Source organism: Ostrinia nubilalis, chromosome 1 (genome assembly GCF_963855985.1).
Source record: "Ostrinia nubilalis chromosome 1, ilOstNubi1.1, whole genome shotgun sequence".
Taxonomy (NCBI): Eukaryota; Metazoa; Arthropoda; class Insecta; order Lepidoptera; family Crambidae; genus Ostrinia; species Ostrinia nubilalis.
The window spans coordinates 19,486,472-19,630,650 of NC_087088.1; the positions used below are offsets into that span (position 1 = coordinate 19,486,472).

The 144,179-nt window shown below is 39.0% G+C and overlaps 3 protein-coding genes and 1 long non-coding RNA gene across 4 annotated transcripts; 3 read left to right on the top strand and 1 right to left on the bottom strand.

Annotated features, from left to right (window-relative positions):
• The first annotated feature begins 62,653 nt into the window (after positions 1-62,653).
• Positions 62,654-92,782, top strand: LOC135073448 (cell adhesion molecule Dscam2-like). Its single transcript, XM_063967656.1, has 12 exons — positions 62,654-62,714; positions 66,778-66,967; positions 69,972-70,099; positions 71,844-72,002; positions 73,620-73,760; positions 75,550-75,679; positions 76,111-76,327; positions 76,902-77,169; positions 85,483-85,636; positions 86,553-86,704; positions 87,298-87,388; positions 92,584-92,782. Exons 1-12 carry the CDS (start codon positions 62,654-62,656, stop codon positions 92,780-92,782), a joined length of 1,890 nt encoding a protein of 629 aa, XP_063823726.1.
• A 64-nt stretch (positions 92,783-92,846) lies between these two features.
• On the top strand, positions 92,847-93,384 carry LOC135076651 (uncharacterized). Its single transcript, XR_010258330.1, has 3 exons — positions 92,847-92,986; positions 93,060-93,195; positions 93,269-93,384. It is a non-coding gene; the product is annotated as an uncharacterized LOC135076651 (long non-coding RNA).
• A 606-nt stretch (positions 93,385-93,990) lies between these two features.
• On the top strand, positions 93,991-121,034 carry LOC135073533 (cell adhesion molecule Dscam2-like). Its single transcript, XM_063967740.1, has 20 exons — positions 93,991-94,139; positions 94,226-94,415; positions 94,490-94,635; positions 95,517-95,587; positions 95,866-96,121; positions 96,475-96,621; positions 97,082-97,258; positions 97,885-98,014; positions 98,579-98,757; positions 99,655-99,822; positions 100,431-100,616; positions 100,989-101,183; positions 102,044-102,228; positions 102,776-102,884; positions 102,966-103,112; positions 103,244-103,381; positions 104,017-104,196; positions 117,524-117,622; positions 118,498-118,672; positions 120,992-121,034. Exons 1-20 carry the CDS (start codon positions 94,121-94,123, stop codon positions 121,032-121,034), a joined length of 2,940 nt encoding a protein of 979 aa, XP_063823810.1. The 5' UTR covers positions 93,991-94,120.
• A 20,948-nt stretch (positions 121,035-141,982) lies between these two features.
• LOC135076657 (odorant receptor 94b-like) lies at positions 141,983-143,640 on the bottom strand. Its single transcript, XM_063971080.1, has 8 exons — positions 143,511-143,640; positions 143,198-143,402; positions 142,988-143,110; positions 142,787-142,912; positions 142,617-142,716; positions 142,438-142,542; positions 142,142-142,297; positions 141,983-142,033 (listed from the first exon to the last, which is right to left on the bottom strand). The coding sequence occupies exons 1-8, from the start codon at positions 143,626-143,628 to the stop codon at positions 141,983-141,985; spliced, it is 984 nt and encodes a 327-aa protein (XP_063827150.1). The 5' UTR covers positions 143,629-143,640.
• Positions 143,641-144,179: the final 539 nt, after the last annotated feature.

Consider the following 144,179-nt stretch of genomic DNA (forward strand, 5'->3'; position numbering starts at 1 on the left):
TTGTTTTTGAGAATGCACAAAATTATTAAGCGTGCTTAATTTTAAACAGCTTTGGGTTATGCAGAGTTTTTAGGGAATTACTCAATTTTTATGTTTTCAGATATACGGAACCGATAACATAATTATGTGATTAGAAATAACATTCAAATAGATTTATTTTACAATTTAGATTCAGGAAAGCTTTCCGATAGAATAACGGATGTTTTAACCTGCCTTTCTTGGGCGCAACACAGCGGTGAGCGCACCGCGATTAATTCCGTACCCACAAACAGAAACCACATACTCGTATATCGCTGCACTTTATCGCGAACTTGCATGTTTGCTTTCTGGTCTAAGCAGTCTTAGCGGTCAACCGTAGCGTTTGGATTCTCTCCTACATTAATTACTTTACGTTTGCCTGGGCTCAGTATAGAGTCGTAAACTAGGCCTGTGTTTGGTTTCTATTTTTAGACCAATTACAGACTCAAATCGTAATAGAATTACCAGATCAGTATCAGATTTATTTCCCTTTTCTATTCGCCTGTATTGAGCGAGCACTCCCACGTGTGCGTCCATATTAAGTTGAATCTACCTCAGTCAAGTGCCGCAAGCTAGCATCTGTGTTTTTATGATTCTTTCGTTCCCTCTCCCATGGAGTCTGCCGTGCCCCGGCGCCGTAACCGTACGTTTAATTCAACGCGCGCGTCGTAACTCGGCGCATTTTATTACGCACAGCCCCCGTTGACGGCCGCACTCACCTTCTGGTAAAATTCAATTGGACAGCTTTTTACGTGTTTTATTTTATAATGAAGCTTCTGCGAATTTTTAGCGGTACTCCAGATTAAAAGTCGATAAATAAATATAATGCAGTATAGTATGTCAATGGTCATATTTTCACCTTTTAGAAATCAGAAGTTAAAGAGTCTGCTCTATTTTCTGGCGAGTAGCCAAGACATACTTCATCTTTTGCCGGTTTTCTTTACACAACTTGGTCTGGATTTTGCAAAAGTATCAAAACATTACACAGGTTAGTCCGGAAAGTCATAACTTCACCTTTAACGGTCGACTTAGTCAATATTCGTAGAGAAGTTGAAGCAATCACACAGCACGCGCTGGCGAGTAGCCAGATTTATTTTCTACAGTTTCTACTGAGTATGGTCAACAAGACTCAAACAAAGGAGTAAAACATGCAGGTAAATATGAAAAATTCGCAATGTAACTTTTAAGAAACAATCCAAGACTATCGCTTGAATGAGTCAAGTACCTAACAATGTAATCTCTTTCGTAGGTAGATATTTTAACAAGACCTCATCAAGCCTTACGGGACTATTCCCACCTCTCGTTCCCACCACTGCAACTCCTGTGTAGCCAGGATCTACAGCTTGACCGCCACAAAAACCCAACCAATGAAGGTCAAGTTTGTCCCGGGGGAAAGTTAAACTGTCATTGATCTCATCAAGCATTAGTAAAAGTGTAATACTCGTAAAGTACCTATAATATTATCATTGTACAGGTATTCCAACGATCATAACTTAACCTTTAGCGGTGACCGAAGTCAATCGCTTGGAAGAGCCCGACCGCACGCGTCAATACGCGCGCTGGCGGGCGGCCAGAGGTTTACTGTTAGCGCCGCGCCCTGAATAGCCGTCTGCGGTCGCCCTCGTACACACACGTTCAGGTTGTTTCAATACCAGCACCATAACGGTCTCTTTGTGCTCATGTCAGGGTGAATTAAGCAAGTACCTATACATACTCGATATACTGTAATGGATTCGCCGGTAAAACTTTAATAAACTTGAAAATTAGAACTTAATTCGTGTGTTCTTAAGCACATGTGTTTTCTTAAAAATAAGTTATCAAAAAAATCTCAAAGTCAATGTGAAAATGATGCAATTATCTTAAGAAATCTGGTACAGCAATAACAACTAAAGCTTATTTAGTGTATTATACGGTTCCAAAAGTTCACAAAATGAAACGGTTCACTTCAAAAGTTTTTTCGAGTGTTTTTGTATGAACCAAATAAAAGTTTGGAGCTTCCGAAGAGAATTCGAGCTTTGAAATAGTTTCCTTTATAGTCTTTCTAGCAGATTTCCAAGCGTTATCATTGTTTTGTCGCGAAACTCGCAACTTGACTTATATATTTCAATTTCGTTCCGAAATTGTCCGTAGTTCTGTTTGTTTTGGGTAAAAGCGTGAAGTTATGTGTCGGTGGCTCTATCTATTGTTTGGCTTAAGTCGATGTTGGGTACTGATTTGGCTTAAGTTTAGCTTATGATGTGTTTAAATTTTTGGAAAGGTCGTAAAACACATTTATTTATTTATTTATTTATTTATTTAATGAAAGAAACATACAGCTTTTATATTACATATAGGTACAGGAAAAAGTTTAATTTATTCATAAGCCAAAAAAGTTTCCAATGTTAATTTGTCAATAGCGAAGACATATTATAAAAAGTTTCGTAGTAATTTAACTAGGTAAGGTTTCGTTCATCAGAAACAAGATAATCCCACTTAAACGTGGTCAACCTTCTTAACATGTGAAGTAAAAACACGCAGAGAACAATTGAATATATCAATGTGACTGTATCGAACATTATGTGTGTTGCAAGCACGAACAAGAAATCTATTCTTTGAATAATTAGTTCTACAAATAGGAACAGAGAAAACTGCATTGGAGCGGGCACTGAGCCTGGGGCACCTGAATGACACTCGGCTGAGAAGGAAGGATGAATCTATGTAGTCATTTAAAATTTTAAACAAAAATACTTGATCCCTATGTTCACGTCTTAATTCTAATGACTGAAGCTGCGCTGAATGATCCCTAAACAAGTATTTAAGTCTTTTTAAGAATTTGTTTTGTATCCTTTCCATCTGATCAATATAAGTGGCATAAATTGGGTTCCATACTGTTGATGCATATTCGAGATGACTTCTTACTAAGGAGTTATACAACATTATATAGGTGTTTATATTTTTAAAATCTTTACATTGACGAAAGACAAAACCCAACATTTTATAAGATTTCGCAGTAACTCTATCAATATGAGACGCCAAGTTAAGTTCATTATCTAGATATACTCCCAGGTCTCTCACCTCGGCCACTCTTTTAATCAGAATGTTATTAAATGTATAATTATAATTAATCGGACGTTTTTTGCGTGAAAAGGTAATAGTATGACATTTATCAATATTTAATTTTAGATTATTAGCTGAGCAATAATCATAAAAATTATTCAAATCGTTTTGAAATAGTAATGATTCTTCAACAGATTTAATAAATGTAAAAATTTTAGTATCGTCGGCGTATAATAATGCTTTGGAATGAAGAAAACAATTCATGACGTCATTAATAAATATATTAAAGAGAAGAGGGCCGAGATGAGAGCCCTGAGGCACGCCAGATGTGATAGGAACAAAGCTAGAAGTATAGCCCTTTATCGCAACTGCCTGGGATCTTTCGCGCAAGTATGAAGTCAACCATCTCAGGAGATCGCCGTGTATACCTACCCTTCCGATTTTGCTAATCAATAAGTTATGGGAAATTTTGTCAAACGCTTTCGAAAAATCCGTATACACAGCATCCACCTGAAAGCCATCCTCCATAGCTTGCAATGTTAAATCCAAAAATTCACATAGATTAGATTCTGTGGAACGACGAGGTATAAAACGACAACAACATGCTGGTACTTTTTACACTATTTAAAATTTATCCAATCTAAATTGAGTTGAGATATCGTATGATCCACTTAAATGAGGTATTTTACTCCTCTTGGGCATTATCTTGTGGTTGCCCCTGAAGATGTAACCTAATTTCTGCTAATTGATAGTAAGCAACCCGAATGACCTTTCAATATTATATTAGCTATATTTAGTCCCATTATTGGCCGCTGCGGCGCCACGCGCGTTCCTGCGGGAATGCGTGCCGGGAATGTGTACGAACACCAGGTAACGAATAGCTTTGGTGTTATACATTAACTACAACGTTAGGTACACGTAAGAGTGCACACACTATGGGAAAACTTATTATAATTACATTTAAACGCATAAGGCAAGGCATATACTTAGTTATTTATTTTTCCCATTTTATATTTGAAAAAAAACGTCCCATCTGACTAAGGGGGGCCAAAAAGCGTAGATTTTAATGAAAGTACTGAATTTGGTCGAAAACTTTATAGAATTAAAAAATATGCAAAAAAAAGTATTAATCTATTGGCATAAAGACAATGTGACTCAAATTCGCGGCGTTACCTTTCTACACAATTTCAAAGCCATCAGCGTCTTGCCTAAAGCGCGCTACTATACACACATTACTATTCATATACAGGGTGGAAACGATAAGTGATCTCACTCGATTATTTCTAAACTATACAAGATATCAATAAACTAGTTACTGATCCTAAAAGTGCTTCATGAGCTCTATCAAACGGTATTAATAATAGGTTCCAGAATTATCTGGATCTATCCGAAAATTCAATGTTTACAGCTTCCATACACTTGGTAAAGTCACAATATTTTAAAAACTACACATGATATCGTAAAACTGATTACTGATTCTAAACATGTGTGTGTTCACAAGCTCTATCCAATGGTATCAATAATAGGTTACAGAATAAACTGGATGTATCCAAAAATTCAATGTATCCTTCTTCCATACATTTAGTACTACCATAGTCATGACATTCATCTCTTGACAATATTATCCCATCAAAAACAATAATTGTCAAAAAAACCAAGTCTCGCAACTCAGTTGTTTTACGGTAAAAAGTTGTGAGATCCATGTAATACCAAGTCCAGGCCAGGAAATATTTAACGTTTTACATAAATATATTGACTTGGCCATCGCACTAAATAATTTAATTTACACGTGTTTTCATGCGATGGCCCCCAGATAGTAAGTAAAGCTTAAAATCAATGTTTTCCATGAATAATTTTAAATAAGAATACAATTTACGTGTTTATTTTAAGAGTTTATTATTAAATAAAAATATTACACTTCTAATAATGTGTGTCTGGCATACATTTAGTATGGAAGCTGGAAACATTGAATTTTCAGATAGATCCAGTTTATTCTGTAACCTATTATTGGTACCGTTTGAAAGAGCTCATGAAGCACTTTCAGGATCAGTAACCAGTTTTTCAATATCTTGTATAGTTTAGAAATAATCGAGTGAGATCACTTAACGTTTCCACCCTGTATATATAGATACGTCACGTCACGTCAGCCTCACGCCGACTGGGTTTAGCTTGGGTTTAATTTCTATCAGCTAATTCATAAACCAGTTGCCTCTAAACTAACTCTGCCCGCTGGCGTCGGTCTCCATACTGTACAGTACAGTTCAAACAAAGCTCGCTTCAGCAGTCGACTTCTGTTTGGAAAGGATAAAGGGGTCTTTAGAGCCCGAGTTAGTGGTTTGAAGTTTGAAGATATCGATCATGGATTAGTACTCAAGCCAGGTGTCGGAGTGTTCACATCGTTAAAAGCAAAGGTAAAGTTAAGGTTAGACTTTTAAATTGAACTGAAAGTAGATACTTGTAGAAGGACTTTAAGGAGAAGACTACGTGCATTTGAAAAAATGTTACAGAGGGATAAATACGAAAGTTTTCTAAACGCTTCCGTAGTCTAGTAGATCATTTGAAGGTTAAGGCTAAGTTGCACCACCATATTTTAACCATGACAATAACAATAACCGGTGCTATTTGTTTGGAGTTTGAAAGATTTTTGACGTTTGTCAAAGTTAAAGTAAGATGGTGCAACTCAGCCTAAGAGTTGAACTCCCTACTGGAACAAACAACTAGTAAAAACATTTTAGTTTCCGTTTAAGATCAAACACCTACATATTTAAAAAGAAAGATGGCTAATCAATTCATTATAAACTACGTACCTATCCATTATCGATATTGAAACTAGGTCTAGTACTTGAAGCGACCGCTTTGACGTGTTAATCAACCTGGAGAGCAGCGACATCATAATCAATCAAGCTTGGACAGTTGCCGGCTGCGGCGGGCGACGCTCCCCTGACCTGCTTAGTGCCGGTAAACACCGACATCGGTGCATGTACGTAATTAGGAATTGACAAACGGAATTACATTAATCTGTAGTTCGAATTGATAAGTACATGATAAATAGTTATTTGAACTAATTTTTTGCCGATCAGAGTAGGTAAGTACTAGTAACTTCTCTCAACGCTGGATTAAAAAAGTGATCTGTCTCACTCAAACTTAAAGTCACAAATTCATTAACTTTTAATAAGGCAAAGGTTTTTTATTTCGACTTTGACTTCAGGTATTTAAAAGTCTGAAGTTGCTTTATTGTGTCCATATTTTGCCTGTAGAGATATTCTAATAAAAATAACATTGCTCTCGACCAAATCACGCAGCTCTCACTTGAATGGCCCTGTACAAATATCAGATCCAACAGCGCACTATCACGTTAGCGATCGGATCGGGCGCGGAGGGAAATATCAGATATCGTGCGCGCCCCGGGAGCGCTCGTCCGCGTCACGTGATCCGCACGGACAGGCAGAGCTAGTTTGCATACAAACGTATTCTAGGAATAAGCCAATCCTACCGTGAATGAATCGTTTTGTTTATTTGAACTATAAAGTTAGACTACAAATCATAAACATATTCATACGAGTATGAAGTCAATAAAAGTCTAATGAAGTAAGGATTCCAATTCACACTGTAAAAAATATTTTTTTACTTGATATCTGAAGACGAAAAATCGGCATTATTTTCTGTTGATTTCATTATTGTACCTAAATGAAACCAATAAATCAACCTCACTCTAACAAAGGAATTGAAGGCCCAAGCCTAGCTCGAGACAATTGATTTTCTATAGTGTTTTCGTACACGCGTATCGAGTTCCAAGGTAATTCTCGTCGCACCTATCGAGGGAACCTATTCCTTGTATCAGTTACTAGCAGCGATCAGGCACTGTTCGAGCGGGCCCCGGGGAACGATAGCGCGCCAACAACCGCACGGGGCAATTTTGTCGGAACAAAAGATTTTGGTGTTGCTACCCTGCATATTTTTATGTCACTCTTATTACATTTACATAAGCATTCATTTCTATTTATGCAACTACCGCTCCGTGAAAATGAAGTATGTGGAGCTTACGAAATTAAATTACCCAATTTACTCTTCGAAAGAATACAGAAAATTTACGTCTTAATAAGAAAATCAGTAGCTAAAGGTACTTTTGATGTAGCATATTATAGTAGAAGAACGTTTGTTTGTATAAGTGTTGAAAAAAATATAAATCTTATAGCTACTCATTAGTGGCAACGCAATACTCAAATAAAAATGTAAAGCGAGAGCTGAAATACAATGCTACGAGTTCTACTAGGAGGTCAACAAGTCACAAACAAAACGCGTTAATATATCGACTCTATCCATCTCTTTCACTTGTTTCGCTAAGCTGAGATGTGCGATGAACACGAATAAAGTAAAATAAACGGAAATCATTTCGCAAGATAGGGCATTTGCTAGTCGATTGCTCCAATATGCGACGTTGCAATACAGAGCAGTATTAGAACTGTAAATTTTCTTGGGAACAGCTGCTACTACGTTCGAAAAATTTTATAAAAGTGCGGAATATGACCAATACCATGTATTGTATCCTGCATATAATTTGCGTAACATCTTGTCCACACATGACAGAAAATTTTAAAAATAATCAATAATTAAGTTGCATTGTGACTGTCTAACTTAATTATTACTTCAAAGGAGTAGGTATTTTATAACATATTTTATTAGCGTATCGCGCTTTTATGTTTTATTGTTTTTCTTTATAACCCCTTCAGATTTTTTAAATAAGTAGGTACTAAAACATTTAAGGAAAATCATGACCTTTTAAAGAGGCTTTATTGCTTCTGAAATTCAATCGTAAGTAAATGAACGTCTTAAAACCAGTAAGGCTTCACAAAGTAATTTGTTATTCCAGACTAAGCTTTTAGTTAAAAAGTAATTTAAAGCCTGTGTCACCAGCCTATAAAGAACCTTTAAGATGATGGTCAACTTATGGACGGTAATAGGTTCAATATTAAAATTTGTACTACCACAGCCCCCCTTGCTGACAAAGTCCCTGATAGTCTATTAAGCATGTATTCTGCCAATTCTTAAAGCATTGGTCTCGGATACATATACTTAGGTGTCAAGCAAAATAAGTCAACGGTGGTCACCAACCTTTACTTGTTAGATAGCGTTAGATAATTTTGTTCAGTCACTGAAAATTCAATTGATAGTCAAATATTTTCGAACAACCTGTTGTTTAAGCGCAGGTAATAATGTCCATTTAAAATACAATATTCTGTTCTAAATAACTCGCAAACTGGAACGTCATATTCACAAAGGTATGCCACGTTTCGGAACAAACATCATATGATTGCGCGCACAAAGGCGTTTTTCACAAAGTATCGCGATCGCAGTAATTGCGTTCGCTCGCCTTATCGCGCCCGCTGCGCTCGGCCGGCCCGTGTCAATGGCTGCCCGCTTCCAGTTACTTTGTTGAACTTCATTTAAACACAAACGTATGGTTTCGTTTGTTTTTTCATTAGCAAAGTAACAAATTGTAGTGGGAATAGGTTGGAAGTTCTTCAATACCTAATGTTCCTTCAATATATTATTGGTAAAGCAAAATATAATATACCTTTCATAAATATAACTACAATTTTGACACACGTTAGGCAAATAATCACATTAGAAGTGAATATCGCTCATAGAAACAGAAAACGTCATGTCACACATGTTTAAAATCTTCAAATCTTCATGGGTAAAGTGATCTTTGGGCAAAAGTTAATGGGTTAAAGATCCAGATATCCTATGGTGGATTATTTATTGGTGAACGGTTTCACAATCAAGCTGAGGGTACCTTCTACGATAAAGTGTATCGGCCTTGCTTTTTATTGCTTACTTGACGCAAGCGACACAGCGGTCGCACCCGCCGGCCGCCGCCCGCGCTCGACAGATAGCGTGATTTGACAGCTGATGGACAGAAATATTATTGTATTTGCTGGTATCGCGTCGACACCATTTTATTTTGCGCTTTCTATTTTTTACGATTGATTAGTTAGAGTGACTGACGTGGCTGGTGTTAAAGCTTTTTTATTTGTTCAGCCGTACAACCAATTTCGTATCTGTATTTCTAACTTTTCAGTATCTATTAGACGGCTGCAATATTTATCAAAATAATGTCAAGCAAGATCGAGAACTCATGAGTGAGTAGGTAGCTTAGGTATAGCAAACAAGTAATAATTAATAGATTTTCGTCGAAAACTAACAATAATTACTAATATATTATGCCTATAGGTATGACAACTATGTATTTATACATATATGTGTCCCTATGTCTATGCCATACGTTATTTACTACGTTACTAATTACAAAACTAAGATCGTTATTGAGAATAACATCTTGACCATTTAATTGCTGGCGCAGGTGTAGCCAACAAGAGCAATAAAAGCAAATTACAAACGAAATGACGCTATAAACTCCGGTTACTGACAAAATGACTCGGCTTTAATGAAGCTCTGACATTTTGGATGAATGTGAAAATTTAATATCTGAAGCAAGTAAAGAAAAAAAGGTACCCTTGATTTGACAGAGTGATTGGTATTTCACTAACGGCTGAGTACACTTTGGGAGATCCAATTATAAGTTACCTATGTCACATTATTATTGACAAAAAACACTAGTTTAGTGTTCTTAATAAGAAATAAACATTTCTGAATAACTATGTTAATTTTAGTAAATGTTTATGTCTACGAATCTCGTGTGGTATCATAGACGCGCTTTGTTTACCTTAAACAAAGTGTTTAAAATTGTCGCTTTAATGTGACGCTCACATTTAACAGAGTGCTGTAATTTCGCTTCCCGTGAGTGTGTCCCTTCTTTGTAAGACCCAGGACCGGACTGTGAGTTTGGGGGGCCCTGGGCTAATACTACTTAGGGGCCCTACTATCACATTATCATCTATTTTTTACTTTGACTTGACTTAGCTAGCTAGGGGCCCCTTGAATCCACGGGGCCCTGGGCTGAAGCCCAAAAAGCCATATGGTAGATCTGGCCCTGGTAAGACCTGTATTATATTCCTACCTGCGTGCTGGAGGTACAGTGCAAAACATGAAACTTCAATTTTGATCCTTATTCCTCTAACTTTAAAAGCGATGCGTTTATTTCATTTGAGACGACATCAAGAGAAACTAACAAAAGCTGGTGCAACACACCCGTCGCAAATGGAATGTTTGTGGACTCACCTACCCATATGGTAAAATGTATTTCAAATTGTTATTTATTGTAGGTACTTGCTATTCATATACTCGCTTTTGTCTACACTATTTATGGTTTTTCATCTTTTTATTCTTACAGTAGCACGTTATAAATAAAGGTTGTTTGAAAATAACGGAATAACTTTAAGTAAAAATAATGATTTTTTTTACAGTATCCTGAGGGTTAGCAGTTTTTTATTTAAATATAATTATGAAACATTGTCTCTTTTATAACGGGGAGGTATTAACCTACATTAAATGTCTCTGCCAGGCAGAGTTGATCACCTGCGGGCATAATCCCATAAATGTGACATCAGAGAACCACGTGAGCTGGACCGCTTTTATGAAAAATTTTATTTTATTGAACCTTATTCTAAAATGTCTATTTTCTAAAATAACCCTTGGAAGTTCGAAATCGTGAGATTATTGTAACATTACAATCATGTATTTACCAGTAATGTTATCACTAGACAAATAAACTTGCCAAAAGCTACCCAAGTATCCCAAAGCTACCCGTGTTTCGTGACGTCACAGGAATGCAGGCCGCGCGACAATATCGCCCGGGCGCGCAACTATGCCGGGAATCCACACCCTATTTCTATTAGGATTTCGCGTGTAATGCACATGTCTGATGGTCTGAAAACTATTTTGTTTACATTGATTATGCCTTCAAAGGTGTTGGGTGAGGTCTAGCCGAATTGAGATAAAAAGCTTTGCGTTTATTATAAAATAACTAGATCAATAATAATAATCTCCAGTGGGATTGCTACGTAGCGATTATTTTACTATCAATATTTTTTTTATGACACAGGAGGCAAACCAATAGGAGTATAGCATTAGTTAGGTATACCAAGAAACCTTGAAATTGTGCTTTGGCATGCTATCTTGATCTTAAAACTCTAACTCAATGTAAAGAATTTCGTTATAATAGAGAGTGAGGGCACGTGTAAGGGAATAAAAATAAATCAGCGAATTATCTAAACTCATCTACAATAATGTATGTAACACGATACATACATTACTCGAACAATATATTATGTATATGTACCCATATTCTGGACCGATTTTTCCTAATATATTACGGTTTTACTGATTCCATGAAATGAGATAATACCGGTCTTGTTTACTTATGAAATTTGGAATTTCAGCAGCAAATTATTATTTTCAGGACAATAAGTAGGTGTATAATATACACCTACTTATGTTTTATCACGCACGTTTTTGACACGGGCAAAATAATTTAATTTTATCTGTCTTATTGTACCAACGTCGCTTTGTTTTTATTACACAAAACACGAGTAATGTCGAGTTGGGGACCTTTTAGGCTTACTTTTTTAAACAATGTTTGTTTACGCAAAGTTATGTGTGTGTAAAATAAACTGTGTCTATTTCTATTGTAGGTATACATTTTCCCCTAGAATCAGTATATGTACAAGGCAGACAGTAATAATGCCTATTCGATGATCAAAACAATAGGTAATACTAGTCTTTATTATCATTTCCACGTACCTAAAAACGACCTAAATCAAACTTTGTCATGCCACTTCTAAAGTAGATTCTTAATTTGCCGAGCAATTATACACGTTTTCCATTAAAATTGTTTTTTGTGAGTTTATATTGTTCGATATAGTGTGCGAGTCATATACAGCCGGCGCTGTAAAGTCGCCGCGCACAGGCAATTGAAAAGTATCAAAATGAATGTTTCATTTGCAGCAATAATTTATGTGCAATGGCCGCTGCCGTTTTTATGCAAATTCCTCGCAGCGCGGCTATCGCGGATGATGGATTTGCTGTCCACACCCGCTTGCTTTTCAGTAAATAACAACAATATCTATGGTTAGATGTCCCAGGGAAAGCTATTGAAAATAGTTCTACGTAGGTAGAGATTTGTAAACATTTACTTTTTTTATTGATTTTAAGAAAATTCTAACCTCAAATTTTATTATGAAAACTTACTTCTCATGACATACTTAAACAACATAACGAGCATGTTCTATCTTCCTAAAAGTCTAATACACAAAAGGACTATTTAAATATTCCAACCTTTGAAACAAATCAGGAAATTGCAAATCTCAAAAACAGCCATTTAATTTCCAGGATCAATTGGTTAAATTATGTTACGTATTCTGTTACAAACGCGAGCAACGAGCCACTTATTTGATCTGCCCGATACAAAGCGGGCTGTTTGCCCCAACAGTTGCATCATGCTGACTGAGCAAGCAAGGTCTGCGTCGGAGTACATAAGTTAAACGCCACTCATAAGGCACTTACACAGAGAGTGATGCTATTTTCCTACCTCCTCAGCAATTTGGTAAAGTTACGGTAATATGGAGCGAAACTGGCGATTTATTATTGTTGGTTTTGAAACACAAGTAAGTACATTGTGCTCATACACAGAACAGAGAATTCACAAGAAGAGTGTCTGTTGAAGTAAGATTTGCATATTAATCGATGTTTGAGCCAGTCGTATCTACTATGCGAGCTTCGCAATGGTTAATTAACGAGGAAAAAAAGCACTTAAAACTTTAAAACAACGAATAAATAATTTATTTCTAACGAAATCAAAGTAAGTGCCTACCTGAATTATAGAAACACTGCCTACCTAATTAATTAGCAAAGCAAGATAAATAAGGACATTAACCCTCGCTGTACGAGGTGGGGTGTGACACACCCCAGTCCATTAAAAATAGCCACAATTTTAAAAATTTGCAAGTGCTGAATTTGAAATTCTCAGTAGCTGGAATTATGACACTGCTGCTTCGATCAGCGTTGCAAAATCAGTCCGGCGGTGACTACCAACTGAGTTACATGCCTTTAAAGTGCGTGTGGGTGTCACACACCCCACCTGGTACGGGACGTTGTTAAAAAGTTTTAAAAAAAATCTAACAGTTTTGGTGTAATTTATATATTTTTAGCTTTGTCAATTGAATAAAATTCAATACAAATATTATTTCTCGTGATTTTTACGGTATCTGAAATTTTCAAGCACTTTTGAGATGACTTTTAGTGCAAACCTGGAAGTTTAGTACTGAGATCCGAAGATGTATGTGAACATACACTTATGGGCTACAATTTATACTTGGTGATACAATTTATGGGCTACTGAAATGGAATAACATATTTTATAAATAAATAAAATTGTTACGCTCCCATTTTATGCATTGAGCATACTCATTTTCTTTCATCAGAATTGTGGTAAATTGAAAACCGATGATCAAAACAAATTTATACCCTTCCAGTTTTTAATTTACTTTTAAAATATAAGTAAATACTTGTACTTTGTTAAATAAAAACGGTTGTCATAATTAAAGGCAATAATTAAAAATTATACATAGGAAACTGATTCCTAAATTACAAGAACAACGGAAATTGTGTCTTTTTGTTTTTTTATGATAAAAATGTTATAATACATATTTTCAGCTCAGAGCATTTCTTAAACCTAATTAGCATACGTAAATAATCAATATTAAATATTAATTCCACCTAAAAAAATGTTGAATGAAAATTTTATCACTTTGTATATTGGGGTGTGTCATACCCCACCTGGTACGGGACGTAACTTTTAGTCACCTCGTACACGGAGGGTTAATAGAGCATAGAGCTTGACGCAATCAAAAATATTAAACGGAGTGAAACAGAGCCAAGGAAATCATTTTTTTCTTATGATAAGATAGATAAATAAAATTCATAGTTTTCGAAAAAAAAACCAAGCATGTCTTTCTGTCACGACTAAAATCTACACGACGCGACGTAAGTGAAACTGTGAACTTGGGATTAAGTTATTTTATAAAAAAATATTACTATGCTGGTGACTTTAACCATAATGATGAACTTGTGATGTTTTTTTCGGAATTTGCTAAATCTTTTTGCGATAGTTAATAATACATTATTGAGATCATCGTCAACGCCCCCACCTAGAAACACTTTGTTCTTGCAAAGAATATCAGCCATGACAAATCCTTCGACCTTTAGACAAGCTATTGAAGTGTTTCTCGGATGGACGAGCACCCGAGTGAAATAAACGAATATTGCTCTCATATCTGGGCTTGACAAAATCAATATTTAGAACACAAAGGAGGCCGAGCGCGGTTGATGATAAAATATCTGTCAAAAGGCTTTCGGGGGGAGGAGGGGTGTCCGAGACACGTGAGATAAGTTCCAGATATTGTGTTTCCAACTGTTTGATGTCATGTGATTGTTTGTGAGTTATTCATTGTGTTATGATTTCTTTTGGAACTGTTCGAAAAAATTAAAGTTAAAAATATTATTTCTAGAAATAGGTCCTACTTTTGTTGATTTCAAAGATATTCCAAACTGCTATCCAAAAAAGTGAATGGTTAGGTTTCAATGAACCACATAGTTTCTCAATTTTTGATAAAAATCTATACACGATAACAACACGACATACCCATTACATCGCTAGCTAAATCTACCTTACACAATATGAAGCCGTTTTAAAATGTTTATTTTTCTGGGGCACAGTCGTTATGCACCGTCACATCCGTCTGCAGCGGGATTGCAATCCGGCGCAGCGCAAGTTACTGCAAACGAACTGCCGCGGTGGATGTATCGCGCGAGACATTACCCCTTTATTGCACTTTACACTATTTAGGAATATACGCCAGTTTAATATGGCTGGCTCAGCGTATGCAACAGACGGTGCCAACTGCCAATTGCAGAGCCCAGCGGTCCGTAAAATACTTACAAATGTGTTTTCAGAGATAACCTGATATACAATATTTTTCACCCTAACAAAATATTATATTTTAGGCATCAGGTAGAATAGAAAAGTAACACAAAATGACGTCTCCCACATACATCAATAAAGGTATAAGGTCTTCCTTAAACGAGATTTTATTCTTTCATATTGAGGCCTTTGGCCGCAATTTGTACTGCCAGTTTAACATAATCTCTGAAGCACAGAATACATATAATAGGTAAAATTTACTGTTTTAAAAAACTCATTCAAGCTAGCAATCAAAATGTGAAGTGCAAGAGATATTTTATCAGCCCATTTTTGTGCCACATTGATTTGGTGCTCTACAACGATTTTAGATTTATCCTTAGGACAAATCTCATCTAGAATAGTTAAATGTGTTACCGAACTTGACGTAACGAAGAGCTCTAATCTGTAATAAGTAACCGCGCTCAGCGATTAGCAAGCTCCTGAGTCCTCCGCTCTACAACTTGCTCGATATTAACTTGCTCGGATTCTAACTCCGGAATTTCATACGCTTCTCTGCACATTATGAGCTAATGTTGCAGAGTAGGTATGTATGACCTCACGAAGCAGATTTTGATTTATACTAAAACTAACCGGGAATCAAACAAGATTATTTCGACCGCGGCGCTCGGCAGAGATGACTTTAAAGCGGCTGATGATCCAAGAAAGTCAGAGGAATGACGTTGTACAGAGATCTATTTAATAAGCTTTGAAGAAGGTATCCTTAATGGAACTCATTTATTAGTTTCCTAATAGACCGCAGTAGAGTCCTCCAACTTTATATGTATTAACTCAAGTTCAGCCTCCGCCTTCGGAATTGCATACTAGTCTAGCTAGCTACGGTCTACTGCACACACGACATCATAATGTTTCAAGTGACTTGCAAAGTCTAGTTAGGTATGTTTATAATTATTATAAAATCATCTCCATATTTTTTTAGTTTGCTTATAGACTGATCACCATACTGCGCCCATAAAGAGCGTCGTTATTAAAATATGTAACAGATTGATATAGATACTTGTATTTAATAAATACCTAAATAGGAAATGTTTTAAGACGTAATGTATCAATCGAATTATTTACATAATTACCGAATTATTAAAAAGTTTCTTGGCTGTGATGTCTTTTCAACACACGTTAAGCATCCATTTCGCTGTCGCTGTTGTGGGGAACCGAAGTAGAAATTAATATGTGTTAATTAATCCCCCTGTCAAGGTTTTGTTGTAAAACAAGAAGTTCGCTGTCGGCGCTCACGTTAAAATCAATATCGGCTCTACATTCACCGATATTGTGTTATTACAACCGAAAGAATGCCCGTTCAGCGTTATTTCACAACTTTACTGAAATATGAACACAATGCACCATTAGCGGAAGAGTTTAATTATCTTGTTATCCATTTCCACACAGGTAGTTGAGCAAAACCACTGTAAATCTCATTCAATTTCATCTATTTAAGTGAATTCTCGAAACAATTTCAATTTACGCCGCTGCAACGGACTCGCCTTACGTAACGTTACCAGATACGAAGTTCAGAGATAAAAGTTCACAAAATTTCAAAACGCTTTGCTTTCTAGTGCACCTTGACACTTGGTAATAAGAGTGGTTTTCGTGGGGGTCCCAAGAGGTGAGGGGGTCACGGGGGGGTCCGGCGGCACCGGACCGTGAAAGCGGATACGGGCGCGCGTGCAAGACCGTGGATGTGCTGCTAGTTTGTAATCGGGAAGGCATTCAGGGGCTTGAAGAGGGTCTTCCAGTCTAGCTTTGGATAGGACAATGATTCAGCTTGGTTTAGCGTTACCCACTAAGTTATTTTTTAATTTGGAACAAACAAGCTAAGGGTCACCTGGTATTAAATGAACTATCTGCCTTATGATGGATGGTGACGTATGTTTACGGTAAAATTATATTAATGTGCTAAACTTTACATAAATTAACATTCACGCTTATGGTTTAAAATGGTTTAGATGAAGTAAGCAATAAAATGAATTGAAAAATGTGTGCAATCTCTACTTACAATACCTAACGAATGCTGACTACAAAATTACCAATAACTTTTACAGTCACCATAAGTTTTTTTTACAGAAGATCCACTTCATATACGACCTAAGTCCGCGCCTGGTCCCACTCGATCGGCACGGAAGCCGTGACTGGAACCGTTCGGACGCAGAAAATATTACCTTTTATCCGATGGATTTATGAACGGGTAATGTTAAGTCGCGCCGAATGCGCGCTGGACTCGCGACCGCTGCGGTTCCGACATTTTTTACTTGGGGGCAAAGATAAGGCGAAGAATCGTGTGGCATTCTTTACCAAAGGTTAGAGCATTATTCGAACAGAATTTAAAATAACTATTTCATATAGTATGTAATGTTAATAAGATTGTTTTGACAAAATTGTATGTTATTAATTTGTACCTAGTAGGTAGTTACTACTCGTAATTCGAATGTATTTTTAGATTTTGTATTAGAATGAAATAAATACATGGAATGTATAAAAACGTCAGAATAAAATTGGAGAGTGTAGATTATATCAAAGTGCTGGAGTGAAGTTAGTAAAGCACCATTGTAGTGTTACAATAATAACATTCTCTGAAAGAAATTCGACGCGACTAGGTATCTATATTATTACAAGCTAAAAGTTAATTGTGTTCTGTCCTTTGTACGAATATTGCTTGGAATTAATTACTGCTGGCTGACACCCCCTCACTTACTTTAAATCATGTGGCTTAGGCATTTCTACACAACGGAAATTCTGGAATGGTCTTTTTAGCGAAAGTTTTCTGCATGTCAGATGATTTAAAAACGTCTCTTTTACGTTTGGCTTGATTTTTTCTGTGATGTCTTTGACTGTATCTTCATTTTAATCTTGTTAAAACTTTTGATATGGATAAGAATTATTTGCAATTAATTACAGAAAATTATTTATATTTAGATATTATTTTAGGATAGTTTATTGACTCATTTTGATGAAGCTTCTCAATTTCCTGAAATATCTTTTTAATAATATTAAGGGTCGCTCGTCGCCCACCATCTCTAAAGCAGAAGTTATTTATATCCAATAAATTCTTATTTAGATTATTTGGAGTTAAATGGATTGAGCTATTTATATTTTGCGAATCTTTATTTAAAACTACTTAGCCCAAGTTCAAATTCTAAAACGATACAAAAATAACGATGAATAAAATAAAGATAGAACTTTACCATGAGAGATCTATAAATATAAGGTTGCAGATGTAGACTTCACCTAATCACGTAAAGCGAACTAATTAAAGCATGTTGGTATTTTTGTCGACAGCGTTCCTTTGATCCCGTAAACGACTCCTTACATTTTGTTATTTCATATAAGTCGTTTAGGCCGTTCGGCCGTACTCGTGACAGCGGATCGCCTCTTACTACATAATTAATTTCGGAGAAGGTATTATGTTCAAAGCGACAAAGAGCCTTTGCAAAGAGGGCGGGGGCACACAGTACGAAGTAAATTAAATATGGACGTCCCGTTACTAATAAAGTGGTTAATATTAAAGTGATATCTATTATCCGTGCTAAGATTGGTTTAGGTACGAGTATATCTATGTCGAACAATACGGCTTTGTCAATATATTAAACCATTATACCATTTATCGTATAGATTGTATTATGTAAAGACTTATAGGTATAGATTTTAATTTTTAGTATAAACATAATTTATATGTAAGTGGTTTGTTTATGTATAATATGTATTTTGCTAATGATAGTTAAATAAAGTATCGTTAAGCCTTTATTTCGCCTGAGATACAGGAAAACATTTCCTAGTTCAGGCACATGTATAATTTTACCTTTTGTAGCATAAGATTAGCCTAAAGTTTAAACTGTCAAATAAGTTATTCAATAAAGAATTTTATTTTACTTACTTAGAAACTGGCACAAGACTATTGCTACCATCGACCTTGGTATTGCGGATCGGGACGCGTATGGTTCAGTGAGTCAATGTCGGTCGTAGCTTATCATTTTACTGTACAATGAATTCTGTATCCTAAGTAATATTTATAAGCAATGTTTAGGAAATATAACAATAAAGATGTAGGTATACGAAACAATTGTCAATGGTAAATAATTAACTCCCTTCGTGTTCCAAATGTCTTTAAGCCACTAGCTTTACCGAACTTGTCAACTTTAGTCTAAAACTAGTCCCCAGCGGTATGCCCTCGCCCTAACCCAGCTGTGTCGCCAGTGTGTACGCGGCGTGTGCGCTCCTTTTTGTTCGTGACGCAGCTGCAGCGCAAACACTTGCACGCTTTGTTGTAAGCGGAGCACACATATTACACTAATTAAATTCTTCTTCATTAACGGTGTGCAACGGACCGTTGTGTCATTTCGTGTATGGAAAAGTGGAAAAGAGATTTTTTCCCGTAAATATGGTAAGCTCGCGTGAACACAGTTGAATGACGTAAATAATTGCATTAATTTACTGCGCTGTTGATATCAAAATATGAATTCAGAAGTTATAGTTACGACCGGTTTAAATCACTTTTGACATCTTTTAAATTACCAATTCAACAATCCAAAGTAGGTAAGAAAGTAGGTATAACATAATAAAAATAACTGGTCTAGAGAGAAACAAAACAAGAACCTACTCATTTTAAATGTTTTAGTGGTCTGTTCTAATTGTAGTGAGACAATTACTGTTCATGTAGAGACGATTTAATTGTGTTTTCTTATTTGTATTATTCGGTACATCGTCCTTAAAACATACGGAACCTTCCTAATAAAATACACGTCTGGTTTCCAGTGATCTCATTATCAACGCCCACTTTGCTGTCTCGTTCATAAACTGCAAAATTGTAATTTTCCTTCGGCGACAACGATAATCAATTTCACGGGCGGTGACCATCCTGAATGATTAAAGGGACAATCCACGACCTTGGAGATAATTGGCTTTTCACGGTGCCCAGTTTTATACTTAGTCGAAATGTTGATTAGGACGCCAATTTCAGAGGACCGACCAACAAAGAATATCTCTCCGTGTGCCCAAGTGGCCTGCCCGTAGGGGTCTCTGCGACTGGACGATGGCACGACTATTACAATTGAACTGCTTTTGCTAATTAAATGGTGACTCGTCTATTGCTCCCGAAAAGTTGTGACCATACAGGTTGGGGAACCTTATACAGGTACATGTTGAGAATATCCACGCATTAAAGTTTTGCTGATACGATCTGGGACCTTTGCAAATGATGCAGTTAGAGAGATACTCGAGTGGCATTACTATGTTACTTTATTAAGTGCTTTATTATTATCCTCGATTAAAACATGAAAAATCGTATTACCAGCGAACTTCAAAAGGTCACAAATACAGTTAATGGACCGATCAAAATCATGTTATTCCATCTCACTACTCAATTTTAACAAGAGTCTATGCCACTTTAAGAATGTTATTAGTAGAATGTTATTAGTTTTATCATTTGATACTGATGTGCCACCTTAAGCACAGCTTCAGTTTTAATTAAACCGCAATAGGAAGCCGCTGAGTTTCAAACTTTTAATAAGCTATTCTTTCGCGAAATTATACCACTTTTATAAACTTTAATTAAAGCCTGAACAGCGCCTTTTATGGCCTGGTTTGGGTTCGGTCAAAGATCGTTATTTCCGGCTGTTTGGGCCGGAGTCTGTCCGACTCAGGCATAAACTCGATTCTATAGATCTTTGTCTAAGTATGACATTTCGGGAACCATTTGCCTTTCCTTTAATGTTTTGGTCTTTTTTTAATATTACGATTTATTTTACGTGCATAGCGGAACTTTCAAAATATAGATAGCGGTAAGATGAAAGTTGTCCATGTTTTTGAAAGAGTTAGGTACCTACTTTTGTTGTTTGTGGCGTCGCGAGAAATCTAATCGTGCGCGTGTCCCATTTAAAAAATCCGAGTTAAGAAGTACAAAAGTGGTAACAGTTTTTGCACGAAAGAGTAATAAACTATGCATTAATCCTCACATACGTTCACTTTCACACCCTAGTAGGATTATAGAGTGAATCGCCTTAAGATGCAGATTCCATTTCTGGTCGGGGCAGATCCAAAGAGTTGACCAACTCACCAGTAAACAAAGTGAAAGCCTGTGATTGAAAACTAAACCGCACTTGTCTTTGTAAAGTTCCGAAGTGGCGTCGAACACCGCTCTCCACTTTGCCAGCCGACGGAGAACTTCCGCGTGTCCCAACCCTTGACTTCAAGAATTTTCTTTAATATTAAACTTTTGAACATGATAGTCACAGTGAGAATAAGCAAAGTTCATGACAATAACACTAAATAAATATGTCAATTTGATCGAACAAAGGGTATTTAAATGTTAATGCAAAATCTATTTCTGATGGAAAGTAAAAAGAAAAACACATTTTTATTGATGGATTTTATCCTGACCTTGTTACTGTGAATAGTAAAAGAAATCGGGAGTATCTTAAGCAGGTGATTGATGCGTGTAAATAAGCTGCGCGGCCGCGGCGGAACCAACAGCCGGGACAGCGGATCACACTTAAGCCGTGTGGGAGCCACAGCTGCGCCGATCGCTGGATCAGCCACTGCGTTTAGAATAGGTATATGACGTCAACGGATAACCGATAACTACCTATAGTTGTTAATGTACAGACGACGTCACATCACATCTAGGTCACTGTGGCAATCTTAATTTAATAATTATTGTGTAAATGGGCTATGGGTATACTTCGCAACAAAAACGTATGTGTGTCCATTATGAGGACGTTTAAAGTAGCACTGACATCAGCTATTCAAAGTTACGGCTGGTATGGCAGAAATTAAAATACCCAATTAAGAGATCATCATAAATCCATGTACCGCAGAAACTCGTAGTTGTATTGTGTCACTTTTAACAATTATTTCTCAGTATCTTTAATGCTAAAATGGCGGAATAATGTACCTACTGCAATCCCTACTAATATTATAAATGCGAAAGTAACTCTGTCTGTCTGTGTGTGTCGCTTTCACGCCTAAATCACTGAATCGATTTTAATGAAATTTAGAGTAGAGATTTAGGAAAGGACACAGGAAAAATTTCACGCGGGCAAAGCCGCGGGCGGAAAGCTAGTAACTAAATGAAAAAACAAACACAACCAATAATCGTCACAACATTGTAACATCGAGCAATAGAATTAGTAGTTAGATGTAATTCGCTAGACTATGGCTTAGCTGAAAGCCGATTACTGCGCCGCCTTAGGAGCGGTGTTTGCCGCCTCTCCTTAAGTTTGTAACTGCCAGCGAGATAGCGCAGTGGCCCTGCCGGATTGTGCAAACAGAGATCCAATCAATTGTAGTATTCGTTAACTAAATACCTAGGTGCAGGCTGGATAAAGCTTGTTGCTGGTATTTGTGTTAAACCGAAATGCAATTAAATCTAAGTTGCGGAGACAATAGTCATATTTATCTTGTTTGTAATTTGGTTGTATAGGCTACTTTCCAAGCAATAACATCCAAATTACTAGACAGTTTGATGGTTCATATAAGCGACCTATCTCGCATACGAAGTAGAAAGCTTCTTTGCGTGCCTGCATTGTGCTAGAGTGTTTCAATAAACTCCGCCGCTCGAGCGTTGCCCGCGCACTCATTCGTAAGCGATCCGGGATTATCGTACATGCGTCTGTATTTCTGAACGCTAACGAGAAGCTCAATCCGCTACAAAAAGAAGCTTTAGCAATTGCGTGCGCGCGACACTTCTAGCGGGATTAGCGGGCGGTGTTAGGAGAAACCTATGAGTGTATCAGAAAAACACATGGGAAAGGGGCAGTAAAAATTACAGAAACTCTAGCCTAGTAACTAAGGTTGTCAACAATATAGAAAAATCCCAACTGGCATGAAACTTTTCCGTTACTGTGGTTTTCTCTATGAAGTAGAAAACAAAACGTTCAATCCAAATTGTGTAGGTAGCTTTCTTATAGCTTTACGTGTTTTTCAAACTTTCTCCTCGGCGTGATTTATTTATTTCATGACATCTTCAAACGTAGGTCTGTCCCTTAGCAATTTCATTGTACCTAAGTAATAAATACTTTTATTAGCGAAATTATTTTTACAGCGCACAAGGGGCCGTTCTACAAAATTGGCTATAACTGGAGTGGCTCAGTGGCGCCATCGTTACGGAATTCAAAGAAGGCTCAAAGGTCTCCAATAAATAAACGCAAGCGGGCACCTTGCGGTCGCAACTTTTCTCATTTCCCTGTTCGCGGCGGTCCGTTACTTGTGACATAATAAAAGCGCACGTAGCAGGGTCATCGTAGTGTCAGGGCGGGTACATTGACACGGCACATAGCATCGTCAGAACAATATGCACCTGCACATTACACATTCTGTGTCCAAGCTGAATAATCAGTGTTTCAAGCTGCCTCAATGAAGGATTACATTTCTCGTGTTCATTATATTATTCAAGCCTTCCGGAGGCTGAATGCTTATAATAGAAAACAATTGCTAAGCTAGTATTTAAATGAAAGTCTAATACAGTAAAGAAAGTGATTGCGCCCAATATCTTATTCAGTGAGAGGCATTTCTGCATGTATATCGTTTGTAGTTGCAACTCTTACGAGGACTTGTTAAGGGCCACGTAAACTTGGCCGGACGGATCGCAGCTTGTTTACGAATCGCGGGCAGTGAGGAGAGCAATTGGGAGCACGAGTGTGTACAGTTCGCGAACTCAGTACAGTTGGATTGGCTGAGGCACTAAAAATGTTTGCTCATTAATTGCATTTCCACTTTTTGATACCAATTACAATATCTAACTCAAACTCTTGGTAGAAATTCTGGAAAGACTATTATTCAATAAAAAATAATGTATCATTAAGTTTAGAAATCATTATTTACATATTTGATTTACAAATTGTAGGTAATAAATAGGTAATAATAATGACAATTCAGAAAACCATGTACGAATCACAGAATAAATTAAATTCCAAATATTATTTAACTGTGATGTTTTGCTGTGCCCTTGCAGGGTGTAGGGTGAATTTGAAACTCTATATTTTAAAGTGATTGATAAAATAAACGCTACCACTGTCCAGTCGCGTGTGAATGGTCCCTAACCCTGCACGTCCGCAGCGATCGCACGTTTGCGACGTTTCGTACTTTCAAGACGTCCCTCTCTGTCCACTTGCTATGTTTAATTACACGGACTTGTCTGAAGTGCCACTTATGAAGCAAGAACTGTCGGCGTCTTGGGAGACGTGCCTGAATTTTTTTACTAAAATTTTATAAGACAGGCCTGGTCTCTTAATTAAGTTTTTAAAGCTATCGCATGTAGCCTCTGAATAGCTGTAACGTCAGTCTGCCGGTGCATAATGTTGTTGCATCAAGCAAATTTAATGCACCAAATTAAATCCTCGCCTACTTCAATTGCTTCACAATCCAGCTACTTGGTATCTATAACTCCGCTTGACAACAGGTATAATACTAGATATTTGACGATTTGTAAGTACTTACTATTTAGGTTGTCTAGATAGAGAGGAGTAGAAATTTCGACTACTTTATTGTAATACTAGCTTTCCGCCCGCGGCTTCGCCCGCGTGGAATTTTGTCTGTCACAGAAAAACTTTATCGCGCGCGTCCCTGTTTCAAAAACCGGGATAAAAACTATCCTATGTTCTTTCCCGGGACTCAAACTATCTCTATGCCAAATTTCATCAAAATCGGTTGCGAGGTTTAAGCGGGAAAGCGTAACAGACAGACAGACAGACAGACAGACAGAGTTACTTTCGCATTTATAATATTATAGTTGGGATTGTACACTTTAACACTAATTAATATTTTATTGAAGCAGAAACATAATTTTCCCTTTCGTGTGCCGAAAATCGTAGTCTTTGTACTTTATAATAAGTACTGGTTTCCAAGAAGCTCTGTATCGTAATTAACTATGGATTATGGTCGTTGATGTTTCTAGTACAGCTCACATTATCAGTGAACGTCTAATATTATTACGATGACATAATCTCCGTCTCGAAGTAACGGGTACAAGTAATATTCCTCTTAGCCGCCCAACCGCGCGTCGTTTTTGTAGATTATTAAAGGATTTATTGTCTCTCGATGGGATGAGAACGCTTTGTGTACGTTAAACATTAATAAATTGCCTATTCCGGTTGAGCTCATAAATAAAATTAAGTTTGAAATTTTGGTTTGAAGTAACTCTGAGATTTTATGTATGTAACATATTACATTTTCAAAAATATTTATTCAATTTAGACCACGTGGCACTTCGTCTCAGTGGCACTTATGAACGTCAAAATATTATGGTAAATACAAAAAAAGGTAGCCCTTATGGGGCACTTTACATGTCTCCTTATCTATTGGGCCCTACCAGCGCTTCGAGACAAATATGTGGCAAGTAAGTGCTGAGAAGAAACGCCGGAACAAACTCTTATTGACTCTACATTTGATGTTATAACATCCTACTTAGATTCCTATTTGCTTTACTATATCTTAAAATTGCTCATGGCTTGGCACTCTTGTAGTCGTGTTTTTAATAAGACAGTGTTAGTGGGTAAGTTCACAATATCAGATCTCTCTATTATAAACTGATGAATAAACAAAATCCCCATTTCATGCTTTTGCGCCAGAATAAAAGACACTTGTACAAAACATGTGTATTTTTCCTGCCGTATAAAGCATCTCATTGGAAATAAAATTAAACATTTAAGAGTACATTTTAAAAAAAATCCATCTTTACGATCTCCAAGTTGAACTGGGCCCAGGTCGGCCGTCGGCCGGCGGTACAATATCGAGGGTGCCCCACATTTATCACGCCGCTCCGGCAAAGAAACGTGACAAATGAAAACTCATAAAAGGTAATTCAGTTAGGCAGCGCCGGCTGCACGTAGGGAGACCCGCTGCTGAGCAACATCGGGACGTATCCGGCCACTTGTAGCATTGAAATGCTTAGCTGCGTATAATAGAACAAATCTTAAAACTCGATTTAATTTCAATCACAGGACGGGATCTAAGACAGAGATTGAATAGCACCTTTATGTCTATTGTATTAGCTATCTAATTGTTGTCCTATTTAACATTTAAATGTGGTGTGTTTGTATTCAATTAAAAAATAAATCAATAAAAACAAAGCTGGTAAATGACTCTCTCAACTCATATTAATGATGATGTAAAACGTTTAATTTGCAGCTATTGGCAAACTTCATGCTTTAGTGAAAAGAAAACAAGTTGGTAAATAACCTAATTCAAGCAATTTAAAGTTTATTAATTTATCTGTACCTATAACAGTAACAGGTAAAACATAGAATCTTGGGACGTCCCGCACGCCGCGTCACTGGCGGCGCTACCCGCGAGGCGCACCTCACTAAATTACTTTTATTGGTGTTCATTGTTGGACCCGCCCCGGCCTCCCCACTCAACCCCCTTATTTATTACTAATTCTGATACATTCAATGTCTTCCGGAATAATTTAATTTATCTGATCTCGGTGCTTGATTAATGGCACATCAACGAATACTTACAGGCAGGTTTTGTCGGTGTAAGCTACTTTTGACCTAAATCTCATCGTGCTTCACTGACTGCGATTCCCGCTGGTTTTGCGAGATTGGATCGCACGAAAACGAAGCTAACACAATTAAGGTTATAATTAACTTAAAACCCTGATTTTCCTAAAGTAATAAAGTCCCTAGAAATGATAAATCGTTGAGTAAAGTTAGATTCCACGCATATTCTATAACAAAGAATAATCGATGAATATGTATGGCGCAAAGATTTCTCATCTACTCGGCAGCAGAGGTACACCCCAAGAAACGTCCTCGAGATAATGACATAGCTCTTACTGTCTCTTTCACCCACTTTGTAATTATGACATAGTTGAGAGAGACGGTAGAAAATTAATCGGATTTGTGTTGCGACGTCGAATCACAACATCAGCTACGTAGGCAATTAATATTATTGCACTGATTTATTGAATTCCTAATTGGTACTCAGAAGCCTTCTACATAGGTCAGTCTCCAGGAAAATAGTAGAGGAGGAATATTATGATATCAGCGTTTTTTCTATTTTATGGACATTTCCGTTATTGTGATATGTGAAAAGAATGCGAAATAGCAACGCAAAACAAAAATCACACATTTCTTTCAAACTTTTAACAAATATTTCCATTAGGTACTCAGGATGTTACTGAACTCGGCAAAACCTTTGTTTTTAGAAACCTACTAAGAAAACATTAACATTTAGGCTGGCGTAGTGGCGTTTGTGCTAATTAATAGGTTAGGCATACACTCATAATGTAAATTAAATACAGAACAAAAGCTTACAACTGGCAACAGTGGCAACGCCTACACAGAAAATTTACATACAAATTAATAAGTAAGATCAATGAAAAGGGCAGGATAATAATATTGAATGTCTTTTAGCCCCTGGTATCATTGCTTCAGACCACCGTTTCTTAAAATGTCTTGAGTCTCACATCACACTCCATTACCACCCGTGGGAAGTGCGCATTGACTGATAACCGAGTGACCCACTCGGCGAGTATCGGCTCAATGGTCTAATTACCCGATTGCGGCCGGAGAGCGCCCGACCGCACGAGACAAAGGATTAGATCCAATATCGGATGTCTGCGAGTGCTTTGTGAGGCCGACATAACGCCTGTGTCTATAACGAGGAACAACTATTCTGCAATCGCCTGGAAAGGTATTAATCCACTCACAGAATTAATCTACTCGTATAAGTAAGAGCAAGCGCTTTATGGATTTTATTTTAACTATTTTTCACTCTAGTTAAAGAGTCTGCTTTATGTAAAAAGACAAACCCCAATTAGATTTTTAATACGAATAATTTGAACTTAAAAAAAGTGTTAATGTTTTGAATTTTTGATATTCATTGAATACTAAGGGATAGAAGAATAGAAAAACTTTACTTATTAATGAAAAAGTTTTCTTATTCATAAAACATTAATGAATTATTTTGAAACGTTAAATAAGTAGCTATAAATGTTACAGTACTAAGCCGTGAACGCAATCAATTACAATATATTTCAAGGAATCGTGCGAGATTTGTCGACTGGCTCCGGAATAGATTCGTTTCCACCGACTCGTGCCGCCCGCCCCGAGGCAGTATGGGCCATTACCGGGTATCGCCGGCCGCCCGATCTGGCGATTGTGTTGAGCTATAACTGATAACTGCAATTAGCCCTTAAGACCCTCATATTATCAAATCACTGATTAAACATACACTGGAGTTTAGCTAACTGCTCCTTTACAGTGTGATTAATATCATAGTAAGTGTACGGGCGGGAGGCAGTGGTTGTAAGGCACCGCTCCCGTGCCCGGGATATGCGGTCAGGAAGGGAACTAACTCCCTAGTGAGCCTAGAGTCCCTATTCCCTAAGACACTAAGTCCCTAGAGCCCTAGCCCTGCCTAACAATAGATACTTAGACATAATAAGGTTTGGTAGGAAGGAAGCTGTGCCCAGGTCGCCCAGGGCAGCAGCGTTAGGACGGCAGGTAGGCGGCGGGGACCCGCTGCCAGCCCGGCAGACTCACCGGACTGATCATAGCGACGGCTAAGGGTGTCTTGGCCGCAGCGGGGGGAAATGAGACACAACGACGGACGGTTGATATCTGTTTTATTGGTATTAACTATTGCTATTTATACATAAGTTATTGTTTGTACACATTGAAACGTATTTGTTAGTGTGCCGTCGGTGTAGAGTGCCGACGGTGCACGCTGAGGGTTCATGGGTCGCCCGGCGGTCGATGCTGACGGTGCAGCAGGATGTACGATCGTGCTCGTACATATTGGCACCTCGCAGAAGAAGAAGGCGCGGAGGATGCTGCACGTGGTTGCCCTGCTGCCCGATGACCGTAGACCGGTGACTCCATGAGTGGTGGATGACCCTGGTGGTAGACCTCTGATTGGCTGTCCACTTGGTGTCCACCTGGCTGGTTGAAGGACCAGGCAGCTCGCGGGCCTGGCTCCTGGTGAGGCCTGGCACTGGTGTGGCCAAGGCTGCTGATGTGGCCTGGCATTGGTGTTGCCTAGGCTGATAGTGGACCTGGCGCTGGTGTGGCCAGGCTGGTATGGTCAGGCTGATGGTGGGCCTGGCGCTGGTGTGGCCAGGCTGATGGTGGGCCTGGCGCTGGTGTGGCCAGGCTGGTATGGTCAGGCTGATGGTGGGCCTGGCGCTGGTGTGGCCAGGCTGGTATGGTCAGGCTGATGGTGGGCCTGGCGCTGGTGTGGCCAGGCTGGTGTGGAGCCTGACGCTGGTATGGTCAGGCTGATGGTGAGCCTGGAGCTGGTTTGGCCAGGCTGCTGGTGTGGAGCCTGACGCTGGTGTGGTCAGGCTGATGGTGGGCCTGGCGCTGGTGTAGCCAGGCAGCTGGTGTGGAGCCTGGCGCTGGTGTGGCCAGGCTGATGTCCCAGTGGTTGGTAGATTAATCCAGGCTGCTTGTCTCCTGGCTGTTGTCCTCTTCATTGGTGCCCTCTTGGCTTATGTTGCGCTGAACAGCATCTGCGACTTCTCGGTTACCGGTGAGACCCACTTCCGGGAGGCCGGTAACTGATCCGCTGCTGTCAGTTTAGTGATGTTCTGATGATGGTGGTAGTTGCTCAACTTGGTGGTAGATGATGGTACTTGTCGTTGATGATGGTAGTTGTCGTTGGTAGGAAAAGTAGGAATTAGGATGGTAGTGAAGGACAAGTATTGGTAGTTGTGGTTGTTATAATTTCCCCCGCCTAACTAATATTGGTAACCTACACTGCCTAATAATGATAATATTGTAAGGAACTGCCTGGCTACGTCATCAAACTACCGGGCGTCGTTTATAAAAACCAACGCCGCGTGTACCGGAGCCCATTTGCTTCTCGGCGCTCGGAACGGACGGTTGTCTGGAGGAATCTCTGTCGGTCGATTGAAGGTCACGTGAGCTATTTTTATTTATCTCTATTTCTTGTTAAATAAGTGTGCAATTGTTATTTTTATGTGATTGAAATTATTTTGAGTTGTTGCGAATAAATGTTTAAAATTAATAAACGGGTTTTCTATTGAATTTGTTTTTTTTAATTAGTTTCCACTTCTGAATCTTATATCAGAAGTGGGATAAAGGACTACTTTCGCCCACCTGTACATTTAAATGATTTACTAAAGCTAATTATAAGAAAATCGCATCTGTTTTCAAGTAACAAAGCAATTGCAAGCTTATTTAACTACCTGCTTTTTGTAATTTTTTTTGTTTTGTGAATTTATTTCTGTGAGTGAGTGATAAAATGGTGCGTACTGGATCCCGTAACCGTAAACGAAAGCATACTCGAGGTCGGTCGCGTAAGCGTCGTAACTCTCGAAGTAGGGAATTCTCGCAGAGTAGGTCGCGTGATCGTAGTGATGGCGTTTCGCGACATAGCTCGAGTAGTGCACGGCATAATTCGCGGAGTGGCTCTCGTGTCCGAGATCGGCGTGATTCCTGTAGTGCCGAAAGACACCGTTCGCGCGGTAGGACTAGGCGTCGCTCGCGTAGCGATTCGTATTCTCGTCGTCGGTGTCGCTCGCGATTTAGCCGTTGCAGGTCTAGGTCGTTGTCGTGTAGGAAATCACGTAAACGAAACCGAGATCGATCACAAAATTATGGCAGCGATAGATCGCCTCCTATTTCGCGTAATGTTTCGAATAACCATGAGCATCAAACGCGACCCGAACGCGATTCTACACCTAGGGAGCCAAGCCCGTGTGCACCGCATCGACAGGCCTCGCTAGGCTCGGGTGTCGCGTCCTCTGAGGCATCCACTCTTGCAAATGCTTTAATGCAAGCTATTAAAACCATGCAACCTTCGAAGTCACAAAGCTATTACGTGTCTAATTTCGATCCTCTGATAAATAACATTGAGGCATGGTGCGAAGAAGTGGATCGCGCCAGAGACGCGAACGGCTGGAACGATCACGAGTGCCTCTCGCGTGTGGCCTCATGTCTAAAGGGTGATGCCAAAGTGTGGCTGAGCGAGTGGGTTTCGAACGATAGAACATGGTCTAACTTCAAAAAGGAATTTGTGTCTCTGTGTCCCAATAAACTCGACTACGCTAACATTTTATTAGACGCCATGAACACGACGTCAGACAAATATTCGACTTTTGCGGAATACGCGCGTCGCACATTGTTACGCCTAAAAATAGTTCAAGGGTTAAGCGATGAGTTAAGGACACTCATTGTTATCCGTGGAATCGACAGTCCACAAGTACGTGCGGCAGCTGCTAATGCCAATCTGACGCCGGACACTATCGTTTCTTTTCTCTCAATTTATACCAAACCCAATACTGCGAAGCGAGATAACTCGACAAATGCTAAAAAACAAGCCCCGGCTCGACACAATAATCGGTTCGGTTTAAAGTGTTTTACTTGCAACCAACGGGGACACGTCAGTCGTGATTGCAAACGACCGAAATCCGATACGACATCAAGCGCGAAACCAGGTCCTAGTAATCTGTGCGCGTTTTGTAAGAAGCAGGGACATACTGAGGACAACTGCTTTGCCAAGGCACGATCGGAGCCGCGGAATCAGCGTAACGTAAACCTCTGCTCTCAAAGACCGGGATCTTTCCAAAACAATGATATTACTCCTGCGGTGGTAGATGGGGTACCGGTGGACGTACTTCTTGATAGTGGTGCTCTCGGTGTGTCTCTCATTTCTTCAGACGTTCTTAAATACATCTCATGCCAACCTAAGCCGAAACGTTGTGTATTAAAGGGCTTGAGTGACAAAGAGTTAGTGACCACGTCATATGTCACAGTGACCGTAGAATTCAGTGACATATCAATTGAGGTAGATCTGTTGGTAGTCCCAGCATCTTTCATGAACGCCCCTATTATAATAGGCACGGACGTAATGAACCGCGACGGAATAACGTATGTGCGGACCAAGGATAGACAGTATCTGACGCGTAGCACCAGCTTCTCTGGTCAAATTAACTCCGTGAAAACAGAGGAAGTCAAAGTGAATACACCTCTTCAAGGTGACGAATTGGAAAGCCTTATGTCTGTCATCAATGAGTTTTCCAATTTCTTGATTTCGGGTACCGCCGCTACGACTGTGCAAACGGGCGAAATGGAGATAAAGCTGACCGATTCGACACCTGTGGTATATAGACCGTACAAGCTCTCGTATGACGAGAAACTTAAAGTTCGGGAGATCACCAAAGATCTTTTAGACAAAGGTGTCATTAGGCGTTCAAAATCGGAATTCGCCAGTCCGATTATACTCGTTAAGAAACGCGACGGTTCCGATAGGCTCTGCGTCGATTACCGTGCGCTCAATCGTATCACGGTAAAAGATCGCTACCCGCTTCCCCTAATAGAAGACCAGATTGATAGGTTGGGTGGTGCTAAATTTTTCTCAAGCCTGGACATGGCTACCGGCTTTCACCAAATCCCTCTTAAAGAAGAGAGTATTCCTCTAACCGGATTCGTGACGCCGGAAGACCATTTTGAATACGTAAAAATGCCATACGGCTTAGCCAATTCACCCATAGTGTACCAACGTATAATTAATGACACCTTACGCGAACATATTGACGCCGGGAACGTTCTTGTCTATGTCGACGATGTGCTTCTTTTAAGTGACACGGTAAATGAGGGGATCGAGCTATTACGTAAGGTACTTAAAACACTCACTACGGCCGGTTTCTCGATTAATCTTCGAAAATGTTCATTTCTCGTAACCGAAGTAGAGTACTTGGGAAAAGTTATTAGTCAGGGTCAGGTTAGACCGAGTCTGCGAAAAGTAGAAGCCTTAGCTAACACCACGCCACCAGAGAACGTAAAACAGGTTCGCCAATTACTTGGGCTAGCAGGCTACTTTAGGCGGTACATAAAAGACTACGCCACCAAAACTGCCCCCATTGCTCATTTGACCCGTAAAGACGTAAAGTTCGTTTGGACTCCTGAATGCGAGGCTATCCGGCAAGATCTCATAAAACATCTTACGAGTGAGCCAGTTCTCGCAATTTTTGACCCGAAACTTCCTACTGAAGTCCATACGGACGCTAGTAGCGCAGGTTATGGCGCTGTCCTCTTGCAAGTCCACCCAGATTCTAAAAAGCGCGTAGTAGCTTACTTTAGTCGATCTACTCAAGGGGCTGAGAGCAAATATCACTCCTACGAACTGGAGACCCTTGCCGTCGTTAAAGCTCTTCAAAACTTCCGGCACTATCTAGTTGGGTTAAAATTCGTAGTTGTCACTGATTGTAACGCGCTAAAATCCACCGAGCGAAAGAAAGATTTATTACCCCGAGTTGCCCGCTGGTGGATCTATCTCCAGGACTTTAACTTTTCTATCGAATACCGCAAAGGGGTAATGATGCCTCACGCTGACTATCTAAGTCGCAATCCCATAGCCAGCGTCAATCAAATCTCAAGGCCTCGCAATTGGGCACAAATAGCTCAGTCAGCTGATAACGAAACGCAAGACCTTATTCAAAAGCTTCAGGATGGCAGCTTAGATGCCACTAAATATTCCGTCCAAAATGGTGTCCTGTACTATAAGTATGTCCCGGTAGGTGAGCAGCCCCGACTGCTGTGTTACATTCCTAAAGGTCACCGACTCAGTCTCCTTAGAGTGTTTCACGATGAGCATGAGCACATTGGAGCGGAGAAAACTCTCGATCTTATTCTGAGACACTTCTGGTTCCCAGGCCTCAGACAGTTTGTCGCCAAATACGTAGGTCATTGTGTCATATGTATTTCACAAAAAAGGGTGCCTCGTGCCCCTTTGCAAAACATTACTTCATGGGAAAAACCAGATACTCCGTTCCATACGGTGCATGTTGATGCACTAGGTCCCCTACCCGTATCCGAAGGATACAAATTTGTTCTCCTCATTGTGGATGCTTTCACTAAGTATTCCCTTTTGTATCCCATCTACAAACAAGATGCTGTAGAGCTGAAACGTGTGGTCACACAAGCTATTTCGTTGTTTGGGGTGCCAAAGCTTATGATTACGGACAAAGGGCGGATGTTCGAGTCAAATGATTTCGTAACATGGATAAATGAGCTAGGTTGTAGTCTTCACTACATAACCCCCGAAATGCATCACGCTAATGGTCAAGCGGAGCGATATATGCGGACAGTACTTAACATGTTACGTATACAAGCGAACCACAAAAACGTACCGTGGTCCAGCACTTTGTGGAAACTTCAACTTGTGCTTAATATTACAAAGCAAAAAACCACGCAAGTCTCTCCGTTAAATCTTCTGATCGGCACGGAGGCAACGACGCCTATTATTCGTGCATTGGTGCGCGATGTGGCTGTCGAAGGTTCGTCACCCAACCGGGAGGCCCTGCGGGAAATCACCAGAGACAGAGCTCGCCGGCTGTTAAGAAGCAACCAAGCTAAGCAAGACGAACAAGTTAACCGACGGCGTCGTCCACCTCGTCAGTTTAACCTTAATGATGTTGTGTTCGTCATAAAGTTTTCGCAGTCTACGGGGAAGCTTGATCCCGGCATGCGCGGCCCTTATAAAGTGGTTGACGTGCTGCCTAGCGGACGTTATACGCTTCGCTTGCTGAGCGGAGGCTACGGCAAGACTACGCAGGCAGCGGCGCAATATATGGTGCCGTGGCACGGCGAATGGTGCCCAGAAACGTGTGCTGCATTTTTTGAGAGTAAGTTTTCTCATGGCATTTGTTGCTTGCAGGCTTTGGTCATATGGTGTAAGTGCTGATCGCTGTGGTATCAGACACTCAGGCGTGTGTCGCTTGGCGTTTGTCGCTGCACCATGATGTTGTGGATGGCTCTTGAATGGCTTCAAGTAGCTAGTTGTCATAAGTTCACCAGAATGGTCAACTTATGGTCCGAAAGGTCGGACGGCTCACACGTATGATTATGGTCTACGTGTTGGGCAGGCTCACGCGTATGAATACGGTCTGCGCGTTGGGCGGGTTTGCACGTACGAATACGGTCTGCGTGGCAAACGACTTGACGTATGATTATGGTCTGCGTCAAGTCATGTTACAGGAGCTGAGACTGCAGGCGGCCAGTTGGACGAGGGAGTCTTGCTGGAGAGACTACCTCAGTGTTGGAGAGCAGTCTGCATTGGGTTCGACTATTTTAAAGAGACGTCTCTGACTTACCTTTATAAAGATGGATGTATGAATGAGCGAACTAGAGGAGTGTTTATTAGATTGATGTTTGAATTAATTGACTGGTTGATCGAGTGAAAGACATACGAGGTCGTGTGTATTTAGCTGTCCTATGTACTGTTTCTCATACAAATGTCATTTCCAGACGAGAATTCTGAAGATGATGAGACCACACCAGCAGCATCTACTCGTCCGGCTGACCCTTCGATGCCCCTGCTGGACGCTGACCCAGAACCTGAACAGTCGGCGCCAGGCGTAGCAGGTCCCAGTGGCACCACCCGAAGAACAAGTGTCGAGGACGACACACAGTCAGGAGAGGCCGTGTAAGGAACTGCCTGGCTACGTCATCAAACTACCGGGCGTCGTTTATAAAAACCAACGCCGCGTGTACCGGAGCCCATTTGCTTCTCGGCGCTCGGAACGGACGGTTGTCTGGAGGAATCTCTGTCGGTCGATTGAAGGTCACGTGAGCTATTTTTATTTATCTCTATTTCTTGTTAAATAAGTGTGCAATTGTTATTTTTATGTGATTGAAATTATTTTGAGTTGTTGCGAATAAATGTTTAAAATTAATAAACGGGTTTTCTATTGAATTTGTTTTTTTTAATTAGTTTCCACTTCTGAATCTTATAATATTATTTACTTGAAAACACAATACAAAAATGTTATGTTATTTTACTTGGTATAACGTCAATGGACTGCGAAATGCTTAGTTGCAGAAAGGTGAAACTATGCGAGAATCGCTGAATGGTAGTAATACGCTCGCAATGTAGCAAAGTATGGTAATGTGAAAAATGAAGATTTTGTGGCAATGCACAAGCCACAGTGAAAAATAAATAAAATAATGGTTAGTTGTAGCCTCTTGCTTACTACAACTTGGTAAAAATGGTCGTTTTAAGATCTGTAGCTTCTGGTTGCTACCTGGTCGATCTTATTTCTTGGTTTGTAGCGTCTTGATTGCTACTGGTTTGGTAATGGTCGTAGGTTATGTAGACTGGTACGCTACATAACTTGATAATGGTAAAGTTGTTAGCTTCTTGATCGCTAACTTAAATGGTAATGGTAATAAGTTTGCAGTCTGGTTCGCCGCATAACTTGATAATGGTAGAGTCGATAGCTTCTTGGTTTGCTATCTTAAATGGTAATGGTAATAAATTATGTAGACTGGTTCGCTACATAAAATAATGGTAAAATTGATAGCATCTTGGTTTGCTACCATTTGATAATGAATAATGATAATGATGATGTTAAGACCGCGCTCGGTAAAAATGTTAATTCACGAGTTGGTCAGTTTTGCTACATTGCTCGCTAAAGTTATGAATGATGTTTACATTACGTAACAAATAATGGTAGTGAAATAAATTAATTTCCAATTTATAGGTATTGGAAGACCAAAATAAGGTCATTGTTTGGTTAATGTTAAATATCAATATTATCAATAATGGTAAATGGTCGAAGAATTAAAGCAATCGAAAAATTATGGAGTGGTTGTAAGGCACCCCATCCCGATGCCATTCGTTGCGAACAGAGTGAGCAAAGCTACCGAGATCATGCCGTCCAGCTGTTGGAGATATGTCAAGTCTGAAGAGAACCCCGCGGACTGCGCCAGTCGTGGCCTCAGCGCTGAACAACTGAACCAACACCAACTGTGGTGGCACGGACCAAAATGGCTACCTACACATAACAACCAAGAACAAAAACCAACCTACACTACAGATGCTGAAGTTAGGAAATCTGCCAAAACTAATGCTGTTACAAGATCAAGTGACAACATTATACAAGAAATAATTACCAAACACAGCACCTTTACGCGAGCCGTGCACGTGTTAGCATGGGTGCTGCGAGCTATTTCACGTGAGAGAAACCAAACACCAAATCTAACGTTACCAGAGTTAGAAAAAGCCTAACAATAGATACTTAGACATAATAAGGTTTGGTAGGAAGGAAGCTGTGCCCAGGTCGCCCAGGGCAGCAGCGTTAGGACGGCAGGTAGGCGGCGGGGACCCGCTGCCAGCCCGGCAGACTCACCGGACTGATCATAGCGACGGCTAAGGGTGTCTTGGCCGCAGCGGGGGGAAATGAGACACAACGACGGACGGTTGATATCTGTTTTATTGGTATTAACTATTGCTATTTATACATAAGTTATTGTTTGTACACATTGAAACGTATTTGTTAGTGTGCCGTCGGTGTAGAGTGCCGACGGTGCACGCTGAGGGTTCATGGGTCGCCCGGCGGTCGATGCTGACGGTGCAGCAGGATGTACGATCGTGCTCGTACAGTAAGTGAAATACACTAGTTTTGTCGAGTAACTAAAAATAGGTTTGTTTCTTACAGACGCGCCGCCCGCCCTGAGGCTGTATGGGCCATTACTGGGTATCTCCAGCCGTCCGATCTATGCGATTGCTTTGAATTATAGCTGATAGCCGCAATTAACCCTCAAGAACTTCATACTATCAACAATGATTAATGATGATTGTTTAACTTCTATTGGATCTGGAAAGTAGTTAAGTCTAATTATAAAATAAAATAAAAATGATCTGCCTATAACTATGGTGCATGTGAACAGGAGAAGAAATATTTCATTTTGTACAAATAAAAACCTATTTCTGTCGTCCTAATGTCTGAAAATAAACTCAAAGGTTAAAGATACGAACAAAAATCATCTCGTTGCCTACTACTTGATGGATGTATAGCTAAACAAAGGAGTTTGTTAAGGCTACAAGGGTTTTTCCAGAGAATATATCGTAATTTGCCTTCATAAGTGCCATATTAACTAAACAATATTTTAGTATCAGAAATAGATGTATCAGTTTCAGCAACATAATAAGAAGTGATAAAAATAGTACAGTGAAAACACATTTTCTTATATTGTGCATGCTGAATAAAAGAACAAAGGCGCCTGTAAAATGAATCAGCCAGCTCGCGAGTGACACGACACAATGCGCGCGGCACAATAGCGCGGACGCTGACGCGACGCGAGCGCCACGACGCGTCGCTGCGCCACAATCAGCGCATTAGCCTGACTCGGAATTACGGACATAATGCACAAATGTGAATTTACATGCAAATTCTCTTGGATAATGACCAAGTCTGACTCACATTAGGTATATGTTACATAAAAAGGAATTATTGCTATTATTTATTGCTTTAACTAAATTTATCTGAAGTAAACTTTGAAGAAGGAATAAGATATCCGTCTCTAAGAACTGTATAGGTAAAAAGTTACTAGCTGTGCAGCGGTATAACAAGCTTAGTCGGTACGCCGTAAACTAATGTGGCTGGCAGGCTGATTGTAACAATGAATCAAATAAGTGAGCTTAAAGATTCTGAATGTGTAATGAATGAGACCATTCAATTTAATTACAGAATTTGGGATCAAGTAAAGCACTTACGTTTAGAAAAACGTTAAAATTAGACTTGATTATACTACGTGAAAGTTTATTCCGTATTTTTCTCGTTTATTTTATCAATTACCCGAAAACAAAGCATATTTCCACCCGGTGAGAACAACAAGAGGCGCTCGAGAGCTCGCGAATATCAGAGCGAGATAATTGTCCGTCTTAGTTGCCGGGATATTGTGCTCCATATTTCCCTTCTTTATAACGCTTTTACACCGGGAATTATTATTATTGCGTTACCAACTACTCCGTTCTATTAACAAAACAATCTTTATCTCTTTCTTTTTCGTGAGAGATAATATTACAGCTCAAGATTGTATATTAATTTTCTGAAAATATCTTGAAAATAAAGACCTACCTACCTACTTTTTTACGGTGGCGCAGGGATACCTAACGTAAACATTTTGTGATTACAATCTACTTGAAATAATCAGAAATAATCTGTCTACGATTGAATTGAGTAAAGCATTGAGTAAAAATAATATTACGAATTATTAGTCTAAACTTGACAAAACAGTAGTAGCACAGAATAATAATAAGTACTACGTACAGAAGTTTTTCTTCGCGAAGGTATTCAAAAAAATGTATGCTCAATGTCATCAACAATATGGTGTAATTTAGCTTGTCTTAAGAGTCGAGCACCGTTTTGTTGACATACGTCAGTGATCGGTACTGTCTTGATGCCATAGGGCTGACTGCTACAAGAAGCTACTGTGTCGCCATCTAGCGCACCACACTTGCATTCACTGCTCTTCGCGGCAACGCGCAGCTACATGCGGCCGCCAGTTATATAGTGTAAGAGCTAGCACCTAAATATTTTATAACACACATAACTGTGGGGTCATTCCATCGTTTCGGGTGTTACGTTCGTACACACATATTCAACAATTTCTTGTATTTTCAAATAGTATTTTAATAATGTTAGTGCCTTAATCTGTCCGTTTTTAGTTGTTTTATGTAAATAATAAAGTTTGTACAGCTTAGAATGTAGGATAACGAAAATATGAGTAGAAAAGTGTGCGTTTCGGGCGTTACGAGATTTTGCCTCTATGTTCTGACTGTTGCTGCATTTACTCGAAATTTAGCGAATTTTCTTAAGGAATCATACCTAAAACTTACAGGACTTCTAAAGTATGAAATTTACAAACCATGTAACATACAATCACTGTTATATAAAACGTTTTACTATTTTTTTATAAATTTTTTCTTTGTTTCGGGTGTTACAATGGTTTTGTTTCGGGTGTTACGAGTACGAAAATTTAACGCGTTTTATCGATAAAATCGGTGTTTTATTAGTCTCTAGGTACTACAAAATAAGGAGTACAACAAATAAACACAAATAGAGCGAATTCTGGTTTGAAATTACGAAGCAGCTTTTTTTTTTTAAATATACAAAGTTCAAGTTTAATTTTTGCTCAGCATACAGCTTTTTCTATTGTTTTTGGCTTGAAATAGCATTACTTTAATTTCTAATTACGATATTTATTGGAAATGTCGAACATCGAGGCTTTTTAACAATACCTTAATTTTAGTGTTAAGTCGACATTTCAAAAAAGTCTTAAATAGAAAAATATGACTTCTTTTCCGATGCCAGCGCTAGTGGGAGGTCGAAGGAGCCTCACAGTAATACTTTTTGACTTCTCCAAGCAAATATACGCATTATCGACACATACATAAAAATGTGATACCCGAAACGTTTCGGGTGTTACAGTTTTTAATCAAGAAAAAAACATACTAAATTAGTATCAAGCTCAGATATTAGTTAGTATTTGAAATCATTACTACCAGGACCTTACTTTTACCAAATATTGTTACCCTAATCCATGTGTAAGGTACAATAATAAAACAAATACCTGTTTTTTTGTTTCGGGTGTTACATCGCTGAAGTAACAAGAAAACACACTTAAAACTTGATGATTATCAATTTTTTTGGGACTATGACGCTATCTACCAATACTATGATAAATACCCTCAAATCATATAGTGGCAAAACAGTTCATATATTGATAGTTTTTTTTAAATCGTATTACCAATAATAAGAGAGAAAATGATCATTCAAACAGTTGACTTAAGTATAGACTTTGAAGACTAATAACTTAAAAATTACTTGTTTCTTCCAGATTTTTTTTGTTGCACATCATAATTTGGAATGTTTACTTTCAAAATTCATCAGATTTAAAGCGAAAAGAACATATTTAGTTTTTCACCCTCGGTAACATTTGTCATGGAATGACCCTGTGACAATTTATTTCACGTGGGCGAAGCCAAAAAGCTAGTAAGAAATAAAAATTCAATTCAGTAGGTATTTCAAACCAAATTTTATTACATAAACAAACATTATACTAATTTCATTATGGGCCCTTAGTATGTATATTATGTATTACAGAACGTATGTGTGATGGGATGATATTTTCGAAAACACGATTAGAAAAAAAATTTCTCGAAAAAAAAAACATTTACCTCTGGATTTTTTTATAAAAGTTTAATATGACCGTGTTTTACAATAAAATTCCTATAAAATCACAAAGGTATCATGTTGCCTCTTTGATTTCCTGGCTGTTTTAGATTTCAAAAACCTGAATATATTAATTTATTAACTTTCTGATAGAAATGTGAATGGCTCTTACGATGTCCCCCCCTTAAATCAAAATGTCTTTATTTGGTCTATACGCCCATCATCACTACGTAATAATTATAAAAAAAAAGTCGCTTTCCTGTCTGTCTGTCCCTATGTATGCTTAGATCTTTAAAACTATGCAACAGATTTTGATACGGTATTTAGGGTTCCGTAGCCAAATGGCAAAAACGGAACCCTTATAGATTCGTCATATAGTCTGTCTGAACATAGAAAGTTTTTGTGCACTTTTTAAAATGAGTTAACCAAGTATATGGCTATTAGACTTGCACACGTCCGTCCGTTTTTTGTAGGATTAATATAATTAAGTAACATTTATTTTTTGCATTCGGCTCTTGGTCTAACCCAAACGAAACACGAACAACTAATGAACTAACAATGAACAAAGTTGATAAATTAGTAATATGTAAATAATGAATTTGTTTTACGAGCTGTCCCGGCGTTCTTCGTACCGCAAATTAATATAAAGTTGAAGTGATTTATAAAATCACAATATTAATTTTTGAAAGTAGGGTCATTGTGCTGGTTTTCTATCTAACTTCGGTTTTCGTCCATTTCACTGAGCTGCCATAAACACATGCGTAAAATTTGAATACAAAGTATTGTATTCACAGGAGGCGGCAGCCATCCCGCGCTAGTTTTGTTGCAATCTATAATGCCTAAGCAACAGTTCTACCTAAATGAAAATGTAATTTAAAAAGTAGTGAGTTCCAAAAAATTACGTAAATGCGCGGCCTTACACCGGTCACCGGTACATTGCAGAAATCATCGCGCTAGAAAAAAAACGTGCTGACAGGAAAAGTTTTTGGCACGTATGTCCAATTGATAGCATTATAAACACAATTTTAAGTGTTTATTAAACTTCTTCATACAAAATTAAATCTTAGATGACTAAGGGTCATTTTTTTAAAGCATAGCTCAGGTCATATAGCAGGCAAATCAACTCGGAAAGGGATCAACAACGTATCGCCTTTTGTGGCATGGAGGTAATAGTGGAGAGGAAATATAGATCTATACAAAAATTCGACAAATTAATGACAAACAGCTGTTTATCTCTTTCTAACTTACCCCTGGTGATGTATAAAAAAAAGAAATAGATAATGTTTGGTCAGTACTCATTCTGGCAACATTTTCATGTGACGTCACTAACTACCTGACTTGTGCCGAGTAGGTACCTACATACAAGATTTAAGAAAACAACATATTTATAGGCAATCAGCTGACAACTACACGCACACAAAAATACCTGTCAGCTGATTGCCTATATTGCGGCCATGTTGTTTTCTTAAATCGTGTATGTATTTATAATGCGTGTAAATGTGTGAGTAATGTACCGAGTACGTTTATTTAAAGTTACGCCAAGTCCATGAGACATTGATAATATTGCTATACGTCAGTGTTTTGCGAGCTGTCATTGCCCTTCGCGCACTGTCATCGGCGAGGCAAGGCGTTTACGTTACGGTGCGGATTTTGTGTGCGTTGCAGTATGGACTTTAGTTGACTGCCTTTATGAGCACTCGAACGACATAAAATAATATGATACATTTATGTAAGGGTATTTTAAGATCACAAAGTTGGCAACTCCGATAGTTGGACGAAAACCAGCGCAAAGACCCTATCCTGTTTGACACCTATAATAATTGACAATAGCTGGCTCGGCGAACTTCGGCAAACTAATGTGTGACGTGAAGTGCCAAATCGCGGAAAATGTCGGAAGAAATACATGAATTTGCATGAATTATCATGAATAACAATAACCACTTATTTACCTCTCAGTTTCTTCAGGCAACTTAAAAAAAGTACATTGTGTGTTTTTATTATTATTTAGGCAGTAAAATACTGCACAGTATTTTTTACACAGTATTTTTTTATTTTTTTTCCATAATACAAGAGTACGCGTGCGTGTGTCAATGCTCGCTCGTATCTCGTATGTGACGCCTTGTCGAATCGCCTCCTGTAGGTGGGCTATCGTGCGTGTTTTGTTTTCGATGTGAACTCGCGGAGATGAACAGGCCTGGTAGTAGTAGCAGATGTGTGCAGGTGAACTTGAAAAAATATGAACACTTACCTAAACAGCAGCACAGCACAATCCTCCATTGGACACATTATGAAGATTTCACTCAACTCACTAATATTTCACAAAGTATCTATATTTATTTAATGTTCCAAGTTAAATAAACTAATAAATATTCAAACAATCACACGACAAAATAGTTTTTACAATTAATTACACTCAAATGCGACGAACGTCGAACACGTGAAATGACATTTCGTCTTCTTTTCTATTTGATGGCAAATGCACGCAAAGGCATTCAATGTTATTAATTTTAAAACTCAACAAAATAATAAAATTATAATTGTCACATCGAAATAATTTCGCGAGAATTCTATGCCGTTCCATGGTCTTTTGAATGCATAAAATGTGTACAAAACCCCATAATAATATGTGTTGCGTACGCTTTTAACCCCCTTACTAATTAATAATTAAGCTATTCTCGTTGAACACTTTGTTTAAGTGACGTTTAGTATGGAAAACTATTGTTCAACAAGTGTGTGTAACTTTAGTTGATAATATTGTGAATTCTATCTTTTCAATTTTAAATAATTAGCAGTGAAAAATTCTAGGCTTATGTAAGACTCATTCTGTTTATGTTATCTGTGTTAAACTATAAGCTTTATGAAAATAATAAAAAATTAAAAATCACGTGACAGACGATCCACAGACAATGTAAGGCCGCGCGCCGGCGCACTCATATTTCAAATTTCGAATTAGCGAGCTACGAGACGGAGCGCGGCGTTCTAATTTCAAAATTACTGATTCCATTTTTAAATGAAGTGCCCCAACAAAGGGTTACGTCCAGTTTGGTTAGTAGACCGTGTGACGTAGTTCAGACCTTCGGAAATTTTATCAATATGGTGTCCTATCAACATTATTGTGAATTGTTTTTGATAATAGTGAACGATCATTGTAAAACATCGTAATGTACGTACGCATGGACACAGCCTGATTACAAACTTGTGAATGTGTTTATCTTGTGTGTAATCGTGACAATAGTAAATGAATTTTCTCATAAAGCCGTCTGTCTGAGAAACATCTATGAGTACCTACTGCACCTAGGTACAACAGGATGAGACGCCCGCTCGTAGTACTCACAGAAGTTATCGGTAAGTGCTTTTTTTATTTTTCCATAGCTCTTATTCTTCGTCTATGTTCATCATGTTCACTTCGTACCACCTATGTTCATCATAAATAATTTAGAAGCAGTTCTAAGAATGATATAATTTTTCAAATCGGACCAGTAGTTTCGGAGCGTATTCAATACAAACAAAAAATAAAATATTTCCTCTCATAAATGTAGCACGAGTATGGCCAATAGGGTCGGATGAGGGCGGAGCAGTATAGAAACATTTTGCAATTTTTAAATACGCGTACGAAGTCGCGGGCACAGCTAGTTTGTTATAGCCATTGAAGATTTTGGTGTTTATGTATTTATGTTAAGTCCTTTTTCATGTCCTCTATCAATAAAATAAACGGTAGTAGGTAGGTATAATTTTTATTCAAGAGTCACAGTAAACAATAGTACGTAAACGACAAATTATTAACTTATTACTGTAGTACCCTATCTGTAGAGTATTTCAAGTATGGGATTAGGCATGTCGTTTATATCAAGTGGTCTACGCCCGAGGTTTTATTAGCTACGACAGCGGATAAATGACACGAACAGATTTTAAGATTATATTATTAACCATCTAAGTAAATATCTATAAGTTCAATCAAAAAATAATAAGTTCAATTCTTATCGGAAATCCTTGTACGATACGTCACCAGCTCAATATTAGTTCAATGAATTGTAATTGTGGTTTAATAAATATAAATTATTTCATATGAAGAGTTTAAATAAACCAATCGCAAATGGTTAATTTAACTGTTTTGTTTTGTTGTAAAGTTCTAGATCAAACTGTATTCTAGCTTAAAACTTACAGCTCTGTTATTTGTGTCTTAATTTTTTTTTAACATGTCAGCATTAAACAGGCAAACAATTACGTCGAGACAGGACCCTCCTCTCGCTTCCACGTGCCTCTGAGACAGAGGGCGAGCCCTCAGCGCAATACAGCTCCAGTGAAAGATATTAGGAGAGATAATTATGTACCGTCTTAGAGCTTGTCAGGCAAAATGAGCTCGCATTTTCCCTCCGCGTTATTGTATTCCCGTCCTAAGTTATTATTAGAAGTCTACCATTATCTGATACATGTACGAGTACCTTCTACGATAATTGGTGGAGGCAAACATATACGTGTACAAAATATTGGTTAGAATTATTAACATTTCGGAAATTACTTACGTGCCTAATAACGCATTCACTCGAACGTAGGTACGGGTTGCAAAACGATCACAAGACGAAGTTCAATCAATGATAAGTATCTAATGTGTTAAAAAAACTATAAATTTTATTAAGCTAAGTGTGTACTCGTATGATTGGCTTATAATCTTAATGCGGTCTGAAGCTCCGTAGATACAGACCGCATTGTTCGTAAAGCATAAGTTCATAACTTAACGCATAACGGTATGCGTTAAAGTTAAATTCAATATCAATCATTAGACAATAGCTTGCTGCTACTTGTATTGTTATGTTTTCGATTACGTAAACGCCTTACGTTGTAAGGAACCTCATAATTATTAATACACAAGTCTGATCAGACTTTTAATTTATTTGACATTTCAAGTAAATCAAAAGACGAATGTAATAATAGCATACATTGATAAATAAATGATTATTAATAATAGTTTCATAATTGCATATTTCAGTCGCACATACGTTAATTACGCCGGCGTCACGTCATCTGCGACATGGCGTGGAGAGCAAAGTGAGCGAAGCGAGCGCAATTCCGCTCAGCTCGCTCGCGCCTCGCTGATAAGCGCTCGCGACGGGTATAATTGTGCTCGTCTTAGCGTCTTGTCAGGGATAATAACCCTGCTTTTTCTGAGGTCGAGCAAGAAGAAGGATATAATAAACGCCGTTTGTATCGTTTTTATGTTGCCTGGAAAATGAGATGGTTATTTGATGAGAAAATGGAAAACTGATTTGTTGTGTAGCAAATTGCTCTTGTCAGTCAATATAAAATCTTTAAATGCTTGGAAATTTGAATTGCTTTACAGAATTTTCTGATTTAATTTCACAGTCTTTTGCGTGATTTTTTAGGTACCTAGTTGATAAAAAAAAATCCTGATTATTATGAATATAGTTCCATAATACAACATAAGTAGCTTCCTTGTTTAGTAGTAAACAATATTTGAATGTGAACATAATATGAACTCTCTTTAAAATTACCCCTTGCAGTTTTCCCACATCAGAAAATGACTTAAAATAGATCTATTTCAGTGATAACTAATTTTAATCTTCAAAATGAACAGTTAAACAACGGCATAAAAAAGAATTCAACGTAGCCAAATAAAGATAAGACGATAATCGCATGAAGGCCCGCTCTTTGGAAGCCGCCATTTTGCCGAGTGCTCTTGCGTTTTGTAGTGATGCGCTATTAATACGATCCCAGTTGATAAGAATACACATTCTCATTGAAAACGACAGATAGCCCCAAGAAGGAACCGACAGTAACATTCAATTAATTAACACTACGTCTCTCCGAACCCACTTTTATGGTTTTTTTTTCATTTGTAGATTATAAGTTCAATAATTTTGACAAATACTCAATACCAATACAATTTTATCTAACTAGTAGCTGTGCCCGTGACTTCATAACGCGTGAAATTGGTTTGAATATTTTCTCTCCTTTTAGGAATATTTTTCACTAATGCTTTGATCCTATTGGTCGTGACATGATGGTATAACGAATAGCGCGTTCAACCAACAAACAAACAAAGTCTTCAGCTTTATAATGTTAACTTAGTACAGATAATACGTAGTACGTCGCTTTCTTTTGCAAGTTTTACATACGCTACTCGGTACATTTGAAAACATCAGCAGTGTATCGAATGAGTTTGTTTGGTGTATGTCATTACTTCATTATTAGAATGTAACTAGTTGTGTGTTTTATAGTTTCATTTACATATTCAATTCTTTTGACACCCAGATACATGTCACGAAATCTGATTCATAAGTTTTATGAAAAATACAGTCGACTGCAATCTCAAGAATCGGATAAGATGCAAAAATGGCGCATCTCTACATTTTAGTTAATTAAAAACACTCGAGTAGTTGCGCAGCTGTGCACTAGGCCGTTAGGGGCGCGCTAAAGACCGGCCGATGTCCTAATGCAGCTTGTTTTGTTTACTTGGCGCTTTGGAAACAGTTTTTAAACGATTATATGTAGTAAAGGTAATTATATCGCGTGATAATTCTTGAAAATGTGAGAGTGTACTGTACGTAACTAACATAATTTATCTATTTATGAGTAGATGTAAAAACCTCTGTCACTAATAATAATCTTGCAACAGTAAGGTATTATTATCTAACGATAGTTGATCATTCAAATCGTTTACTTTAATTGATGTTAATTTAAATAAATAATACGAAATCATTTACTTTGACATAAATGGAAGTAAAGTTACAAAGTTTCTACCTCAAGCTAAATCAATTTGCGCTGAAACCTCTAATTTGGCGATTGTGCTAATAAATTATTCAAAGTCGCTTAGAACCACATTAGCATTTTATTGGCTCGCAATAAAATTGAGATATTCGCACTTCGCAAAGTTTTTACGAGACACAAAACCGATATTAAAAAACGTTTTTCAATTAATTGAAGATATTACGGTCATCCACTTTTATCATCAGGCCCACTATTGGGCCATAGTATAAGTGGGCTGGTATATAATACCTAGAATGTCTGTAGTAGAGCTCTTTAAAATGCAGCCTAATCGTAGAATTTATTCATAACGTCTCATATAGGATTATTTGAAAGACGATATCCTGCTATTATTACCCGACTGCGCCAGAAGGAGGGTTATTTTATAGGGATGTTTGTTACTCTTTTAAGCTAAAAATGCTAAACTGATTTTGATAAAACTTAACACAGTATTGTTTCTACATCAGAATAACGAATACGATGTATAAAAAACTGAATTTCACGCGGGTGAATCCGCGGGCAAGTGCTAGTTTTTTTTATAAAACTTTCTTAGTTTGCAATGGAAAAACGAGAATAAAATAATAATAAATATTCAACATAAATCGGTCGTTCGTGAGAACTCGCGAGTACAGTTTCATATTTTTATACGAGTATCATACTCATAGAATTTACAAATATTTCTCAACATTTCTCATCATATTTTCTGATATTATACTCGTATCTGGACAAATATGAATTCAGCTTCCTGAAGTCAAAAGCGCACTTTTATCTTTTATGCCCGTAAAATCAAACGGCAGCAACGAGTTCGTTTTGCCATCGACTGTCCTGCGTCGGCTCCAAAAGCTCAGTCTATTGAGCAGGCAGGTGTTTCGAACCATCCGCTGTTAATGGACGAAATGAAAGTAGGGCATATCAAGAAAAAAGATGGAGCTGGTGAATTACTTGTTTTATGAAACGTAATATGGATTTTTTGGTGCTTTGAACTCTTAAAATAGTTAGTCGCTACTGCAAAATGCGATAACAAAGACTTATCCAAAAATGTGTCAATTATGTTAAACTTACTAGAACAAAGTAGGTAAGTTTAACCTCATAAAGCTAGTTTGGAATATAGATTCAACACGTAGAAGGCACCGTAAGCACTTAATCAAACTTGAAATCACACACGTACGGGGTTTAATCTCTGACTGCATCGTGGAATGAACTCAGAAATCTCATCTCGTAGGTGGATTTGTTACCATAAATCAAATGGAAATCGTTTTTTTTTTACTTGTAACTTAAACCTTGATGCTTTAAACATACTCGTAAAGTATTGTAAAGAACAATGTCAGAAATGTACCATGTGCCTGTCTTTTAAGTAAAGAGAATAAAGCGAATCATTAGATAAAAATGCATTTATTTTAATAATCGTGTAAAAAGGATTTAAGTATTAATTTCTAGAATACTAAAAACAAAATTCATATTATGTGTTACCATAAGGGTCACTTAAAAATTTGGGATTGATGGTGAAAACGTTACATGTCTGCACCGTTAATTTTGAAAAAAAGAAAGAAGAAATGTTAAATTTCACATAGTCATATTTGATACTTATTACCTTCATAAAATAAAATGTCAGTTCGTTCATTTCTGCTTCTCTTTCACAACCGTGAGTACACTCCGCGTGTCCAGTGAATTGCTTGGTCCGGCGCAGGCCCAGCATTCATAGGCCTGTTCTATTCGTTCCATTAGCGGGAAATAAAAACCGCCCTAAAAGTGACACGTCTGCGGAACTTTTCAGCTCCTGAATGGAGCACTCGGCGCCCCGGCCACTGGCAGGGCTGCTGGTTGTTGATGTACGCGTTTATTATAAACTAGTTTTCCGCGCGCGTGGAATTTTTCGGTTTTTTATAACCTATGACACTCAACAATAATGTGGCTTTCTATTGGTGAAATAATTTTTAAAATCGGTCCAGTAGATCCCGAGATTACCCCATACAATTTAACAAATATTACAAACACACAAACTTTACCTCTTTATAATATTAGTATAAATAAAGAGTACTACTAAAACCAAGAGTTTCGTGCTGCTTAGTCAAATTTGCCTTTTGTAAGAAGTGTGAGAAATGATATTTCTTTCGATTTTTTATGTCACATTTTGTTTGAAAACACCGCAACCAAGGAATAATTAATTACATCTGTAGTCTATAGTTAGTTACCTATTTTTTAAAGAAGTTTGTAGAACTCTTAAGTACTTAACTATCTAAATATTTTTTCATTAGTACTGAAACTACGTTAAATTAAAACCTGCTAATAAAGCACAAAAGCGGAGCTAGCTAACGTACATATAGCCATATCGACAATATTTTCAAGTGGAATTTCACAAAAATCTGCGTTCACACAAATTTCGCGTTGATATTTAAAATACCGTCCTTTTTTTAATATTCGTTTAAAGCGTCACGAAAATTCTCCGCTCGCTCTAAATATTGGTAACTCAATCAATTTGTATATAGCAACCCTGCGTCAGTCGGGCGTAAGTGAATAAGCGTAAATAAAATTACAGGTGGTGTGTAGCGCGGCTCGGAAGCGCTACAGCCATTCAAGATGCTAGTGTCACCCCATTCCCCGCCTCTGCCTCATAAAGGACTCGCGGCAATATTATACGTCCTACGAATACTCTTTTATAGCTGACTGCTCGAGCAAACACTACTTTTAATTACTGCTGTTGTCAGTTTCGCGGAAAATGAAGTGATGATACACCGAGTAAGGTTCCATTTAAGTTTTTTTTATTATTTCTTATTGATGTCTTAATTACAGGATATACTTTTCACAAATTGTGCTCAAATTGTTAAATTATAACAATTTATTTTATTATGAAACATATAATAAAATTAAGGCTAATAAAAGCATTCATAACATTAACTCAACCCAAGAAATAACTTCCAAGTACAGTAGATTCCTATATAGATATTTCTCATCTGTAAGTCTAGATATTAGCACGTCACTACCTTGTTTAATATACCACGCAATCTTGTATACCCATTCTTATAAGATACACCATACAAGAATGCATGGTAAATTCAGTGAACTGCTCCTGAATCGAATGTACCTACTACTACTATTTCTATTTATTTATATTAACCGGCAGACAGTGGTGACTGAGTTTGTTGCGGCGCTTCTTCTCAGCACTTGCCAAATGTTGGTCTCGAAGCGCTGGTAGGGTAAAAAGATTATGAGACATGTAGAGGCTCCTTAAGAGCAAAATGACGATTTGTAAGAACTATTTATTAGTCCAAACAAATAAAGAAATTTTGACTTGACTTGACTTTGACTTTTGATCGCCTCGCATTCTAAGAAATGTCAGGATGTCAGTTGTGCATTTGTATGCAGATCCTGCGAGCACAATGAGCTCAGTGCGCCTCCGCGGCCGAGCTAATCATGGCGCGATTGCTTCCCGGTGCGTGCACTCCGCGTCGTCTCGCCGTGTCCCGCGATGAGCTAGCTTGCTATATGTAAAGGAGACAGCGTGAAGGATTGCCTCTCATCGTGGCCATAAGCCTAAAATAACATAACTAGAAAGGAGTATCTGAAAATACATAAAATCTAATATACTGTTCGGTAAAGATGAGTAGCTCAGATATTTTTTAAATATTGGAGGGTTAGCGTCAGATTTTTTGAGTTGTCGAACAGTGTCAATTGGCGCACGGTCCGGTAATCCCAACGCGCGGTGATCGCTTGTTTCTATTTATTTTGGCTTGGAACGGATGTTTGGATGAAAAGTTTAATAGGTATTTATAAAACGGCGAACAAAATAATAGTGCTAAATATAGTAGAAGAATACAATACTTTTAGCTTCAGCTTTCCACGTAGATATCAACTGGTTGATGCCAGCTCCAATGGCAATCTCGACGGTGTCCCGTTGCAGTTTCATTTTCTTTTCATCAGGCATCTTCGCTCCTCAGAGGCGACGTCTCAGTCCCCCCTCATTTACTATCCACTCCCACCCCTTACCTCAACCCCCTCTTTCATTTTGATAACGTTTTACTTTTTTAAGCCGGTTAGCGCTCTCGAGTGAAAAGCGGAAAACTTTTATGACTTCACTGCAGCGAGACGTCTGTGTATAGTGGAGTACGTTCCTATTCAAATTTTATAGGAAGCTTCACATTTAAAGAAGTTTCAGGCATAATTACTGTCAAAAGTGTCAAGTAAAAAAGTCCTTAAGGCCAATCAATCCCAGGATTCAGATTCACAAATTATATAATTCATTTTATAAATTAACTGGAGTATAGCGCTGCAATAATTTAAGTCTATGTAGCCTTTTTCTAATTGCGCAGTTCAATGATTGGCTGAAACAAAACAAAGCAAAACGACTGTATTTCAAAGCGTAATTAGTGCTTTGAGCTCGAGATAAAGGAACTTCACTAATTGCTTAGGTATTTATTTCAAATTGGAGGCTCTTTTTAACCCAGAATATTTGCAGAGAGCCAAGAACTTCTTCAGCCTTCTTTCTACTAAAGTACATTCTGCCAAAGACCTTTCCCTACCCTTTATATAACATCTTTTTTAACCCATCTCGATTCGATTTCAAGTTGATGATTTGTTTATTTTGGGAAATAACAAAAGCACTGAAGTTCGTAATTTAATATTATCCTCTAGCCTGAAATCCAGGCAGGGTTTTCTTTTATCTGAAAACTAAAACCGTACATAGGATATCATTTCAATAATGGACGCTATCCACAATGAAAGGACAAAGCTGTTTTTGTCCTGAAAGTTTTACTGTGGGCGCTCTCCGCTCCGCTCCGTCGTCCGCTCGGCGGCTCGGGCGCGCGGCACTCAGCGGCCGGCCGCGGGTCGCGATCGACGCGTTCGCTCGGCAGCGCTCGCGCGGGACTCGCGATGTGTTGGTGACTTGTTTGTGAACTGATATGTGTGTTTACAACTTTATGGGATTTACATAAGCCAGTTCGAGTGAGTATTTTTTTGCTTTAAATAATATACTGTTAATTTATGCATATTAAAATAAATCCGAGGTGTTTTATAATTTTTACAACTAAAGTTTAACAAAAATTTTTGCTTAAATCTAAATATTATAATGCTAAGTATAATTCAGTTAAGATTTAATTAAAAATATAATATGAAACAAAGCTTTGAAGGAAGTTTCTTGTCAGCTCCACTTAGTTATAAGTTTTTCTCCGTTACAATGGTTTCGAAACTTATAAAAGCTTCAATAAAGTTTGACAACAGACTCAAAGTCATCGCCTTAAATATCTAATCACCTGTTTTATTGTAGCAAACCAGCCATGAAGTTGTTTAACAATATTACGAAAAATGTTGGGAAACTTTGGAACTTACTTATTTAGGCCACTTAATGGAGTTACGGTTTTGACATTTTCATGAAATATTTAGATGAAAACTAAAGTTTACTAAAGTAGATGGTGATCAAAATAAAAGATATCATCTATTATATTATTTAGGATAATATTATGTCATACTTAAATGTAATTATAAATTAGAGTTCCCATTAATAATTTGCCTACAACGCTAATTAAAAATTCTTAAATTTTAATATCAAATAAAATTAAATCTCGTGTAACATTTCCAAAACGCGTAAATTCCCGGAACGTGTCAAGTTTACGCGCGAGTTGTGACATCGTTCGCGGCCGCGGAATGCGCCATCAAATTTTGTGAACCGTCCCGACCGCGCCGAAGGAAATTGTAAAACACGTGCTCTAGTGCCTATTATAAACTTTAGTACGAAAGATTACGCCGCTACGGTTATGGGTGTTTCGTACAGGCAATATTGTAGGTGTGATAAAGAACGCATGGTGTAGCAGTCAGTTAAATAATATACAAAGTCACCCGCATTGAAACTCTACATGCACTTTTTCAAAGCACACCCTAAACAAGGTCTGATTTGGTTTTGATTTTCATAGAAATTACAGCATTTGTAGTTTAATATGTACTGTTTAAATAACGAACAATTTTTCTTTGTTAAAAATGTACCAAATTGAAATAATTCAAAATCGCGAAATTACATTAGTTATTCTAAATCGAGAGTACTGAATGGTTGATTAAGGCCGAGGCTTATTGGTCGACTTTATTGAGTTTTTTACTAATGCAGGGACATTTATTGTCCGCAAGAAACAATTTTATCACAATGTCTCAAGCCGAACTTCTTGACACAAATAGTTCCCAAGTCCGGCTGCAATACACACAGCAGCGGCCATGACAACAACGAAGTTTCGGTATGAGGAGAAGAAACTAAAATTAATAGCTTGAGTTTCCAGTGAGCGCCGCTTGTCGCTGGGCAGAGTTTTTGTGTTCATTGTATTTACCTACACTTAGTTATCGTGTTCGAGATAATTTCTAGACCTTAATATTAAAAGCATAAAAACCACATACCTAGTGAACTATGTTAGACTAATTAATTTTCAAATGCCTAAACACTAATGCCATTGTCACCTAAGTCGTGAAAAAATCTGGAGAGACTAGACCAATTTTAATGATAAACCAACAACTTTCTGCGTATTGCGGAATGCATGTAATAAGATGTTCGTTTGAATCTTATATTAGGCATTTGATTTGTCAAGTTATCAATCTTATTTCAAAATAATTATTCTAAATCATGATGGTAAATACTTACACACTTTAAAAGCTAGCTTCCCATTGAAAGGTACCTAACCTAGGTACTACGGAAGACATTAACTTACTAACGAAGAATTAACTTTTCAAACCTTCATACCTAGTTAATATAAAAACAACAGCGTTACAGCCCTCTACTTTTCAATTAACATTAAGCAAAGTACATTACGCACCAATTTGCGATTTCATTAATCTCAAATCAAGCCATTACCTCGCTGGAACACGCCATCAATCATTCTGTTGCTCCAACAAACTGAGCTGTCCAACGGTGGCTACAGTCGTGCCTAGGCTGGCTTGTTACTTGTTACATAACACCATGAAGTGGGAAGGAGACGAAGCCGTTTCATATTACTCGTGGGTAATGGGTATATTAACGAACTTGTGTTGGTACCTATTTGGAAATTACGCACGTATCAAACGATCATTAAAACTTTATCCGTGTAAAATTTTGTGCACAGATTTGTAAACACGTCGTAATAGAAACTCTGGAAGTTATAAACATAATACCTTTTATGTGGGCGTATAAAAACTGCCTAATAGGACAGCATTTTTCAACACTACTTCGATAATTTAGTTCGTTTCAGCCAAATGACATCCAAGTGTACGTCATAATTAATTACTGGAATATTATAAATTAATATGTTACTCAATAACAAAATAATGTTATTGGAAGGCATAATTTTATAGAAACTATGACGAATTGACGATACTATGTTTTGCATTTATGTCGTTCAGAGCCTGAATGTTGAAAATTCAGGCTAAGTTATTGCTTCCAAGTCCAACAATAGTGTTTAAAAAATACTTCAGTATTGTTCTGCAACGAGAGCAGTGTCTCGCAGTTTTATTTCGGCTCCCAATTTTAATACCAGCCCCTAAAATTGTACAAGGTATTCTTATTGTGAAATGTTTTTTCTTTTATCTTTGATTGAATGGGGAGGCTGGTGCTTCAACAATGGAGACGAGACGGACATTCCGTTAGATATGGAAATGAAATTAAAAGTTACTTCAAATTTGAATTTTATAACTCCATTAACATCAAGTCTGGAAAAATACTAGATTTTATTTATGTAACAAGTATGCAAATGCAATCAAATTACTTAAGGCTGAAAATCAAATCAGTTACTTTATTTCATTCAAATTATCATGACCATTTCGTTTCATTATTTGTCTATGAGTACAGCAGGTAGGATGAGATTTGTCTTAATCGATTAATTTCGTCCTCGTCTGCCGATCCGCGGGTTAATATCGCCTCGGTGTCTCGAGATGCCCGACTTAATTATAGGCAGCCATATCGTTTGGCCGCCCGCCAGCGAACTTAACCGGCTCTAGCAGATGCTCATAAAGATGCTCTTGCATTTGGAAAAATTGAGCGCTGTTATGCTCATATTACTTTAACTAAGATATCATAAAAATAAATTGGCAAAGTCTATCTATCCTCCCAGTACACTTCTCTTATTTAGACCCAAGATTAATAGACCTTTATTATATCTTATTTATTGGGAGGATAAAAATACTTTTTACACATAAAAATCATCGGAATATATTGAGTATTACAAATACAAAAACCATTATATCCATAAAATAGACAGTTATGTCATAATAATGTCTATTTATGTAATTAGCCGAGCTCATTTGTTTTCATTTCAACCGCCAAAATCGCATTACACGCTCGAGGCACACATCGGTACGCGCTTTAATTAAAGTTCAATTTGATTGGCTGTAGCCTGTATCGGCGCCACTGGACACGGCTTTGATGACTAATCCGGGATAATATTACGTCGGTTAGCCGGGACCGCTTTACCCAGGAGGTTAAGTGTCCGCAGAACATGATTGCGTCTTGACACAACGAGCAAGTATATTTTGAACTACAACTTCATTAAAAATGTCAATAAATCATTAATTTTTGTATTTCTTGTATTTCAAGTCATATATTTTGTGAATTTTAATATAGAGTAGACCTTAAAGCCCAACTCAAATGTAAAGTTTTCATTGTTCTATTAGTAATGCAGTGTTTACAAAATACTTTATTTATGTACTGTATATAGAGAGGTTTAATTAGTTCACAACTGGGTAAACAAAATGTTCAAGTATTTCCAGAGATCATAAATAGAGGCAAAATTAAGTGGGTATCTTAAGGATACTATAAATAACAATGGAATTATTTGCCACCTACATTTATAACTTTACTTAAGCTATCATTTTATCAATAGCGGTATGGTAATGTGGTGGGATACACTCCGAAGGTACAATAATAGCTAGTTACAAACCACTCCCGGTAATACATCGACTATCGCGCGGCTCGTTATCATTTGCTTACTATCAGGGGCAATTTGTATTCCGCAGGCTCGAACCGATTTGCAATCAAATGTATTACTATGTATTATGTAAATAAGTATTATGTCCTAAAGCTGGGCCAATGTCCCTCCTGCCATGCTTATTACGACATATTATTTGGGTTAAACAGTACCAAATTGCTCGATAGTGCTACTATAACACACTCATGTGTATAGTAGTGTTATATCCGTGTATTTGGTACGATATTGAACTGGCAATTATTGGACTGTATCTGCGCTCAATACGATCAAATGCATTGTACGTAATCACCATTTCATATTAAAGCACAATTAGCTATTATCGGACTATGTTATTAACAAACTACAATGAATATTTCCATAATATTATTATGTTCTGTTTTTTAACTTCGTTATTAGGTTCATACTGGGTTTTTGGTCCTCGTCTTTTGCCTGATTTTATGAAATATAACTGATTCATTGCCTAGTTATAACCGATAATAATAACATAATTATCCTGTCTATATTTAAGAAGCTAGTTAACTCCGTGATCAGTCAATGATTCTCACTAAAATTTAATTCGTAGCAAACTCTGTGCTACGATATTGAATATCGTAGCACAGACTGCTACGAATGGGAAGTAGCGTGTGCTACGAGATTACCGCCGGTTATGCTACGATATGATGTAGCAACTTCGTAGCAGTAATAATTTAGGTACTACGAAACGACTTATACGTCAAATATTTTTATACTTTGTATGTTCATATTATACAGAACATGCTATGAAATAGAATGATAATACTAGAAAAAACTAGGATTACTATAATTAATTTACAATGATTGATTCAAATACAATACCTGCCACATATGTATATTTTGTATATGCGTCATACATATTAAGTTTGTGGAAGAGTCACATAGTGCAAGTCTATGCTAGTGTAAAACTTCTATAACAAAACAAAGCCAATAACAATTATACTCGTATTTATTTTAATTAGAAAAGTAATTACTTGAACCAACTATGGAGTAGGTACCCAACGCCATCCACTAAACATCACGTATTTGCGTCAACTGCCGCGCGCGAGTAGACGCTCCACTCGCATGTCAGCGGCAGGCGACACGCGCGCGCTTTGGCGATACTTCAGCAAGTGCCTTTGTGCGGAGTTGGCTTCGCTTAGACAAACGTGCGCCGTCAATTAAGAAACTTTCAAAATTGTAACATACCGAGTTACGGAGTTTCTTAAATATCTATCTATCTATATAAATAAAAATGAATTGCTGTTCGTTAGTCTGATTAAAACTGGAGAACGGCTGGGCCGATTGAGCTGATTTTGGTTTTAAAATGTTTGTCGTAGTCCAGGGTAGGTCTAAACGGTGAGCAAATAAGGAAAAATTGCGATGGCTTATTTATTGCCATTAAGGCGGAACAGAGTTCGCCGGGTCAGCTAGTAATAAATAAATATAAACGGGTAAATCTAATAGCGGTGGCGCGTCCTAACTCTATTTCTACTCATAAATTGTGTTATTCCTTCTTTCTCGGGGATCCTAGTAATTTAAAAATAGTATAGCCATAAAATATAATATTTTAAATGTTAAATAAGACTTCCAAATGATATGAAAGAAATGTGATATTTCATATTTTAAGTGTTTTAAATAGCCTTTCAAAACTGTCTCACGAAAAAAAGCAATTACAGTGGCTCAATTTCGACACTCTCTTACTTCTCCAAAGGAGCTTTGAGAGACGTAGAGTTCTTCTTCCCTGCATCACTCAACTGTGTCCTCCTGATCGGGCTATAAAGACTTGCGACTTGTGGTATTGTTTTTCCAGCAGACCCGTAAATATTAGTATCAGCGGCACAGGAATACAAAATTTTTCAATTTCGCTGGCAAGTGTATGAGTGAAAGCTACTTACTTAGATGCTAAACGATTCTTTAACATGATTAAAGTTTGGTGTTTTGTTGTATCTGCATACAGAAATTATTGATCAGAATTATAGTTTTCTTTATAATTTGAATTTTTTAACAGTTTTTCAATTCCGATGGCGCAATTTCGGTGGCTCCGGTGGCGAATCTATTGCCGGAATTGGTCTTATTGGCTCTGGAGCATTGTACCTAGGTCTACTAAGGTCTCAGTCATAACTACAATATCGTCAGTGAATCGAAGTTGTGTGATGTACTCGCCGTATCTTGATACTGAGCTCGGTCTAGCTCAGAAGCTTGAAAACCTCTAAGTGGGAGGTAGTGAAGACTTTAAGAGATTATGGTGTCTCCAACTCTGAACCCTCGCAGCAATCAGATAAGTTTCGAGTTCTGATCTTGGGGGAGGGCTGATATGATGAAGTTTTCATACAAATACTTCAGAAGTTGCATGTATCGACAGTCAATTTGACGCCATTAAAGAGACTGTAGCACAGCCCAGGTCTTGACCGAATCGAAGAAGATACAAAAAGGCCAATAATAATGACTGATTATAGTCCTCAGTCTTCTGCATAATTTGACGCAGCATTAAATATGTACGTAGTATTACAAACGTCTTTTCCAAAATGAGGTTGTCTGGGAAACTGGATGTTTCAGGAAAAAGCTGCCTCACCTGACTCTGGACCATCGCAACGTCCATTCCATTCCAGTCTCTAGCACCACCACCATGTCTTATTTTTTGGTTTATCGACCATTAAACATGGTGGTATTTAAGAGAACTTTAGTACTAGCATTCCATCTGATTTCATAAGCTCAGTTGTGATTTCATTATCTCCTGGTACATACCTTGTTGTTTTTAATAGGGCATTCTAATCTCACTCAAGCTAAAGTCTAGGATATCTTCGCTAAAGTGTCGGAATAATCTCGATCTTCAGCCTAATTACTAGTAGTGCTTCTTAATCTCTCCAAGCAGCTTAGGCATTTACCAAAATGGTTCTGATATCCTCGTTATTCATGTTGGTATATTCAATTTGGTCCTCGCAAATACATACTTTCGATTTATTACAAAAAAATCGTCTCTATAATACACTTTGTATCAGCGTGAGGACTTGGATAGCTATTTATACATCGATACTAAGCAGAATCTTAAAAACAGATGAGAATAGTCCTGAAACAGCTAAAATTTCCCTAGTCTCGTAGGTTGCAATCTATTCTGCCACTCGAGATGAAAATTCGTGGGGCTTTGGAGCTGGATTGGCACTGGTCATGGCTTAGGCTTCATCAGTCGACAGCTTTTGAGCATCTTTTATTCGGCATTCTTCTATTTCGGTGATGACTTCTTCTTCTTCCTCGCTCCCTCACTGATGAGGATCGCAACTGCAGATAGTGTTCCTTCATAGACTGCGGTCATAAGCTGTGTGGTGATCGGAGAATGCAAATGTGATTAAATTGCCTGTTCGTCTAAAAATTATTACTACATTTTGATTTTTGCAGTACTATAGGGTGCAGCTCAGTACGCTTTTACAGTTCTGGCATCTTTTGCTAGGCCTTCTCTCTCTATGAGGCTGGCTGGATTTAGTCCTCCGTTTCTTAATTGTACTACTTTCATCTAGCTCATTGTCGCTAGGTTTGCATAGTTTTCCGTTAAATTACCCTGTCACAAATATGTAATTTTTAGTTCAGTAGCTGGTATAGATCTAGAAATATCTTCATACTTAATCTCCAGTTCGCATGGTCTTTAGCGAATAATTAGTTGCGTAATTCTGAGTATAGGATAGGTAATATGATACCATCATGAAAACTTGGCTAGCCTGGACCAATATTTTTACTTATGGAAGATAAACCTAACACCAACCTGGGGCAGTTGGTCGCCCTCCCGGGACTAGAGTTGGTTTCTGGGTTTGAGGGTCATGTATGATGTCTTTATGATGACTCTAGAATAACGGGGCTGTTGGCGGCTAGAGCCAGAAAGTTTTGGATTTGTTCTCTATGGAGGGATTTTGCCGTTATCACCATGCTTAGCAGGCTGGTTGGTAGTTCCAGTATGGTAGTATAATACCCGGAAAGATGCTGCAGCCCACCCTCCAGTATTTTGATTCCTTAGTCGGCTATTACGACTCACGTGGGAAGATTTGATGCTTTTTTAGGGTCACAACACAGGCCTGAATATTGTTTTTAATTATAAACATCTTTACTGGATAATAATACTTAATTGATTACAAATAAATAAGTAATTTGAGACAATCATCCGTAACATTCCGAAGTCCGCTGTATAAATAAATTTCGGTGGATTGGTTCTTAATTCCGGTGGCTCAAATACAATTTCGGTGGCTCTTGATAATTTCAAATTGACATATCTCGAGAAGTATTAATAATATTTTGATCTCTACCATATTATTGAATAATACAAGTTATTTACTATTATTTCTGCCACAAAAAAGTTTTGGAAGTGGAAATTAAAATTCGCCACCGGAATTAGGCAAAAAACGAGTTTGTTGATATTCACCCAAACCTGATATCCGTTGATTTGGCTTCGTTTCATTGAAAAAACATACAGTCAAATTGAGAACCTCCTATTTTTTTGATGTCGGTTAAGTCTAAAGTCTAAAATATCCAAGTGTCCCGGAACATCGTCAAAGTATATACTCGTAGTTATTTAACGTTTACTTTAACGGCGTTGAGATTTATTTTAAAGTGACTGAATCCACAATCCACTTTTATTTTTATTAGGATAATCTGATTTGGAACCTAGAAAAAATCTCAAAGCGATCCTCGTTACTAGTTTACGTCTGGAAAAGTTTATCTGTCCGTAAAAATAAGCTGTTTCTCTTACCCAAGGCAGCATTGGTAACTAGATTCAAGTCTCCGAGGGCCCGAACTCGAGCACTCGAGACGCGAAGGTTTATTGAGTTCCGAACTGACAACAACTTTGAATACGCACAAAAGACCCGCGCTCATTTCCCCGTCAGGACTATTTTTTGTTTGTTGGGCCAATTGTACGTGACTGCGTCGCGACGTTGCCCTACTGGTATAAGTGTCAATAAGAAACCATTGAAATAATGTCAATTATATTTAAAAGTTAACTTGATTTGTCTAAAGTTATCTAGTGCTATACAGGGTGGAAACGATAAGTGATCTCACTCGATTATTTCTAAACTATACCAGATATCAAAAAACTAGTTACTGATCCTAAAAGTGCTTCATGAGCTCTATCAAACGGTACCAATAATAGGTTAAAGAATAAACTGGATCTATCCGAAAATTCAATGTTACCGGCTTCCATACATTTGGTATAGCCTCATAATATTAAAAACTGCAAAAGATATCGTAAAACTGGTTACTGATCCTAAAAGTGCTTCACGAGCTCTATCCAATAGTATTAATATTAAGTTCCAGAATAAACTGGATCTATCTAAAAAATCATTGTTTCCATCTTCCATACATTTAGTACTGTCACAGATATGGCACTCATCTCTTGATAATATTATAGCAAATTTTATAGCAAATAAAGATTAAAACTAATGTTTTCCATAAATAATTTTAAATAAGAATGCAATTTACGAGTTTATTTTAAGTTTTTTAAAAATTACACTTCTAATATTGAGCGGTTGGCATACATTTAGTATGGAAGCTGGGAACATTGAATTTTCGGATATATCCCGTTTATTCTGTTACCTCTTATTGGTACCATTTGAAAGAGCTCGTGAAGTACTTTCAGGATCAGTAACCAGTTTTTCGATATCTGGTATAGTTTAGAAATAATCGAGTGAGATCACTTATCGTTTCCACCCTGTATTTATAAGAAATTGTGTTTGTTCTTTAAAGAGAAGGAACTTATTTATGAAAATTTTAATACGCTCTTTGATTCTTGCAACATATTTTATTGTCATGAATTACGGTGTATTTGCTTTGTTCTTATTTATTTAATTACGAACTTAAGTAGTCAAACTTTTGAAACTGGTGTATAATATATCTACATACAACGATTTTATCTGTTGGTACTTATAAACCCATATCCCCCTGAGTGAAATAGTATAATGTGTCCCTCCCAACAAAAATCTCGTTTCCAAGGGGTCGTGGATTGGATGTGTCACCTGACGGCATTGTATTGTTGCCAGGCGACGACGACAGGCGACGACGACGGGCGACAGACGACAGGCGATGGCGACAGACGGCGGCAACATGCACGCTATCTTCCTCGTGGTGACTCTGCTGCTTGCGCGTAAGTACAACACCTCGATCAGTCTACTTACGCTTTTGGGTACAGTTTCATTGATGAATCTGAACTGAATGTAACTTACGATGACGTGTAATGAGTACCTATTGAGTTTTTTAAAATATACAATAACACTCTCGACATTTTCAATTTAAAGGCCTAAGTAGGTATTTAAAAAAATTGTGCAGTAGGTAAGTATGAATAGGCATACTGCAGCTCACAAAACCTTGTTTTTGTGCGTACAATTCAATGCGTGAGCTCTTCTGTCTTGACCGATTTTCCCCTCGCACAAAAGCCTCTTCAACCACGTTCCATGTTCCTTTTAATTTCGGAGATTGGTTCCGTCACAATGCCCGCGGAGGGATTACAGGTATATTGTAATAATTTCATTTCTCTCCGTCCCTCGTCTCGACGCTCAACAAATTTCTCGGGAAGGACACAATAGAAATTTCGTATACGACATGACAAAACGTGTTAAGTGCGCTCAACGAATACTAAGAAATAATTAGAACTGGCACTTCTACCACTCGCCTCCCTACTGTGGCACACCACACTCTATTGTAAAAGTGAAACAGAACTAATTCTGCCAAACAACTGCCAACAAACTTAACAGAATTACACATTTGAGGACGATTCGCAGAATCGTCGACGCAAGTTTCCAACTCCGACGCTCGACTCCTTTTTTTAGGTCAAACGATTTTAAAACTCAACTTGTTTTGTTAGAGTTTTAAGTGGCTTAAAGTTAGTCTCTGTTTGTGAAAAGAATCCGCGCAATTAACTGATTTTAAGTCCCCGCGGGACACATTCGGGATTTTTACCAAAATGAACCTTAATGAAACCGAAAAACTTTTGTTGTTTTTTGTCTTTAGCTATCGAGTTAACGCAGATAAACTCACCGTCGGGGAGAAAATGAAAAAATTCAGGAGCTTGAGAAAAGGCGAGAGACAAAATAAAAGTCTTTCTAATTTTCTTTCAAGGCTTACAGAAGGATAACATCTTACTGTCGGGATTTTTGCAAAATTGAAAAAGCTCAGATTTATAGCGAGCTTCATAATATTGTAACATGAGGAAATCAACACGCTGTATTAGCAAATTTCACTCTACAGTTCAGTTAGCATGACGTGCTATTTTATTCAACAGGACAGAATAAAAGTGTTCCATCATTTATTAGTTATCACATTTTTTGTCTTAAAGCGCGTTTTAGTAGAGAAACGTAAACGGATGATCTTACATTAAGGCCGGGTAGCAGAGAAAATGACGAAAATGAGGTTTTCATTTTTCATTTTTGAGGTACTAAACAGTAAAATTAAAGGCTAAGATTTTTATTGGGCATAGTTGAGGATATTTTCTAGGGCTATTAACGGATGGAAACACGATTTGATGAAGTTGACTCGATAGAATAAATTCCCAAAGTTACCTCTATTCGTTTTCTATTTATGGTTTTATTTTTAAAATAAGCGATTTGAGATTCTAAATCTTTTACTAAACTAAAGTTCAGAAATAACTTGAGGGCTTTTAACGGATGAAATTTTTATATTGCGTCTTATTTAGTTACTATGTTAAAAAATGTGGAAAAAATCGTCCATGACGGCTTGGACAATCTCAATCAGTCGCGCGGTGGCGCTTACGGAGGACGGACGCGTGTCAGTTTTTTGGCCGTGACAGTTCGCGATTTGTCAATATTTTTGACAATGATGACTTTGATGAGTCACAGTATAATAATATCAGTGTTACTGGAGAAAGCTTAAATTTTTGATAATTAAGAATTTATTATCAATTTTGTCTACCTATTGAAATTTAAATCGTTCGCATCCTTTTAAACGAAGACTCTACTCATGATACATAGTATATTCCTCAAATATGAGACAAAACCAATGAGTTAAAATTACATTTTAATAGTACCTACATACAATCGTCTTACACTCTTTAGAAGAGCACACTGACACAAATAAATAATAAAAAATACTGTCTAAGGTCTGTAGCCAAAGGTCTAAGCTGTAAGATAGAAGAATCTTCTAGCCAAAAAGATGGCAGATGCAGCAGATGTCAACGGATTTAAAACTGGAGTTCATGAGACTCCTTGAAGACTTGAGTATCTAGAGCGTCCCTTCCTCCACCATGCGTAAGAATTTTCACAAAAATACTGTCTAAGGTCTGTAGCTAAAGGTCTACGCTGCAAGATGGAAGAATCTTCTAACCAAAAAGATGGCAGATGCAGCAGATGTCAACGGATTTAAAACTGGAGTAGATTTGACTCCTTGTAGACTTGAGTGTCTAGAGCGTCCCTTCCTCCACCATGCGTAAGAATTTTCACAAAAATACTGTCTAAGGTCTGTAGCTAAAGGTCTAAGCCGTAAGATAGAAGAATCTTATAGCCAAAAACATGGCAGATGCAGCAGATATCAACGGATTTAAAACTGGAGTTCATGTGTATCCTTGTAGTTTTGAGTCTCTAGAGCAGTGGTTCTTAACTTTTAAGTCATGAGGGACCATTTTACCAAATTTCTGTCTTGTCAGGGACCACCTCATAATCGGTCAAAACCAGTTTGACTGCAAAAATCAGTTAAAAGTGGTTTTGACCAAGGTGTGCAAGTGCACATCGTGGACCACTTGGAATGCCTCCAGGGACCACCAGTGGTCCGCGGACCACCGGTTAAGAACCACTGCTCTAGAGCGTCTCTTCCTCCACCATGCGTAAGAATGTTTCAAAAATACTGTCTAAGGTCTGTAGCTAAAGGTCTAAGCTGCAAGATAGAAGAATCTTCTAGCCAAAAAGATGGCAGATGCAGCAGATGTCAACGGATTTAAAACTTGGAGTTCATGTGACTCCTTCTAGACTTGAGTCTCTAGAGCGTCCCTTCCTCCACCATGCGTAAAAGTTTTCCAAAAATACTGTCTGAGGTCTGTAATAAAAGTCTAAACTGCAAGATAGAAGAATCTTTTAGCCAAAAACATACTGTGGTTATAAGGTGTACCAAGGGTACATGCTACACCTTTTTATTCGATTGTAAGAGTACTGGTTTACTCACAAATCCGTTTTATCTGATTTTCTGAAATCTTTTAATTACACTGGTGTTTATCATTCAAATCAATGACTAATGTTTGAACTAATTTGGACATATCAAGGTCTATCATTGGTATTTTTTTCAAACTTCTGCGTTGAGCCATTTACGAGATCTGGGACATCACAAAACAAACAAACAAAGGACTAATTATCTGCTATACTCTCGACTCTCTAAAGCACAACATTTATAAACATTTTGCTGCGGTAATGCACTCTAGGTAACCGTGTGTGATGCTCATTGCTCATAGTGATTTTCGATACAGAGCCCCGTACATACGTTATACATAAATTATGGAAAAAAAACACCCAGACCAATACAAACAAATATGTATGCAATTTTAGTATGATATTTTTATTTATTAATAAACAAAAAGACTGAACAAAATTGATGCGTGTACTGATTAATGTAATTAACTACATGCAAAGCTTTGTGAATTGCAACAACTATAATTTATTATCCAAGCTCTAAATAATCGCTAATACGAGTAACTGATCATAAAATGTTTTTCCAATCGCTCAAGCTCCCGAGGATCTACCGATAGGTCGGGTGACGTAATCTTGAAATTCTTTTAGCCGGCGCGGAACTTCCGGAAGGTCGGGTGACGCCACGCCTCTTTGAACCGTGTTTACTTTGGCAGTTATATTCTATATTTATTCGATTCTAAAATATATTCCCAAAAATTTTGAAAGTTGTTTTAATTTGTATCACTTGTATATGATTTGTATTAGAAAGTGCTGTGAGTGTGACGCTTGAACGGAAGGAAGTCAACCTAACCTAACCAACTGCGTATTTCTAAACTGCGTATTTCTATACTGTGTAGCCGCGAGAGCTCTTTGGCGCGCTGTCTTCGGCGAAGTATTGCGCGCGCAGATTTTGACGGCGCGAAATACCTACTTTAGCAGAAATACCAAGCCTTAAAGTAACTACTGGCTGTCACAGATACTCCCTACTATTGTTTCATAAAGTATGTGGTGTTGTGTGGTCCAAGCAAGCATGTGTTGCAGCGGGTTCAGACGGCGCGAGCCGGGCGGCGCGGCGGCAGGGCCCGGCCTTCACGGAGGAGCCGCCGGCGCTGGTGCGCTTCGCGGCGGCGGGCGGCGTGCGCCTGCGCTGCGCGGCCGCCGGCGAGCCCCCGCCCAGCGTCGCCTGGCTGGGTGACGATGGGACGCCGCTGGACGATAGGCCTGGACTCAGGTCAGATTAATTTACCTATTGTTTTTGGAAAACCAATGGTTTTGACGCATGAAAGGGCGCCGCTACTATAGGTACTCCGCGTTGGGTGGAGGGAGAGCCATATGTCACTTGTACATAGATAGTTACGCACATCTTAATTTGATTTGAATACAATGGCTTCGCTTTAGTTAGTGTCAAGTAGTGTCAGAACCTAAGTATGTCATACCAGGCTTGTTCATCTCCGCGAGTTTACATCGAAAACAAAACACGCACGATGGCCCACCTACAGGATATTATTCAACAAGGCCTCACATAAGAGCGAACATTGACTCACGCACGCGTATTCTTGTGTATGATGGAAGAAAATAAAGAAAATGGTGTACTAAATACTGTGCAGTATTTAACTGCCTAAATAATAATAAAAACACAGCATGTACTTTTTTTAAGTTGCCTCAAGACACTGAGAGGTAAATAAGTAGTTAATATTATTCATGATAATTCATGCTAAATCATGTATTTCCTCCGCCATTTTCCGCAGTTTGGCACCTCACGTCACATCATTTTACTGAAGTCAGCCCTATAGCTTCGGCGCAGTGCCGATCACTGACGTTTGTCAACAAAATGGTGCTTGACTCTTGAGACAGGCTAAATTACACCATATTGTTAATGACATTGAGCATATTTTTTTTTAAATACCTTCGCGAAGTAAAACTTCTGTACGTAGTACTTATTTATTCTGTGGTCATACGGAGAAGATAAACTTTCAACCACGCTCAATTCCAAAGCTCTGTGTTGACAAGCAATGGATACAAAAGTTTATAGTCTGCACAGGATATGTATTACTTTGACCATAGCTTTCTAAAGCACATTTTTCGCAGCAAAAGATGTTCTTGTGATTACATTATTGAAAGAAAACACAAACAAAATTGTTATGTAAAAAGTCTTCCTATGCTCCCATGAACCCATGAAATAGTAAGTTTTACCAGCGACCTAGTTCGGCGTTTCCAATTTACAGGCTTTGTAAATACGAAACAAAGCGGATCACGAGAAATCTAGATTGGAGGCCGGCGCCCGCTGACTTGTTGCGCGGGCAACAAACGGACAAACTACATACTTGCCACGCAGCGCGCTGCTCGCTGCAACTAAATATTCTCTCTGTTGTACGAGTACTACCATTGTGTGCGGTTACAATGAATGTACGCAGTTACCTGCGTCATGTAGTCTGCGTTTTATGGCTACTCTTGTACCCCACCGACCCCAGCGTCCTCCCCCGGAGGTCGGTGATATAACACTACAAAATTAGATGAAAAACTAACACCTTACTGTATAGTACCATATAACTATTTTTTTATTCACGTCCCACTTGTAATGTCTATAATATGGATTATGTATCTTTTTCGGTCATTACAATTATACCAGTGCGAAACTGAGCATAATAACGATACTTAAATATCACATCATTAGCTGTCACCCTAATGGCAAATGAAATGATAACACCTCAATAGGTTATTTTAAGCACAGAGGAGTAAAATTAATGAGGCCATTTTTTGCAAGAAAAAAGTAATAATTAAGTCCAATGAGGGCGATCATAATTTGCCTGCAGTAATTGTTCCTGAGACAAACTGCTATCATTAGGAGTCTCCTTTGGATATTGCGAAGAATGAAATTTCATCCTTCCTTTGTCTCGCCATTGTTATTGCTGATACTTTGTAATTTTAATTTATGCTGTAATAAAGAAACCTGAATTAAACTTCATGTCCCACCGTCAATCACGGTTTTACGTTTCCGAAATATTAATCAACAATATTAGACTCTGTACAAATTTATATAGAAATGTGCTAACATTTACGTGTTATTATTATAAGATTATACAACGTTCATTTAAGTTAGGCCACTTTACCGTACAGCAGATTTTCCTTGAAAGTTATCTCATTACTATCTTTAAATAGACTTAAATTAACACTTTTTTATAAAATTAAAGTAATTTGAAAAAAACTAGCAACGGGCATTTTTCACAATAATGAGTCTCGTTACATTTCGCTCTCCGTGACAAAAACACTTTGCTGCTCAGCCTGAAAAATTGTTGCACAAAGAACTAAGTGCATTTGTCAGAGCTTTGAAACAGCTACGAGAAAGCTCTTTGAGATTACAGCAATAGCTTTCTCGATAGAACCTTTCTAGGTATTCTGTAAAGATTGGTCTGTGCAAATAAGTAATTTGGTTAAAGATAATCTAACATGGAATGCCATTATGTGATTCGCCGTAGTTTGTAATATATTTAAAACATGAATGTTTTTTATTTAAGTCGTTTGTTTTCTCGTCTCCTGCCCCGACGTTATTCATAGTACTCGTACATTGTGATACATCGCTTGGGAGCCGCACCGTGCCTGCAGCGCCGCGAGCCCAAACAAATGAGTGCAAGAGCATGAAATACACCGCAAGTTTGCGAGCACATATTATTTGTGTCAAGCACAGCGGCTACACTCCTGCATTAGTAGCCGAAAACTTGACTTGTGACTGACTAACCAAAACCGCCAAAACCGTTTACTTCAAGCAATTTGACGAAACTTACGTATTAAAATCCTACTACAGCAAGCTTGACGTGCTATCGACTGTACATTTGCTGTATGTAAGGTAAAACAGCGTCTCCCTTGAGAACACTGCTACAATATAATAATTTTAATTTTGAAATTTAATTTTGTTACCAATCAAACCTGTTGCTATTAACGTAATTATAATCAGTACAGATTTCAATAAATATTATTAGTTCAGTTAACTTACGCTTTTACCAATCTAATCTACATAAACGGATTTATTTAAGTTAATTTGATTTTAGCTAGAGCTGGAGTAATGTCAAGCGAGATATTATTCATCTTGCTAACTTTTATTTATAGTAACCCGGTTATTTTCATTAGCTTAGTGGTTACCCAGGTAACGCTATCTCGCAATGGGCTCTTTCGCGCACCACCCAGACCTTTTAAATATAGATGATGTTACTATTTTGACAAAGAATTCATTTGCCCAGGCGGGTGTACCCAAACGGCACGCTTGAGGTGCTGCCATCAAGCGCTTTCCACGCGACTAGCACGCTGCGCTGCCGCGCCGCCAACGCGCACGGCGTCGCGCTGTCCCGGGACGTCACGCTGCAGCCAGGTATCATAGCTTTTAGATCGGCTACGTAATGCTACAGCCAGGTATCATAGGCTTTTAAACTGGATAACGTCATGTTACAGTCAGGTATTTATAATAAGCTTTTTTAAAAACTTCAAAATCATTTTACGCAAATCGATCTACCTACTTAAAACTCGTAGAACAAAATGATGTTGTAATATTGATCTTAGATTTCTAGTCCTGCGAGGTTGCGGATGTTTTACAAATAACCCTGTAGGTAGAGGTTAATAAATCTCACGTTCTAGCCACTCTCCGAAATTGATTGCGGAACAATATTTCTACTTGTTCATTCATTTACTTTAGTAGCTCTAAATAATGATAAGGCGTCAAAAACCTAGTCAAAAACCCGGAAAATAACTATTAATTTTTATTTGTTTCTATTAATAATAAAAAAATGGTTCTTATAATTAAACATAATAATATATATTTTAATTTCATAAATGCAAAAAATATAAAGAAGATAGTCTTTCACCATTTTTTGTATGATTGAACTACATTTTAAAGGTTCTCTCATTCCATAATCTACCATAATGTCCCGAAATTGGCCTGACTAAGGTACGAGTAAAGTTCTATCGTATCACACAACTTTCTGTGTTTCGTTGTTCAGTTAAAGTGTTCTTAGTCCATGTAATGTAATACCAATTATCCTTATTTTTATTAATAATGTTATAAAACTCGCCAAGAAGCTTCGGGAGAGATCCTGCGTGTAATCGCCCGAGGCCGTGTTGCCGCAAATGATCGCAGTCGCCGTGTCCGCTAATGTCTTCCTGGTTCACTGCTGCGACCAATTTTTACTTCTTTGTTACAAATTAGCCACGATTATAACAATGTTTGGATTCACTAATTGTGTTGTAAAATCTGCAATATTAATGAATATTATTCTTATTTTAAGCACGAACCTACAAGGATATCACCAATTTCACCCAAATCAAGAAATTCTTTAGTTCATCAGCTACCAACATAATCATCAGGCTATTTAGGCGAACCAGAGTCAAATGTAAGATTTGGCTTTTCGGCAAACAAAGATAGAAAAAAGCAAACCTAGAGCAATACCATATTGTTCCACAGAAACTTCGGCGACATACATCGCACTCACAATGCATCATATTCCGCTTGCCCCACAAACCTATTTTTGGGATTCAATTTAAATTTGAGTAACCGCATCTCCAAAATTGCTTCCCGAACGAAACAAATTACTTGTTGGGATATTCAGAGCGCAAACTCGCGGCCAAGTCGGCCAATAAATCGAACTCGGAGCAACTAGTTACCTCACTAGTTGGGCTCTTATCCGATTTGAGCTCGATGACTTGCTCTCGATCAGAGTTACACTCAGTTAATGAACCGAACCCTAGTTAATGATTGGTACGAGTTTCGTAACATTTTATCTTTAAAAGCTGGTATATTGCCTTGGATTTAGTGCGACTCTACACGTTTAGATTTTGATTTTGCCACAAAAATGAGAGAATTATTTACAAGTGTTGGGATGCACAGCAGGCAGCTCTTGTAACAAATATCAAATATTTACCTAGTTGTCATAAATATTAAATGTAGCTTCAGCCTTTAGGAATCAATACGCTTCCTGTGTGATGCTACATTTCAAAAATGCATGTAGAGTCTTGAAAGTTTACAAAAAAATTAAATTTTCGAATCTTCAAATTTACAAAAAATGTTTTATTTAAGTTGTGGAAGAAGTTTAGTAATGTGATTGTTTTGTTTTCAATAATAGTGTCAGATACGGGCTGGGACGCAGTTCTGTCGGCGCCGGCGGCGGCGCTGGGCGGGATCGCGGCGCTCACGTGCGGCTCACCCGGCGCCGCTGAGCTCGTGGCACCGGCCGTGTGGTACCGCGGCGACCGCGTCATCGACACGCACCAGCCCACGCCAGGTTTGGAACACGGCCTATATGACCGTTTCAGAAAGTTCCACTTCTCAATCAAGTGCAAAAAAGGAGGCGGCTTTTACTTTTATAGGTCGCATTCACTTTGATACCATCGGTTCAATCGGTAAACAAAATGGCAGGTTTTTGCATACTTATTGTGACTTTTCAGTGTCGTGAGTAAGGCCCTTTTTACACGTCCCGGTTGCCGGCTAACCGGCGCCGGGTATCCGGTGGTGAAGTGTATGGGCATGGTACGTAGCTTTCACATGTACCGGCGTAATTAATCCGGCATGCCCATACACTTCACCACCGGGTACCCGGCGCCGGTTAGCCGGCAACCGGGACATGTGAAAAGAGCCTAAAACTTTCACAGAGCGGTTTTATAAGTGTTACTTGTTCATCGAAATTTTTTCCTTTTATCGTATAACCTTTTATTCAATGTCAAGAATAGGTATTCTGAAACTTATAAAGTTGGAAGCCGATCATAAATAAAATACAATCTCATTTCTCCCAGACTGAAGGAAGTAACTTGAACCTAATTATTTAGTATTCACTCGCGGGAAGTTCTTACCCGGATAGTTTCAAGGGATTATCGCACCGCACTCGGAGGAAAAACACTGCGAGCGAAGAGGGAACAGAGAGGAATAATAAATCTATCATCCGCCCGCGTGTCCGGCGCCTCCCGTAACTCACTCCGATAGCGCTCTTAATTAATTAATTTATTGGCTTCCTGATATCAGCCGCTTGCGCTTAGATTGTTTTTCGTGTTTTTTCAGCTGAATGATAGTTACGCTTTGACATTATGGTACTTAAACGTAATTTAATGAAGGTATTCAATGAAAAAAAAGTTTTGCTCACAGTTGAAGACGACGAGTACCTATACTCATACTTGTATTTTTCAAAGGTTTCTTACAGGGAAAGTCTTACTATGTTTGATAGTCAAAAACCTGTATACGAATAATTACACAACAAACAACTTTATCTCTTAAAAAATAAGTATGTACTTACATAAGTCAGTAAATTAAATAATAATAATACTAGGTACGAGTAGTTTGTTGTCTAATTGAATGTGGTTCGTAAAGGGGGAGATTCCTTCAAACTCAAATTATATGAGTACGAGTAGTATTGCATTGCAGGTTGGACATTTCTGCGTCTACATATAACTTAAGTGCTCTAGTTTAAAGCCACTAAGAAAAGTTTGCGTGTAAAAGTTGGAACGTAATGCAAAAACTTCCCAAGATTAATACCGTCTTTTGTTTTATGAAAGTGAACTCGCCGGGTCACGACACGTTGCGAACTTAAAATATCAAGTAGCGGGGAAACCGTAAACTCTTAATTAAAGCCGAGTGGTCTAACAAGGGCTTCTGCCGTGCCATATTTATATCTCGGGAGCAATATTAATTAGGGCCATATCTCATTCGCGCCGTATTTCTCCTGGACTCTGATGAATGGCTGGATAAGAACTCGTTATAATCTCCCTCAAGACACCGACTTTACTCGTGTATGCATTTTTTATGTCGGCGGCTAATGAATTTAGTTTTTCAATGCCAGGTGTACAGCTTTGTTTCGTTAATAAATGAAAGCTAAAGCGGGTTTTGTTCATGTTATTCGCTTGTTGCGTAGATGGTCGGTACCTAGTGGCCGGCAACACGCTGCTGATCCGCGACGTGTCGGCGGCGGACGCGGGCGCCTACAGCTGCCTGGCGCGCCACGCGCTCACCAAGCACACCAAGCGCTCGCGGCCCGCGCACCTGGCTGTCACCAGTGAGTACACTCATCATCATCATCGTCTCAGCAATAGGACGTCCACGGCTGAACACGGCTCCCCCGATGCTTTCCATGTTGCCCGGTTGGTAGCGGCCTCCTTCTAGCGCCTTCCTGCTACCTTTACGATGTCTATGACGATGACGATGTCTACCTTGTGGGTGGACGTCCCGCGCTGCATTTTCCGGTACGTGGCCTCCACTCCAGAACCTTGCTGCTCCATCGGGCGTCAGTTCTGCGTAGCATTAAGTTGCTTACTTTGGGGCTAGCTGGCGCTGTGTGAAATTGTCCAAAGATTTATTTATTTATTTATTATTATTTATTTACTATGTGCCCTGCCCATTAACACTTTAGCTTGCTAATCCAGTGGCAATGGCAGTGGGCGGGGCACATAGCTCGTAGAGACGATGGCCGTTGGGGCAGAAAAGTTCTCGAGTGGCGACCACGGGCTGGAAGACGTAGCGTGGGCAGGCCTCCTACTATGTGGACCGACGATCTGGTAAAGGTCACGGGAAGAGCCTGGATGTGGGCAGCGTAGGACCGTGCATTGTGGAAAACCTTGGAGGAGGCCTTTGTCCAGCAGTGGACGTCATTTGGCTGAAACGAACGAACGAACGAACTTGCTAATCCGTCGGGCTATATCAGGGACTATAGTGCATTTACGGATCTCCTCATTTCTGTTTCGATCTCGTAACCAAACACCGAGTATAGCACGCTATGCAACTTTGAGCTTGAGTACACTATTGTAGATAAAGTGATAAACCTAAGTTTGTTACGTTCTTCATTTCATTTATATGATTGAATTTGTATTTAATATAGCTACCCTCATTTTGAGCTTAATATCTGATTTAGTTTATCAATAAATTCACTTTGAATACAAATGATTGCAATCCTCATCATCATCATCATTTTAGCCACAGTACGTCCACTGCTGAACATCGGCCTTTCCCAAAGATTTCCACATCGCACGGTTGGTAGCAAATTCTAATGAAAGTGTTTTTTGATAACGGTTTTATATTCCAGTACTGTTTTACTTTGTTTATTCGATTCCCTGTACTGAAACAATAGGCTTCAGCAGAAAACCGCTTTTTCATACACTTACCCGAAATTATTACTCGTGACCTTTAGCTACGCGTTACATGGAATTGGTTACATAAGCTTTGAATTTGATAGAGATATAAATTCTGGGTAACACACCTCATAGTATTAATAATTCACCTAAAAACATTTTCTATTTCTAGAATTATCTGTACCTACTGGGATTTGAAGCTTGTGTTATTTACGAGTAAAATATTTATGACTATTTACGAGGGCGTATTTTTCAAAAACGTTTTTACACACCTACTTAATACATTTTAGATCCATCTAAGTGATTTTATGTAAAATCATCCCTGTCACTTAAGTCCCATTAAAGTGACTGAGAGCGGTGTTTATGTAAGTTGTCTCTCATAATTTATCTCAACACAAACACAAACGGAACACTTTCGCTCCCAAATTCCCTGTCACGAGTTCCATAACGGCGGAGGATGAAGAGTGATGGATTGCACCTGACGTGAGCACACTGGAACCTCGTGATGGTTAGTTTATTGGGAAATTCGATCATTTTGATGAATTTGACACTCGCTCATACTTTATTGGACACAGCAAGACTTAGCACTATACAGTATAGTCTATTACAAAAAATACATTTTTGTTTTGAACCCTAAAGACTAGCACTAGAGACATGTTAATGTTTACTTGTTTAGCTTAAATTAATATTTCGTAAGTTAAAAAACGCATTCGGTTGCAGCCGGGCCTTCCAACTCGGCGCCGAGACTAGTGGCAACGTCTAGCGAGATCTCCGTGCCAGCTGGTGCCGACTTTTGCATACCCTGCGTCACCACAGAGCACCCACCGCCGCATTACACGTGTGTATTAACGTAACTTTAGTTTGAAACTGTTCTATTAGAAGAGACATTTTACATTTTCATGCTACTTTAGTTTATGCACGTGTGGTTCCATAAGCTGCAACTCATTTTAATGTGATTTTTCTATATAGTACGGGACTATTTCCACCACTGAAACTCCTGTGTAGCCAGGATCTACAGCTTGACCGCCATAAAAACCCAACCCATGAAGGTCAAGTTTGTCCCGGGGGAAAGTTCAACTGTCATTGGACCCGCAACGAAATTAATTAGAAGAACATAGGAGGAGTCCGAAATTAAGATTCGACTTCCCTCCATTGCAAAGCGGACAGCTGACAAACAAAGGTTTTAATAACCTTTACGAAAAGATATGCACCACGGACGAAACGAAAGTAGTATTAATGGTGTTGCTTGCCTCATTGACCAGTCTTGGTTGGTTGTGTCAGTTGGTACCGCGAGAGCGGCGGGCGGCTGCAGCCGGTGGAGCCGTCGGCGGCGCTGTGGGCGTGGGCGGGCGGCGCGGCGCTGTGCTTCCCGCGCGCGACGCCGCGCGCGGCCGGCGCGTGGCTCTGCAAGGCCTACAACGTGTACGGGGACGCCACGGCGCAGATGAGGATCGAAGTCAAGGACACGCTCACTGTTACTGTTACGCCGGAGTTAGTGGTGAGTGTTTACAGTTAGAAGGTTGTTGTTTGTAGTTTCTATGGTGGAGTAGCTAGTACGTTTGTTGGTTAGTCAAATAAAGCAGCCCGCAAAGTGAAGCTCAGTAAGTATACAGCAGCAGTTATTTTACATCAATTTAATTTGAACCATGTTAATTACTAAAAAATATTATGAATTACACAAGACAAAGTACCTGCTAGAGACCATGAAACTGCTCATGCATATTTTATTTTTAATTTCCTTTAATCCGGAAAATAGTACTCCTGAATTTCATATCCTTTGTTAGTTTGGTCATCCCTAGGGGTCTGCGCACAAATACAAAAAATCTGTATGAAATATTTTAGCAACTCCCAGCTACGTAGGGCTGTCTGTTATAGAACTCTACTACTCTGTACTAACATCAAGTTTCCGAAAAGCTACTAATGCCCGTTTTCACCATCAATCCATAATTTTTAAGTGACCCATATGAAAACGAAATTCCTGTTATGTGCTATAGGGGTCACTTAAAAATTAGGGATTGAACCTGAAAACGGGAATAAATCACTTATTGCTGTCTCCATATTTTAATCCTCAGATAAGTATTAGAAGTTTATTTGTCGCTGTATCAGACCATAAGCCATTGCACAAAACACAGGTGGCGGACAGCGGCAGCACGGTGACGCTACGCTGCAACGCGAGCGACGCCGGCGCCAGCCTGTCGTGGCTGCACGACGGCGCGGCGGCGGGCGCGGGCGCCGAGCTGGCCCTGCGCGGCGTGGCGCGCGCGCACCGCGGCGTCTACCAGTGCGTGGCGCGCCGCGGACGCGACAACGCGCACGCCGACGCCGAGCTGCTACTGGGAGGTCAGTCACACCCTCTAGTGTAGCGTTTTTAAACCTTTTTTGTCCACGGATCCCTTTGGAAATCAAGCACAATTTTAAGAACCCCATAGCCACTCGTGCGCTACCTTGGGCGGGTGGTCGCACCATCCCCACCTACAACCATCCTCTGGCTGGCGCATACACGCCCTACTCCTTTACGGAGATCAAAGAACCTAAAAGTATCACTAATATTAACCTTTGGATGTTTTCCACAACTCTCAGTAAGTAAAAGTCTTCGATCTTTTTTGTTTTAGCCACAAAGGTCGGCCGATAGTTTAGTCGGCTTCCAATTTGTACCAAATCGGTGCTTTAAAGGCAACCAAGGAATGGTTAATAAAAACAACAGCAATGGTGGCATTTATTTAAGACTAGCGGCCGCCCGCGACTTCGTACGCGTGGATCCCGTTTGACCCTCTTATGGGTGAAGTTTCGTAAAATCCTTTCTTAGCGGATGCCTACGTCATAACATCTACCTGCATGCCAAATTTCAGCCCGATCCATCCAGTGGTTGATAGATCACTATGTCAGTCAGTCAGTCACCTTTGAGTTCTATTTATTTAGATAGATTGTTATTGGTTCAAAGATAAGGTTGCAGACCCCCATACATATTTTATGCTCGTGAACCCCCAGGGGTCTGCGGACCACAGGTTAAGAAACACTGCTCTAGTGTACCGCAGGAGATATGCAGCGAGCTACTTCAGAGCTTCACTCGGCAGCGCGACAATGGCGAGGAGTTAATTTTATCGTTCATCTTCCTGTTGACGACAAACCTACACAGTGTTAGCCAAAAACTCTGTTACGAGCTGTCGAGAAAATGTTACAATTCAATTTTTACGCGAAAAGTTACCCGTCAGGGATACCATTTGGAGACGAAATTCTAAATTGGGTTCATTCCATTAAGGTAAGTATACAAGTACTGTTAGAGTTGGCAATTCTCTAGGGGACGTGGAGTTGTTACTTAAAGGCCAGTCAAAATACAACTAGTTTTCTTCGAACTAACGTAATTTTTACCTAACAAAAAATCTGATATTTTCATCTAGGTAGGTAGGCCCTAGACTATAGGGCATAGAAAGAATCTGTGAATGTTTTTCAACTTATTTAACGTTCGAAAGTACGCGCTAGATCTCCAAGGTGGTATAATCATCTAAAAGCATTATTTCAGCTCTGTACTTACTATTAATTTATTTCTTCAAAACTACCCGGTTAGTATAACCACGTCCGTTATCTACACCCACTATTGCTCTTCACCTGACAAGTTAAGGCTCCTTCGAGCACCAGAGCATTGCTCGGCCGCGCGCGAGCGAGCGAGTCCATTACGCGAAACGACATCCGCGCGTGTCCCGCACAACGTAGAACCACAGTGAAATAAAGGCAACAAGGGCTCATTACCCAAACTCACTCGTTTCATTTCCACCTGCCAAAACCCAAATAAAAAGCCCCTAGAACTTAAATTGTGTAAAACAATCATTACACAATTCGATTTTGCTGAACTTTATGTACACAAATACATGAGCCCACTAACATCTGAATTTATTTTGGTGCTATAAACTTTACGGAGTGACATGAAATAAAAAAGATTTGTATATTTTCTGATGTCACAGACTTATTGGATTTCAAATGTATTGTTAATTTTAACTTAATTTGAATAGATTTTATGTTACCAACTTATTAATAGCTGTGCTTATGTGCTAATATGCTTTATTAAGAACACAGTTATAATTTTTCTATCGAAAAGAGAACTTTCGAAGGGTGCAAAATGATCTTTCTGCTAATTGGAAGTCCCTGGGCAAGCTATTAGCATTTTTTTTCCTTTCATAAAATAAATTATTTGCTGTAAAACGTAACTTAACAAGCTTCACTTCGTTATCTGTGCTAAAACGTGGAATGGATTTCATGACGTTTTCTGGGGTTTTATTAGATTTAGTACACGATACGGCGCACACGGAATACTTATTGTATTTGAAAAGCGTGTGTCACACATTTAATTTTCACTCAAGAAATAATGAATGCTCATGAACAGCGTAATTCTATAACCTGAGTCTTTGTGCAGTAGGTACAATATTAATTAGAGACAAAGATAGTAACGTCGTATGTAAATTAGACAAAATCATTTTCAATCCGAACTAAGTTTTCTGTGCCTATTTACAATAGACGACTCCTACCGAAAAATCAATGAATCAGTCATCTGAAACATTTAAGCGGCTTTTTATAGCGCAAAACTGATATTACGAAAGGGGTATAAGATGGTCATGTCATGGGAGCCGGGGAAGTAGGGAGATGGGAAATGGGGAGGCGGGACAATCAATCTCAATGTAGTGTCGTCGCGGCTCGGTCGGAATCAATCAGCAGAGGCATTCGTCGGGCCATCCTATTGTCGGATACCGAGCCGAGCGTCGCTGACAAATGTCGGTTGGGACTGAAGATATATTGTTTACTTTTTACACTGCAACGCTTTTGTTGGCACGGGATCGTAACAGATGAGAAATCTTTCGGAGAAAAATTACGCAAGATTAAAAACGACGTAGTGATAGAGTTTTCCAACCAACTTTTTCTCTGTGTTTTTTATACGTAAACTGGCTAGCGAAAGATCAATACAATTTAACAAATTCAAATTCAAAACGTTTATTTGCTAAAAACACAGTAATACAGGATGACAATATTAAAATAGGATCATGTATTGTGTTTAGTCTGCTCGCAGACGTGCAAAAATTACAGGATTCAATAATATAAATGTCAAATAAATAATTAAGAAAATGTCAATGTAAAATTAAATTAATAGTATCAATGTCGCCAACATTCACATGCTCTATTTTAGGCTGAGCAATATTTATGACTATATCATCAGACTGATTCGATGAACCATAACACAAGAGAGGGGTAATGGTATTACCACTGACAAGGAGTATATTGGTCAGTTTCGCGGAATGCAGAGATCGGCCTCTCAAAGAGATACAAGTCCACTCCGCCCGAGCACAAAGGCTATCCGATCCGAGCGCGGATGCACATCTATTGAACGACGTACTTGGACACGTTGTTAGGGCTCTATTTCAGATTTAGATACCTGAATAGTTTGGATGACAACTTTACTATAGTACCTAACATGACATTTTTCATTTCATATCGAAAAATAATTGTAAACACCTTATTTTGCAAACAAGCGATTAAGGGACTGTCTCATTAAAAAGTCTCCATAAGATGTACAAAATCACTTCGCTTAATACTTTCATTAAAGAACATTTTCTAAGTTTCCTTTAGTTAATGAATTATTAAACCACTTTAACAGTATTGACTCTGAACTATTAATTTCATAGAACGTTTAAATTTCTATGCTCATTTAAACACAAAGGCGGTGATGGAGCTTCGCTATATTTTAGATAGACGAAATAGTAATGTTAACAATTCGCTTGAGGTCATATTGTAATTAGTGGGACAAGATATATTTTTAAGAAGATGATATTGTAAGAAGTCTTCAACTCATTGATAAGCTACTGCTTTTAATAAAATGTGTTTCTGTAGTGTCATACTTTTCCTTTTCATGTAAAAAAGAATATAATAATAGGTAATTGTGAATAATACTAATGTTGTATTATTTGTAATCAATTTGATCGTCAGTTGTCTAAGGGGTCAGATATTTTCACTATGTAGTTAAGTTTTTCACTTAGTAAACCAAAGGATTTATCGTGTTCGATTCGTAAGCAAAATATAAGCAAAAATACGCTTCTTTTTTACAATTTACTTTTACTTTGGTATATCTGAGCTAAAACTGGAATTGTAAAGCGAGCGGCACAACTCAGAGCCGGGCCGCATGTGTGCGCTGCGATTTGACTTTGTAATATTCTTAGCTCTACAAATTATTATTTGTCTACCAAATAACTCTGAGAGAGAAGAGTTATGCTATCTAAATACCATTTATAATAAGTACTTATCATAATGTGTGTATAGTGTTTGTTTGAAACTTTTAGCTCTAAATACAGATTTAAAGTAGGAGGTATCATTAATATACGTTATTATGTAATTCAAGATTTATAGTAGGATTGAAACCTTTATTTTTTAGAAATATGATGTTCATTTTGGTGAATGAAATCAATCTTTAACAATATTAGGCAAAAGTGGGCATCGCATACTAGTAAAATTATGATAATTATTATAGAGTATGTTACTGATGACACAGTGTACTAATTATTTAGGTAAACTGGTTATTAACGTTTATTTACAAGTTTATGTTCGTGCGATTATACGCAAATGACTATCCCATGGAGTTAACTTATAATTCGATCATCAATCACGAACTTTGAACTGACAAAAGCGGTGGATGAACTTCGCGCGGAGACGAGAATCAGTGAGTCAGTAAAATTACGCGACTTTAAGTGGTTTGCGAATGTATTAAGTAGGTACGTGATAGGAATTTCCTAATAATGAAGTTAGTAAAATCCGCCAGCACGATAAGAAGGTAGGTAATCAATTGTTTAAATGTCCCTACAAGTACCTAACAGTGTTACTCGTTTCGGTGTGACTGGTTGGGAACAAACGGATATTTCGTTATATTACCCTAGAACTGTAAATTGATATACACATACTGTCACAGTGGCCGCCTCGGGAGTGCTTACGGGGGTTTATTCGCCCATGCATTACGCAGATTTATCGGGACCTCAGGTCAACGGAGGGAATTAATAACGACGCAATGAGCGATTTGCAAGTTAAGCCGCTCATCAGCGCGATTGATGGCGGCTTTGTGCGGCGCATAGCGCTGGAGCGGTAGGCTTGCTGTGTCCCCGGGGCACTGCACGTAAGCTGACACAGTAACATCGCAACATTTTTGATAAGAAATTTAAAGTTATTGTATTTCATAATATTTAAAGGTAGGTACATAAAACTTCTGCATAATTTCGAGCATAACAAAGAGCAGAATCACTGCATCTATATGAACTGTGCGAAGGTTACTATCTAGGTCGGCGGCCGGCGTGTAACGGCCAATCGAAAGCCTTTGACTGGATAGGCTTTGATGGCAACAACTACGTTGAAGCAGAATGGGATCAATCCCTGAGTCAGGGCACTGCTAATGAAAATCTGCTCGCTATACCATAAATGTATAGGATTTCAATCACCAAATGATAAACTAGTTTTATCGGTAGAAGTTATTAGGTATACCTACACTGATTCTTTTACTTAATAGGTACTATAATTATGATTAACATAACTATATTACTTATGCTTTTCATTATTGTTAAAAAATCGCCTCCCCTACACCATAAAACCATCCCCTTACTCAACATTTATTTATTACAAGAAATACACACGATTATATTATGGTAAAGTATCAGCTAGCTAGTTAAGTCCATGCACACAAATACTTATTCATCCGATAAAGATCTTCATAAATCTTTTATGTGACAATAGTCAAATCGATGCCTACGGGTCAAGACGCAGTTTGAAACCTAACTGGTCCGGGACATACTCGTAGTAATGGGGTCGTTAGGCTGATCCCGCGACCGCGACAGTGACGGGTGGCTGCGGCCGGCGATTGATCGCCGCTCCGCAGAGATACGCCACGAAGGTAACCGATACCCCAGCCACAATCCAGAGGATAACCTGCTACTTCGAAGAACAATGAAAAAGAGCTGTGACAGTTTTACGTTTCAAGTTTGTGTCCGAGAATGTCGCGAGAAAATGAAATGACTACGTAGATTTCTTCGGATATATTTCGGAGCGTTTCAGAGCATACAGGCAACTTGACTAACGGAAACCGAGAGTTTGAGAGCCCGGAATTTAACAGCAATAGCGCCGCGGGGTTTTCATAGAATCTTATATTCTTTTTAACAATTCTCAGTGTAGTTTGAGTTTACACATCATTGATATCATCATTTGATAGTTTCTAATAAGCAATAAACTTTCATGTTATAGTATCGACTTGTTAATGCCTATGCTACTTATTCTGTAATATTACGTTAATGTTTTACCAAAATTTGAGCAGAAGGTTCTTAACATAATATTAAGTTCCTGCTAGCTACTTACTTGATTTATATTCAATTTAAGCGCAATAATGTAGGTATTCAACGGCCAAGAAACATACAATTTTGTCGACATTTGATCCGATTTTCTGTTAGAGTTATATTAATGAATGAATTTAACACAATGTTCGTAAATCATACCGCATGTTCGGCAACCCCTATGAATTCTCAGCTTTATCGGCATTGAAATCAATTACGCGTATTGTGCGAGTCCAATTCACTCGTATTTGCCGAAATAATTGGGAAATCATATCGTTTGCTAATAAGCGAGACACAATAAAGCTTTTAGGCAGTCAAATTGTAGATACATAGATCAATAGGTACTTATATGCCTAGCACGAGCGAGTATAATATTAAATGCGAAGAAAGGGTTAGACAAAACAGGTGAGATTTTCCAGCCAAAATTACGTACCTACTTACTATATTTTTTCTTGGAAAATACACGATATCCCACATTGTTTTTTTAAATTTTATAACTTTACATAAATACAGTTAATAAATATCACAAATGCGCACAAAAAACATTACCTAATGAAAGTATGTTTTATTTTACCACTTAACTCAACACTCTTATTTACTCTGCTGGTATAAGAAAAACAGATACCTACATAATCGTATGTATTCTAGTATTTTTAAAGGATGTATTTTGGTCTGACTTCGCTATTTTTATTTGACTTGCTTTTGCCCGCAACTTCGCCCACGTGAAATTCAGTTCGTCTGTGACCACTATAAATTATAGCGTTGTGATGTATAAACAATAATACTGTAAAGTTTCACCAAATTCCGTAGTTTGTGTGTGAAAAAGTAACAATTGTCCATACAAATTTTAAATATTTTAAAAATATCTACCTATTGTACAAATTCCTTTTCACATCGCCAAACAGAATACCAACTCTAGCAAACGGTGAACTGAGTTAACTCCGCAACATAGGTAATATATGGCACCCCCTGCGCTTCAATGCGTAATGTGTATTTTGCAAAGCCGCCTCATCTAAAACAATGGCGCATCACACAGATTCCCGCTCACGCACGGAAATCCTCCGGTTTGTAACTCCGCCACCTGGCATTATTAACTGTCAGCGAGTCGTATATCCGCGGGCTTTTACCGCGTTTGTTTTAGAGGTAACGTCGTTATGAGGGTCACCGAGACAAATGATCGCTAGTTTACACCGCCCTTTCAAACGTCAAGGACTGCCTCAAATGCTTGTTTATTCACTGGATGTGATAGGAGTCCTAAATAAACAGGGCGAGCTTACTTTTGTTTCGGTAAAAAACAACATGACGGCATCGGAGGCAAGGAAATTATTATTTCATGAACGTCGCATGTTTTTTCGCAACATACATTTTATTTATACGTTTCGATAGCAGATTTACGCCATACATACTTACTTGCTGATATTACTAGATTATAAGATACAGATCAATACGTATTTAGGTTAAAACGGACGGTCGTCTATCTAAGGATGGGCAGATAATATTCGTAGCTCCTCTCGATACAGGCTCGAGAGAGGCTTGTTCAATTACCTCAGGACATCGACTGTTGTGTTCCGACAGACAACGCATTGAATCAACGGAGAGCTTATCACTCTGGGAAACTGAACGGAACGTTATCGACGCGTTTCAACAAAAGAGTCATTCCACGAACGTTGGAATATTACGTATGTTGGTCCATTATTATCGTAGCTATCGTTTTGTCCTTTCTACTGTACTCCCGAGCAAACATCCCACGTATTCGCTGAAAACGTTTCTTTATAGAACTTTACTCTAACACTTAGAGAAAAGATTTAGTTATTGCTTACTAGAAACATGTGCCGACTAACATCTTATGCTATATTAAGATATTTTTCAGATGATATATTTTTATTGAATGGACTTATTGTAGACTATTCTCGATCACAATGAATCTGTAAAAAACCGAGCTCGTATAAAAACTCGAATTTAATTATTTGATGAAGGTAACTATGGACCAATTTAAAATACAACAACGTTCAATTTACTGCCAAACCTTACTTTTGTAATGCTTCTTGATTTTTACGTAGAGGTAAGACCAAATGACAGAGACGAAGTGTATAAAAGTCGGTGCTAATTTATCATAGAATGTCACATTTAATTAATTGTCAGACATTGAGACGCTCCTATTGGCGCTACACAATGGAGTGTGACATTACAGCTCTACAGCGGCACAACGAAAGTAACCTGCGTCGTTGATTTGATAAGTCGCTTAAATCCACCCGAATGCTTTATGAAACGCATTGAGTCGTTGGTGTAGCTGGACGTGTGTCCGCAGACTCGGCGCCGGAGCTGCACTACACGTTCATCGAGCAGGCGCTGCGCGCGGGCGGCGCGGTGTCGCTGCGTTGCGCCGCGTCGGGCGCGCCGCCGCCCCGCTTCACCTGGCTGCTCGACGCCCAGCCGCTGGACCAGTACCGCACTCAGCACAGGTACCATCCGATCAAGTTACTACGCAACTCGCTGGAATGCGACTCTCCCTCGCACTCACCCGGGCCTTTGCCCCGTCCCGTACCAGAGCGTCGCGGTCGATGTGACGTAAAATTTTCCAGGTGCGCAGTTAACTCGATCGGATTGTAATTATACCAAATATACAAATATGTTTCTCTAATATTTCATAATATTTAATGCAATAGCCAATTTAATAGCTAAAGTCGTTGCACATAGCTGCAATTAACCCAGATGCGGTGCGAGTGGAGGGCGTTTAACCCTTTATTATCATATTTTATGTCGCCGGCCTATCGAATGTTATGACGTGGGTGGGACCTACGTTGAGCTGATTAACTAAGCTACTGTTTGCCCATAATGATTAGCGGATTGATGATAATGATTAAAGTTGTTTCAGATGCACTTAACCAATTAACATAATTAAACAGGCAATATTAAGAATGGATAACGGTTACTGACTTTTCCGCCACTTCTTCTCTGTACCATCCAAGTATGTGGTGGTGGTATTTTTTTTATAAAGAGCTATAAGGACATCATCCATTTTGGTCCAAATTCAAAAGTGCCGGCCAAAAAATAAAAGTGCTGTATTCTGATAGAATACGTCCGCCTTAGCATTTATTACTAGTATTGTGCATCGTAGTATTTGAGTTCTAAAAATATATGAAACGACTGACTTTGATCTCAAATACTATGACGCACAGTGGTGCTACAGCTTTGGTGTGATAGTAACAAAGGCTAAGGCAGACGTATTCTGTCAGAATACAGCACTTTTTTTTGTTGGCCGGCACTTTTGATTTTGGACCAAAAATATATGAAACGTGGATGATGTCCTTTTGATCGGGTCCTCTCTTTGTTCGAGAAACTGAATGGCTCTCGCGTCAATGTCGTGGAATGTTGAAGGTACTTCATAAGCGAGGAGACGTCGGTGACGGGCGACGTGGTGTCGGTGCTTAACATCAGTACGGCGGCGGCGGCGGACGGCGGCCGCTACTCGTGCCGCGCCGCCAACGCGCTGGGGCACGCCGAGCACTCCGCACGGCTCAACATCTACGGTCAGTCTCACCACATGTGGACACATCCTTAGCCTAGGCTCAGAATACCGACTTTGCCGGCCCATAGTTTGGTCGGACTGTTAATCAGTATGGATATGAATGAGAGTGCGGACATTACATCGGGCGATTCTTCATACAAATTAGAATCGGGTCCAATTATCAGCCGACTAAAAGTCTGTAGTTTTCTGGAAGTCTTACGCCCGTATTAACAAACATTACTATGAGGTCTCACAGTGTGCGTGGACTCACAGGGTGACATACGAACAATCGCAGAGCTCTATACAACGCTGTGCGTTCGATTTGCTGTTTCAATTAAGCAAGCATCGTTTATGAATACGGGCGTTAGTATCTAGCATAACTACATCTCTTGCTGCTATTTATTTTACCTGTCACCAGCTTTTTACCGGAGAGAAACCATTTTCTTAACTTCAATCTCTTCCACCTTTAGGAGAAACTTGACCTTCATACTGATTAGAAAGGTTCATGGATACCCCAAATGATGTCCATTTGTAATTCCAAAACAAGGCACAATAATATTAACTGTAGGGCACAAGGTTTTTTACGGACATTAGAATATTTGCTTCGTGTGACAGGGCCGCCGTCGATCCGCGCGCTGGGCCCGGTGCGCGTGGTGGCGGGCGCCAACGCGACCGTGTTCTGCCCCTACGCCGGATATCCGATCAGGTCCATAGAGGTGCATTCGCTAGGATGATTCCTCTAACGCACGTACTCACTAGTGGCACGCTTTATCTTGACCGTAAACAGCATACCTGTAAGAGTAAAGCTTGAGAGATGTGCAGTGCTGGTGTAACTTGATTTGTCTTGGCTGAAGCATTCGATTTTTATTTATCACGCGTTACAACCAATATTTAACGAGTACTGCCGCACAATTTATAAACGCAGTAAGTAACACGTGAACAGTTTCGAGAAAAACGCGATCAAAGTTGAAATTTTATTTTGGGGTGTCTACAATTAGTTACGCAAATATTTGTAAAAAAATATATATGGGCTTATAGAGCTAAACTCAAAGTTTATTTTGATATGAGGTTTTTGTATTTTAATTAATATTTTGTATTTAAAATTATTAAAAAACTGTTTATATTATGGATTAACTAAGTTTTCGTTCGATACTTACTACCCATGAATGCAGTATGATTGTTCCTTACTGCGTTTATCAGTAGTTTTCGTTACTTACGGTACATGTGTTAAATGATTGATTTAAATTTTAGTTCTTAAAACGTAATATAAGCGCCGTATCTTTACAATTTACTGCATTTATGAGTGGGAGTGTGAATCAAAATAATTTATCAAAACTTTAAATGCGCAGTAACAATACAATTATACTGCGCTTATCATAAGCCAATAACGCTTTCATGTTGAACTTTCCCAAATGACCAAGGGGTAAATGAAACAAGCATTACAAAATCTGCCGCACAATTTATAAACGCAGTAAGTACCACTTACTGCATTTATGATTGTTTTGAATATTCTGAATCCTGACATCGCGATCTATAAGAATCAAAGACCCGTTTTTTTCTATCTATCTTAGAACGGAAGATACATGTTATCATAAACGCAGTAAAGAGCAGATTGTAGGTTTCTTCACATACTATGTTAGCAGTAAGAGCACATAATAACTTAATATTACGTGAATACTCGCGCTTACTTAATTTGCTACACAGTAATAGTGCAGTATGTGCCAATTACATCATTCTTATTATGTTTCTACAATTGTTAAGTTCATCTTGCACATAGTACATGTGCAGTAATTCCACTTAAACACACACTGATATTATGTTTCCATAGGAAAAACAGATGACTTGTACTTAATATTAATGCAGTAATTACAATTATACTGCGTACATACTAAGGATTGTCAGAGTGCTGCCTAGGTGTTAACATGTTATGAACGCAGTGGCTGACTCTTACGTTATTGGAAGAAGTTGAAAACCTGTCCAAATGACAAATCTAGCCGAAGACCCAAGAGCTAGATTGACCCGACACTATACCGAAGATATCCCGGACGTGTCTGTACGAGATTAGAATGACTATCAAACAGCTGAAAAACAACAAGGCACCGGGCGATGATGGAATCACGGCTGAGCTTCTGAAATCAGGCGGAACGCCGGTACTAAGGGCTCTTTAGAAGCTATTCGATTCCGTCATCCTTGAGGGGAAAACGCCTACGGCATGGCACAGAAGTGTGATGATACTCTTCTTCAAAAAAGGCAACAAAACCTTGTTGAAGAATTTATTCTATACCCATCTCACTTCTGATTCCGTTTTTGAGAGTCATCATGAATGGTTTCACGCGACATCTAACCTCCCAAACAAATCGGTTTCCGATAAGGCTTTAGTATGATAGACCACATACTTATCTATGGCAGAAAACTGAGGAGAATAATCAGCAACTTTGTCTGGCATTTGTGGTCTATGAGAAAGACTTCTCTCTTCAAGCTACAGTCTCTCCAACGGTGCCAAATTTACTATAGATATTTATAATCGTTGAAGGGCTTGTACGAATAGGCCACAATGTCAGTCCGTCTCCGGGATCAGGACTTCAGTTGCAGCGAGGGGTCAGACAGGGAGATGTCATATTTCTAAAACTGTTCACTACCACTCTGGAAGATGTTTTCAAGCTTCTGAACATCACCCATCTTTGATTCGAGGACGATATCGTAGTCATGGCTGAGAACGTGGAGGATCTAAGCTCAATCCTCGATTGCCTCAATAGAGCCTCTCAACAAATGGGTCTTTAATGGACTAGAGAAAAATCATGTCAAATGCCGTGCTGTACCCACTCCTCTGAAGGTTGGAGACACTATAAGTTGTCTGATGGCCGCTGGGGCAGGAAAGTTCTTGAGTGGCGACCATGAGCTGGAAGACGCAGCTTGGGCAAGCCTCACACTAGGTGGACCGATGATCTGGTGAAGGTCGCGTCAGGTGCCTGTATGTGAGCGGCACAGGACCGGTCTTTGTGGAAATCCTTGGGGGAGGCCGTTGTCCAGCAGTGGACGTCTTTCGGCTGAAACGAACGGCCGAGTCTTTATTTTATTAGATTGGTATTTTTAAGATATAAAAGTGGGTGCCATATCTTAATTTTTTATTTAATAACAAGCGATCTCAGCAATTATTTTGTAATGCTTGTTTCATTTACCCCTTGGTCATTTGGGAAAGTTCAACATGAAAGCGTTATTGGCTTATGATAAGCGCAGTATAATTGTATTGTTACTGCGCATTTAAAGTTTTGATAAATTATTTTGATTCACACTCCCACTCATAAATGCAGTAAATTGTAAAGATACGGCGCTTATATTACGTTTTAAGAACTAAAATTTAAATCAATCATTTAACACATGTACCGTAAGTAACGAAAACTACTGATAAACGCAGTAAGGAACAATCATACTGCATTCATGGGTAGTAAGTATCGAACGAAAACTTAGTTAATCCATAATATAAACAGTTTTTTAATAATTTTAAATACAAAATATTAATTAAAATACAAAAACCTCATATCAAAATAAACTTTGAGTTTAGCTCTATAAGCCCATATATATTTTTTTACAAATATTTGCGTAACTAATTGTAGACACCCCAAAATAAAATTTCAACTTTGATCGCGTTTTTCTCGAAACTGTTCACGTGTTACTTACTGCGTTTATAAATTGTGCGGCAGAAATAATTGCTGAGATCGCTTGTTATTAAATAAAAAATTAAGATATGGCACCCACTTTTATATCTTAAAAATACCAATCTAATAAAATAAAGACTCGGCCGTTCGTTTCAGCCGAAAGACGTCCACTGCTGGACAACGGCCTCCCCCAAGGATTTCCACAAAGACCGGTCCTGTGCCGCTCACATACAGGCACCTGACGCGACCTTCACCAGATCATCGGTCCACCTAGTGTGAGGCTTGCCCAAGCTGCGTCTTCCAGCTCATGGTCGCCACTCAAGAACTTTCCTGCCCCAGCGGCCATCAGACAACTTATAGTGTCTCCAACCTTCAGAGGAGTGGGTACAGCACGGCATTTGACATGATTTTTCTCTAGTCCATTAAAGACCCATTTGTTGAGAGGCTCTATTGAGGCAATCGAGGATTGAGCTTAGATCCTCCACGTTCTCAGCCATGACTACGATATCGTCCTCGAATCAAAGATGGGTGATGTTCAGAAGCTTGAAAACATCTTCCAGAGTGGTAGTGAACAGTTTTAGAAATATGACATCTCCCTGTCTGACCCCTCGCTGCAACTGAAGTCCTGATCCCGGAGACGGACTGACATTGTGGCCTATTCGTACAAGCCCTTCAACGATTATAAATATCTATAGTAAATTTGGCACCGTTGGAGAGACTGTAGCTTGAAGAGAGAAGTCTTTCTCATAGACCACAAATGCCAGACAAAGTTGCTGATTATTCTCCTCAGTTTTCTGCCATAGATAAGTATGTGGTCTATCATACTAAAGCCTTATCGGAAACCGATTTGTTTGGGAGGTTAGATGTCGCGTGAAACCATTCATGATGACTCTCAAAAACGGAATCAGAAGTGAGATGGGTATAGAATAAATTCTTCAACAAGGTTTTGTTGCCTTTTTTGAAGAAGAGTATCATCACACTTCTGTGCCATGCCGTAGGCGTTTTCCCCTCAAGGATGACGGAATCGAATAGCTTCTAAAGAGCCCTTAGTACCGGCGTTCCGCCTGATTTCAGAAGCTCAGCCGTGATTCCATCATCGCCCGGTGCCTTGTTGTTTTTCAGCTGTTTGATAGTCATTCTAATCTCGTACAGACACGTCCGGGATATCTTCGGTATAGTGTCGGGTCAATCTAGCTCTTGGGTCTTCGGCTAGATTTGTCATTTGGACAGGTTTTCAACTTCTTCCAATAACGTAAGAGTCAGCCACTGCGTTCATAACATGTTAACACCTAGGCAGCACTCTGACAATCCTTAGTATGTACGCAGTATAATTGTAATTACTGCATTAATATTAAGTACAAGTCATCTGTTTTTCCTATGGAAACATAATATCAGTGTGTGTTTAAGTGGAATTACTGCACATGTACTATGTGCAAGATGAACTTAACAATTGTAGAAACATAATAAGAATGATGTAATTGGCACATACTGCACTATTACTGTGTAGCAAATTAAGTAAGCGCGAGTATTCACGTAATATTAAGTTATTATGTGCTCTTACTGCTAACATAGTATGTGAAGAAACCTACAATCTGCTCTTTACTGCGTTTATGATAACATGTATCTTCCGTTCTAAGATAGATAGAAAAAAACGGGTCTTTGATTCTTATAGATCGCGATGTCAGGATTCAGAATATTCAAAACAATCATAAATGCAGTAAGTGGTACTTACTGCGTTTATAAATTGTGCGGCAGAGTAGCTTTTTACATTAAGTAATGCTAACGAAAAATAGAGGTAGAACATCATAGTTCTACGAATGGATCCGCAGAATACTGATGCCTACATCAAATATAAACTGTTGTGAAAAGTTACTAAGTCAGAGTTTTATGTTGGGCTTGGGTGGGACAATATTGTAAGCGTCAAAATCCATTTAACTCTCACGCTAGAACAGTGGTTCCCAAACTTATTTAGTCTACTGCCCACTTTGAGAATAAATTATTTTTTAGCGCCCCCCATTTTTGTAGTCAAGAGTCGAGCTTAGTCGATGTCTAAGAGTCCTCCTAGTAGATGACGCCTCCCAAGCCTCTACACAACGTCCCGATTTTTTTTCTGGGTCTCTTACCGCCCCCCTTTAAGCCTGCAGCGCCCACAAGAGGGCGTTATCGCCCACTTTGGGAAAGACTGCGCTAGAACCTTCTACTTACCTATAAAGAAATATTAGTCACGGAGCTTAATCGACTGCAGTTCGATCTCGTGGTGGGCGCGGGGCGCGGGGCGCGCGGTGGGCGGCGCGGGCCGCGTGTCGGCGCGCGGCGCGGAACTGCGCCTGCGGCCCGCCGCGCCGCCCGACGCCGGCCACTACTCCTGCTCCGTGGCCGCGCCCGGCGGCGCCGCCGCCAAGCGGGACATCGAGATACAAGTCCGAAGTAAGACAAATCCATGATTTTTTGCATTTGTTTGTGATCGTTGTATGTTTTCTATGTATCAAAATAATGTTTTAGATCCTCCGAAAATATCACCGTTTATCTTTTCTTCTGAACTAACCGAGGGAAGTGCGGTACAAGTTTTATGCGGTGTTTCATCCGGAGATAAGCCTATGTATTTCTCGTGGCTGAAAGATGGCGCTCCCCTGCCTTCTAACTTGCAGGTAATTCAATAAGTTTAAGGAAACCCTAAAAATTAAGCGTTTAATGCGATTGCTCACTGTCGAATCCTTACAGATCGAGGAAAAGAGTTTAAATGAGTTTTCTTTACTGATGTTCTCCGATCTTACGGCGCGGCATAGCGGAGATTACACGTGTCGTGTTTCGAATCACGCGGCTACCGTCAACTATACAGCTACTCTTAGTGTAAAAGGTAATATAAATACATAACTTAATAAACTAACTGCAAAATCTCCGGAATTCAGTATAAACCCCTATTTCAACAGTGGCGCCGGTGTGGATGACAGAACCGTTAGATACTGCAGTGTTACTGGGTGCTCCATTACATTTAGAATGCGCTGCCAAAGGGTACCCAACACCTACAGTCACATGGTACAGAAGAATAGGTAAGTATTTGTCTTATTTATTTCAAACAGCTGCGATCAAATTCTTGAGTTGCCTCTTTTTTAATTTTAGGTGACAGTATCTCCCTCACTCCAGATGGATCAGAACAATGGCAAATTGTAGAGAGTATGGACTGGAGAGACGAAGATACTAGCAGCACTGCTGTGCGTGCGCGCAACGGTACTCTATCCGCGAATGTAGCTGCACGAGATCACCAAGGCCTGTACCGATGTCTGGCAGACAATGGAGTTGGGCCCCCGCTTGTTAAACATATCAATCTGACCGTTCATGGTAGGTATGACTTGTTTTGGTAAAGTGCTTTGTTATTGGTGTAAGTTGTAATATTTTATCTGTGTTTGATACAGAACCAGCGCACTTCGACGGAGCTGCTGGCAATGTGTCTTGTGTTAGAGGGCAAAGCGTATCTCTCACTTGTCACGCTCTAGGAGATGCTCCCTTAACTGTTCGTTGGACTCATCGTGGAATAAGTATCGATTTGAACTCTTACAGGCAAGAAATTCGTTGCTATAATATTGTTTGCTGCTAGAGTTACAGCCACAATTTATTTATACATTTATCAGCGTAATACCTCAATTAATTTCAGCTTTACGGTATCAGAAGTTAGAACAGCAGATGGTCTGCGTTCGGTATTACAGTTCAGAGCTGCAGAAAGAGCTGATTCTGGAGACTATAGATGCCACGCTCAGAATCAATATGGAAGAAGTGAAATTCTTATGTATCTTCACGTTGAGGGTAAGTAAGAGTGCACGATACTTAATCTACTACTATGACATGAAGTTTAGAACATAATTGTTAATAATATTTTCTTTCTTGCCCAGAACCACCAGAATCGCCTAAATCAGTGCGATTAGGAGGTGTTGGTACTAGGTGGGTTCGTCTTATTTGGCGATCCTTACCAGGCCTTGGAGTGTACTACAGCGCGCTGTGTACAGCGCTTCACTCATTACCAGGAGTCGAGGCCAAGCATACCACTGCCAATTTAAGTTTAGAATCGCTAGGAGATGAAAGGTAATTTTTAAAACGATAGGATAATTTGATATCGTTGCCTGAAATAATTCTGAGTTATCGTTTGGTGATGACAGAGTTGAACCAGACGGCTACAAAACATTAAGCGCTCGATTGGAAAACCTAAGGCCAGCTGCAGCATATTCTCTTCGACTGATAGCCGCTAATCATGTGGGACAGTCACCTCATTCGGATCCTCTACTTTTTACTACTTTAGAAGAAGGTAATTTATATTTTGAATAATTAGGCAATTCTATTTTTTCAAGTTACTGAAATATTTTGGATAGCTTTTAAGTTAGTTACGGAAAACCGACTCCAAAAAACCTACACTAAAAAGTAGAAAAATAATTACTAATTACCTACTTATTTATTAGGACGAATTATTAATATTTATGTAGGTATACCATGATTGATACTTCTGGAGTCGGTGCCAAGATTATGAAACATGTAAAGTTTGCCTGCACCGACTCCAAAAGTATCAATCATGGTATACCTACATAAATATTAATAATTCGTCCTAATAAATAAGTAGGTAATTAGTAATTATTTTTCTACTTTTTAGTGTAGGTTTTTTGGAGTCGGTTTTATTTTTTTTTATAAAATTTTACTTATTTCTTGCTTTTTAGTTAACTAAGTATTACCTTGATGTTACCACTGAAGGTAGGCAGTACATTGAGACCATATTCTTAATGTATATTATAAAAAAGTTCATCCCCAATTTTCCACCCTTGGGGGTGAAATATTTTCTTCAAATTCGCATGAAAACACCCTTTTGATAATACCTATTCAACAAAAAAATAATCGTTCAAATTGGTTCATAATCGGCGGAGATATTGCGTATAAAAAAGTTCATCCCCAATTTTCCACCCTTGGGGGTTGTTTTTTTTATTATTAAATTTAAATGGGACCACCCTTGAGATATTACCTATACGCTGAAAAAAGATTTGTTCAAATCGGTTCATAATTGGCGGAGTTATCGCGTAACAAACATAGAAAAAAAAAAAAAAAAAAAAAAAAACATATGGGTCGAATTGAGAACCTCCTCCTTTTTTTGAAGTCGGTTGAAAAAAACAGAAATTCCTTAATTATAATTTATTTTTTAAGCGCCATCAGCATCGCCACAAAATGTAAGAGTCAGGCCAGCAAATATTGGAGAACTTCATCTATCTTGGTCGGTAAGTTATACTTCTTATTTACTCATAGATTGACCCGAATCTTTCTTTAGAAAAATTATTTTGAATGAAAAATTCAAGAGGCAATAGTTGGAACTTTCTTCTTTCTTAGTTGACTAACACCCATATTTATAAACATTACTATGAGGTCTCACAGTGCGCGTGGACGCACAGGGTCACACACGGACCAATCAAGAGCTCTATTCAACGCTGTGCGTTCGATTTCTGCTTCACTTAAGCAAGTATCGTTTGTGAATACGGGTGTAACGTGTTCTTCATAGGCGCCACCTCAAGACAGTTGGAACGGCGAGTTGCTGGGCTACGTGGCGTCGTGGCGCGAGCTGAGCCGCTTCGAGGAGGAGGCGGGCGAGGACGGCGAGCGCAGCGGGTCTGCCACGTCTCCCGGCTGGAGCAGCGCGGAGATGACATTAGGGGGGCTGCGGTCCTTCGCGCGTTACGCAGTGTCACTTCGCGCGTACAACAGGGCGGGCGCCGGGCCTCCGTCGCCTTTGGTGTATGCTACTACTGCTGATGGAGGTAGGTTTACAATAAAGCGTAGAATATTATTTTGCTTTTAATTCCCGCAACTTACAATAGGTACCTAGTAACCAACTTCATTGCCTATTCACCGTGAAGGAGGCCCCTTACGCCATTTGAGGATGCTTGTTGAGTGTCGAAATGTATCAAAAGTTAAATATCTTTGTTTTGGTTAATCGCGATTTGAGAGAAGAAGTGTAGTGCGACCTGCTTATATGCCTTTATACGGCCTAAGGGTTTGTGTGGTGCCGTTAACATGCTCGCTCATACTAAGCCACGGCTTTCTACAAAGTATCGTATATAATTATTATTAAGGGATTCACTTTTATACATTTAATAAATGCCAAACCCAGTGCCCGAAGCACCACCAACGTCGGTGTTCTGCGAGGCGGTGTCGGCGCGGTCGCTGCGCGTGCGCTGGGCGGCGCCGCCGGGCGCGCAGCACGCGCACTCGCTCCGCGGCTACGAGCTGCACTACGCGCCGCTGCATCTGTCGCCCTGTGAGTTTCATACAAAAATAAGATTTTTTTAAAATGTCTGCTATGTAAATGGGCTTCAGTGCAAACTCAAGCTTTTTTATGCTCACCACAAAAAAAATATTGTCACACTACAGGCTATACTTCGGAAAATGTACGAAGGAATTACACGACCTAATTCCACTAGCCCACTTCCATCACCGGGGAACCAGACGCAAGTTAGCACCACTACAATGTCGACATTTCACCAGATCGCACTAAGCGATTCGATAATTCTCTTGAATGCGAATAGCTAGGGACTGGAATTCCTTGACAGCTGCTGTTTTTCCTGATCACTATAATACGAACCTTTTCAAGGCGAGAGTGAATAATCACTTACAGAGCATATAAGTACTATCCTAGACAGCATCTCGCTTAACATCAGGTGGGATTGCGGTCAAATACCTACCATGTTCTGCATAAAAAAAAACTAAAAACTGCTTAGCATGGAGTGGCGCCGGCGGCGGCATGGTGGCCCGGGCGGGCGCGGGCGGGGGAGCGGGCGAGGCCACGCTGCAGGGGCTGCGCGCCGCCACCAACTACAGCGTCAGCGTGCGCGCGCGCGCCGACCGCGGCCTCGGCCCGCCCTCGCCGCCCGTCTACTGCTCCACCAGGGAGGACGGTAATACACATCACTTTATTGCTTCACCACATTAGCATTTAGGTCTTACAATTCAAGCAGATCAATGTAGACCCAGTTAGGGCACAGCAACCTTTGGAAGGAGTCAGAATGATCTCAGTAGTTTATATATATAGGTAAGAAATTCTTCAAGAGCAACAATCTAGGCCGTGTCTATAACTATTCGTTCGTTCTTTTCAGCCAAATAACGTCTACTGCTGGACAAAAGCTTCCCCCATGGATTTCCATAACGACCGGTTCTACGCCACCAGCATCCAGGTACCTCCCACGACCTTCACCAGATGGTCGGTCCACCTAGTGGGCTTGCCCACACTATCTCTTCCGGCCCGTGGTCGCCACTCGAGAATTTTTTCTGCCCCAGCGGCTACTATTACACTTCATTCATCATATTCATTAGCCATAGGCCGTCCGTTACTAAACATAGGCCTCCCCCAATGATTTCCACAATGGCCGGTTGGTTGCGGCCTGCATCCAGCGCCTTTCCGCTACCTTTATGAGGTCGTCGGTTCACCTTGTGTGACTGTATATGAGCCCTGTTTTGCTTTGACACCTCTTGCACTTGATGTCAACGCCCGATAAGATCGTTTGACTGCCTCTGCTTGGCACAGTGCCGGGCGCCGCGGAGGCGATCCGCGCGCTGGCGGCGAGCGCGGACGCGGTGCGCGTGTCGTGGCTGCCGCCCGCGCTCCGCGCCGGCCGCCTCACGCACTACACGCTCTACACGAGGGAACTCGGCAAGTGAGGCTGCACACTTATTACTTACATATACCTTTGGCAGGTAGCCAATAGCTTATAAGATAGTTAATTAATTTATTGTCCGTGGTGCATATCCTTTTCATAAATGTTACTAAACCTTTGTTTGTCACCTGTCACCTGGCAACGGAGGGAAGTCGAAACTTAACTTCGAACTCCTCCTATGTTCTTCTGATTAACATAACTCTCCTTGCTACACAGGAGTTGCAGTGGTGGGAAAGAGAGGTGGGAATAGTCCCGTTACAAATACCTGCATTTATAGACGGAGAATTTTAAACTTTGATAAAAATGCACTTAAAATATAGGGTGTCTTTTTAAGTATGGATCAAACAAAAAGGATTGATTCTCAAAAAAAAAAATTGCCGTCCCCTTACCAATTAAACTAATGAAATTGATTGATTAGTGATGATAATTTATATAGAAAAAATATTTTTTTGGTTAATCCATACTTGAAAATCCAACCTGTATATCTAGCGTGCAAACTTGTATTTTGATGAGGACTAAACAAATACCATGAAACGCTATTTAAAATAGCTCATACCGCCACAGGGTAGGCGGCGAGTGGTCGCAGCGCGTGGAGGCGGGCGAGGGCGACGAGGCGGCGGAGGTGTGGCGAGAGGTGGTGGGGCTGCGCGAGCGCACGGTGTACGAGTTCTGGGTGCGCGCCAGCACCGCCGCCGGCGCCGGCCCGCCCACGCGCCCCGTCACCGCCGCGCCCACGCAGCACTGTGAGTGCTTCGCCAACTGACAAAGACAAAAGCGTTTGTTCGTTTCAGACAATTCGAATTCTAATAGTTTATTCAGTAATAGCAGGCCTCCGTCACTCGCCTATGCCGGCCGAGATAATTACCTACAGCACGCAACAACTCCAAGTTGCAAATCAGTCAGAGCCGCCACGCGCCTATTGAAACACGCGTACCCATACACGCTCGGTCGATCATCGCCGCAATCTATTGTTCCAATAGCACTGTTATGTATTTTGTGGTAATTGGCCCTTTCTAGGGCACTTATACACGTCCTAAATATAGCTTGCCCTACCACCACTTCGGGACAACATACGGGCTGGTGCTGAGAAGAAATGGCAGAAGAATTGACGTCCACTGCTGGATATAGGCCTTCCATAGGATTTCCAGAATAACCGGTCCCGCGCCGCCCGCATCCAGTCCCGCAACTTTCAACAGATCGTCGACCGACCTAGTGGGGGCTTGCCCACACTACGTCTTCCGGCCCGTGGTCGCCACTTGAGAACTTTTCTGCCCCATCGACCATCAGCTCTGCAAGCTATGTGCCCCGTCCACAGCCACCTGATTTTAGCAATTCTGCGGGCTTTGTCAGTCACTTTGGTTATCCCGCAGAAACTCCGAGCATAGCATACCTACTCCTGAGCTGAGTTTGACACCTGAGCTGACCTTTACGTGGACGTCCCACCTTGTAGGTGGACGTCCCACGCTGCGTTTTCCGATACGCGGCCTAAAGGTATCAGGGAAGCGCTGGACGCAGGCCGCTACCAATCGATCAACGTGGAAATCATTGGGGGAGGCCTATGTTCAGCAGTGGACGTCCTATGGCTGAAATGAGGATGATGATGATGATGATTGCATTAAAACATTTACCCATTGCACCAGTGTCAGTGCGCATCTCGTCGTTCGGGCGCGTGGTGTACGCGCCGCAGGGCGCGCGCGTGCGCCTGCGCTGCGCCGCCGTGGGCCCGCCGCCGCTGCGCCGCCGCTGGGCGCCCGCGCCCGCGCCGCCCGCGCTCTCCGTCACCGAGGCCGGCGATCTCATCATACATAGTGAGACGCTACCTTCATATTATTATGCTTACATTATAATATTATGCATGCTGTGGTTATCGTTTGTGTGGGAGCAGTTAGCTAGAGACCTTTGGCTTAATTGTATTTTTTTATAATTGTGTTTAATACTGTATCTCATGTTGATAGCCCAATAAAATAAATAAATTATGACGTCATTACAAGCATAGTCTACTGCCACTATAGCTCTTTCTTCGTAAAGTTCATAGCACACTTATCAACCTGGAAAGGGATTCGCTGCGAGGTGAGGCGAGGATACGGTGCGAATAAGTGTGCGTTGCAATACGGAGTTTCATAAATAGAATATTGTACGCCTCGAGTTGATACGGCTACGATCCGTTTCCGGGTTGCTTTGTCCTTATAGTCATATCTCATCCTATTATCGACGATACACGATATTTTCAGCTTCCGGATCACATCGTCATTGATAAGACATTGTATAGAATTAGAGAAAACATCTCATAGTGTCTTGTTTTGTGGCCATTTTGGGTTCTAACTTTGTGGTTGTTTTTTTTTAAGTTGGAACCATAATAAATATTTTTTTCTTTCTTTCTTTATTTTCACTGACGATGGCTGTTCGAAACGTTTAGAAGCGGAAGTCAACGCCAACTTCACGTGCTCGGTGCGGGGCGGCGGCGGCGGCGGCGACGCGGCGCAGTACGCGCTGGTGGTGCGCGCGCCGCCCGCCGCGCCCGCGCCGCGCCTCGTGCGCGCCGACACGCACGCGCTGCACCTGGCCTGGGACCCGCCGCCTGACCTCGGGACGGCGTTGCTAGGTACCCACTTATTTCAAAAAATAGAAAAGAATACAAAAAACTTTATTGACACAGTAACTAGTTAACTACGCCACAAGCTTGTGAGGGCATGTCAAGAATGGTCTTCTGCGGACGCCCTTGCAATTAAAACTCATAAAACTCATTTACTTCTGCAAGTAGGATTTTAAAAGGCACTTTTACACCAGTGCCAGTGGTATTGCGAGGAGGAGACACCCACTCGAGTTTGCCATCTTACGAAAATTGAAATACCGTGGTACCAACCTACTTGCCTATCTTCCGTTAACATTACAAAAGAGAAGAAATAGAAAAATCTTAAAAAAGTATAAGTTTTCACCCTTTGCGTGGACAAAAACAACTAGATCATGTCCCCAGGCTACACGGTGTGGTGGACGCGCGGCGGCGACAGCACGCAGGGCGCGCGCGCGGCGCGCGTGGGCGGCGAAGAGACGGCGCTGTGGCTGCGCGGGCTGGCGTGCGGCGCGCTGTACCGCGTCACGGTCCGCGCGCACAACGCCGTGGGCGCCTCGCCGCACTCGCGCCCGCTGCTCGCGCGCACCCGCGGCGACAGTGAGTGTGCTACTTGTTTTACGAGTGAATAAGTCAAAGTCAAAGTCAAAATTTCTTTATTTGTTTAGACTAATAAATAGTTCTTACAAATCGTCATTTTGCTCTTAAGGAGCCTCTACATGTCTCATAATCTTTTTACCCTACCAGCGCTTCGAGACCAACATTTGGCAAGTGCTGAGAAGAAGCGCCGCAACAAACTCAGTCACCACTGTCTGCCGGTTAATATAAATAAATAGAAATAGCAGTAGTAGGTACATTCGATTCAGGAGCAGTTCACTGAATTTACCATGCATTCTTGTATAGTGTATCTTATAATGGGTATACAAAATTGCGTGGTATATTAAACAAGGTAGTGACGTGCTAATATCTAGACTTACAGATTACATACTAAATAATAAAGCTAACTTCATGAGTTTTTGTATATTATCATCCCAGATACCTATTATGATTTTTGGTAAAGACATAAAGGTAGCAGGAAGGCGCTCGACGCAGGCCGCTACCAGCCGAGCAACATAGAAAGCATTGGGGGAGGCTACTATGTTCAGCAGTGGACGTCCTATGGCTGAGATGATGATGATGATATGGATTTTGATACAGCGATAACTATCGTAGAAACGAGAGTCAGGCCCGGTTTTCGCCAAGGCGGAGAAGAACGAAACAGATCGGAGAAGTGTCGGGCCGTCAAATTCTATAGAATTTCTAGAACAAACAAAAATCACAAATTAAAATTGGATTTCTTATTGCAAAATTAAATGACTCCACAAGTACCCACATAGTAGGGTAAACAATACTATGTCGACATTGGATCGTCTCCTTACGAGCTCGATGTCGCCCACCAAGAGAGTTGGCATTGTGCGTAGAGGCGAAGGCGCCGCCGGGCAAGGAGTTCGTGTGGGCCAACAGCACGGCGCTGCGGCTGAACCTGCTGGCGTGGGGCGGGCGCTGCCCCGTGGCGGCCTGGGCCGTGGCCGTGCGGGCCACCGCGCCCTTCGCGCCCGCGCCCGGGCCCTGGCAGGACCTCGTCGCTGACGGCGAGTCTGCGCTGGTAAGTTGCATTATTTCAACTCACACAACCTTATTCACGTAACAAAACTTGAACGACAACAAATCGTTGAATGCGATCCTATCGAGTAATCGTTCTATCAAAATGACCCTTGTGAATACGGATTTAGAACTGTTTTTCAATAGGACGACTTCTGAACGTCAGCGAGATCTTGACTGTCAAAATACGTGATTTAGGTCACAGATTATTCCAGTTATTCATATCAAGTTTGTCCTCGCCAGTGGAAACAACTAGAATCTAATTAATTAAGTTGTCGCCACTCCTCCGGCCGGTGGAGACAACGGCAATAAAAATAAAAACACCAGTCAGTGGTCATACACGCCTGGTGGAGACAACGAGAATAAACTACACAGTCGATCCTGCGTGGGATGTCCCCGTTTGATTTCACTTCATAAGTACATCAGAAGCTATTGACCAAGTGACGAATATTTAAGCATTAAAAGTTTCATAGAAAGTTATGCTTGTAGATTTGTTAGGACTTAGCTAAATAATACTTTTTGTGGTGGTGGAAGTAATATTTCTTCATCAGGCCAGCAATTTGAAGCCAGGCACGTGGTATGAAATACGCGTGGTAGCGCGGTCTCCCGCCGGCGACACACCGGCGCTTTACCGGGCTGCCACGCACACTGTTAATGGAGGTGAGTTATCATTTCTTAAAATGTAGTGTGCGCTTACTGAGGAATTCTAGATTATTCAAATACTACATTTTCCTTATGTAGAACGGATGGGAGAGCCAACGGAGCTACCAGTGGAAGCCAGAAGTCAACTGGCCGATGGCGCTGCAGAAGTGGTCCCCGAGTGGCGATTGAGTCTTGCACCCCTACTGCTCGGTGGAGGGCTGGCAGCGTTATTAGCATCACTGGCAGGTAAATCATTAAGGACAGGGTTAATAAATGTGTGGGCTGGGCACTGGTTGATGACAATGCTGAAAAATTGTTAGAATATGCACATACTGGTAAAATCATAAAATTGACATAACTATACGGTCGGTTGGCAGTAGGTCTAATGCTGGCGCGGCGCCGCGAATTATGCGTTCGGCGCGAATGTTCACTGCACGAGGCGCGCGCGCCGCATCCTCAGCTCTACACTACGGAACCCGGGAAACGGAACGGAAAGACACTCACGCCGCCTGATAGTGAGTAGCATCATGTGGACGTGCAGAGGTTTTGAATTTCTAACTTGCTTGCCTGCTATCTGTCATCCAAAATTTTTAGACTATCGAATGCTTTGCTAGCTAATATTTTATGTGTCTTCGTATTATACAGGATGGAATTTTGTAATGCCACCTGGAGGGAAAGTACTCTTAATACTGTAGATAGAAAATTTTACTCAAAGAAACATTCTTTTTTTTTTTGGAAAGAAATAGAACTACATTTAAAGATTTCCAAAAATTTCCATGCCACACCCGGTAATCGAACCAACTAAAATAAGTTAAAAATTACACCCTGTATTTTTATTGTGTCGATCGTTAGGGTCAAGTTTATGGATGAAATCTCTCCAACAAACTTGATAAATTAAATGAAAGGAAAACCACGAAATCTCAAATTATTTTAATTATTTACAGAAAATTGTATGGTATGGTAGTGAATTTTCGAAAAAATTTCAAAAATATTTGAATGCAGTTCTCTTTGTTTTCAAAAATAAAGGAATGTTTTCTTTGAGTAAAATTTTCTATCTACAGTATTAAGAGTACTTTCGCTCCAGGTGGCATTACAAAATTCCACCCTGTATATCTCTGTGCATTGTTTAACTGCACCGTCCCTTGCGAAGGCGAGCTGCACGAGATCAGCCCGTACGCGACGTTCAGCATGGCGGGCGGCGCGGGCGCGGGCGGGGGCGGCGCGGGCGCGGAGGGCGGCTGCGCGCTGCACCTGCGCACCTTCGGCCGCGCCGAGTCGCTGGACCTGGCCGCGCCGCCGCCGCGACCCAACCTGCTCGCGCACGCTTCTGGTGAGTTACGTGTTCACTATCTCTTAAGCTCGGTTCACACATATCAGTGAAGCCACAGTTCCGTCACAGTGTCCGCTCAGTTCAGTATCAGTGCCACAGTGTTGCGTCAGTGAAATATTTTTAACATTATTTTAAAATGTCAGAGAGCTGTTTCAATATTCTTGTTCAGAAACTATGAAGTAAGTTATTTTGTTTTTGATGCCGCGGCGGCGTCCGTGATCCGACAAAAAATATCGTCGTCAACGAATACGTCCGTGATTGCCGGTGTCGGCACTGACACTGAGAGCACTGTAACGTCACTGACACTGACAAGTGGGGATGCATTCATATAAACTGTATGAAATAATATTTCACACTGTGCCGGTACTGAGCCTGAACTGTGACTTCACTGATATGTGTGAATCGGCCTTTAAAGCCACAGTAACTTACACTGTTCGTTCGTTCGTTTCACTCGAATGACGTCAAATGCTGGACAAAGGCCTCCACGAAGGTCCTGCGCTGCCCGCATCCAGGCACTTCACGCGACCTTCACTAGATCGTCGTTCCTTCGGGGCCTGCCCACACTACGTCTTCCGGTCCGTGGTCGCCACTCGAGAACTTTTCTGCCCCAGCGGCCATCAGCTCTGCTGTTGGTAATAATGTTACTACATATCCAGCTTTAGAGAAAAGGAATATGCAAATGATAATCTAACCTACAATGACAGCAGTAGTGGTTTAACAATAATTATTAGATTCAAATCATTATCTATTGCGAAAAAATGCTCAAATTAAAATTTAAATCGATACTGTTTTGACGCAGCAAGGGGTCAACCCCTGCCTCCCACTAAAGCACGGTAATACTATCTATACAGTATTCCAACTCGGCCATAATTTTGAAAAAAATGTCAAAAGCCCCGCGGTACGTCACGGTATGACAACATGCGATAGGGCTGCTTACCTATAGTACCCATTCTAATAAAATTACATCTGTCTAGTGAGAATTTCTATCTAGTTTTGTGATTGTAATTTTTTTTTATTTAGACAAACAAAATACTTTGTGAATGGAATAGCATAAAAATGCGTGTTGTTTTGTGATTAGTAGATTTAATTTAAAAAAATATACTAAAATAATTTTAAATCTACTAATCATAATAAGTACCTACTTAATGACCTGTTACTTTAATTTCAGGCGGACGAAATTGTTGGCAAAAGCTGGTTTTATACAATATATAATTTTCATTTCAAATCAAACAGACTGAAAATGACAATTTCTGACAGTTAATGACTAGTTTTTGACAAAGATCGTAAATGACGGTCAGTCAAATTCAATCACCTTAGTCATTTTCAACACTAGGCCATCGACGTCCGTTCGGCACATTCGCGACACCCCTAACTTTTGGATTTCGACCACGTCCCGAGATTTGAAATTCGAAGGAAAGCTCGCGTTTCGTCGGTTTATATGAAGTTACAATACTGTATGATATTATTACCGTGACTAAAGTCTCTCACATGAAATCTCGCAAGCGTTCCGAAACGTCCAGGAAAGCGCTACAAATTGAATTCTGCAATCACAAGGCGGAAGCGAAATGATTGTGTCTCTACACAAAACACCCTCACTGCTATAGCTCCTCTTAAATTGAATAAGTATTCAAACATTTCTATGTACATTTTGATATTTCAAAATATTAATTTAGTGCAAAGGACTGGACAGTTTTCCCATCAAGTGTTTATTTCTGTTATCGAATTTTTAGTCTCAAACTTACCAGAAAGGTAGGTGCCATACCAATTCAAATACATTTTTTTTTTACTTGTTTAAATTCGGGTAATAGCAATCTACATAACATGGTCTGAAAACTTTTATAATTTTCCATTTTTCAAGGCAGCAGATTTTATTACAATGCTATCATATTAATTTCATTTTATTTAAGTTATAAAACAAATAAATTGGACATTACTTTAACCAGAGGACTAAGGTCCCAAAAATAAATAAAGAGACTCATTATAGATCAAAGGCACAAAGATTGACTCAGAAGGTCTTTAGCAAACAGATATTCGCGCCTGAACAAATACTGTGTTAATAAACAACTGAAGGTAATCGTATTATTGTGAAGTCGAGTAATTCTATCCGCAAACATCGCCGGTCCATATCGCCTAACAAAGAGCTCGGCGCCCGCTCCAGGCGCTGAGATTGCAATTTCCGCTTCAGCCTTGAATTCATAATCCGCGAGTTTGATTGAGGCCGCGTCGAGGCGCCGTCGGAAGCGGATGCTATTAGATGAGAACTTTATTGTACGAGTACAAATCTAATTCTGGACTGGGCATTAAGTGTCATCAATATTTTTAACAACTCTATATTTAGAAAAACTGAAAAATTTACACGTTGCCGATTTATTTTCTAATTTAATTTCTGAAAGATAAAATAATCATTTTTTTCCTATTAAAGCATCGTCTATAATAATTCACCAAATTAAACTATTTTAGTACCTACCTAGTAAAGTTTTCTAAATTTCCTTGAGGATTATGACCTCTAGCTGCTTATTTTCAGCGGGAGACACTACCAAAATAACGAGTACTTATACAGTAATTTCAGTATTTACTCGACATAAAATTATAACTATGTTATAACCTCCTCAAGTGCATTAACGCCCGTCGTTACTGCGAGCGAATAGAGTTCAGGATATTAAAAACGCCATAAAATAATAATAGTTCATTCTAGAGGCATTATCTCTGGTTCCATTGAGCGAGTTTGCAATTTCCGCTGTGTGCAGTCTCCATTGTGAGAGCCGCTCCGGGGGGAGGGGGGGCAGGTCCTCCGTTCAATTACGTCGCGACTTCGGCCCGCTCGGACGCCGTAACAAATGATGACTGCTCTAAAATCGGAGACTCGTCCTCCACCGCCTTACGCTAAGCCGCCTGTAAGCCGCTGGACGCTTATAGCTTGAATGTCTGCTCGAGTACTGCTTCGCTGTCTAGTGATTCAATTGCAGACAGTAGTTTGTATTTTAAGTAAAATGTAACAATTAGTTGATCTAAACATTACTCGTACAAACTGATTAATTGTTTTAACATAGAACTCTACTTGATGAAAGTAATGTGTAATTGAGTTGTTAAAGTGTAAAAGTTCGACTTAATTTTTTTCAATTTTCATATAAAATCAAAAACAATCTGAAACCGTGAAACAAACATTGCAACATTAAATAACTCCTAACACAAACCCGGTATGTACGTACAATTTCATTTAATACACTTCGTAGCGAGGCATAAATTCCCCAAATGTTCGTAGCAAAGCAAGAAAAATGTAGCACGCGCCGTAGCCCGCGGGACTACGAGAGTGCTACGGGCGTCTCCAAACAATACCTCGTAGCTACACGCTGTATTAAAACATCCCTGCATATTGAAATTTTCACCTGCTGAGACGGCATCGCAAAACACGCTACTGAATTATTTAAATTAATTCTAAGCTGGTGAAAATTCGCATTAAAACACAAAGTTATTTTATAATAATCATCATCATCATCATCATTTCAGCCATAAGACGTCCACTGCTGAAGGCTTAGGCCTCCCTCAATATTTTCCATCTTGATCGATTGTTTTCTCTGCCACCTTTATGATGTCGTCGGTCCACCTTGTTTATAATCTTTTGCTTAAAAATTCTTTTTTTAAATCAAATCAAAAATATTATTTTATTCAATTTTAACCAGTATTTTGGCACTTTAGCGTGTGCTAAAAATGTTTGATTTTATAACCTAATCGAGCCCCAGTCAAGTCAATCTTTTCAGAATGAATACTACATTAAAATTTTAATTTTCATGTTCTGGCCATTTTGTAGAGGCACTCGTAGGTAATTTAATCCTGTCCATCGCTTTATCTTAACTGACCCATATCAAACAGTCCGGCTCAATAAACATTTGTTTTGCACAGTTTACGGCCCACTACGGGACTTTCACGACACCGTGAAACGAACTATCCACACTGGTCTCCAACAACCAATCATCGACTCTATGCAATAAGAATAAGATGATTTCGAAGACACCGGTTGCTTAGAAGTATTTTATGTATATTATTATGTAGTGCTGAGTAATAATGGCCGATGCTACTCAGATAATTTTTAGAGCACCTGATCAAACCTATACCTTGTTGCAAGACTTAATTTCGTATTCATGAACAATTTCGCTTTTTTAATTTGATTGAGGCGCGATATAAACTTTTTATAAAACTTTTTTCAGACCGTCGTCAAGCCTTTCAAAATCTGTTTTATTTAAGCTTTGTTTTCTCAAAAAAGGACTCTGCTAGAAAAAAAATTAGTTTCTTCTAGAAAGAGGGACGTTGACCTCTTTCAAGGTGACCTTGCTTTTATCTTGTACCAAATTGTTGCCATTGCTTAGTTAAAATATTCTTCTTAGTGTAAAACTTTTAATTAGCCCAGGCTTAGTTCACTCTGTAAATCTCGCCGTTGGTTAAGAGCCATTTCACAAAAATATTCCGCGCGAATTTAGGTAAAAGCTGTCAACGCAACGTCAAAAGAGTAAAAAGAACGCTGAAATGGACAAAAAAATCTTGAGCCGTGACTGTATTAAGACTTAATTTAAGTTATTAATTTTAAGATAGAATGAGGTATTCAAACTTGATAAATTAATTTAAATTTTTAATAGAGTTTAATAAGTCTTTTATATTTCGATTCATAATGAAACACGAAAAGGTATAATTTGTAAAATATATATTAAGTACAAAATAAAGACAGTCACATAGTGAAAAAAAAATCTGCCCCCTTACAGCTCCATCATCGGACCCTGGATACGAAATATTCGTCAAGGCGAATCACACAAGCCCAAACTCCATAGGGTTCTATTGTTTTGTTACGGAGGTGGCCATTGCATCTCCTCCAGATCCATTATCAGACAGAGCTAAGAAATAAATAAATAAATATTATTATAAGTAAACAAATAACTAAAATAATTCATCATACTATCTTACTTCTTACTAGTCTTACTAATATTATAAATACGAAAGTTTGTGTGGATGTCTGGATGTTTGTTACACTTTCACGCAAAAACTACTGAACAGATTTTGATGAAACTTTACAGTACAGTACAGCAGTACTAGGCAGTCTGTGTTCAACTATCACTCGGGTCGGAAGTTCCTATCGCAAGACCTTTGGTTCACTCAGTTCCGATATGACTCTAGTGCTGTGTGTAATTATTTTCGTGAATACACTGAGTTTATTAATTTCTACGAGTGGATTTCATTTTGCCTGAGATCTACGCCATGAACCCTGAACCAGAAGAACTTGTCGCCAGCGACAGCGACGCTCATCCATCCCTGGCGTCGACCAGAATAACAATGTATAGGCTATAATTTATGACGATCTGTGACAAACTAAATTTCAAGCGGGTGAAGCCGCGGGCAATACTACATATTTCATACTAGCTTTTTGCCCGCGACTTCTTCTGCGATGAAGTGGAAAACGGTTCTAATAGATAATGAGCACATAATTTGATTTCTTTGTGTGTGTGAATTTCTAATACGACACTGAGTTTCGAACTCAGCGCATTACTTAGCATCTCTCTATATTTCTATGGAACCAAGTTATCTCCAAAATAACATTCCACACCTTTTTAACATAGTCAGGTAATAATTTTAATAAAATACGAAGCACGTCATCTATCAGTAGGATATATGTATATTTTAGAAGTTAATAAATTATGCATAAAATATAAACACTAGAAGTTTAGTTAAATCGTAGAATTTCTGAAAAACAAGTACTAAAATCGTACTGAAAAAAAAGTATTAATATGTTATCTAATTTATTTATTAAACGTCGAATTTTATCAAAGATTTTGTACTAAAGTTTTTGAAAATATTTTATAGCCTACATAGAAAAAAATTAGGATTCTAAATCGTGAGAGAATTTTTTTTCGGAACCTATTGCCTCCAAACAAACAAACAATTAAATCTTTCCTCTTTCATTAGTATAGATTTAACAACAAAGCTTCCCTCTCGAAACAAAACGCTTCTTTTTCTTCTTCACGAAACAAAACTCAAAGCGGATATTAAATAAACAAATCTTTGAACAATTTCACAGCGCCATCTAGTCCAAAAGTAGGCCACCAATATGCTTGTGTTAAGGGTGCTAGCATAATGGATATACTTTTTTATAATTTATTTATTAAATTAAATACATGGTACCTACATATTATACATAGTTACACCCAGATCCGTCAAAGAAATTAAAATTCATCATTTCAATTTCTGCTCGGCCGGCCGACTCTAAACAGCCTCTCGGCATAGTATCAAATGTATTTGGTCGCCGTACAAATCACCGCTTTACGACACGAACGCACGTAAACGTCACGGCGGGAAAAATGACACAGGTCCTGCCTTGACGGGCGCTCGCGCCATACTAATCGATGTCGGCTTGCGCATTGTAATTTATACTGATATTCACATCAATATTTAGACAAAGTGGTTACTAATATTTAAACAATAACTGTAGAAATCAATTCTACAATGAATATTCTTTATTTTGGGATACTTTTATTGCAGTTATTGCTGTGTTTTTAAACCAAAAACCACGATCAAAATGTGACGTTAATCTTCAAATTTACCAAATTATTTTTAGATTTTACTCAATAATGGTAATGAAATTCAAGAATCTATTTCATTAATGGACTACAAGAATATATGTCCGATGATTACTATATATTTTTAAGCTTATTATATTAGCATAAATAATAGATACAGGACTTTGAAAATGAGTCTGCGGCAATTTTTCCGTAAAATGGTTGTGGGACATGGGGCACTGTGAATTAAGCAAAAGAGTTTTAGTAAATCCGTTTCATTAATGGTCAACACCAAGGATTGACCTATCTTTCGCAGTTATTAAATAATCTCTGGGTGTTGCTTAAGATAGTAATTCATGCTTCCAAAATCTTAGAAATTCGCACGAAAATGTAAAATGGCTCTTAATACCTGTTAAGGATCGACAATCAACCTCAAAATTTTTCTCTTTTTTTTTAATTTGATGTATTGTTTCTGTCAAACATTTTTCTATTGAGTCTGTTCTTTGGCTTTTTCATGTCTTGTATCTTTTTAGTGTTAATTACATGTTTTTCCCTTATTTATGAGCCTGAGTATCATTTCCTACACTCCTGTCCACGACATTTTGGTCCGAGCATGCAGAGTAAAATGCGGAGAGTGTAGTCTTAATCATAACACACTTTTTCACAGGATTCCACAAGTTGCGGCAAATAATATATCTGAAAATTCATCAAATTTGCCATGTCAAAATTCTGAAAGTCAAACTGATTTAGTAGAACGTCAACCCGAGACAGACTTGACAACATCAGTAGTGATGGCCGTAAATAATAACATGTCATCGAGTAGTGACAAATCGTTATCTACAAAGGTTTTACTCAAAATTTTACCGGTAATTATTTCTTCTTCGGAAAAAGAAATTCACACTTTCGCGTTATTAGACGATGGTTCTATGGCGTCATTAATTGATCAGGATTTAGCAAGTACATTGGGTCTTGAAGGTATTGAAGAACATATCTTTCTAGGGGGAATCACAGGTTCTCAGAAGGTTGCGTCAAAGAGGGTAAGCTTTAACATAAGAGGTAAACACTGCCCCGATTCATATAAAATTAGCAATGCTAGGACAATTCCTAATCTAAAACTAGCTAAACAAGAGGTCCATCCTGAGATTATACATTCCCATAAGCACCTCCAAGACCTCGATCGATCTTTGAGTTATAGCGAAATAGAACCGAAAGTTTTGATAGGCATTTGTGATTGGCATCTTTTGATTGCAAAAGAGCACCGCTTGGGCCTTCCTAATCAGCCAGCAGCCGTCCGCACGGCTTTAGGTTGGGTGGCGTACGGATCTAGTTCTAGATTTATTAAGTCGTTTTCTAGTGTCAACCACTGCAATATTTCTTCTGATGATGAAGGATTAAATTATATTCTCAAAGAACATTATCGTTTAGACTCAATTGGTATTAAACCTAAGGAACCTTACTCGTCGGAAGAAGTCAGAGCCATGAGAATTTTAGAAGATACAACTCGTAGACTCTCAAACGGCCGTTTTGAAGTCGGGCTTCCATGGCGAGTTGACTCACCAGATGTTCCTGATAGTTATTTTCATGCCTTTAGCTGGCTGAATTCTTTAGTTAGGCGATTGAAACGCGACTCTGAGTATCGCGATCTGTATCAAATAAACATTGACGCCTATTTAACGAAAGATTATGCAGAGTCATGTTCAGACTGTCATGATAACCCAAGTGACGTTTCGAGACGTTGGTACCTGCCACATTTCGGTGTCACAAATGTAAATAAGCCAGGGAAACTCCGAATAGTACATGATGCGGCTGCTCCCACAAATGGCATTAGCCTGAACTGTCTCTTGCTTCCAGGTCCGGACCTATTGCAAAGTCTACTCGGGATATTGATTAGGTTTAGGGAAGGTCAAATAGCTTTAACCGGGGATATAAGAGAAATGTTTTCTCAAATTAAAATCAGAAGTGAGGATCGCAACTGTCAACGATATCTTTGGCGGCCGTTAGGTTTAGACACTCCAGTAAAAGAATTTAGGATGTCGTCGCTTATTTTCGGAGCAGCTTCCTCTCCATTTTCAGCTATATATGTTAAAAATAGAAATGCTGAAGATTTTAGTCCTGAATTCCCCGACGCTGCTATGCACATAGTTAAAAATCACTACATGGATGATTTTTTAGGGTCCGTAGATGATATAGATCAAGCGGCCCAACTTGCGGCTGACATTGTTCATGTCCACAGTCAGTGTGGTTTTGAAATGCGTTCCTGGATTTCAAACAAACCGGAGGCCTTAAAGTATATTCCATCAAACCTTCTAGCTAAAGGAGTTGACAATATTGACATGAATTTAGAGAGCCCTGGTTTATCTGTTCGCGTTTTAGGTATGCACTGGTCCCCGAAAGCGGATTTATTTCTTTTCAAAATCAATTTTCCGAAACCGTTCTTGGGACAGGTAACCAAACGTCAAGCCTTACGTGATTTGATGAGAATTTTCGACCCTCTAGGTTTCCTTTGTCCGATTACGACCTCAGGTAAAATTCTATTCCAAAAGACTTGGCGATCAGTATCTAGCTGGGATGAAGTCTTGCCCCTTACCGATCAAACTATGTGGGAGGAGTGGTATCGATTGGTAGCGACACTAGAATCCTTTTCTATCTCGCGTTGTTATTCGACCCTTACTAACCCCATTGAGGTCGAATTGCACGTTTTTTCGGACGCCAGTGACGACGCTTACGCAAGTGTCGCCTATTGGCGTTTTATTTATACAGATGGATCAGAACCGGATCGCAGATTTTGCAGCAAACAGGTCCGTTGAGTGGCACTTCATTCCACCTTCAGCCCCATTTATGGGTGGCATATGGGAAAGGTTGGTCGGATGCGTAAAGAGATCGCTTTCTGTAACCTTGAAATCCAAAGCACCGCGAGAAGAAGTATTTCACACATTATTGTTAGAAGCAGAATCTGTGGTCAACTCCCGTCCATTGTCGCATGTTCCGGTGGACAATGATGATTTACCAGCATTAACCCCGAATCATTTTCTCATCGGCCAATCATCGCCTATGCCCGGACCTTTCAACCTAACTGAAGGTGACCTCGTGGGAAGAGCAGGCTGGCGAAAAGCTCTCCGTCTTTCTGATCATTTTTGGAACCGGTGGGTGCGTGAATATCTACCGGTTCTAGCGCCACGACGAGGAACGGAAGGCCCTAACAGAAGTCACAGAAGTAATCCATCCGTTGGTGATATCGTCATAATTTGTGACGGAAACCTTCCCCGAAGTGTATGGCCTAAAGGCCGAATCTCAAGATTGTATCCTGGAAAAGACGGTGTGGCAAGGGTAGCGGACGTGACAACCGCGGGTGGCGTGCTGAAACGCCCAGTACGTAAATTAGCCCTACTTTGAGTTTTTAATTGTTTCAATTTTAATTGTGTGTTTTGTTTCTTAGTTTAATAATGTTTTAAGTAATGTTACGTAAGTTTTATTTCACAATGTTGAGCTGATGATATTATTATGTTAAATTAGTGATTACTTCCTTTTGTAACAATCGAGGTTCATAAATATTTAGAGCTGCCTCGTAATATCCCCTCGTGGTATTCTCGTAAGGTCCCGTAGTAGGTCCCTTACGGGGAGGGCCATGTTAAGGATCGACAATCAACCTCAAAATTTTTCTCTTTTTTTTAATTTGATGTATTGTTTCTGTCAAACATTTTTCTATTGAGTCTGTTCTTTGGCTTTTTCATGTCTTGTATCTTTTTAGTGTTAATTACATGTTTTTCCCTTATTTATGAGCCTGAGTATCATTTCCTACACTCCTGTCCACGACAATACCCATGTCTGAATACACGTTCTGACGACTGGCTGTGCATAAGAATGCAAACGCAAAGCGTGGGCAGGCCTCCCACTAGGTGGACCGACGATCTGGCGAAGGTCGCGGGAAGTGCCTGGATGCAAGCGGCGCAGGACCGGTCTTTGTGGAAATCCTTGGGGGAGGCCTTTGTCCAGCAGTGGACGTCTTTCGGCTGAAACGAACGAACGAACGAACGAATGTTCTCAAAAAATATAAAACCAATACACTTTTATACAAAAAAATGATTATTTTTTGAGTAAACAGTATAGCGGTCCCACAGACCGCACGTCGCAGACGACTTGACAAAAAAATCACGTCGTCGGTTAAAGGTTAAATAAAACTCCTATGGAAGGCAGGAAACTTAATAACCTTAGTTTAAAAATAATGCATTATACTCGTAGTATCTGAAAATAGACATACATTTTAAATTATAGCTATTTTGACTGAAACACGTCTAAAGATTTGGAAATAAACCACAAAGCCTGCTTAAGTATCATTTTAATTACTGACGCAGCGAGTAATCGAGTTCACAAAGAATAACTATTTAATAGAGTTACCCACTCCGCAATTTAAGTTACAAATTGAAATATTCTAGTTTCATGTAGAGTGTTTGTTAGCCCATGATAAGTTCAAAGTGTATTTAAAATACCTAAAGCTGAGTTGCACCACCTAACTTTAACGGTAACTATAACGATAACCGGTGGTTTTTGTTTAAAGTTTGACAGATTTTTGACGTTTGTCAAAGTTAAAATAAGATGGTGCAACCCAGCCTTAGGGTATATAATTAACTTTTAAAAAAATAAAACCGACTTCAAATGCGTGAACACAAAAAAAAAACTAAAAATTAAAAAAGTTCTACCCTTGGGGGTGAAATATTTTCTTCAAATTCGCATGAAACCACCCTTTTGATAATACCTATTCAACAAAAAAATAATCGTTCAAATTGGTTCATAATCGGCGGAGATATTGCGTATAAAAAAGTTCATCCCCAATTTTCCACCCTTGGGGGTGAATTATTTTCTTCAAATTCGCATGAAACCACCCTTTTGATAATACCTATTCAGCAAAAAAATAATCGTTCAAATTGATTTATAATGGGCGGAGATATTGCGTATAAAAAAGTTCATCCCCAATTTTCCACCCTTGGGGGTTGTTTTTCCTATTATTAAATTTAAATGGGACCACCCTTGAGGTATTACCTATACGCCGAAAAAAGATTTCTTCAAATCGGTTCATAATTGGCGGAGTTATCGCGTAACAAACATAGAAAAAAAAAAAAACATACGGGTCGAATTGAGAACCTCCTCCTTTTTTGAAGTCGGTTGAAAACATACGGGTCGAATTGAGAACCTCCTCCTTTTTTGAAGTCGGTTGAAAAGGGTAAATGTTTTTTTACCAGCACTTTAAAATATTGATCGATGATTTAATTAAACACTAAACAGTCCTGAAATTACCCTTATTCGAGTCAGTTATTTAATAAAGTTTTGAAAAACGAAAAAACCTAATTTGAAAACTTAAAAAAGTTTCTCAGAAGGTTACCGTTTTAACAAGCACCATTTTTGAGCGTGTAATTGAAGCCGGCTCCGGCATGAGGGTATGATAAAGGGCGGGTTGTTTTGAGCTCTTCGGTTTACGAGCTTCGTTAATTGTGGCGCGGCGGCGCGAGGAGCGCTGCTAGCCGGGAGAGAAGAGCCAGCACAATTTGCTGTTCAAATGACTGAAATGTTTCCACGCTTACATACAATTTTACGGGTTTTATTTAACTAACAGCCTGATGCAATATCCGTAAAAATAAAAACAAAGTTATGAAATCATTAATGAAAAAAAGACAAAGTATTACGAGTATGATTAGGTACTTAGCCTAGTTTTTTGCGTGAAAACCAATTGAAAATACGAAGAAGGAAGAAGGGTTGGTTAAAGGGGAAGAAAATAACAGTAATTCCTAAGGTGTTGTTCTCGTCAAACTGTGGCCCGAAGACGGGTGGCCGTCGTAATAAAATAAATATGCTCGCAAACAAACGGCCCGGCGTAAAACACAATGGACAATAACTACATAATTTTATTCATAAAGATGTCTTTGTGTTTTATTTTACTTTATGACTCGGGTATTTTGTCTAGACAATGCTAAATAAATGATTACTAGCAGAGGTATCTTTAAACTCATAAAAAAATGAGCACAATGGTCAAAAATAACTAAGTATGTACACATGGCCACACTGTTAACTATCCATTTCCGTTTGTGCTTTCGCTCTAATCAAATGGTGTTTCTTTGCGATAGAACGAGATGACATGACTGGCAATGGGCAGTTAACACTGTTGCCAATAGTACGTACATGTATAGTAATAACTAAAATATTATCTATGTAAAAGTTAAATACTTCTGGTAGAATTTTTTTTTCTTTATTAAGGAAACAAACAGCATGAGTTTATACATGTGACCTTAAAAAATAAAAACAGTACAGTAGCCTAATCAGTTTCCACAGATAAACTTTACAAGTTAATCGAAAGTTATGCAGAGTGCGAGCAATTTAAAATCACAAAATATAAAAAAAATGCACAACAAAACCTTACATTCTTAAAAGTGGATTAAAAAAAATCTTTATAATAATGAAGATAAGTTTGAAATCTATAAACCCTTCAATAGGCGACAAAACTGCGCCAACTTCAAATGAAATATGTCGATATCACTGTAAGCATCATTATACTTATTACTAGCTCTTATAAGAAAACTGTTACATCTGTAATAGTCTTGCAAACAGGGGTTGAAAACGTAAACTTACGCCTCGCGCCAGGTCTAGAACACTTCAGAGCCAGACTGCTTAACAAGAAAGGAGAGTCGACTAATCCGTGACGTGTAATAATGAATTTGTATTAACCTAAAAAATGTTACAACATTTATATTTTTAATAATAAATAAAATAAAAAGTAATACTATTTCCGTATCACGCAGAGTACGGGCGCGCGCGCGACAGCGACTCTGAGTCGAGCGGCTCGCCGTGCGCCGCGTGCGCCGCCGAGCTCTACCGCCTGCCCGCCGCGCACCTCTCGGGTAACACCGCCGTCTTGCGTACCTCAGCCTTTCAATTTGATACATTACTCATAGTTAAGCAACAACAAACGGAACGGAACAACTTTTTTTTTTGGTGCAATAAATATAAATCCATAGAATTTTAGTCATTTTAAAGCTTCCCAAAATTATTTCTTAATTTTAATTGAACTTTTTATTTTACATTCAAGTCGCTCACAGTTTTATGATATTTTTTTTATGTTTAATTTACTAAGTTTTCGTACCACTTGAATCCAATAATATACAGGGTGGAATTTTGTAATGCCACCTGGAGGGAAAGTACTCTTAATATTGTAGATAGAATTTTTTTCTCAATGAAAACATTATTTTATTTCTGAAAAGAAATAGAACTGCATTCAAAGATTTCCTGAAATTTGCTTGCCACACCCGGAAATCGAACCAACTAAAATCTGATAAAAATTACACCCTGTATTTTTATTGCATCGATCATTAGGGTTAAGTATAAGGATGAAATCTCTCTAACAAACTTGATAAATCAAATGAAAGGAAAACCATGAAATCTTAAATTATTTTAATATGTAGAGAAAATTGTATGGTATGGTAGAGTTTTCGAAAAAAATTCGAAAATTTTTGAATGCAGTTCTCTTTCTTTTCAAAAATTAAGGAATGTTTTCTTTCAGTAAAATTTTCTATCTATAGTATTAAGAGTACTTTCCCTCCAGGTGGCATTACCAAATTCCACCCTGTATATTATTGGATTCAATTGGTACGAAAACTTAGTAAATGAAACATAAAAAAAATATCATAAAGCTAAAATATGTGACCAGAGCCTTAATTTAATATTTCTTATCAATGTTAGTTTGTTCAAAACCATTATCAAAGAGTGGTTGCTACAGACACGCTCCCGGCGATGGAGTCGAGCGCGGACGACACTTCGTACAGCGCGGGCGCGGGCAGCCGCGGGGGCGCGCGGGGGGAGGTGCGGAGCGCGCGGGGCGAGCGCGGCGCGCGGGCGGCGCGCGGTCGCCGGCGCCGGGACCACGCGCGACACGCGTCCGGGCCCACTGTCAGGTATAGTACACCACACCACCAAAATCACCCGAAAGATATACGAATATGTACGAATCAATGTAACCTTGTTGGTGATCAAATAAATAAATAAAGATGTCACCAGCTAGTGAGAGTATTAGGGTAGAGACCCTGTTTGTGGCCGCTGTTCTATTTTTGGCCACATAACCTAGGCGCAGACCACCGACTTTTCGTCGGCCGATAGTTGAGTCGGGCTGTTGATCAGTATGTGAACACGTATGGATGTGTGCACACTACATCGATTTTGTATCAGCCGATTCTTCATACAAATTGGAAATCGATACAACTATCGGCCAACTAAATGTCTGTGGTCTGCGCTTAGGCTTAAGGTTGATTATGAGTATCAAAAATGCTATCGATAAAACTGAAGACTAATATTCAGATAATTCAAATTATTATTATTTAATTTTCTAATTTATATACTAACTAGCGGCCGCCCGCGACTTCGTACGCGTGGATCCCGTTTTACCCCCTTCACCTATCTTACGCGGTTTAGATTTTTCATACAAAATTATTTTCCTGCTAATTCCCGTTCCTGTGGGAATTTCGGGAATTCCTTTTGTAACTAAGCTTTAAGTTTACTAAGGTACCTATATGCCAAATTTCAAGCGGCTAACTTAAGCGGTTTAGATTTTTCATACAAAAGGATTTTCCCGCTAATTCCTATTCCCGTGGGAATTCCTAAGTATACTATAACCTGCCCAGGAGTATGAAAAATAATTGTACCAAGTTTCGTTAAAATCTGTCAAGTAGCTTTTGTTTCCATAAGAAACATACAGACGGACAGACAGACAGACAGACAGACAGACAAAAATTTTACTGATTGCATTTTTGGCATCAGTATCGATCACTAATCACCCCCTGATAGTTATTTTGAAAATATATTTCATGTACAGAATTGACCTCTCTACAGATTTATTATAAGTATAGATTAAAATGTGCGTCCTTCTTCCCTGTAACTTTTAGTATGCCCGACAGGGTCTATCCAATATTATTTTTGTAGATCCTAATGTAACGCGTGGAATAGCAGTAAAAAGATTGAATTTGAAAATAAAGAGTGGCCAAAAACGGTGCAAAGATAGCCAAAACCGGTTCTTCTACCCTATTTTAGAATAGTTTTTTTAATGCCATCATAAAATCTGTTGGTTTCATTTTAGTTTCTTTACGAATTCATGTTTTGTTTGTAGTATGATGAATACAAAAAATGTATTTTCAATAATACCTATTACAATTAAATTTATAATTTTGTAAGTGAACTTTCAGATTTTCCTACGGATATGAGTCATGAACTCATTTTCTCAATCGGTCTACAATTTGATTCAAATAATTATGTTTCAGGTGTTAACTGTATTTTAATAAGATAGAATTTCAAAACTTGATGGAAATGTAAAATAGATTTTTCTGTTTTTGATAAAGCCACCGTTTCTAAGAGGATAAATACAGAAGGAACACTAGTTTCGGTAATATAATAGAGTCCCGGAACTAGATCCCGACGCTCCCCACCAGCATGGCTTCGAGCTTCGTAGCGGGCGGCTGCCGGCCTGGAACACCTCCGACCTGTTATCCACCACTGTTACTTATAGGTTTTTTTTTAAACTAGCTCTCTATTATTACTATTTTACGAGTTGCAAGAGAATAGTTTCTCATAAAATAATTTTGATCGAAACTATACAGTCGTACATAAAGTACATAGTTTATTGTAAAGTTAGTTTTTTTGGACCAGAGTCTTAGACACAATCTACAATCTCAAATCTACAAGCCAAGAGCTTCCTCGTTGTGGATAAAAAAAAAAATTCACGTTATATCCACGTTGATTCTAAAATATTCTTCAAGGCGACTCTGCCAGTTTTATAACAAACCTAACGTAATAACAAACCTGAATGGTGGATAATGGGTCCCAGCTTGCATGCTCGCGTCCCTGATCCCGAAAGACAATGGCAGCGATTTGGAGCATTGTTGGTTTAACAGATTGGACAGCGCCAGTTCAATATCCTGATTCATTCTCGATGCATTGAAACTTTATAAAGCTGAGCATTTATGAATATCTGCGCATCCTCCGCTCCGCATGCCCGCTGACGCGGATGTACTCGCTTTAGGAGTAGCCTAAATATCGTTTGTGTACTAACCACGAAAAGCATTATTCTGAAAATATAATTATTTATCTTAGCGCTACATAGGGTGAAGCTTCATTAATATTATACGTGACACTTTTGCGAGGTTTTCCAATGTCCCCTGCAAGCCCAGTGGTTAGCACACAACGGCCAGCGCAGACGGTAGGCAGTAACGCGCGGCGTGTTGCAGATACTTCGCGGCGGGCGCGCAGCCGCGGCAGCAGGCGCTGTGAGCGCATGTACATACTCGTCCTAGCTCGTAAGCACGTGTTGTCCCCGTCTGACTGAACTAGTCCTATTTATTAAACTACTGCGTTTTCATACTGTGATTTTATTTGCCTCCCCAACCCGTTTGGCCAGCGTGGGGAGGAGTACCTATTGGCCAAATCCTCCGTTTGTCTGTGGTAAATTGGAGAGGGTCGTCCTCACGCAGTGGAGACTAAATGGACCTAATGATTTTATGATTTTATTGACTCTTGCAATTAGTGCACTAAAAACAATTTGTTCGTGATGACTAGATTGGTAATAAGAAAATAACCGTCTCTGACAAACCACATACTAATAAATAAATACAAACTATAAACATACGGGTTCGATCCCCACACAATACAAATATTAGTGTGCATTAATATTATAATAACATTTATTGTTTAAGGCGATTAGTGTCCTCAATCCGCGCCAAATGGGCATTTTGTAAAGCCTACTCCTCTTTTACTGCTGGACAGAAATAGTTGAAAAAAATATATGTTATACAACAGTTCAAGGACTACATTTGTGACGTTTGAATTTTCGCTACGTCTCTTTGTTTTGGATTAAAAAAATAAATACGGGACATCGATTTTTTACTTAAATTCCCTACTCCTCCAACACGGCTATGTTAATTTAAAAGATTTTTGCACGAATAGATTGGGAATTCTTTAATCTTTAAATGACACGTTGCGTTTTTCAATCGAACATTACTTTCATTCATAAATTTTACTTTTGATAAATTCCGAACGTTTTGCTGTTGAGGGGGCCTTCGCGGGGTGCGGGCGGCAGTTGGCCGCTGGCCTTCAGACGGGGAGGTTGTGTCACTCGCTACAAACTGACATTAGCGATCAAAATGAATTTTTTCTTTGGCTAAGTTGCACCACCTGACGTGACCTAACTTTGACCGTAGCTTTGGCGATAACCGGTGTTTTTTGTATGGAGTTAGACAGACTTTTGACGCTTGTCAAAGTTGAAGTAAGATGGTGCAACCCAGCTTTTGTTCGACAATAGATTTTATGTCAGAATTGTTCATAGAGTACGTGCAGTCAGACAATACAATTGAATTATGACGCGCTCAGACGCTATTTTCTACCTGAATAGAATCTATTAGTGTAAAAAAACTATAATTGACTCCAAAACAACTGCACTAGATAAATACAAGTAGAAAATTTATTACGTTATTTATTTACTAGGCCTTTGCAATCAGTATCCAAATTAGGAGCTAGTCAGAATCTGTAACTTAATCGATTTACGTGAAGAAAACAATTTATATTTTTCATACTTATTAGAATTAGATTTTAAATATGTTTCTTCGCGAAAATACCACAATTAAAAATAACACTTGTAACGCCTCTGGGTCTGCGGGTGTCTATGGGTGACGGTAATCATTTACCAACAGCTGATCCGTTTGCTCGTTTGCCTCCTGTCACATTAAAAAAAATAAGATAAAGTGGTATTGAATTGTTCTTTGAAAAAATTTGGATACTGATTACAAAATTAGCCATTTTCGGAGTCGGTGTCGGTGTCCTACCTTTTGGTGATTCGTTTTGGAGTTGGTTTTAATTTTTAGTGAAATTAATCTATTTCATGCCTTTAGTAGACTATAGGTACCTAGAGATGGGTTTCCACCCGGGTAAAAACCCACATGAGGGTAAAAACCCAATAAAAACCCGTTTCATTCCACCCGTGGGTGTTTACACCGGGTGAAAACAAATAATTTTATAATTATTTCAATTGGTATCTTTTCTTTATTTTTATTGAATTTTTCTCATTTAAGTTTATTGATTAATAAGTAATAAGTCAAATTTAACACTAATATGCATTTATATCGTGGCCAAATCGTAAAATTGATCACGTTATGATGATGTGACCAATTATTTTATAAAATGGTGTTATTTCAAGAATCGTTGAACCGATTTAGAAGAAATTTAGTAGGAACACAATAATTTGTGATCATGGCAAGGACATGGAGGGGGGAGGGGGGGGGGATGCCAAAGATGCCAAACTCTCTCTTTGATGACATTACGGTATAAAGTTACAAATAACAACACCAACTACAAAGTACTTCTGCTTAAAAACTTGAAATCGAACCGCCCTTCCGCCACTGTAACGCATTGTAACGTTTTTCAAGACCTCTCCCCCCAGATTGCATTACGTAACACTAGAACGCCCCCTTAGCAACAAATACCACTACTCACTTTAAAAAAACGCTATTTTTGTTTTCACCCACCAGAATGGGTGGTAATGGGTAAAAACCGGGTTTTTACCCAAATCACCCAGTTTTAACCCAATCGGGTGAAATGGGTTTTTACCCACTACCCATCTCTATAGGTACCTAGGTACCCAGTAGACCTTGTTGTTGCCACTGAAGGTGCATAGGTACTCAGTACATTGATACCATATTTTTCATGTTAAGTGCAAATAAACTTCCCTAAATTACCAAACCATGAAACGTACCTATATTATTAAAAAGTTTATTTATTTATTTATTTATTTATTTATATTAGGGAAACAAACAATTTTGATATACAGACAAATAATCACACAAAAAATAGGACAGAAATCAGCAAAGTTTCCACAGTTAAAATTAATACAGAGTGCAGACTAAAAATTAATTAAATAGTAATAAATTATACATTAATTTCTAAATGTCAAATAAATACAATGTCAATTTTATAAAATGTCAAACAGTTAAATTTAATAAAAATTATAAAATGTCAAAAAGTTTCGCAGATAAAAACTGAAATCCTCTTATAAGGTGATGAGTTTTAGGAGCATGTCATGAGACCAAAATTATTAGCATACAAGAGCTTGTTTTAAAAAAAATCTTTTTATTTATGATGGGGAATTTACTGCGGCGTAGTAGCAGAGATTTTCCGTTTGTAGATCGTAATAATTTCGAAGAATAGGGATGTTTCGTGGATAAAGCAAGAAAGTAGCAAGAGTTTGAATAAGACCGTCGGTGAACCAAAAAAAAAAACTCTAAATGTATTTTTCACTTTTTTAAACTTATGAAAATTTAAAGAGATGAAGCGCACCAAAGTTCAGAAGATGAGGCACATGACGTCAAGGCATGCTTAAAAATGTGGCGATTTGTGTCGTCACGCGGAATTTCATCGCATCATTATCTTCGTAATTACTTGTTTAATTGAAAAATAAAAATATCCTGTGTCCAATATTTTTTGATAATGTAAAATTGACGGACCAAAAGTCTTTTTTAAAGAAACTAGCCTATTCCTATGGCCACATTCCAGCTCCATCATCAGACCCTGCAGTTTCCCTTAGAGAATTGAAGACTCATGATTTTCAAAGTAGCGTACCTACTTACATAACATTAGGTACTTGCTTATACAGGGTCAGGGGTTTGTCATCTAGCCTAGTTGTCGTCAGGAAGTTGGTTTAACTAATTCAGCTTGCAAGATTCCACCCGAACAAACATTTATGTAACTAATTACCTACATACATCATAAATTGCAAGCTAAATAAAAGCTTGTAATAAAGTCGGGTTTGTTCAAATTTCGAGAACGACTGAACCGACAAAAGCATTAGAAAATTTACGAAAAATAAAATAAAATTTTATCCCGTACAAAATGTTCATGGATTTTGTTATTTTTATTAAATACCTTTACGCCTGAGTTAAATGAGACCGACATCAAGGTTCATCAATTTAAGTTTAAAATAATAGGCAGTAATGTATGAAGAAAGAGCTTCTATTCTGTATCTACCTATGCCCATGTATTTTTGATCGGTGTCAAATCGGAGTTTTTGGTGCGGGGTACGCGGGTGTTGCTCGCGGCGTGAAGGTCAAACGCCCAAGGTCATTGAGGACTCTAATCGCCTTAAGATCTTTATTTCTCACAAGAATTACAATTATTCACAGTTGTGGATAGACACAATATGATAGGTAATTAAACTAAAATAACAACAACAGAATATAAATTAATTAATTATTAACTTGAAAAAATATTAATCCTCATGTGGTACTAGCTAGATAATAAATTTAGCAGTGTCTATGGTAAGGGTCATATAACTTTTCAACTTAACAAGTGCCTGTAGCCCACTCAGGTGAACTAGGTGTTCTACGTACTACGGATCAGGGAGGGTGGGTACTCCGTAAAAATTAGCGCGCGATCCGTAAGTATCGCCTGTGGTATCGCCATTCGCCAGCCAGCACACCGTCCGACAAAACATCGGCAGACAAAAACACAGAGTTACCGCGCGGGACTGGAAGTGGCCTATTGTAACTACGCTCAGGTAATGATACTGTTTTATTAAAATATTAGTCTGGCTGCTTTATTTGACTAAGGGGGTTAGAATTTCATTTTTAGTTTAAAAGGATAATCCTTCAATAACTTCCTTCAATTAGCTACTCTACCTCCAGGGCACTGGCATTTTTTTTTTAATTAAGTGGATCATGTAACAAATGGCACAACGTCTCTGAAAAACTCTTAGGACCTGAGTAGTTGCTGAATGCCGCCACCACATCGCTCCACACGCGACACCATGGACCGCAGTGCGCCCGGGCCCTGATTGCAGTGTTTCCCAGGAATCTGGTCTACTGTTTTGTTTTACCGAGAACCTGCTCGGGTAGGTAAGTAGCTTTAAAGCTATCAACATTTACCAAAGTGGCAGGCTAAGTTGAATTAAATAATATAACATGAGAATCATTTTGTCACTCACAAACTTCGACGGGGTTGTGGTGAAATTAATGACTTGGGATTTAAATTACGACCCTCGTAAAACTACAATGAAGACAAGTTTGCGTTTACTTTCATTACACCTACACGTTAATCATGCACTGAGGTAAAATTATTATTTAAAAAAAATTTCTAGGAGGTAAGTACTTAAATTAATAAATTCAACAAGATAGAAAATCCTCAATACACAATATATTAGGATAACTTGAATTTTTTTTACAAAAGTGATACAGTAGATACCTACTTATAAACATAAATCAAAATCAAAATTGTCAACGCTTTCGATTGCTCGATTTTGATTGCACCTAAATGACATTTCCAGTAGACAAGGAATTTGGCTCTAGATGAACGTTTTATAAATGGGGTTATCATTTTTAGTAAAATCTCCTCACTACATAGGGCTATAAAACAATAAATAATATTGGCGGGAAGGTGAGGTGTGATCTTTAGCAGTTTTCTTTCAATTTCTGGTTATGTTTCAATGTTAACAATTAATAAAAAAATAAATTAATAAATCGCTGTGTTGATTCTGCAGACGACAGCATATCAAGCCGAACAGTGTGGTACCTTAAGAACTTAAAATGTGAGCTATTCTACAACAAATATATGTGGTCTGATATGCTGTTGACTGTACTTCTTATCTACTTATTAATTGAAATAAACTAAGTATATTAGCCAAAGCTGTGTGTACCTGTTATTGGCATGCATACACACTAAACTTCTATATGTAAGATTTTCATGTAATTACTTTGTATGTAATGTTGTTGGTATACCGTAATAAATAAATAAAATAAAAATAAAATAAAAAGAGGCAAGTGATAACCGATTATCCTACTTCGTACTAATATTATAAATGCGAAAGTTTGTATGGATCTCTGGATGTGAACATGTTTGTTACTCTTTCACGCAAAAACTACTGAACGGATTTTGATGAAACTATGAACTACTAACCAGAATAACGTAAAGGTATATAATTTATGACGATCTGTGACAAAATAAATTTCACGCGGGTGAAGCCGCGGGCAAAAGCTAGTCGTTTATAAATCGATCAATCGGCAAATCGATACAAACCCAAAAAATTGGGTTACCTCCACCATATCGAATAACAAATGATCGAAAATCAAAATATCGAACACGTTTCATCGAACGATCAAAATATCGAATTATTAAAATATCGAAAGTTGATCTTATGTTGCATAGTATATTATGAAGATGTAGGTAAGGGTTCCTTGTTGACTATGGTACCTACCCTAAAGTGGGAAATAAGAATATGTTTAAATGACCCAAACTGAACTGTCCCACCAAACTCATTGACAGAGGGGTGCCACCATCGTTCAACTTTATAGTTTCCAACATGGCAAAAATCGGAATCATCGATTCGACATTGACGGTTGGCGCCCCGTTGTCAATGTCACAGATAGGACAGTTCAGTATATTGGGTATATACCTATATGAATATATTATATTTACATTAATCTTATGACATTTAATTAAAACTTCTATATTGATTTTCGATATTTTTATTTATTTATTTTATTTTAATTACACAGGTTTTATACCTTATTAATGAACTACTATATACTAATGAACTATACGTAAAAACTAAATTATTTAATTTATCACAGCTATACAGATATAATACATGCATTTTGATTAAAAAAATTATAACTGACAATATTAAAACTAATATAGAAATAAACATAAAGAGTAATACACATAACTTAAGAAATAAATTTAAACTCAAAACAATAACGCCAAGGACCAATTACGGAACAAAAACTGTACTGTTTGAGGGAGCACAGCTATTCAACAGTTTGCCTGACGACTTGAAGGATTGTGAAAGTTTACATATTTTTAAAAAGAAACTTAAGATACACATAGCAGGCTAGCAGCTACTAGTACCAGTGTATTTTGATCGTTCGATGAAACGTGTTCGATATTTAGATTTTCGATCATTTGTAATTCGATGTGGTGGAGGTAGCCCCTAAAAATAACCAAATCGAAAAAAAAATTTTTTCTGCGATCATTTCGCAAATGTCAGATCCTGAACGAACGGGGAAAAAGAAAAAAAAATGTGAACGTCAGAATGGCGGGTGTATGATCACAGAAATGAATAAAATAAATATGGTTAATTAATACCTGAGGTGTACCTTGGTGTACCTTTAGTTATTTATTTTGTACTTCCCTAAGACGGGAACAATTACGATTACAAAATGAGCCGCCAACCTGATATCAGGTTGGCGGGTGTATGCTGAAATTGGACGAAACAGGTAAGTTATGGTATTCTAATATTTATCATTATTTAGTACCTGAAATCTACCTCACAAATATATTAATACGAACCGAATGCGACGAATAATTAACGAGAAAATCGATACGATAAATTTGATATCCACCATTTTCTTGATGGCCACCATTTTTTATAAGAAGTTAGAAAGTTTATACCGACACAGATAATACATACCGTAGTATTTTTAAAGGGGAACTATAATATTTTCTGTCACCAAAATTTATATTTGTCATCAAGTTGTATCACCAAATAATTAGATCTATCGCCACGAAATATTTTCGTTCTCAGATAAACAAATGTGTTCCCAGGTATGAATCACCAAATAAATTAGTGCATTGATTGAATATCAACATCGTTCTCATAATAATAGTTTTAGTTACTTAAATAATAGCTTTGTCCTCAAAATGGTAGATCTGTCACCAAATAAATCGATTTTCGATCCCAAACAGCGATTCCCTTTAATTTGTTATTTTGTCACGTAAACTATGTGTTTTATTTACTAACCTGCTAGAAATTTCATCTAAATTCTGCTTTTACCTGTGGGAATTAAGATCCTTGGGGGAGGCATTACCTATATGTCCAGTAAAGTAGCAGGTAGACTTTATTCGTGATGATAACTCCTAATTTTAGTGAAACTTTTTGAAATTTTCTATTGGCAAAAATATATTATAATTGGTGATCACTTTAAAAACTTTAAATTAATTTGCTTCAATACTTATTAGGACAAAACCTATTAAAATACATTCAACAATATTAATTTGGTACTAGACCCTATTATTATCTAGGTCTATATTTTAGGTGTTTTTTCGTGGAACTAATTTTATATTGTTTGGTGACTTGATTTTGGTGACAAATTAATCTGGGGGCCCCCACCAAGTCGAGCAAAAAAGCGGCACGGCCGTACCATCCTTTTCTCGAAGCAATTCAGGCCATTTTCGACCCCCTGTATCATCGTTGTAGATAAAACTAGAAGACTGAATTTTCACTATCCATGCAGGCATTGTAAAGACACGGTATATTTCAAATTTCATTCAATTTGAACCAGTAGTTTAAGAATTATAACGGGTCAAAGTTTCTTAATTTTGTCACTCACTGACTGACTGACTGACTCACCGATCATCAAAATTCTAAGGCACTTCTAGCAGACCTAGAAGCTTCAAATTTGGAATATAAGTAGTGTTTGGTATGAATCAAGGAAAAACTAAAATATTTGGGGGCACGGTAGTGCAACCGCTAAGTATAGCAAAATTTTTCAATTTCGGTCCAGTTTTATAAATATTTAACTACTTACCTAAATAAGTTTGTAATATCATATAAAATTAAATATAAAGGCACACGGTAGTGTCCCCGCCAAGTCGAGTAACATTTTTCAATTTCGGTCCAGTTTTCAGCTCAAGAAGTAGAACCGGAAAAGAGAAAACGGAAGGCTACCTACAAAAATAAGAAAATTTCATAAGTCAGAGAGAGGACTTTAAGTAAATTCGTTGCTGGTTAGATATACATACAATAAGTAGAAGGTACCGAAAAGGAAAAAAGTAGAACTGTTTACAAAATACAAAAAGAAATGAGATCCCATCAAAAACAATACTTGTCAAAAAGACCAAGTCTCGCAACTCAGTTGTTCTACGGTAAAAAGTTGTGAGATCCATGTAATACCAAGTCCAGGCCAGGAAATCTTTAACGTTTTACATAAATTATTGACTTGGCCATCGCACTAAATAATTTAATTTACACGTGTTTTCATGCGATGGCCAAGTCAATATATTTATGTAAAACGTTAAAGATTTCCTGGCCTGGACTTGGTATTACATGGATCTCACAACTTTTTACCGTAGAACAACTAAGTTGCGAGACTTGGTCTTTTTGACAAGTATTGTTTTTGATGGGATCTATTATTTTGGGGACAAACTGTATTATTATGGAAACAGAAAACGACTTTAATTGGTGACAGCTTAAATCATACCCTTTTAAAGTCTGTTTTTTATGACACGCACACTTGTGAATTTGCCAATACCATTAATTTGCACGTTGTACAACCTTATTTATAATATTTACACGTTAATTCCTCTATGCATAATTACAGGAGGGCGCTGCTATCAATACTTTTTGATTTTAGCAAATTAATGGTATTGGCAAATTCACAAGTGTGCGTGTCATAAAAAACAGACTTTAAAAATACTACGGTATGTATTATCTGTGTTGGTATCAACTTTCTAACTTCTTATAAAAAATGGTGGCCATCAAGAAAATGGTGGATATCAAATTTTTCGTATCGATTTTCTCGTTAATTATTCGTCGCATTTGGTTCGTATTAATATATTTGTGAGGTAGATTTCAGGTACTAAATAATGATAAATATTAGAATACCATAACTTACCTGTTTCGTCCAATTTCAGTATACACCCGCCAACCTGATATCAGGTTGGCGGCTCATTTTGTAATCGTAATTGTTCCCGTCTTAGGGAAGTACAAAATAAATAACTAAAGGTACACCAAGGTACACCTCAGGTATTAATTAAATAAATAAATAAATAAATAAATATTTATTTTATTCATTTCTGTGATCATACACCCGCCATTCTGACGTTCACAAAAAAACGTATAAAAAGAACTGTCATAAATAATTGTCAGAAATTACTAAATATTTTATAACTTTAATGTTGCAATTCTAGGTTGATACGTAAAGTGATTGAAATTTAAAAAATCAACCGATCGTCAGCGTGGAATCCGATGATGACTAAGTGTAAATAAAAATAGGCCGTCTCAACGAAACTCGGTCACTGTGTGTAGTTGTCGGACTGACTGTACCACGGACGAAAAATATTGTGCAAAAGCGGGTGGGTGAAGAAAATTAATCGCGTCCGAGCGGACGACGCCGCATCTCTTTAGTCAGCCCGCGACCATGACTCGTCTCGTGCAACTGAGTTGCAACGTCGGGAAGGTAAATACGTTCTTACCTTTTTTAAAAGTGTTTGTCTGTTTCCAAATCCCGTAGTAGTGAGAATTTAACAATCAACTATAGTAGGAAATCAGTGAACTGTGCAAATAAAACTGTGTACTTAACCAACGAACGCGTCAGATGTGCGGCTTTGGCAACTGTAGCAGGTAGCTGTATTTTGGTAAGTAATTGATAACTATTAATATAAATAACTATTATTCACTACTTATGTTGAATGCTACTTATGTTCAATGATCGAATAACTAAACAGGTTACTACGAGTAATATTGTTTCGAGAGTTTATTTAACTAAAATTGAGGAGGCCGGAAGACGAAAAGATTAGAGCAACTTTTAGAATCCGACCCGAGTGAGATTTAGCGATTCACCGCGCCATCAAATTGTAGCTATAATTTAATTCTGAATAATAAATACGGCCCTTTGAATTGTTTCGATCTTCCTTTTCTTAATAAATCTTTAATTTTCTCGCTGCTTGAAATTTGGACATAAACTTTAGATTACTTTGACATGCCCTGTTGAGGAGCAAGCTGCGAAATAATTAAGTTTTAACAATAGAAGTGGGAATTAGTAAAACATTAATTACGCGTCAGTGCGTCCCGTGTCCGTGTCCCACCCGCACAAACTGAATTTATCGCAAATTAGGTCAATTCGTCGTAGCTTCAGTGACTTCAGTGATTTAATTACCTCTTCGCTAGCTAATTCCATTTATGCACAGTCCATTGTAAATGTAGGTATTGTATTACTTACAGGGCGAAGCACGGCTCTATTGAAATACTCATCAACGTTTAGGTGGTTTAGTACATAATATTAAATGAAAAACATAAATATGATCATAGTTAACAAATTGTCACGAAATGCTGTTTAAAACGGCTTATGAGTAAAAGGCTCAGTGTCAGTCGTTTCCGAGCCAGCGTGGAGTCGATCCTGAGTTACGGCGGGAGTAATCGCTGCTCCATAAATCGCGACGATTGTGCTGATTCGATTCCGGCGCCGGCCATTAGCCCTGCTGACATTTATCTCCTGTGAGCCTTAATTATTTGACTTAAGAGCATTCTGCGTCTTCCGATTTCATTGTTTCAAATTTCATACAAGGCAACATCGGCAAATTCGAGTCGTTACACAATTATGTTTACCTACGTTGTCTAAGACCTAAATGAATTGGAAATTGCGTCCTAGTAATTTTTGTCTAGTTGTTGATGACAAAGTTGTTTTTGCAAAATAGTCCATATTTCGAAAATCAACTTTATATCGTACATCAACATATCCAGCGGCCCTGGCCGACCCTTGTCTGCTGGAGCTCCGGCCCGCGCCGGAACGCACTGCCCGCGCCCGCGCCCGCGCCTCTCGCTCGCCGATACGTCCCCGCCGACTCATTACCGCCACCACGCGCCGGCGAATACAAATTAACTTACCGACCCGGCCATTGTGCGCCTCCTTTTCCTTATTGCTCCAATTGCCCAACTTTTTCCAAATTATTTCCTTTATTGGGTCCTTCAGGCATCACGAGCAGATTTCGAGAGAAGCATTACTCCCATATATTCTGAACGTCACTGACAATCGTGTCTTCTCAGAACACACAAATTAAGGACGCGTCAAACACAGCGCCTGATTCAAGTAACACCAGAATTTTCGCCGTCAAATTAAAAAGTTGCTCGCACAGCGCTCGGGGCTACAAATCAAACAGCCGTACCTACCTCTCCTATTTACATTCCCATTGTTGACAACAATGCCTTTTTGTGGCTACGATCTCAGTTACAATGTCGAAGCAATTAAAACATAATGTAAAGAATTCTTTGTTCTAGTGAATGCAATTAATTCTGTGAAGAGATACTCATACGAGTATGTTATGGAGTGCTGCCGCGAGAGCTGTGGGCTGGCCGGGGCTATGCCCAGATGCATCTCACACCTATGCAATCACTATCCTAACGCTCTTCTTAAGGTATAAGTCCAAGATGGGCTGCAGACTGCAACCGCAGGCAACTCTGCGCTAGAGTCTGCGGTTGACCGAAACCGTGGTAGTTTGCGGTTGCAGTTTGTGCCTGCAGTCCATCTTGGACTTGTACCTTTATCGTAAAAAAAACCGGCCAGGTGCGTTTCGGACTCTCGCACAAAGGGTTCTGTAAGACAATTTTGCTGTTATATGGGAAATATATTTTATTTTAGATTAATTATTTATTTTTAAAATATTTCAAGCGTCTACTTGTTGCCGTTATTAATATCGAGTAACTACAAGCTATTATTGCGTACAACAAACTTTTGTTCCTATAATATTCCGTTTGTAGCGTTTTCGCTATGCCGGTGGTGGAAGCGGGATTGCGGCGGTTGCGGCGCGCGAGTCAATATTTGCGCAGTCGATATTGCACTGCACTACGATGCTCGATGCTCTAATATTGTTATTGCAGGCCCCCGGCCGCATCCACGCGCCCCCACTACGATTGTCACACATCACCGGGAACGACACAGGACCACTTTATTCTTTCAGCGTGAAATACTTAACGAAACATTTTCCAATTTTTTCTTCATAATTTAATCAACGAAGGGTTTAGGGTCCTATACATTTTTAAACCGGTAAAAGCATTTCAATGGATCGCACCAGCCACGTCACTTTGAAGTGGGGTACCAATTTTTGTCGGATTAGGCCCTGCCTTTTTCGGGGTCACTAAAATTGGAAAACGAGTCCTAAGAGTCCGTCAGACTTCATAATGACTGTTAATGTGTGAAAAATTTTATTAACCTTGTCTACACAAGGGCTTTTTTTATAATAAATTTGAATAAAGCCATCATCATCATCAAAATCATCATGGTTTGTCTGAAAGAGATCGCTTCATAGCGATAAGACCGCCTGTTCGTACTTGTCCGTGTATTTCTTTTATTTGTTCTTGTTCTTGTTGTGGTGTGCAAATAAAGTGTTCTTATTATTTTTATTATCATCATCTAGCTTCTAACATTGGCTCGCGTAGATTTCATTCATGCCATGCCCCCCATGCGCATCAATTTACAAAACATTATTTTTTTGCGAAAAAGTTTGCTTGTTAATATTTTAAAAATGAAATCGTAAAATTATTAATGTATTATTATGCAATGGAAGTATGATATTACACTGTTAGTTACTTGTCTAATATTTTTTCGCAGTGCTTTTAGCATGGGAATTTTACCTTGTCGCGACTTTACTTCCATCATAATTTCGGGGTAAGAAGAGAGCTGGTTTATTGTTACCTACAAACACTAACATCGATCAATAACGTTATTTATTCTAATTGTGGTGCTTTATCACGTTTTGCACATTCCCTTTTTCACATATTATTTTTTACATTATTTTATGGGGTAAATTAAATGGCGTCAATACAGCCTGTGTATCATTGGCGTGTATTCATATGGTTAGGAGTCGAACCGCGTACATACTTTAAGTGCTTACGCCCGTATTCACAAACGATACTTGCTGAAGTGAAGCAGCAAGTCGAACGCACAGCGTTGAATAGAGCTCTGTGATTGGTTCGTGTGTCACCCTGTGTGTCCACGCGCACTGTGAGACCTCATAGTAATGTTTGTGAATACGGGCATTAGACGCGCGGCCGTCTGGAGTTAGCCTATATTCTAGCGGCATTCGCTGCTCCGGCTCGACAGCACCGGTGCGGCCGCGGCCCGCACCGCGCGGGGACGAGGGTGCTAAACTATAGTAATTAAATCTGCGACCGCCGTCACTGGCCACAAACGACGCCCTGACCTGACCGGAGTACTAAGCAGCTTAAAAAGGTTCAATAAATTAGGATTATAATAATGATCTTTATCTTTGCATTTATGCAGTTAATATTATCTTGTTTTTTCAATTAATAAACATTATTATTACTTACTAATTAACGAAGGTCGAAAAGGGCATGACTGACTTCGATAAAAAGAAGGCACGGCTGCGCTTTTATTCAATCTTAATGATGATAACAAATATTATAAAACACAGTAAAGTAGTTAATATGAGCCTATTCGATAGCATCATTAAAAAATAATGAAAGATTTTGCAATGTACATGATCTACCCTGCGGGATTACAGGCCTGCTTAACATTCTAATACGGGAGTGATCGGCTCTCAGCGGAGGCAATTTCCCGCATTCCCGGCGGTTGTTATCGCAGGACAAAGGCCCAGTCCCGGACAATCCCGGGACGCCAATACAGCGATTATCTCCGCGACATACACCGCTCAATGTCCCGATATCCAATCTCGGGGCAATTCTTGGCACTCGCTCTCCGACTGCAATCAATCTCGCGGATGTATTCAAGTGGAATACTCGGGAATAGCACTACTGCACTCGAGCGATCCTTTAGTGTCGCAGGAGAAAAATCCTTATTGGAAGAATTTCCGCAATTTCCATGTACTAACTTACGTCCTGATTCGTCAATACCAAAAAAAGCCTTTCATTCCTGCCGGAAACGCCTTACAACATTATGCAACCCTCCTATATTTTCGCGCAAGTGTCCGCACACGCAAATGGCTTTTCGCGCTTAATTGTGACTTCGCGCAAGTGTCCTGATATGGTGTTTTACAGGTTTCATAAAATCGCAACCAAAAACGGAAGTGAAGCGCAACTCGAACGCAACAAGTTTCTTGTTAGCCGTTATGGGCCAGCTTGCGCGTACGGCGGGCTCTGAGCCACCTCACTTATCTCTGCCGCCAACTTCTATGATCTAGTTTCGGAATAACGACTTTGGTTGCTAGTAGTTTCTACAGCGAATTTAAAGTGAAATACATGCTTAGTTTTTGCTTGGACAATGTGGATTTTTGTGAATTGCTTTTAATAAGTGTTTCAATAAGTCCTCTTTGTCATCGTGTAGACTGCAAATATGATCAATTTATTGGCATTCGTCATGGCTCAGTTTGTCAACTAGCCAGCCCTGGTCTTAAAAGTCTAGACAGTAGAATATTTTTGTGCTTAAAATAATTAATTTGGTAATTACATAACTTGAAAAATCGAACTGCCTAAGGTCCCGCCTAGAACCCACGACCTTCCGCTTGCCTTCAAATAATTAAACGAATTGTATAAAACGGCAAGAGGAAATTATCGATAAAAATTCACACCTATGCTATTCCATTAGTTAATCACTTTTCATTGTTAGGAAGACAATGAGTCGTACATGAAATAAAATGTAAAGTAATTTTAATCTCGAAGGTTTATTTTCCAATATCGGTTTTATTAAAATCCTGGCATTGTTTATCGACAGCGTGGGACGCCGCAGCCCTCGGCGGCGGACAACAGACAAACAGCTATATTGGCAGGTATTAATGGCGCACTAATCCGACGGGAACCCTCCCGCCCCCTTCTCCTCCTCGAAGCTTGGCCCTCTCAATGCCACTTCTCGATAAGTAGTTTCATATTATTATCATAGTTATCATGACAGATGTGTGTAGGTCGCTCCAGTGAATATTGTCGTGCATTAGTGTGCAGCGATAAATATCACGAATGAACAATTTCTAATTGATTTTGGACACATTTTTGTAACATAACATTTTTGGTGATATGATGATGTCATTTTGTCATAGTTGCATCTATGTAGATAGATAATAAAGTGAAAAATCTGATTACTACAAGTAAGAATTCTAGCCATAAATAAAAAAATAGCCACAAATACAGTCGTATATTGAACCTACTAAACATTATATGTACGTAAGAACATATACGAGTACATTGTAAAACTATACATACATTATGTATAGGTTCACTTTGCTATCTATGGAAGTAATAAAGGTAAATTAGATTACACAAATGTCCGCCCAACTACTCGCAGTCCTGATCGGTTTTATTACAGTAACGAGGAGGGCGGCCCTTCATCAAATTGGTAATGAAACAGGTCACTACGAGTGCCGGGCGGACGCGCCCGACTTTAGGCGCCCTAAATGATTCGAAGCCTCCTCCGCCCGCCCGAGAGAGATTATGTCTTACATGTCAAACAGACACTTCCCCCACATGAACCCATAATATTTAGTGTCGATCCTAATTATTCAATATTACAGACTAGAAACTACGGCAATAAATAAATACTAATTTAAAAGTTATCTCTGTGTGTCTGTCACAATTTGACTTCATATCGCTTATTTTAATTAACTTTTGTATATTACAGAAATTATATTTACAGAAATTTTAATTGCGTCACATCTAATAAACATTCTACAACAAGAATGCTAAACACCTGTGGTGACTTCTAACTAAAGTAATTTTGAGCTTGAAGATCTACTATTCGTAATGGTACTAAGGTTCTAACTTGAGATAGTTGTGTTGTTGTTGTTGTTTCAGCCAAATGACGTCCACTGCTGGACAAAGGCCTCCCCCAAGGTTTTCCACAATGAACGGTCCTGCGCTGCCCGCATCCAGGCTCTTCCCGCGACCTTATAGTTATAGTTGTGTATTGCATGACAAAGCAGTTTGACGAACTCCAGACTAGCTTATTCGCAGCTAGAACATTCCACTATAGAATTATCCTGTCCGTGTTGAGGCCATGCAAGACACAATCTCCTCAAGTTTGATGTTCTTGTTACCGTTCCAATTATACGATCACATCTAGTATACAGCAGACTATTATATCTCTTGCACGAGTTATATTCTTGTTTTATCTTAAAGCATTCCAAGGTAATACGAACAAAGAGTATCCGGTAGTGGTAGTTAATGAGATTATTTACAAAGTCTCAAGCGGCTCGTCTCTACCGCGCCCGACGCATTCACGAAGCATGATTAACTTTTGGATGTCGAAATCCCGCGCGAAGCGCCCTTGCAATGAAAATTTTCTAAACCTAACGCGTAGTCTATATTATTTTACGCAAGTCGGAATATTAGGAAATAAATACTATTTATGTGTAATTATTAAACCAATAATTCAGGTAAAAAATTCATGAATCTAAAATACTTTTATTAAAGGTTGTTATCAGGCCTACAATAATTATAGATAAGTAATATAGTTTACTAAGGTAAACTATATTAGCTAAGGTAAACTATATTAAAGTAACGTAAGCGTTACTTAGGTATAGATTATCTACATTTTGTTGTAAAATCGCATCTATTCCTACTATACAAGATTGTACAGTATTTAACAACACAAAGATACAAATATTGTATATTTTTATCGTAGTTAACTGAAATACTTATACAATATTTTTTAAATGCATTTATTATCAATAAAAGGTTGTATACATACTGTCGATATGTTTACTTTTCATTCCTGTGAGTTATGGCTGTTATACCTGAGCCATGGCTGAGGTTGCCTGTCCGCGCGGCGCAAGTGCAAAATCTAATTCACTTTTAAACTTGACTGAGTGTAAAGTAATTCCGCTAAATTGAGTTTCGGGCAACAAAGAGCTCCCGCGGGCCGTTTATTTGCTATTGAGTTATCTCGACGCTGGAGCGCGCGGTATCTCCAGATTGGCTCATTGTTTTACACTACATGTATACAGTTAACGCCGAAGCCTTTCTCATTCAAAGCTCCCGATTACTTTTCAGATTCGTTGCTTTTAGCAGATTCTTCTGCTCTATGTGTATGTTTGCAAATATTGCGTAGATAGAGTCAGGCTTTTAGAATTATTAAAAACTTAACGCTTATCAGAAACTTTATGGGAAAATAAGCTAACCAAGATATTATTTAGTCATAAAAAGATACTAACACTACTCATGTTTTATCAATAGAAATATCAATCTGCACAAGGCAAAAGAGCGACAGCCGCAGTCGCAGTTAGTGCACGCGTCCGGCACATAAATACGTCATATTGCCGCCGGCCTCGCTGCGATAGAACTTCAGCGACCGCTCGCTATTGTACAGCCACAAAAAGAGGAGTTGGCGACGAAACTTCTGTTATCGTACACGAAATACACGGCAGCGCAGTGCGTGGCGGTAGTAGGTACTTGCGCTGCGTCCGCACAAAACTGCCGCGCGTGATGTGTGGCGCCGCTGCTAGGTTCGCTTTATTACACGTGCGCTTGATTTGTTACCTGTGTCGCACTTATTAAAACAATCCACGTTCGCACAGCGCGCCTTTCATCAGAAATGCACAAAAACGATACTTATTCTGCTCCATATAGAGCAAAAGGAAGTAAACGACGATCTGTGCTAATTTTATGCTTAAAATTCGTAGCATTGATTTTATCTTTAATAATGTTTTGGATAATTATTACATTACCACAAACTATTATTTATTTACCAATTTAATACGTATAATTGTAATATTTAATTTAATACGTAGCACGTTGTAGCAGATTGTAAATATTTTCAAAAGTAGTTGAGTGTGAGACCAGTTAATTCAATCCAAGGTGGGTTGAATTACTGGGCTAAAATGACATATGAATTTAGCATGAAGTAAATTTTTTTTCTTGAAAAAGTAAGTACGTGTGAAGAACCTATTAAATACTTTATGTGTAATGTAGTAGTATTGTAGCTAGTTAATATCGTATTCAGGATTTACAAGCCAACCCGGGCTCGACTTGTAACCGAGAAACGTATTAAAAAACAGGTAACAAACATAAATTGTGGATAAGCTTCGCGCGATCCGCCGTAAGCCGCCGCGGGCGCGACACTACTCCCCAATATGAGGATTACGTTTTTACGACACGCACCGAAGTATTCTTACCTATTTCTATTATCATCTGCTTCCCGAGCGTGAGGTCCTCATTGTCGGGAACTGGGTCACTGCTCGACGCCCGAGTAATCTTGCTCACAAATTATTTCAAGGAGCACCCGCGCTAACCTAATTCGGATAAGCAGCTTAAATTAGATCAGTGACAATGTGCGACACATCCTTCGTCGCCCGCGCTTCCGAAGGGCTGGCGGTGGCGGCGGCGCACGAGTGTTGTCATGTACAAGCTCAAGCTTTATCAGGTGTGTCAGTGAAAATATAAAAGCATAAGACTACTGAAATGGTGGTGTATTTTAAGATACACATAAACCCTACCCCTACAGACATAACAGTAAAATGATAATCGATATTTTTAACTTTGAAGTGTTCAGTTAACAGTATTAGGTATGCAATGTTATTGCTCTACCTGATATACCTACGCGTAACTTTTATACTCCAAAAGCTCGAGGCACTGAGTCGAACGCATCAATTATTTACACAAGAAAAACGCCAGTCAATGGCAAGTAAAGAATGTGCTACTTATCCATGTCGGCTGTGCACATTCGGGAGAGTGTTGGCATCACGTGAGAATTTACTCTGCTTCCTTAATGAAAACCGCCTTCGTTTTTTATGATTAATTTTTAGTTCACAAAATACCTCCATAAGCTTAATTCAAATTTAATTTAATTTAAGGCCAAGAGCTTGCTTGTTGTGGATAAAAAAAATCTTACATTTAAATATTCAAGCGGTCGCGGGGATCGATATAGCGTCATTTTGAATTAACATTCTGATGCCTCAATCATTAAAACAAGTTTAATAAGATAAAATAAAGCAAATAAATATTTTACTTATTTATGGTCCGTTTTGGAAGCTTTGTTAGTATGATACAATTGGGGGAGCCGGTCAGCGAGCAGCGTCGGTGCGAAGGGTTCATTAACGCGTTTCAAAACAGCACTTCGTACCCAAACAATATTCCGCGCTATGCGTAAGGATGTTAGAGAATATTCCGCAATTTGACGTACGAGTAGAGCTGCTTTCGGCAAATTCTCGACGGTCACGTAATGCAGAGATATTTCAGCAACAACTGAGAAAATTACTCACAAGTAGAGGTAATTTGCCGAGACTTACGCGTACATTACCTACTTGCGATTAAATTAAAGTTTTCATTTTAATTTCCCAGTCTGACGTTACAATGCAGGTATTATTTTTATACAGTTTATAAGAAACAAGCATATTTATTGGAACTGTAGGTGTATTTTATAACATATAACAGAATACTATACTACCAGCCAGAAGTAGTGGTATGAGCAGACGACACGTGAGTTGTTAGTTTTGTATCGCGTATAGAAGTAGCCCCGGCTCGGGAGCATCCTGCTGCCTGCAGCGACAAAGGCGCGCGCTGGGGCGGGCGCCGCTTATCTGCCGGAATCACTAAACAACACTACGTTGTAGCAGGGCTGCCACGATTATTTATTTATTTATTTAAAGTAATTAAAAACTTAACATTTTGAGATTATGGTGTCTGTGGGTGTCTATTCCCCCCATCCATTGGACATGTATGTCAAGGTACTTTCGTTAATGGAACAGAAAGAAAACCGTCCACACACAGGCTTTCCTTTCTCAACAGAAATTATGTTTCACATGATTAGGTACTGCCCGCTGACAGACAGGCTGATACCACAAAATCATGGTGTACCTACATCATAGGTCATAATTAAATAATGAAGCAGGTTGAGTCGCACGACTCGCCGAGGACCAAATTAGAATACAATTGGCTTTACATTTATTGTGTAGCGAAAGGGCGTCGGGATTTAATTGGGAGGATTCAGGGGGTGAAATGTCACCCCGAGGCGTCGCGGACATAAAAAATTGAATCCCTCGCCGCGACCTGAGGTTAGCGCCGACCAAAGGTTGACAACTCTAAATAGACCAGCAGATTGGTTTGGTATACCTACCTATTCCTAATTTACTGACATTCACATCAGCTCTTCGGTTCAATTGTTAAATCAATTCAATTGGTCATATTTTCAACTTTTGACTCTCAAAGAAAATAAGTAATTCTTGTTTTTTTTCTTCTTTTTTTTAAATTTAATTTTATTCGTGCTGAACTTTATGCTTAAGCAAGAATAACACAGATGTCTAATATCGCTGCGGCATGAATACAGCCCCTTCATAATGCCGTTGTAGCGGCGTTCTGCGGTTTTGTTATTTTTACGACGACCATTACTTTTCAATATCGTCGGGGCCGGGCGACGTAGAGCCGCGCCGACTGCCCGGCGCGCAGGCCGCAGCTGTTTGTGGAATACACTCCATTTGCAGCACCTTCACCGTAAAAACAACACTCGTCGACTTCTCTACACGTCAACTGCCCTTACACAAACTAAGGTTATTCATTATGGTGTTGTTTACTTTGTCTGGCGAAGTACTGCGTAGAACGTGTAGGACGACCTCAAGATCTGAAATACATGAATGTACTTATTTATTTGGGTATTTCCAAAGAAAGCTACAACTAAATATTGAGCTTTTTTATAAGAATGAAGAAAAGAAATGAAGAAAATAATAACCGTCACAAAAGTGTTGAGAGACAGAGGGATGATGAGGCCGGCGGCGGGGCGCAGCGGGCGCTTGGCGCGCTCCATCAGCAGCACCAGCGAGCGCTTGAAGCGCAGCGGCGCGTGCAGCCACTCCATGGCGTACACCGCTTCCACCATGCGGTCGCTCTGCAACACACGCCTTCGTTAGGTATAAAACACGTCTCTATGGATGGATAATAAGAAAAATAAGCGCATAATAATCAAGTAAAAAAAATGTAACAGAGACAGCTGATAGAGATCAATAAATACAACGAAGATGTGCTTACCTCTACTGTCACTTCATTGCCGTAATAGCAGTAGAGAAACAATTCCGTAAGAATGCAAGTGATGAAAAGAGTCATGGATGCAAATTCAATACTCAAAATATTCAGCTGAAATTGAAAAATAACAATATAGCTCACTGAAGAAGAGTATTAATGATAATGTTAATATAAATTACATTTACCCCAATCATTTTGTAAGCTGCCATACAGAGAATCCAACCACCAATGCCAAACTGAACTAGTATGGACGTGCCAAAAATATCCTGAAGCCGACGATTGGTCCTACATCAAAAATAAATTACCGCAAAACAGACAAATACAATGTTCATTTATCGTTGTCAAAATTACTCACTCGGATATTTGCCGATAATGTTCTAGACATTCAAGGAATAATTTGTCTAAAACTTTATCAAATATTTCATCAGAGTTTTCCTTCACGACTGTTGTTGCCCTTTCTATCAGATTTTCCAAATTCATCCTAAAATGCAACACATTAAGTATTAGGTATGGCATCAGGCTATAAAAAAATGTGACTGTAAAACATAATGCAAACCTTAAAATTCTCAACTGTGTTTTGCATTGATACAATACTGTCCCCATAAAGGCATCCATAGTGGTATTCGCTATGCCCACCAAAGTCGTCACGTAGTACGAGTACATTAGTAAAATCACGAAACTGTAACATAATACCAAACCCTTAGTAACAGATAGGAGTTCCGGTTTGTAAATGAAGGCATATAATTTACAGCTGGATACCACTTACAAGGTCGGTTTGCTATGATCGAGGTTGGTCCAAAAGGGAAACTCAACGGGCAGTCCCTGCGCGTAGTACAGGATGGGGAAGATGATCCAGAGCGTGCACGTGACCACCGCCGTGCCCGAGTAGGCGCGCAGCAGCCGGCCCGCGCTGCGCGCCGTCGCCGCCAGCAGCGCGCGCTGCCACGCCGCCGGCTGGTTGTACAGGGGATCTGAAAACCAACTACGTAATCTAGGAACACCGCGCAAAATGTTTTATTTTTGTCTTCCAAATATAAAAATTACGAATGAAACTCCCAATAAGTGAACACGCTCATCACCATCAAGAGCGCTGATCATTTCGTCGATTTTGTCGGCACTCATGTAGAACACCAGCTGCTTCGTGATGGACGTGACGTGGCACAGCAGCAGGAACATCACGCGCGCCAGCTTGTCCATATCATTACGCACCTGGGGAAAATAAACACAGATTTATTATCATTTTAACGCGATCAATCACTTCCTACATGTAGAATTGATCGACCTCTACACTATCTAGGCTATAAGATTACTCTTGAGACCGAAAACCAGGTTGCGGAGGTAAAAAAGCGCATTGGATAAACATGGGTGAAATTCAGCACAAACAGTCGTGTTCCACGACGATGACAGAAAAGTTTGCTGAGAGACTCCGCGTTGCAAAACGAGCAATGGAAATACAGATTCTTGGTGTTTCTCTACAAGATCACAAGATAAACGAAAAATTAGGGGCCAGTGACATGGTGGAAGAGATTGAAAACCGTAAATGGAGATGGGCAGAACACGTTGTACGAATGAATCATGATCGCTGGGCCAGAAAGACCTTATAGTGGAGACCCCACGATGACACCCGCGGCAGAGGAAGACCAACTAAAAGATAGATAAAATGACAATCTAAATGTCAAAGGTGACTGACTGACTAACTGACATAGTGATCTATCAACGCACAGCCCAAACCACTGGACGGATCGGGC

What these genes read in the sequence shown, in the direction of transcription:
- LOC135076657 (XM_063971080.1), bottom strand. Translation starts at nt 143,628, where the DNA reads ATGGACAAGCTGGCGCGCGTGATGTTCCTGCTGCTGTGCCACGTCACG. An exon ending in ACACAGTTGAGAATTTTAAG is followed by an intron (nt 142,913 to 142,987) that starts GTTTGCATTATG and finishes GTTGCATTTTAG; the next exon opens with GATGAATTTGGAAAATCTGA. An exon ending in CATTATCGGCAAATATCCGA is followed by an intron (nt 142,717 to 142,786) that starts GTGAGTAATTTT and finishes TTTTTGATGTAG; the next exon opens with GACCAATCGTCGGCTTCAGG.
- LOC135073533 (XM_063967740.1), top strand. An exon ending in GCCGCTGCATCTGTCGCCCT is followed by an intron (nt 96,622 to 97,081) that starts GTGAGTTTCATA and finishes AAAACTGCTTAG; the next exon opens with CATGGAGTGGCGCCGGCGGC. An exon ending in CTGACGGCGAGTCTGCGCTG is followed by an intron (nt 102,229 to 102,775) that starts GTAAGTTGCATT and finishes TTTCTTCATCAG; the next exon opens with GCCAGCAATTTGAAGCCAGG.
- LOC135073448 (XM_063967656.1), top strand. Translation starts at nt 62,654, where the DNA reads ATGGCGACAGACGGCGGCAACATGCACGCTATCTTCCTCGTGGTGACT. An exon ending in GGACGTCACGCTGCAGCCAG is followed by an intron (nt 70,100 to 71,843) that starts GTATCATAGCTT and finishes TTTCAATAATAG; the next exon opens with TGTCAGATACGGGCTGGGAC. An exon ending in CAGTACCGCACTCAGCACAG is followed by an intron (nt 85,637 to 86,552) that starts GTACCATCCGAT and finishes GGAATGTTGAAG; the next exon opens with GTACTTCATAAGCGAGGAGA.